This window comes from Lytechinus variegatus, chromosome 13 (assembly GCF_018143015.1).
Source record: "Lytechinus variegatus isolate NC3 chromosome 13, Lvar_3.0, whole genome shotgun sequence".
Classification (NCBI taxonomy): Eukaryota; Metazoa; Echinodermata; class Echinoidea; order Temnopleuroida; family Toxopneustidae; genus Lytechinus; species Lytechinus variegatus.
The window spans coordinates 34,279,998-34,424,176 of NC_054752.1; the positions used below are offsets into that span (position 1 = coordinate 34,279,998).

At 36.2% G+C, this 144,179-nt stretch overlaps 4 protein-coding genes and 1 long non-coding RNA gene across 10 annotated transcripts; 1 reads left to right on the forward strand and 4 right to left on the reverse strand.

Annotated features, from left to right (window-relative positions):
* The first annotated feature begins 28,127 nt into the window (after nucleotides 1–28,127).
* On the forward strand, nucleotides 28,128–51,224 carry LOC121426293 (sentrin-specific protease 1-like). The gene is made up of 17 exons (XM_041622529.1): nucleotides 28,128–28,311; nucleotides 33,696–33,766; nucleotides 34,601–34,776; nucleotides 35,164–35,242; nucleotides 35,908–36,061; nucleotides 36,510–36,684; nucleotides 38,279–38,418; nucleotides 38,908–39,137; nucleotides 40,241–40,358; nucleotides 42,906–42,990; nucleotides 44,394–44,426; nucleotides 45,214–45,534; nucleotides 45,948–45,995; nucleotides 46,740–46,895; nucleotides 47,636–47,715; nucleotides 49,004–49,178; nucleotides 51,139–51,224. The coding sequence occupies exons 1-17, from the start codon at nucleotides 28,220–28,222 to the stop codon at nucleotides 51,199–51,201; spliced, it is 2,196 nt and encodes a 731-aa protein (XP_041478463.1). The 5' UTR covers nucleotides 28,128–28,219; the 3' UTR covers nucleotides 51,202–51,224.
* Nucleotides 51,225–51,326: 102 nt separating this feature from the next.
* On the reverse strand, nucleotides 51,327–51,893 carry LOC121426294. Of its 5 annotated transcripts, none has more exons than XM_041622530.1 (2): nucleotides 51,411–51,893; nucleotides 51,327–51,374 (listed from the first exon to the last, which is right to left on the reverse strand). In XM_041622530.1, exons 1-2 carry the CDS (start codon nucleotides 51,891–51,893, stop codon nucleotides 51,363–51,365), a joined length of 495 nt encoding a protein of 164 aa, XP_041478464.1. In that variant the 3' UTR covers nucleotides 51,327–51,362. The 5 variants fall into 5 exon arrangements, with proteins under 5 accessions (XP_041478464.1, XP_041478469.1, XP_041478467.1 ...); XM_041622535.1 differs by having other exon boundaries at nucleotides 51,363–51,542; nucleotides 51,639–51,893; XM_041622533.1 differs by having other exon boundaries at nucleotides 51,363–51,542; nucleotides 51,603–51,893.
* Nucleotides 51,894–58,508: 6,615 nt separating this feature from the next.
* On the reverse strand, nucleotides 58,509–61,148 carry LOC121426434 (alpha-2Db adrenergic receptor-like). Its single transcript, XM_041622733.1, has one exon. The coding sequence runs from the start codon at nucleotides 59,949–59,951 to the stop codon at nucleotides 58,587–58,589; it is 1,365 nt and encodes a 454-aa protein (XP_041478667.1). The 5' UTR covers nucleotides 59,952–61,148; the 3' UTR covers nucleotides 58,509–58,586.
* A 4,291-nt stretch (nucleotides 61,149–65,439) lies between these two features.
* Nucleotides 65,440–80,664, reverse strand: LOC121426926. Of its 2 annotated transcripts, none has more exons than XR_005971643.1 (13): nucleotides 80,370–80,661; nucleotides 77,905–78,109; nucleotides 76,164–76,314; nucleotides 75,736–75,869; nucleotides 75,164–75,302; nucleotides 73,386–73,481; nucleotides 72,778–72,908; nucleotides 71,906–71,991; nucleotides 71,032–71,185; nucleotides 70,301–70,398; nucleotides 67,720–67,878; nucleotides 65,911–66,006; nucleotides 65,440–65,511 (listed from the first exon to the last, which is right to left on the reverse strand). XR_005971643.1 is itself a non-coding variant. In XM_041623337.1 (13 exons), exons 1-13 carry the CDS (start codon nucleotides 80,480–80,482, stop codon nucleotides 65,449–65,451), a joined length of 1,629 nt encoding a protein of 542 aa, XP_041479271.1. In that variant the 5' UTR covers nucleotides 80,483–80,664; the 3' UTR covers nucleotides 65,440–65,448. The 2 variants fall into 2 exon arrangements, 1 of the variants encoding a protein (XP_041479271.1); XM_041623337.1 differs by having other exon boundaries at nucleotides 70,297–70,398; nucleotides 80,370–80,664.
* A 1,884-nt stretch (nucleotides 80,665–82,548) lies between these two features.
* On the reverse strand, nucleotides 82,549–110,440 carry LOC121426359. The gene is made up of 3 exons (XR_005971598.1): nucleotides 110,162–110,440; nucleotides 95,293–95,470; nucleotides 82,549–86,592 (listed from the first exon to the last, which is right to left on the reverse strand). It is a non-coding gene; the product is annotated as an uncharacterized LOC121426359 (long non-coding RNA).
* Between the last annotated feature and the right edge of the window lie 33,739 nt (nucleotides 110,441–144,179).

The following is a 144,179-nucleotide window of genomic DNA, read 5'->3' on the forward strand; positions in this document are numbered from 1 at the left end:
GAGCGGAAACAAAATTGAGATTTTAGACCAAAAAAGAGACATTCTAAGCAATTTCCTAATTATTAAGAGGATAGGAATATAACTATACAATAGATGGGATCGTGAAGCGCGAGCGGAAACAAAATTGAGATTTCAGACCCCAAAAAAATTCTAAGCACTTTTCTAATCATGGAGAGGATAGGTAAGTAACTATAAAATTAATGCGAGCGCGAAGCGCGAGCGGAAACAAAATTGATATTTCAGACCAAAAACGAGACATTCTAAGCACTTTTCTAATCATGAAGAGGATAGGTATATAACTACACAATTGATGCGAGCGCAAAGCGCGAGCGGAAATAAAATGAGATTTCAGACCTATAAAAAGGAAAATCTTATAAGCACTTTTCTAATCATGAACAGAATAGGTATATAACTATATACAATTGATGAATTGATAAGAATAAAGATTTGATCAAAATCCGACAAGGAAATCAAAGTTATTGCATTTTAAAGATTAGCATTATTCCGTTGAAACAGTTTTAAGTATGTCTTCATTGTCATATCCCCACTTGTTCTTCTGTATTTCATTATATAGAATTAGGTTTATTCAATATTTTCCCTTCAAGAACCAAAAACAGTTGAATTGACAACTGATTCAGTCAATTAGGTATTCTTTGCTGCAACTTATTTCATTATAAGGGAGACATATCATTCACACTGGTTTGAAAAAATTGAAACAATGTTGATTCCATGTAATAACACAAGAAACAGGATAGTGGGAATGTGACATCTTCAACCCACATGGGCGGAAATCCCAGAGGGGACAGGGGGACACAATATCAAATGTCCCCCTCCTATTTTTGGTCTTTCATTATGGAGAAAAATGCATCACTTCACAATCGAAATAATACATGTATTTTTGACTAAATGACCTTACATTTTGGGTGAAAACCTTTTTTTTAGGGGGGGGGGGCTTGTCAAATTTTGTTAGGGTTAAAATGACCTAACATTTACCTTTGGGGACAGATTTCCGCCCATATCAACCCACCTATTAAATATTCATGATGACATGCATATCACCATTTTCATAAAATATTGCTGAAATTTAGAATTGAATAACTGAACTATTTGTTATCAGATTTTCATTTATTTATTTTGATAAAGTGTATTTGATATAAATATTTTCAGCCTGGAGTACCCCCAAAAGCTGCGTATCTGAATAAACATGCGTGCGCGTGTTTAGAGTAGACCTAGTATAGTATCTGGGCATTCTAAGTACATTTTTTATCATAAAGATAAATAATGCAAGCGCAAATTGCGAGCAGAAAATATTTGATATTCCGATCTGAAAAAGGGTGAATTTAAACACAATTTTAACTATACTGTGTCGGAAAATTCTGAAGGGGATGGGTCTACAAAACGTCGTTCATTTTCATTACATTTCTGTCATTTATCATACCTACCACTAGCTGTCCAGGAGGTGCTGCCTATGGAAAATGACATGCAGCACCCCCAAATTTGGGGGGTACTTCACCCCCAGCCCCCTCCCTGCAACCCTGCTTCCCAGAACCATGGGGGCAGGGTGAAAAAGACTGAAATTTGATTTCTATGTCTGACTTGTAATTGTTTATACAAAACACGGGCGTTCGGGCGCAAACACTTAATTCGACATAAAACCGGGAAGTTTCAAGTCCAGCCACACCCATGTGTCCCTCCCTGCTATTGATTAGTGTGTAAACCAAAGGGTGTAAACTATGGTTATACGTATCGCGCGCAACCACGTCTGTATCGGGGTGCCGGAGCTTGATTGAGTCGCGTTATAGGTATGATAGGAGCGATGTTATTGGAATATGTGAAAGACTATGTAAATGATTTGCGATTTTTGGATGTGATAACTATGTACATTATAACATATCAAAAATATACAGGGGGAACCTGATTTCGTGGGGGTGCTGCCTATGGAAAATAATACACGCAGCACCCCCAGGAAAATTTCTGGGGGTGCTTCAGCACCCCCAGCACCCCCGCTTCCCAGGTCCCTGCGCTATTCGGCTTGTATCACAAAATAAGACGAAATAAAAGACAACTCTGGGGAGCGTTTCATCAACATTTTTGTCCGACAAGTTGTCAGACCTGACAACTTTCCCTGATTCTGATTGGCTGAGAGGCACTGTTACTATGGTAACTGTCGGATAAAACAGGACTTGTCGGATAAAATCCTTTCATGAAGCGCTCCCCTGGCCGACGCTTTCCTACGACGAGGCGAATTAGCGACACGCCCTCAAGCGGTCAAATCAAATCTATTTTATCGCTGTTTCTGACGTTAACAGCCCACCCCCTTAAAAATAGTATTACAAAAGAAGGAATTAGGTATAAAAAATCATCATGAGCACGACAAATTAACTGCGTAAGAATGGGTTATACACTTTAGGTTTCCTGATATTGTAAGGCTTTCAATTCATTAATTCATAATGTTTCGTTTATTATTGAAAGTAATCATCTTTATTCAATAATGTCAAAGTCAAATCTTGTCAGCGAGGGCTGACATTGTAAGGGCAAGGTCACAGTAGATCACACTTGACCAATTTAAGCTCGTGTTACAGTTCATGAATAAATGAATGTGCTGTTTTTCTTCGACATCAATGTTTCAAGAATGTCATCGATAGGGAGATGACATGAACTGAGTATGGCAGAAAGCCCAAAGCGAATCAAGGGCCTTTCTTATTAATTATGGAAGCTTTGATAAACCATACCACATTCTCCTTCACTGCAACTCGCTATAACATCGGACCTACTGGTTCCCCCTCAGTAAGATCCTCTGGACTTATCAAGGGATGGATCCAATATTAATCCTGACATTATAACATCCCGTGATACCAACTCTGGCTAACCATATCAAATTATGTTGTCCTATTGATAATATACAGTACATGATAAATAGAACAACACGCCTCATTTAATTCAGCAATATACCGCGAAAATCTTACGGCATGAAATTTTGTGATCGTGCATATCCTTCGATCTCTTTTCGAAAACGACTTTCACCTGTTTTTCTCTTCACAATATTATGTTGTGACGCACGGGTTGGAGTTAAATACCTACGCCCGGGCTCCTAGACTAATTAAGTGTTAAACATTAAAGCGTTTCCCAGGATCGAGATGGCGACCGGGGGACCAGATTCCAGATGAGCTGTTGGGTTCGATTAGAGGGATTGGGAATTGATCTCATCCTCCTCCCCATGGGTGATGATGTTGTGATCGATGTGAGATTAACTGGGGTGTTAATGAGGAAGGTGTGCGCCCCTGTGGATTAGGCATAACACCTTAATCATCCATGATATCTGATGGCACTTTAATGAGCCGCCATGGGTAAACCGAGATCTCAGTCCCTGAATTATCAATCCATCAAGTGCTTTCTTTCGCCAGCATGTCTTTTCTTCTCTTCTTCGACCTTTATCTTTTCAATGTCAAAGAGATCTATCTTTCCTCCAATGCTCTGGTCACCTCACCCCTTCTCTGAATAATCAGGTCTCTTTCTCTAGTTTAAACTATATACCCCTGTCTTTATAACTTCAATGTCATGACAATGCAAACCTCAAACTGTCGAAGATGCTAGTCCTTAAAGTCAAAATGATTGATAAGCGAATTCAGGAGACAAAACTCAGCCGATGCGTGGACATTTTCAAGAACAAAGCACTTGAAAGGGGTTCGGAAGGTCGCATAGAATTTGCTTAACTTAAAATACATGGCAAAAATAAAATGCAAATTGACATTTAAGTAGTCAAATCCACACAACGCCTGTTTCCTGTCCTTAAATGTACTCATCTTGACCAATTCGCGTTTGCGGTAAGCCATCCTTTTTTTTTTGAAAAAGTAGGTCAAAATTTATTAGTAGCAAGATAAAATATCAATATTTCATATACCCTCCCTTCCCTTCCATTAATCTCTACAAAATTACATATTTTACCATCATTAGGCTAATGATGATAAAATATGTAATTTTGACATTAGCTTAGTTATTTATACCTTGGACACATTTGCTTTACAGCGGCCGTACGGCGAGTCGAAAACAGCCTTTTTAACATTTTTTGTACCAACTACCTGTAGAGCAAATGTGTCCAAGGTTTTATCTAACTAACTTTACATTTCCTGAGGATAGAGGCGCGACCTCAATGAGTCAGACCGTCAACGTTCAGTTTTGAAAAAAAAAAAACATTTTCGATGAAAGTGGAAATCATGACTACAAAATGTTGGAGACGACGACGTTTATGGCCTTGATGTTTCAAGAGAAATGCCAGTAGTTGCAGTAAACACTGATTTCATGAGAAAGTCTGTAAAACCAGTCAGAATATAATCGAGGATCTAAATCTGTTACACTTACATAAGCTGAACTTTGTGAAATCTTGAAATCTACGCTGAAAAATATTCACAATGAAGATCACCAACACAGATAGGCACACGTGGACAGTGTATTAATATTGCTGGAATAAAGACCCGACGGAAGTGACGAAATCCGCGCTTATTTTGCTTATTTCTCAGCAATTACACAATTTCTTCCAGAATCCTTTGGCACATATTTTTTATTCATACAAACAGACACTTGGGTGGTCATTATATCAGGTTCTGTCAAAAGTCATTTTGAGGTCGTTACCAAAACTGGAATGTATCTTTCAATCGTTCGACATTTCTGACATTGAGATAAATTCGAATTCTTTAACCAGCTTCGTTCTCTTTCAGCTCTCATCTCTCATACTGGATATTACCATGGTTACTCATAACTATCATACAACCCAAAATAATAAAAAAAGTAACACCCCTAACATTCATCTATCAGATGGATCACATATTTCCGTTTTAATTGCCATGAACGTCTTATCTCAGGTATTTTGCATCCATCATCCATGTATGTGACCACTTTTAATGTTTTTCACTTGCTTCGTGCCGAGAAAGTCCAAATCAGGTGATTTCTTGAATTAATTCCACTCAATCATAATCAAACTGCTCATTATCGTCGGAGGCGATTTTTAAAATCAAAGGTACTGATTTTTCTTTAAAGCTATAAAGGAAGTATAGCATTAAAACTAATTATAATAGAGAGTTACTAATTGCTGTACTCATTTAATTTATTTTGAATATTCACTGGAGTATCGGTGGAATTTGACTGTTATACAAATTGAAATCTGGGCTTAAATAATTGTCGCTAATCCAATTTCCTTTAATATATGAACGATTTGAGTTTTTATGACAAAACTTATTACATACTTAATTGATCAAGGAAATAATAAACACTCACTTTTTCGTTTGTTCGTTTCTCTCGCATTCAAATGAAGAGAGCAAAGTTTCACAATATGAGGTTTTTAATATATTTTACCTCACGACGCCACTGGCCTTTGGTTTCAAAACTTATACAATTCTTTCAAAAGTGCAATATTCAACAGGCCCATGTGCAAGGTTTTAGATGAACTTGTCATCCTGAATTACGAATTGCTCAGTGATAAATGAATTAATCATGATTTAGTTTTGATATAACAATTATAAAAATGTATTAAATAGCCTTTTCGCAACAATAAACTTTTATTATTTGGAGAAATATGAAAAGTAATTACGTGTAACCACGATAAATGATTTTAAAAATGCGATAGGCTTAGGATATGATAAGGAATTAAAACTCGTGTTATGACGGACAGAATGATACTTTATACTTTCTATATCTGAAAAGAAATAATATGAAAGGAATGAGGGTGAAAATGGGCGGTTTACATACACTAGGGGTCTCGATGTAAAATGTTCAAATGCCTCAATAGGTAATCGATGAATATACCGAGGAGGTATGAACGATACCTCTGGAGTACATTTTAGCACCCCTCGACTACTAGTCAATGCTGATTTTAGGACTGATGTGTAAATAGATCGACCGGTGTGGAAACTAACGATTCAAATGACTGAGTCATAACAAGGTAGTTCAACTTAAAGTGGAAACTTCTTGATCATAACAGGTACGGGGTAGTCTGCAGGCATCGACCCTGATTGAAACTTTGATCAACAAGTGTGTCTCCACGCAAAGACTAGCACATACAAAACTTGGCTGCAATTCAGACCCCTAACTCGAGTGAAGGGTTTGCACAGCAGACTAGGTACGGGGGGAGGGGTTGTCTTAAGAAGAAAAGAAAGAAAAGGTAAGATAAAAGTGGTGTAGAATGTGACTTTGGAAAGTCAATAATATGATTTTGACACCAGCTCTAATCAAGAATGAAAACAGCCACCACTGTGACATATCTTCATATGTCTGGCTCCCCCCCCCCCTCTCAGACATTCTTTCACTCTTTCTCTCTCTCTCTCTCCCTCTTCCGTTCTCTCTTCCTTCCTCTTTCTATATATAGTATTTAAGTATTGCTGTTTATCACTGCGGTAATGTATTTTCAACATTGTTTGCACCATGTATACATGCAGTCTTTTATATTTTATCAATATTCATTTTAATGAAAACGACTAACCAACTCCCGTACTCGATCAAATGTAACATGCAGAAACGGGTGCCGCAATTTTAAGGTTTGTCGTCAAAGGGAACATTACTGAACCGTGTGAATGTTTGCAACATAGGATTTGACTGTGGAGCTAAACCCTATTGAATGTCAGCAAGATTGGCTGAACACATACGAGTGCGATGACATCCTTCTTGGCAGTATATCACCAATTACACTAATCAATAGTTGGCAGGAGGAAACGGCCCCTTGGCATGAATATCTTGTTCCATATTTAGAGGATGTCGTCCCACAGTAGATGGTGGTGGAAATCGCACGTATAGAGAGCTTCACGATGCCGCAAGCTAGACATCAAATCGGCACATGAATTAAGTGAGTCATTTTACACCAGATACGTCGGCTTTCAACAATTCATGTATTTTGTGTTTATTAATTCAAAAGAAAGTTGCTGACGTTGTCGATGTTGATGTTAACGAAGAGGGTGGTGATGATGATGATGACGATGATAATGGTGATGATGAAGAAAATTTTGATGATGATGAGGGCGGTGGTGGTGACGATGATGATGACGAGGAGAAATCTTATGATAATGATTAAAGTGATTATGGTGGTGGTGGTGATTGTGGTTATGATGGTAATGGTGTTAGTTAAAATGTGTTGATAGGGATAATGGGAGTGGTGGTGATGATGAGGATGATAATGACGACATTGCTGAAGATGTTGACGACAATGACGGTGTCCTGGCAGTGGTTTTCACTGACAACTATTACAGTCTACTAAAATCTCTGTTCCTCATTGTTTTAGGGAGTGTTTTACGAATCGTCTTGACGATGGTTTTTAACTGACAACTGCTTTTATCAACTGAAATCACTGTACCTCATTGGAAGAGACCGTATACGTGACTGGAAATCGTTGACAAGCCGTTTAGTGAAACGTTTCCCTGGACATGCAGAGTGAATGCTGAACCCGGTGTGCACTTCTAATTAGGTTGATGTCAGGTTCTGACCAAAGGCAGCGACGACAGGCTGCCTTTCATATCGATCTGATGGGACAGTCATACCAATGAAACCGACCCCAATTCGACCGATGGTATGTCATTGGTAACAATGTGATGGCTTTTATCGGTCTGGAGTCGGTTTCACCGGTGTAACTGCAGCATTAAGGAGCCATTTATTACATTTACCACGTAGAACAAGTGGTAATGCCGATTTGGAGGGATTCTCGGACCATGCGCTGGCGTAAAATATGGCATACAATTACATCGAAGAAGTCGCAGGGACCGGATTTCATGTGAGGTAGCTATACAATGGAAATGTTAAGGTAGAATATACATCTTGTGTCGACCATTTTGCCAACCCATCAGCCGAGATGTTGTCCTCTATACTTTGTGCATAATCATCTCAAGCATAGCGTGAGCCAATAATTACATTAAAGGGCATCACACCGTGGGGGTGGGGGCATCGGGGTCCAACTTCTTTTCATGGATTGTAGGTCACAGAGAATAGACAGTGAACAAGTGATGAAAGGATCCAAAGTCATGAACGGATTCTGCACTGTAAGAACTGCGGTATTAAAACTGACACCAATTGGTGTTAATAGAGGACCACACCCTGAGGTGTTAAAATTACACCCTAAAGATTAAACATAACACCAAAGAGGGTAAATGTAACAACAAAAGTTGTTGTAATAACACCTATAGGTGTAAAACTTACACCACCAATTCAACACCGGTGTAAAATAACTGGTGTGGTCCTCTATGTACACCGGTTAACACCACAGTTTTTGCTTTGTGAGAGAATGGTGGCCTCTTATTTCCACATCCCACCCGTACACTCACCCACTCTTCCAAACATTCAATCACACCCGCACACACCCCACACACACACACCTTGTCCTCCTTTCTGCGTTTCCCAACTTCAGGTTTTTGGCTTGTACTGTACTTCCTGGAAGGGGCAGGAGGGCTTTGGTTAATTCACACATAGCAATATCCAATATGCATGTTACATATGGACCTATGTCGCAATACCTAGGCTGTGACAGTTGCTACATCCTTGTTTCCCTATGCTGAAATACATAAATGCGAGAAGAAACTTATGTTGCTTTCAATTGAGAGTGTGAATAAAAGGGAAGACACGACCGAAGTCCCACTAATCGCAAATTATGATGTAAATTGACTATTATGTATTCTGTGAGCGTTCAGAGGCTCACCGTGGCGGATGACGTGGAAGAAAGCACGCGAGGCAGACGACGAGGGTGGAACTATCGAAGCAGACGAGAAAGAGAGTGACGGATGGACGCAAGGAGATGGAGAAGGATAATGGTTGAATATAAGATGCAGAGAAAGGATACAACGTGTTAGGGGGTGGTGTTGGTTCGAGTGTGAGATAGAGATGGAGAGACATAGACAGACATCACAGCAGAGAAAAGGAAAAAGGAAATAGAATCATAGACAAATACATAGAGACTGAAAAAGATAACCAGAGATACAAAGAAAGAGAGAGAGAGAGGGAGAGAATGGTGGGTGGGGGAGACAGAGGTTCCAATAAGAACAACCAGAAATACCCCAATTGAGATGCGCAATAAGCACTTTAGGCCCAATATTTTAATGCACCCTTTTAGACTGAACTGTACTCTTGCTCTACAAATATGAAAGCAAGTGAGTAAGCAACTCTGGCAGACGAGTAAACTTGAAAGAACGATGTGATGCTTTCAACGGTGTTATCATGTTAGCATTATCCTTCTTTTCGATGGGGAAAGGCCGTAGAATTCGGCGCCTTACTCCCTCTCCTAATGTGTTGATGTATCATATGGTAATATAAGAATGATAAGGGGTCCTTTGCTTTCGCTGAGGGGGAGAGCAAACAAGAAGAGACCGCGACAGATCTTGTAAAGTAGGGTCAATTTTTCCTTCATAATCTAACGTGTCTTTTCTCCACGTCTGGTGTGGATTTTGAAGACATAACGACACAAGGGTGCGGGTCACATAGTCTTTTCTATCCATTTCGCTGAACAATACCATATGTGTAAGTTGGGGGCAGGATTGGGACATATATTTGACTATACATGCTATAATGTGTATCGCATGTTCAGTGGCTGTCAAAACTAGGGTGTGTTACAGGATTTTAGAATATTCTGCAGCTGTCAAATTAGAGTTCCTGTTTAAAGACTAGGGAACGACTCATCCCTTTATCAGTGCCAATCCTCGAGAGTGGTTGCCAATTAAAAGGCGGCTGAAAACACTGCGATTTGCTCAGTAAAAGGTCGTCTCAGTTGCCAGTTGTCAGTGACAGTAAAAACTAGGCAAGTATTCACAGCGACCAATGCGATTTGCAGAAAAATATCGTATCGTACTGACCTCCTTTTTCACAAAGAAGACAAACAGTAATTAATCCCAACAATTAAAAAAAAAAAGAATTTTCATTTCATATCTAATCTTAAATACAGAACGAGAATACCTTACTCTCCTTGTATCTTTTACACGAACGCTGATGATTTTGAGTGGGAGGCTTTGGGATGCGCTCCATATATACCTGCTCCTCAACGAAAAGCTAGCTGACAACTAAAGATAACGACGACATTTTTGCCTGTGGCGTGGAGTATCGATATCGTGCATGATACGTAGTATCGTTGATGAATTTGTCGTCTGCCAGCGTGTTCTTGGTATGATCTGAGAGCATCCCAGGCTTTATCTTGATTCTCTGTTTGCCTCTTACCGAATCGCCCAGTGATTAACGCAAATCAGTGCCCCCAAAGGTTATACCTAGTCTGATCCAGTTCCATAATATTCTACTCCCTTGAGTATGTTTTGTCGGATTAATTTCCGGTCTTATGTGGTTGTGATGGGGAGGAAGGGGATGAGGATGGTGATGGCGAAGATTGTGGTGGATGATTGTTGGTGACAATGTGCTGCATGGTGGCAACGGTTGTGGGCAGTGGTGGTGATTACTGCAGAGTTGCTGGTATTGATTGGGATACAATGTTGAAATGGTGGTATCAATGATAATGCTTATTTTATTATTTATTTATTTATTGTAACATATTTAATCAGGATAAAGATAAAACATGATCAGCCGAGGCTGTTTTACATCATGGTCCTGACAACACACACAAAATATATACAATGCATGAAAATTATTTCTAAAAAGGAGTAAACTACAATGGCTCACAATATAAAAAGATTTACAAGTGGTCTGACTTAGAAGAAGAACAGGATAAAAGAAAGAAGAAAGACGAGAGAGGAAGGTAAGAGCAAGAGGGGGGAGGGGGAGAAGGAAATAAAAGAAGGTCGGTCAATTAGAAAAAAAATACATATCATTTCATTAAACGACAGCTTTAAAATAATGGCATTTATACATACGTTTAAAAACTTCAAGAGAATTTGCATTTTGAATATCAGATTATTATGTTAATGGCAGTCGCGGTTGATGGAAATGGTGGAATGATGCAGATGATAGCGATGATGATGATGATGCTTCACAAGGAATCTGAGTTTTATGAATGGATTATTCATGTAATGGCAACAAATCAGGAAAAAACACATTGCAAAACAAAGATATTCATCGGATCATTAATAGGAAAGATATGGTTGTTTGAAAATATCAATATTTGTTCCTTTGCAGTCGTTTGATCATGGTGATGAAGGATGTTAACTACCACAAACCCAATGTGATCAGGGGTCCGTTGCAGAAAGAGTTGCGTTTAAACGCAAGTCAAAAAATCAATCGCAAGTCCCAAATGCGCGCTGTCGATTGGTTGAAAATCAAGTTGCGCATGATTTTTAGAGTTGCGATTGATTGCAAGTCTTTCTGCAACGGGCCCCAGTTCATGTACCCGAACCTAGTTAATGTTATTAATCAATAATTTCATATCATATGCTTTGGGATTAAATGTAATTGATATATTCATGTCACTTTTTTTATTTAAAAAGTGAAATATCATTAAACTTAGACATTTGTTGCAATATTTTATTACATTAAACATGCTCAAGAATATTCAAAGTTGTGAGATAATACAAAAATGTACGTCCCATTGGAGATTACCTTTCACTGCAAAACAAATTACCTACAAACTATTCAGCTTGACTAAATATTCGACTTTCGAAAAGGGGTTTTATTTTCCATAGGCCATAAGGACCCCACAAACATTCCCAATATATTCCGATATACATCTCTATGGCATAAAAACCCAGAAAACACAATTACGACATCAAAAAAGTGGCCGAATTCAGTAAAATATAATACGATGCTTGACGAATACAAGAAGAATACAAGATTAGATTACTAATCTAGAAATAAGTAACACTCAGACTCTATGCCGACATCCTTACAGTCACGTGAACAACATCTTGAGAGATTGACCGATTTGATGAAGAGGCTCTTACAAGATAGATGGGGATAGCCGAAATAACAGTTAAAGTACTCCTTCTCATAAACGAAATACCACTCCAACAAGACCTGTTTGTCTTCACATCGATGGAGAGCATTCAAAAATAATACTCTTAACCGTTGCCCCACCTGTATCTGTGCATATACTACTCCTACTTGGGATTCCATATCAATCAACCTACCAGGAAAGGCTTCTTGAATTTACGAGAAAGATAATATAATGGGTAGGTGACTTTGTCGTGGTTTGATAACGCACTCAGGACTGCTATATATAGCTAAATTTATCACTCTGTATACAAGAAAGTAGAATAAACCTTGAAATCAATCAAATGACAATTTTCAGATCGTAGAGTGTAAGCTGACGGGTCTAACTAAAATTAATAGTTGATTCCATGTTATAGTGTTCAATCACGATAAACTTTTAGCAATAAAGCGGCGGTTAGCTTGAATTAAAAGGTCTGACATAATTGTGAAAATATGCTTCAAGTCATAATTTATTTGAGGAGAACATTTAAGCATTGATGAAGAGCTACATTAAAAAAAATGATGAATCTAACGTGGGGGAGGGAAAGACGTTGCTAGAGGTATAATTCTGACGGGGGTTATCCACGCGGAATATCTTACCATGGTAACAAGTTATCGAAATTCTGCTCTGGTTTGAAATCAATGGAATATATAACAAATCATGGCGTTTACATGATAATCAGAATTTAAACGATAATGCTAAACAATTTTCAAGTTAACTTTTCCTGAAATTGTCTGTTCTGTCAGTGTTACTAGGCCAGTACAGGTAACGTGACACTCTCAAGAATACAGATAACGATAAGACCTAGAGTGGGCCTTTCCGAATTATCTTCAAACCAAACCAGGATAGGATTTTCAATATACTTTCGACATTGACGACGGGTAATCCACATCAGACACTTCTGATCCTGTCTGAAACTCTCTCCACTCTTCTCCAAAATTTAAATTGCTCAGTGACCTCTGAAGATTTCCTTCGATCGTGCCAATTTGACGGAATTGATAAGAAAGATGGCTTCTTGGAGGATAAACTCCAGAGATACAGCTATCCAGTCAATCTAACTCTCTTATAAATTATAAATCTCACTTCGCTTACACTAAGTGCCATTTCTATTACTTTTGTTGGGGTTAAGTCGAGTGACCTCATCAAATTTTCTGAAAGAATGAAACGGGTACTGGCGACAAGATAATGGGCCAAGGCGAGGGTATTGATAAGAATCTTTGGTGGCAAATCTATAAATTGAAATAGCTTGAAAATGTCAATAGATGGACAGACTTTTCGACATGAAAATTACATAATAAGATAGTAAAGAATGTTTCCCCTTATTCTAAACAAAAACTAATGGTTAATATGCCAAAGCCAAATAAAATTCAGATCAGGGATAAATGGTCAAGATTTTATACTGGTTAAAACATAAACTAAATTAAATCAAGTCTTAAAGCACTCTGCGTTCTAATTGCACATGTTATGATTTTGTGATTATGTATACAATTATGAAAACCGTTAGAAAATATCAAAATAATTAAAGATTTTAAACATTTTTATACTGTTAAGGTTTTGAAAAAAAAAACATTTTTCATCTTAATCCTGGTTACTAAAGAATTGATACTGTCACCAAGTACATGATTCGACCTCAAAACCATCACATCCAAGTTTACAGACAGTGATTTATAATCCCGAGTACAGACGAGCAGCTCCCATAAAAAGGGCATGTCGGACATGCTTACATGAATCCTGCCGTGGAGTACGGAAGCAAATATTTTGCCCCACAATAAAGGTCTTAGCTTATATTTGAATGACTCCTGTCACAAATCTAGGCTAGCAACTCACATGGCAGCACTAACGTGTAGTCGCTTTTCAGAACCATGCGCCTGTACTGCAGATGCTTTGTTTTTCAAACTATAGGCTACTGCGCAAATAATGTGAAAATGATGGAACAAATTATATTACCAATTAAATCATTTTATTTAATCACTCTAAAAAATGATGTGCTAATTTAGCACTTAAAGTGCTTGCATAGTGACTGCACTACGAGTGCTGATTTTTGTAGTTGAAATTTGTACTAGCAAATCAGCACTCGTAGTGCAGTCACTATACAAGCACTGTAATTCAATTCAATTCAATTTTATTTATTTCACTTCCATCAAACAAAAACAAATTGCATACCATATATATAAAAAATAAGTATTTGTATCCATTGCAAAGAAACAAAAATAATAATACATATGTTGTGAAAAAAAAACTTACACGATTTGGGCAACACATTGGAGGTTTTAAATAAGTATACTATTTTTCAATAGAAATTAAATTAAGATGGAAATGGAGGGACCCACTAAAAAGCAATGCTTGTACAATGTGGGCCCCTCAAAAATAGATAACAAAACCATTAACAGAGTACAAATACAGACATATGTAATCAAATGAGAAAAAAAATAAATGAGAGAGAAATACTCACAAAATATAAAATACGAAGATATCAAAAAATATAGTTTGTATAGGACAAAACAAACCGTCCTAAAATATATCCAAAAATATATCCACCCTTCCCACCCCCCAAAAAAAAAAAGAAAAGAGAAAAGGGAGAATGCCCTGAGAAGATGGATGGGTGCTGCTAAACGTAGGTAGAACACATGGCACTGTAAGTGCCAAATTAGAACTTCATTTTTTTACAGTGTATGCAGTCTAATGTATTTTCGATTCGTGCATGTTCCAGATAACCATCGTTATGAATCTATAATTCAAAGATTTAAACTGGTTCAACTTGAGAGGGTAGCAAAGGCATCACACCACCTTGTGCTTTATGTGAAGAATTACAATTTATCACGTGATTTATATTCTTTACTGGTGACATGAATGATAGGTATGGGGATCGTTCTTGTGTCGTCAGTGAGTGCATATTGTGGTGTTAATATTGATAGACCTTGATATTCCATCCAGAAGGCCTATACCTAATAAGGCAATGCTATTAAACTTGGGATTACCATCACATTGACACCATCCCATTTCGCTCATGATTTTCTCGAGGATTTTCTCTTTTCTTTCCTTCTCTTTTTTCTATATCCCCTCCTCGCCATCCTCTCTCTTTGTCTTCCTGTCTGTCCGTCTCTCCCCTCTCACTCTCCCTATACCCCATCTCTACCTCTCTCACTTCTCTCTTCTCATTAATCATGTTAATGGCCTCTCTTCCTCTTAACCTCTTAAAGAATAATCATCTACTTTTTACAGCGACCGAAAGCACATAAAATGTGTCTTTACCAATTTACAATTCTTTGCAGATACCTTTACACCATTAACCTTGCATCCACAACACCAGTGTGCTAACTACGACTGTATCAAATCAAGGATACTTTTGCCACTGAATTATTAGGTTAATGGTCATCCCTATCCTTGACACCATTGTGTCAAATTCCTGATGTCTGCAGGTGTAGACTAGACCTGTCTGAGAGGATCTCCCCCACACATCGCATCAATACACGTTCAAGGTCAGTGATATCCAATATGGTTAGGTCTCATCGCGTCCCCACTCTCCGCCAAATCCGGTCCCTCCGCCCCATTCCATCCATATAGTGCGTTCTGTGTATGGTGCACATTGGAAGAGCAAAGGATTAAGCGCGCCGCATTGTACGGTGTGCACCAGACTCATTTTCAGCATCAATGCAAACGGTCCTATTCAAATCTTCTCACTATCCAAAGCTGTTGAAGTTGGATAAAGTGGCTTGGATAGATGCAACAATGTGGAAGAGCGTGAAATCAGGGATTGGCATACAGCTATATTTGAGAAGGTACGAATTAAGGTAAAAGGAACAAGTCTTCTCGGATCGGTAAAACCCCATGCTCCAGAAGAGGCGCCAGTTTGATGACGTAAGGCTATTATTATCACTTATTATTTCTATTGTAAAAAATATAGAAACACTAAAAATTATCATTACATATCATTTATAGTATCTTAGAACCCCTACAATACGTATGGCATCATATCGGATAAATCTTAGGTAGATATTAACATACTATTCTTGATTTTTTTTTCTAATCTCCACCCCGAGAACAAACAAATTTGTTTAGCATGCTTTTAACAAGACAGTGGTAAAAGAGAAAGTTGCATTATAAGTAAGTACTTTTTCTATCATGGTGGCTCTCAAAATTTAGATTTAATAATTTGTCCATACACAGGACCAAATAATATTACCTGACTTCAACGGCTCGTATCCTGAAGTCGGGTTTAATTAAGACCATGGTATAACTCTGTGCTAAAATTATGGGAAGCCAAATGTTTCAAATTTTATTTGACAGTGAATGCTTCTCATGTTAACTGCGCTCGTCACTAAGTATTTAATGGTAAAGACAATTGTCACACTTATTCTTCCCAGGCAGTTAATAATGCTTTGGGAGTCAAATGAGCCGATACATTGAACCTCTACTGTCAGAGATTTATGTAACAACTGGCTTTCCATAGTTAAACCAAAACTTAAAACCATAGTTTAAATTAAACCCGACTTCAGAATACGGGCCAAAGAGTCTATATCATCATATCAAAATATAAAACCCTTTGATCCAACCTCCTCTACTTCGCAAGTTGCAAGGAAGGAGAAAGTGCAGGGAGCATGGTTTACAAGGTTTACGACATATGCCGCTGCCATCAGTTAGAGGTCTAGTATACATTAATTTGTCAGCACATGGATTTCTAAACGAGTAGATGGATGGGACCGACGTATTCTAACATACCTACGCACGAGCACAGGACTGCCAAAAATGCAGACAACTTTAATGTTATGTCAACGAAGTCTACTTAAGAAGCAGTCTCATATAGCTACGTTGAGAGGGATATATGGGACATCCGCATTCTGTGCAGAGTAATATAGATGTTATAGAAGGGATACAATCGATTTGTGATTTCTTTTTTCTTGTACTTATCTTTACTTTTTTTGCCGTTTTCTAAGCGCCTTGAGCCTTAAATCAAAATGGAAAGCTCTCTAAGTCTTAAGTTTTATCCTTATTACTATCATCATCATTGTTTTATTGTTATTATAAATATTATTATCATTACTTATACTTATTAATGATAACTTTAGTACGTGTTTTGTCGTAGACGTCCATTGAAGGTGGCTCTTATCAACTTTAATGAGAAGCATTGCGAGAGAAAATTCTTTCATGCAGCTGATCCGGTGGGCTTTTCATAAAGCTGTTATAGAATTTTTTTTAAAGGATTTTAGAAACGACTGGTGATCCTTTCTTGTGGTAAATGATATATTCATTGATGATGGTTTGGCGCGTAAGAAAGGTTCACCGGTCGTTATTAAAGTCGCTTTTACCTCACGAACAGGTTCATGAAACGGTCCCAGAGTTGAAATACGCCATTTTGTAAGAGGCAAAGACGAAGTAAGGTGTGTATGGGGGGGGGGGGTACATACACTGGAAATGGTAGGAAGTTTTGAAAATGAGATAAGAGGGGAAGGATAAATGAGAAATTGAACAGTTGTAGGAGAGTACATAGAAAGATGGACATAGACATCATCAATGATACAGGGCAAAAAGGAAAATAAAAGAGAGTGGTAGAGAGGAAGAGAGCGAGAGAAGGGGTGTACGAGGAATAGAATGAAAAGGGTGTTGTAGAGTGTATATGGGGAAGACAGTGTGTGGGTATGTGCGTGTGAGGGTGTGTGTGTGTGTGTGCGTGACAGAGAAGTAGAGGGGTGGGTAGTTGAAGACATATTCTGATGAAATGTGTTATATTTGCGTGCGTTGTGTGATTGTTTGCATGCGCGTTTGTGTGTTTGATATAGTGACGGAAAGAGGGATGATACACAAGATAAAGGAGAGAAATTAAGAGAGAAGAGAGGAAGAGACGTTGCTCAGAGGTGATTTTACAAGGATTCTGCAATGATGCACTTGAAAGCAGCCTGCTGAACTCGAAAAAGAGTGCCGCAAGAAATACTTGACGTGCTTATAACAGCAAATCTGCAATGGTCCTCTTGTACCGCGCATAGTGTGCACAGCACTATAAAACGTAAATGGGATTAAAAAATATGTTGAGAACAGCCTTGGTGATATTCATAACTAAATAATGAATAATATCAACCCTCCTCGGCAGTACAACGTCGATACCAACAATGTTCATATTCTATCTATTATCCTTATTGCAAAGCTACCTGGTGAAGCTATATGTCTGGCTCTTCTGGTCGCCACCATGAGCAAACTTTAAAATAGAAAAGTATCAAACGTTAGAAATGTTGAAAACTCCTTAAAACAAACTAGACAAGGGTTCATCATAATAATTACATCATTAGAAATAATGCTTAACTTTGAATCATATATAAGGCAATAACTGTATTATGAATTATGGCCTATAGCCTTTCGGCTACTATGCAAAACCGTCTTAAAATCAAAAGCATTAACTTGTATGCGTCCTTGAACAAACCAACATAATGTCATATAAAGGGCAAATGTTATTTTCTAGAGCACGACTCTCTGGACTTATAAACAGATCCATGGATCTATACGCTAGCTTGCTTCTGTCAGCTTATTTACATGCAATCACCTCTAAATAGCAACGCAAACATCTAGTTTGAAAGCAATTTCCGGTGCATAGAAGAACACACGAATGAGCTTTAGATTCGAAAGTCCATGAGATCGAAGCATAAGCATTGCACGAAGCCATCGCAGACAACGCTAATGCTAACCACGCTCACATCAAGTTTAGAACTGGATAAGAGTGCATTCCACAAGTACAACACCGTTTAGGATAAACGAGGGTTGATTCATTGTCTTCCTCTTTTCCAATGTCGACTAGTTTACGAATGTCTGTCTCGGTGAAATACCGCTCACTCACCTTCAATTTAAAGACTTTTGTGACAAATGGCATATTCTCCCTGTCATACATCTCATTCAATTACGGTCAGATACTGGCGCCAAATCCATGTGCCGTTTATCCATCAGACATGCTTGCTGTTTCACCTATACTTGAAGACTTGACTACATGTATTTTCACAGGAAATCACACAGCAAAAACTGTGGTGTTAACCGGTGTAAAAACAGAGGACCACATAAGTTATCTTACACCGGTGTTAAATTGATGGTGCTAGTTTTACACCTATAGGTGTCATTACAACAACTATGGTTGTTACATTTACACTCTTTGGTGTTATGTTCAATCTCTAGGGTGCTATTTTAACACCTCAGGGTGTGGTCCTCTATTAACACCAATTGGTTTCAGTTGTAACACCACAGTTTTTACACGGACAACATTTCATTGACATTTTGTCGCTTGATATTTTGTCAGATCTGACAATTTTCCCAGATTCTAATTGGCTCGGAAACTCGGGTGACTTACTTTTACTATGGCAAAAATCGGATAAAAGAAACTTTATCAGGCAAACTGTCCTAAAGGCCTATGAAAGTCTCTCCTGACCCCCCTCCCCGCACCCTGGGGTTCCATTGAGCAGAAACAAGTGCATAAACATGATATCTTTTTTCTCTTTTTTTTCTTTTATCTGTCTTTATTTCTCTGTCTCTAAATCAGTCAACCCATCCCTCTCCCTCCCCCTGTTCAATTTGTATCTTCTCTTCTCTACTTCTATTAAAAAAAGAGATTGTCGGAGTACTTTTGGCCCATTCAATGAAGTTGTTCCTTATTTCAATCAATCACGAACGCTATACCCGGGGAATCGAGTCAAGTTGAGTGAATTAATATCTAATATGTATCTATATCATATTGATTTTATACATAACCCTCTGTGGATCTGATAGTTTAAGGATGCACGTATGTTCGAAATGGAATTGAATCTCGAATTTCCTCTCGCTCTGATCAAATTAGTGTTTCCTTCCGGTTTAACTTCATCAAATCCCGGTGGGATGCAGACTATCAAATTGAATTTGTTATGAACTTGGATAATTGCACGAACCATTAGGATTCTCCTCTTAAGTTTAAGATGAGAATAAAGAAATATTTTGCTTAAAAAGCAAGTTTCGTCATGATTATCGTCAATCTTCACCATGAACGCCTTACCTAAATTTCCCGCACAAGAAAGAAAGCAAGTTGTATTCTGCACAGTTTTCGACAGCATCATAAAGCAATTTGCAAAAAAATCAGTCATGAATTTCATCAGTTTTATTAAACTCTTGAGCATTTTGTTTAAGAATATAATGAATAATCTTTTACCAAATTGAGTGTTGGATATGCTGATCACCTCGGTCTATGTGTCATGTTTATTACAATGAATCTGATGACGATCACTATTTGTGGTATATTGTCGACTATTTTTCTAAATAAAGTAAAATGTTTCATTTTTCTAAAATTTTCATTTAATTATACGATTAGTATAATAATTCAAACATGTGACATTATTATTTTTTTTTATTTATTCACACATCTGTTTATGCTATCTGGATATATGAAGAGTTGCATATACATATATAATAATCCGAATATCTTGGCTACTGTATTATAAACACAGTTTGTTTCAAAACTAATGTTGATAAATACAACAATCATCGTTTTAAAGAATAGGACTGAAGATGACCAAAAGGGGCACTCACAAGGGTGGACATGCAAACAGTTTCAAAAGATTTCACAATTGCATAAAATACAATTGCGGAATGTAAAAATAATAAAGCTTTTATTTATTTTCTATTCCTTGGTCACAAAACAATCTTACCTTTGATCTCGATTTTATTCGCTCTCCAAATCTAGAAAATAAACCAACAGTCAAATAGCTGGGTGCAACATTACAACCACCGTAGCCACAGTGACCATCTAAGATGACACCAGCGGTAGAATGTTCCTTTTTTCCAAATCAGAAGTCTTTATTTTTCTTGAAATGAATGAACATCTAATGACCGTCCTTCCTTCGTCCAGTATCCGAGGATTTGATTTTTGGCAGTCGGTACCTGGCGAAACACACCCAAATATCGAAATTTATTTGAAATCTGACGCTACGTCTCGATTCAAGAGAAAGCAACAGCTTCACATCTACGTACGCAGTGAAAGGGTAGAATGGGAGGTCGAGATGGAGAGAGGCGAGTATATCGGGAAGGAATAACGGCCCCCCTCTTGCTATCTCTCTCATTCGAATTCCAGACGCTCCGGAGAGGGATGATGTGCGCAATTATCCCGTGCCGACAGGCTTAGTATCTGCAGAGAATGAGAGAAAGTGGGTCTAAGCCAAGCAGATAGCTGGAAACATCATCCGTTATGGGACTCTGACTCGAATGCTGTGTGGGTGCGTGACTGTGTATGGGAGTGCAGCAGTGCAGGGATGCCGAGTATTATTTGGCGGGCTACTGGAAAGCCACGTGCTCATCGAATCAACCGTCTGCACAAACTGCTAAGAATGCCTCCGGCGACTTTCCATTTTTTTTTACTAGTTGGAAAATGCAATGATTTCCTCACCATCCGACTCAGGATGCAGGATGCTAAAGAAGACCACCCCGCCCCCTCGCATGTCAATTTGGACTGCATCCTGCCCAGAGATGACTAAAGACTCTAAGGGGAGTGTTTTATAATTAGACAGACGTAGGAATTGTGCTTCTAGGCCAATCAAAACCAAGTTAAGTTATCAGTTCCGACAACTTGTAGGACAAACTTGTTGACGAAACACTCTTCACATTGAAGCTTGCATGAACAATTTCGTGTCGAGATCATGTGTTTTTTTTTCTTCAATAATTTAAATGAAACGGTGCTTTTTATAGAAATGGTGCCAAATTCTCTCATATTCCTATTTTGTCTCATAAATGAGGTTGTTTGACGGGAAATAAATTAGACCTTATAATGTCACCATTTTTTATATGTTAACATTCTATCTGTCACAGTAGTCATATTTGATCGAATTCGATCTGTCAATTTTCTCTGTGATTTATATCATCAGTTTCTTATCGGCTTTTGATTTAATTTTCATTGCTCATGGATTCTTATTTTCAACGTCTTTTTGTAATTCTTATCTTGCGTATTTTAAATCTATGTTATATATATAATATGATGATTAGAAAGAAAAAAAATAAACGTTATATTCTTTGAATATCAACTTTAAGATTTAAAAACAAAATGTCTTTAGATTAAAAGGTTGCCATGTTTTCTTTTTATTCAAACGGCACTCGAGGCAAATCACGTGTATTTCGATAAGTATTTCAATAAGGGGTGGGGGCAAGACTTTCTAAATTGTTTTATCTCAGATGAATAAAAGGAGATTGGATTATCCAGGTATTGTTGGTATTATAGTAGTAGTAGTTGTAGTAGTAGTTGTTGTAGTGGTGGTGGTGGTGGTAGTAGTAGTAATTGTTGTTGTAGTAGTGGTGGTGGTGGTAGTAGTTGTAGTAGTAGTAGTAGTAGTAGTAGCAGTAGTAGTAGTAGTAGTGGCAGCAGTAGTAACAGCAGAAGTACTTATTTCTTTATTTATATTCATGATAACAAACAAAACAAGGCAGTGTGAAAATTATATGTATGGTAAAATATACAAAGATATACAAATAGAATGTCAAATGATATTGATATCAACATTATAATAACACGTATACAGGGCCCTCTGGAAAACAGCTAACAGCAGAAGGGGCTACCATGATGGTTAAATAAGATTTATTATCATAATCATTAAATGAAGTATTAAAGATTTGTACAGCTTTTATCCATTTGCTTTCTTTTTCCTCTAAACTTGAAACAAAATCATAGGTAGCGATCAGCCCCTGTCCCCTAAGTGACGCCCCTCCCCTCTGATTTGCACCATTTTCCATCCGCCTTTACTTTTTATCAGGTTTATTACCCCCTCGCTTTACATCATTTTTTTTTAAATTAGTGTCTTCCGCTTAGCTTCCTCTACTTCTTCTCTTTCTTCCCCTATACTATTTTCACTCAATAAAAGCATTGCTTGAGTCATATCATTCTTCATGTTCTTGTGTTAAAACTCTAAAACAATGTTGTAACTCCATTTCCTCCCCTTCATCTACCTTTTAGTCATCGTAGAATAAGGAAATTTAATACGTTCTTGATAAATAAACAGGTTAAATATTTGCATGTTCAATTACATTGCAGGAAAACGGTACATTCGCATCATGAATATTCTTTGATCATGTTGATGTAGCAGATGTAGACTATAGATTAACCTTGCCTCAGTAAGGACGATTTAACGAGTTCCTAGAGTATCTCATCCCCTATATCTGCGTCACCTCCTTCGTATTCAGCCAACTCCCAAATGTAACATGCAATTAAAATTATTCATTTTCGTTTAAGGTTTCATATTATGTGACCTGCTCTGGACTGTTTATAAAGTGCTTGCTAAATAACGGTTTCAGAGTCTGATAATACCTTTTACACGATGCATCCCTCCTCATGCAACTTTCCCCATTCCTTCGCTGATATACTATTTCCTGCAATGTCGGTAAAACTTTCCATTATCATCGTCAGTGTTAGTATACAAATATTGCATGTAAGCGCGTGTGCATGCAGGGCCAAATAATGAACGATATCATGTGAGAGAGGGGGCAATGGACTCTATACCGCAAGTCCGGGTGCGGTATATAAACGATTTGGCGAGTAGAGCACCGGTAGAGCACAGAGTTCATTATTTTGGTCCTCTCTGCACTGGAATGCGTGCATTCTTTGTTTTATTTACCCCCCCTCCTCCATGTTAACATGGTTAATGAGTTGCCACGAGTGCATTTGCACTAAATTCTAGATAATTCTTGATGATATCAGACCTCGCACTATCCTGCACTCTGACGTCATAGTGCAGGATAGTGCATTTGGTATGACGCCAGAGTGCAGGATAGTGAATTGTGGATACCAGAGTGCAATTTGCTGAACATCATGTGATCCGATTTGGACAAATCAGATAACAGAGCATTAGTTGTATAATTTGGTCTATTTTGTCATTCCAATCCGGAAAAACAAAAGTGAATGTGGAAATGTTAAGACTATCATTACAGTACCACAGTATGAACTCATACAACGTCACATAGGGAAGATTAAGTGATGGTTTGCAGACACCATAGAAATATGTATGATGTGCCGAAAGGAGTTTAGAACATGTAGCTAATTCATATGTTAGAATAAATTTTCCAACATAAATGAAAATAAAAACAAATGGAAAAAAACACTTTACGGAAATAGTGCCACGCAAAAGTGATGCTTGTATTACCTAAAAAAAACGAGCAGCTACCAGCTGGAAGCTTAATTCAATAACTTCGGGCGAACAAGAAAAACCCACGATTGATCAATTTTCTTGATTTAAAACACTCTTTGACAAGCCTGATGATGACGAGAAAGAGTGGATATGTGCGAGTGAATGAGAGAAAAGGATAGAGAGAGATGAAAAAAGGTAGGGAGAGAGGGGGCAGTGGGATGGAACGAGGGGGTGGGGTGCTTATTTCGTCTTTTAGTAGCCATTTGGTTACTGTCTTTCTAATTGTAGCCCTCTTCTTGATTGATTGATTGAATGAATTGGTTCTTCTTCATTTCAAACAAATTGACAAATAGGAACAAACCAGAATATGAATAACAGAAATGAAAAAAAATGAGCTCACTGGAAAGCATCGCTTGTTAATGTTCGTCCCCTGAAATAAATAACTGATCAAAATTTATCAAATACAAATAGAAATTAACAATGTTCAATAGAATAATAAAAAAAACACTAATGGGGTCAAGCTTCGTATGTTTATGCACTAGACAAAAAATAATACAATCATGACAACATACCCATAATATGCACTGTGTCTAACACCTCATTTGAAAAAAAGGAGTAATTGGTCGCAAAAAGAAGAATATATGGGATGATGTAAAACAACAAATAAGGAAAAGGGAAGAAGAATTCCTTAACAAAATTGCATGGAATTTCACCTGCTCGTAAATGCAATTAAATTGCATGATGTCTCCTTTTGTTGGTTCATTCAACATGTTCGAGGGGTACAATTAACATTCGACGAGGAGCATGCTCGATTCCATGAAAGAGAGGAACTCAAAAGGAAAACACTTCATGTATATTTTATCATGTCAATATCCAAACCTCTTACAACATAGCGAATATGCGTTCAGGGGGCATCCTTCGTTGTTTTAACAGATACTCTTCTCCACGGTTATAAGAAACAGTGTCAATAAAAGATTTTCCTCGATTTTAATTAAATCTGAGTAAGCGTGCAGCGCGGAGACTCGTCATTAATTAGAATTAAAAACAACAGTCCAAAATGAAAGGGCGTCTTGTAAATGTGGGAGACTTCGATGGTAATTTGAATTTCAATTCTTTCCTCATTTTCTCTCGATTTGGACAGAATTGGGACACTGGGAGAAAGGCTTTCTGGAGGACATCGTTATGGGGTCGACAATTCTCATTTGGGCGCCTACCCTATGGGTTGATTTCATTAAAGTGCGTTCACATAACTACTACTGTAGAACGATGGAAGGATATTGTCAAGATGATTTTCTCATTGTTTTAGTAAATCTAGATGGGCTTGGTGCTGAGCTGCTTGCTTGTTATAAAAAGGTGCACAAAATTGCGTTGTCTAAAGCATCTAGAATTTTATTCGCTATTGAAGTAATAAAATATATTGACCAGCGGGTACAAGTAAACGTTTTTTTTTTTCTAAATGTACAACAAATCCATAAGATAGGTTGGTCTTTTTTAATCATAAATGATAGGCCCATATCAACCATAATCCTTACAGCCGAACTTGATTAAATTCGTGATCATTATTTTCTTAATTTGTATTATCCCTATTGATAGGTTCATTCGCTAATTTATTCATCCATTTATTCATTCAATCATTCGTTCATGAATTCCTTCATTCAATTATTTTTTTCTTCCATTTTCACAAAAGATTACTTTTCAATGTGAATTATATGTCATAAAAGAATATAAATATACAATATTTGTATTGTATAATATTTATGTGGATATTTAATTCTACGGAAACAATATGGGGAGTAAAGTAATTTATCCGTGATTATCATTCCAAATTTTTCTCTCAGCCAAGATATTGGATGCGGCATTGCCTTTAGCATGTTCAGTAGCTGATTACTATTCGTTTCATGGAATGATCCCATTTTGGGGGGCTCCCGTGACTTCTAGATCTCACAATTTTTACACAGTAAGAAAATAGCACATTGTTTAAGCCTGTCACTCTAGCAACAAGTTGTTTACACTCTTTTGTAATTGTTTAAACAAATTATTTAACAAGTTTAAACAGTAGTTGTTAGAGTGAAATGAAAGGCTTAAACAACGTGCTTAAAATTTTAAACAGCGTTTTTAAAGTATAGCAAAATTAAATTGTAGATGCTTGATGTTGATACCCAGAAATAGTAGGAAATTATGGACACCAAGAAACTTTGAATCAAAGAAAAGGCTTAGGATAAAGACATAAAAAGAGGGACAGACTCCAACTGTGCTCCCAACCTGGCAATGGAAACGTGAGGGGCATGCTAGTGGAGGAAACGTGAAATTTTTCAAGTCGAGATTCAATATACAGCTGTCCCTAGAAGAAAAGAGCGGAAAGACAAATATCCTGAGCGTGGAGTTTATTCATTCTCCTTATTTTATCTGTCTTATGTTTTGGATTGAGTATTCTGCCCCCTTGTCGTGTTTATTGGTGCCTGGCCTCTACGCACACCTTGTCAATCAAGTGTAATGCTTGTCAATTTAGTCGTGTTTTTCATTCACGCTGTCCTGCTATAGTTCATCATGGGCCCTAAAGTTCACGCATCCAATATATTATTATTGGGCATAGATTGTTAGGTTTTGAGCACCTCCCAACCTTGTCCAATTTTCATGATTTTGTCCCCAACGGCTCCTATTACCCATGTACTGGTTCGCGAGTGAAGACATAGTCGCCTAAAAAATTGTAGGGGTTTGGGAATCAATTGAGGAGGGAATGGGCCGGGGTCCTATACAGTGGCGTATAAGTAGGATTTTCCACAGGGGGGGGGGGGCAAATTCGTCCGCCAAAAAATTTGACAAGCAAAAAAAGTTCTTCGACCAGTCTGCCCCTCTGCTCCCCCCCCCCCTTGTAGGTACGCTAATGGCCCTATATTATGATTTTACTGTTTACATAAGGCTTCCTCCAATGTGTACATCGTAGGATTTCCTTTTTCAACGCTTTGGCGCCTATACATCTGCTCAGCTATGTACAGCTGGGGTCATTGGCGGCGGAAGCCAAAAAAATTAGGAGGGGACAAAAAAAAAAAGGTTCTCAACCCCAAAATTTTAGGGGGGGACATAGAAAAAAAAGGGCATCAACAACAAATTTAGGGGGGACACGTCCCCCGTCCCCCCCCGCTTCCGCCGCCTATGGCTGGGGTATTATTATGATATCAAGTGTCAAGCGCAGTCGAGTACTGACATGCAGGCCTACGCAGTTTATAACTATACGCTTTTGTAAAATTTGACCATATCATGATTATTATTATTATTGTCATTGTTATTACTATTATTATATTATCATCATCATCATTATCATTATTGTTATTATCACTCCATTGTTTAAAAAAAACACGAAAATTCGTGAGCTGACGTCATTTCACTCCATATCAAAGTGCTGCCACCCTGACATAAAATAATAAACACTCCTTTGTCATGTTTGTATTAAAGCAGGCATTTGTGCTCTCATGAAAGGACTACCCTGTTTTTAAATAAAACTGAATAAATAACACTCTAACCATCCATACCGCTATACCTCTACAGTTTATATATTTCATCTTGACAATAAGAATATATTTTTACATCAATGATAGGAATAATCTTTCATCAAAGGCTAACTGGCTTCAGCACGGTCAGCTAGGGTATCAAGGTTTTTTTGTTTTTTTAATGCTATTTTGTTATCGAAGGAATTTTAGATAACTGGAAAATAATTATTTTAATCCTTATAATATGATGATAATAATCTTATGTACTCCACACCAGACCTGCCAAATATAGGCAGACGATACACCATTTGGCGGACTGTATTTTTCCCAAAATAAGAAAAAGAGGTATTGGGAATGGATGGCGGCCGGGTAAACCGCTGTGAATGGTGCTCTTTGAACACTGGAGTGCCAATATGGCATCCGATGTGCCTCGGCGAGACGTTGCATTGACATGCACATCGAAGTGCACGTACTAGTCCAATAGAATCGTGTTCGGTGGTTGTTTGTGAGATCCCCGTTATATTTTATCAATATTATCCACTTGATAATAAAAAAAACATATCTTCAAAAAGAAGAAAATAAATATAAAATACAATTACAGACAAATTTGATATTTGATGACCGCGAATGAAAATGCTTTTGTTAGCTAGCAGTAACCGAATTCTCGATTTGATGGAACGAGGTTCTATTGTAAGCTTCTTGCCGCGACATTTTGTACGGAAAGTCAAGTTCCTGTGAGATAAAATACGATATTTCCAATGGTTTCTAAACTTAACGCAGTATTTCGCCATTTTATAGGGTCTGAGAGACATCAGTCCAGTACGGGGTCCAGAAAACGTCCCTCAGAAAGGTAAGATTTCTAATATTTCATGACATTTGGGTTTAATTTATTTGTCATCGGTCCCATGTGTGGTTATACGCGTTAGTGAATAGGGGCCTAGGTGATTTGTACATGTATTTTTTATTTTTTGATAGGAACCCATTTTAGGTCATTAAGTTACTTTAATTAGGAAGATTTGGCTTATAATTTATTTATCTGGTGATGCACAATAGTTTCATTTATTTAGAAAATTCTGAAAGTAGGAGACAGAACTATTTGTAAAATTGTTTGGTCTTTTTAACTGACACAATATTTGTACGAGGTTAGTACATACTAACCTCGTACAATAGACCGTGTTTGACCCTGGATTTCGAAGTAGTCGGCAAACATCGCTTCATTGCTGAAGTAATATTTGCCGAAGCTCCTTCTCGCTACGCACCGGGGCTCTTGCCGGTAAGTAGCAATGGTTTGTTGAATATGAAAATAATAATAAAATAATAATCCGATAAAAAAAGCACATTTTGCTTACCTCGGCCTCGAAAGTGACTTCGCTTGTCTCTTCCACGGAAATACAAGGAAGCCCGTTGGTGGCGCTAATAATTTCACAACCTTGATTCAGCTCCTCGGTAATTTTATAACTGTATCTAAATTCTTTGAATGCGCAATCCTCATGATTAATTTACTAATTATGGGCACCAATTAATGAAATGCCTTCAAAAAACATAATTAATGATTATTATTGGTGATGATAACACTCATTTATATCTAAGTAACTCATTCAATAACTCACTGTTTTTAAAACCCATTACTGAATCAGAGATTATAGAAATCACCAAATCACTCAAAAAAGGCAACTCTTGTGGATTTGATGGCATTAATATTAATGTTGTAAAGAAAATCATATATTCTATTGTAAAACCTTTGTATCACATATTTAATCTGTCTATATCATCAGGTAATGTTCCCGACAAATTAAAGATTGCTAAAATTGTACCAGTTTATAAAAAAGAAGATCCACATATTTGCAAAAACTACAGACCTATTTCAATATTACCATGCTTCTCAAAAATATTAGAAAAATGTATATATAATCGTTTGTACTCATTCCTAATACTTAATAATATACTAAATGATAGTCAATATGGATTTAGAAGTAATCACTCCACATGTCATGCTATAATAGACCTTCAGGATAAAGTGGTATCGGCATTGAACATTAATTAGTTTGGGGTAGGAATATTCATTGACCTTTCCAAGGCATTTGATATAGTAGATCACAATATTTTGTTAACCAAATTACAATATTATGGTGTACGTGGGCTTCCATTTATCTGGTTTAAAAATTATTTACATAATCGTTATCAATTTACTCACTTTAACAATAAATCATCTTCTTATAGCTTAGTTAAACATGGAGTCCCCCAAGGTTCGATATTAGGTCCCTTGCTTTTTCTCATTTACGCTAACGATATTGTTATGTCATCTAGTAAATTTGATTACATAATGTATGCAGACGATACTACACTTTTTTATACCCAACCAGACTTTAGGTATTTAAATGAAAACATTAATTCTGAATTACTACATGTATCCCGATGGTTTAAAGCCAATTAACTGGTGGTAAACATTGAGAAATCCTCGTTTATATACTTTCATAACAAATTATCTAATGTAAGCAATATATGTAATGATCTTACTCCTAGTATTAATTCAACCCAATTATCTAAGTCTAAGGTTGTTTGTTTTTTAGGTGTTCATGTTGATTAAAATTTGAATTGGGATTCTCACATAAACTATTTAACTACTAAAGTATCGAAATGTACTGGAATTATGTGTAAATTAAGAAGTTTTCTTCCTAAACCTGCATTACTCTCTATTTACAATTCATTAATATTATCACACATTCTTTATTGTATTGCTGTTTGGGGTAATTGCAGTAAATCTAAATTAGATAAACTCTTTAAATTACAAAAGAGAGCAGTTCGTATATGCACCAACAGTCATTACCTTTCACCCTCAACTCCTTTATTCCGTAAACTTAATACTTTGAATATTTTCCACCTTTATCAATATCAAGTTGCAATATTGGGGTTTTTCTACTTTAAAAAATTATTACCAAATAAGATCAGTAAAATGTTTTGTATCAATAATGTTGTACATTGTCACACTACACGTATATGCAATTTGTTTCATTTATGGAAAGTAGGAAAATCTTATGTACAAAAAGCTATACGTTTCAGCTTCCCAACAATCTGGAATTCTATTCCGAAATTTGTTCGCACATGCAAGTCTCTTTCCCTCTTTAAAAGAAAATTAAAACAATACTTTTATTCTAAATATTCCTAATTTTGCAGCTATGTTACAATATTCTAGACGATTTGCCATAATTTTTTTTTTTTTTTCATATTTTATACCGTATGTCCGTTTCTTAATCCACTTACTTTTGTAACCTAAGTTGTCATACATGCTTTGATTATTGTATATACTAAGTAGCCTCCAAAATAGCATTTATTATTCTTAGGAGACTTTAACTCACAAGGCCACTTTTGGCTTTATTTTAAGTCCTCCTTTTCGTTTCTCATATTATTACTGTATACACAGGCCTAATTATGCATGAATATCATTGTATTTATTTTAGTAGTATTTTGCATGTTTACATTTTTTAAATACTGATGTATATATTTGAATGTGTTTTTTTTCTATGTATATATCTGTACTCAATGCCTTTTTTTTAGAAATGAATAAAAAAAAAAAAAAAAATTTGCATTAATTTAAAAAGATGACTGATAAAAAAAAATGAAAATAATATATGTGCCTGGAAAGAAACCAGCAGTACAAGCTTTGACGAACGTCAATAATACGTATACGGTATACCAAAGTCTATACAATGAAAAGATTGGACACTTCACGGACTTTGCGTAATGCCTTGCGTCGATATGCGTGTAAAATAGTGTAGGTGCCTATTCTTTCCCTTGTCGTGTCTTTGATATGAATATAAATCGCGCGCCCTCTTCAGGAGAAAATTGATATCAACGCTGACTGATTTCTATCTCCGTAAAATCTTCACTAAAGATCAAGAAAATATACATATTTTTAGAAAGAAACTTCAAGGAGAAGTCACGGAAGGATCTAAATGATTTGGTAAGTGTCATAGCAGGATGTGGAATATTTATTTATACATAATATTTTATGTGGGCAAAAGCCCACTGTATTTTGGAAGTGTAGTTGTGTGTCGCGTGCGTATGACTGATAATCCTTCGCTCGCGAGACGATATGAACCCATGGGTGGGTCTTTTTATTGGCTTAAAATTTTAAAGTTTAAGTTTAAAGTTTGGCATGTTTGGGACTACTTTTCTAAGTTCTACACATGAAGCAGAGGCTTGACTGGGAGCTGCTGTAACAGTGTGCTGAAAAGATAGTTGTGCACCCATAGCAATATGACCTTGCGCGAGACCCTTGCGGGTCGCGTCGCCATTCCAGTGTGAAAAGTCCTGAGCCCGGTCCAAAAAAAGACCCCTTCCGAAATCTTCAATTTTCATTTATAACTTTATTCCCATCTCCACCAACAAAAGCTGTTAGTGTTATGTTAGAAGTATTTGTTCATTTTAAGAACCATCCCAGACTGGAACTCCCTCACATCCCCAACCATTGAAATCAAGAACAAAGAAACCTTAGGCTTAGTAAAACTTAGACAGCTGGCAGTCGTCTGTTTCAAGGAGTTTTTTAACATTTTTAAAAAAATTTCTCGTACACAGACGGCTCGCTATCGTGCAGCCACCATTAGGGGACTTGCAATGCAAAATCCCCCCGTCGGGGCTCTTCAATTTTTGTCTTTAATGAATAAAAAATTGGAAAATTAACGTGACTAAAATACAAATGTATATTGCCTCTTGGCATTAATTGCCCAAAAAACAGAAAAATGAAGTTAAAAGGAACAAAAACAGTGACTTACCCCGGCTGTCGCGCAAATTCACTTCCCCGTTTTATCCGATCTTAAGTACATAAACATATGGACATTGAGTCCCCTGTACAGATCGCGCTAGAACTTCGGTCTCTGTATTTGGTGAGTGAAGCCAATGGAGTTCAGCTGAACAACCAACAAAACAGAGACCGAAGCTTTTGGTCTAAGTTAAACTAAGCGAAACATACTTCAAATCCATAACCTTGTCCATTGAATGTTCAAATCTAGCCTTGAGTTGAGGACTCCATGATGATATTTTTTAATATTTTGACATATACTTCTTCATCATGGAGCCTTGAACCGCCTGCCATATGCATAAGCGAGACCTTCACACTCAGATGTTCCCTAGGAAATCCATATTGACATTTGGTTTATAAGTGTGAATGTTAAGGAATTTTGAACCTTCAAATGCCTAAAAAGTAATGTGTAAATTGGTTAATAAAAAGATGAATATTTTAAGGTTTCTTACCAGACCGATCTCATGTAGATCCCTCTATCCATTTGTCAACAAAGCAATTGCAATGGGTCTGACCCTTGAACCGCTTCGTTATGACGCACCTTGGATTAGTGATGTTACAAAATGCCATTTTGAAAAACAATTTATATCTGAAAATTGATGTTGAATTAATACTAAACTTTGATGTGATTATAAATAATTATTATGATAATAGTTATTATAATCACGTATTGAATTTTAGTATTTGTCTAAAAAAAGCCGATTTGCAGCACGCCACATGTATTTATTCACCGCCAAATCCATAAAGTGCAGTAGAATACGGTATATACTTTATGGAATACATGAAGTTTCTGCGTTCTATAAATTTTACTACTAAGTATTATTATTATGCAGAATGTCCCACATCGCCACATGACTTGGCCGAGGATCGAATCCACGACCTCCTGTTCACGAGGCAGACACTCCACATGTACAACTGAGCCACATACATGTAGGCATAGGAAAGGAGAGAGAGAGAGATAGGGAAGAGCCTGGAATGAAGTCTAGTCTTTTTCGAATCAGGAAGAAAAGGAAGAAAAAAAAAGAATTAAAAGAGAGAGAAGGAAAAAGGAATGGAAAAAATTGTATAATAAGCTACTGAAAATGAACAAAAGCTGTGGCAGAAATAGTCAATCCTGACTGGTTGCCAACCAAGGAAAGAAGAAGAAGAATAAAAGTGTAAAGTTTCACTATTTCAATTTTTTGTTTGAAAAAACGCTTATCCTTTTACCAGGAGTGGAATGTTAAATACCAAAATATGGCAATATAGGTAAGTTATCAGTATAATCAGTTGTATGTCTACCATTGGAGGTTGAACTCTCTTCCTTTGCCAGGCTGTGAACTTTTAGAACTCTTTTTTTTTCCCCTTCAAATTGCTGTGTCTTATGCCTGTACAGTAATATACATGTGGACTACCCTTTACACATTTGAGAAACTTTTCTTTGTCTATCTTTGCAGCCTCGATAATGTGAGTGAAGATATCCTGGAGACTCCTCAGCCAAAGAGGGCTAGAACTTCCAATCACTCTGGTAAGAATAATCCTTTTTGATAGACGAACATATTAATTTTTGGGTGGTGTTTTCCTTTCCTGTTAGTAAAGTTACATACATTAAAAAATGTACGACTTACGCACGACTGGACACGTTCTTAGGTGTTAAGTCTGCTACACAGGGGTATCTCATGCAGCAGAAGAAAGGGGCCTGTCTTACAAAGAGCTGCATTTGATCCAATCAATCGCAACTATTGAAAGCCAGCATAGTCAACATATAAAATGCATGTTTTTCAAAATTTGTTCTAGATATGAATACATATATCCATAATTAATTGATTTCTTGACAATTTGGTGTGTTCTTGTTTGTTTACAAAGGAGATTTCACAAATTTCCTGTAGAAAAAAATTATGACTCTGATGGATTTCCATAGAGTTTGATTGGATCAATTTACTCTGTGTAAGACAGGGCCCAGTTGCGCATAAAGTCATTCATGCATTTCTTTCAAACAGCTTTATGAAATGCCCACTAGTTGAAATGTAAAGAACATCATTTTGAGTGGCTGATTGGTATTTACAGTGTTCCCAGCCCATCAGGGAAAGTTATTTTACTTCTTTCCAGTGAGAGAAATTCACGGAATTTGATTTAAAATATACCTCAAATCAGGGAAAATGTCTCAAATGAGGGAAAAATCAGGGAGTTTTTTTCAAAGATTTGATAGATTTGAGCTCTAAGAAATACTCAATTTTGATGACTAGACTATACGTGAAATAAACGATTCTTTCGGTGTGCATGTGATGAGTTCAACAATTTCAGATTTCAAATTCAAAAGTAGTTTTACATGTATAAGCGTTATTGTTTGTTGATGAATTAGATGACTTAAATCGGTCCCGAGCAACCACTCCCCTTGTGAAAGTAGCCAATTGGATTCATCGGAAGGCTTCTACTTTTGGAGAAACCTACTTCTTCCGTCCGTTGGATAACCTGGTACAGAACAACTATCCTTCACCAATTCCAGGAGCATCAGACAGAAATAATCATCGGTCACAGGTTTGTACACAAATGTACCTCTCCTTCTGTAATTTATTCCAACATTACAATTGTGTTCCTTACTTTTGTAACAGTAATTTGGTGAATTCTATTTACTGCATCAAACCTAAATAAACGACATGGCTAATGTGTTGGAGAGAAAAGGAATCTGTGTTAGGAGTTAAGAAGTAGGAAAAAAATACTCCCTTGAATGCAATTTTGGCTACATGGATGCTTGTTAATGCACAGTTTATTAAGATAATGGCAAAGAAATGTAATTAAATTTCTCAAAGAATTCCAATCTATCGGATCGGAAGATCTCACCTTTTCCTTGTAGTTATGAAGTGCTGCAATTGTTATTTTTAAAAAGCGCAACAACAACATATCCTGTTGTTTTCTTGGTTACAGGTCATGAGTGATACACCGGGTCCATCAGTGAGAAGTAAAACCACAAATCAACCTCCCAAAGTAAACTTCAAACAACCAGGTAATACAACAAACAGCATCCCTGTTGATGTTATTTAAGACAACAAAATCATGTGTTTGTTAAAGTTGAATATTGCAGAATTATGCATTAATGCAAAATATGACAAGTATACAAACACTGGTTGCACTTTTCATATTGTATGTGTACTTTACAGATTACAGATTTTAGTACTTTTTCTGTTTAATTTGAAATATATATCTGTTTTGTAGACAAAATAAATGTGCTACATAAGCACTTGCACGATTGCCCTGGGCAAGTAAAAGCAAGAGTCGGGCAAGTGTTTTGAAGTAAAGACCAAAACTACTTACCCGAGTTGGGCAAGCAAAATTCTCACAGTAGAATGAACAAAATTAGGGTCGATATGATATTGACCCTGATTTTGGTCATGGTAGGCAAGATAAAATCACTTTGGAAAAAGAAATGCAATAACAAGGTAGATCAGTTTATGTCAAAAGAGAGAAAAAGGTCAATGGTTCATAAAACCGCAAAACTTTCTTTTCAAGAGGTAAAACTCTTTTTTTTCAAGGATTTTTTCGGGCAAGTGAAATAGATTTTTATGCAAGTATGTTCCAACTATTTAAAAATTTACTTGCCCGACCAGGCAAGTGCTTCTCAAATGTTATGTGGCACCCTGTTGATTGTACCTGCTTCTTCTATCCTCATAGATGGAAGACCTCACCATAAGACAACATCTAACCCAGGTCATCAGCAGACCAAGCAATCTTCTTCTCATAACAATGAACGGCAGCTAGAGAGAGAAAGCACTCAGAGGGCGGCAGGAACAAGAATGGGACCAAAAGAACAACTCGCCAATAAAAGGTTTGTGGTTGCATTTATTACGGGTTGGTTTATAAGGTTTTTGTGAAGATTTATTTTGGTGGGAAAGGTTGCGTTGGTATAAGATATATGGCACATCATATCTAAAGTCTGCATGTTATTCTAGTTTCCATGGACCATCTTGAATCTACTGCTTATGACCAACAGACTTGATGTGTGGGATCTATAATTACAATATTATTCCTTGTTGTTATTATGTAGTTTTTGTGAAATAGACACCAAAGAATAGAATCTGGCCAACTGAATTCCAGTGAATGTTTATGATTATTTGAATGATTTTTATAATGAGCACATGTTTTATACTTTTAGGTGATCCAAATTTCTCAGCATTGCAATAAATACTAAATGACTTCATGGTAAATTTATCTTATTTGATACAATTTTTGTATACCGGTATGTGATGTGCGTCTCATTCTTTCTGTATACACAGCTCTGTATCTCTCCCTGTGAATTCATCAATGGGAGCCACTGGTGTCTCCAAGCATGATGGCTACACCCCTGTCAGAGATAAACTATTCCCACATCCAAAGAGAAGAGTTGTTGTCTCTTACGCCTCTAGGGGGCGCTCCCAACACATACCAACAAAAAGCCAAACAGTAAACGAGGTACGATTATCTCAATTTCGTTTTAAGAAGTTCTTTGTGGTAATTTTTTTATGTTGCATATTAAATCCATGGGAGATAGCCTTGAGTGGGAGCTAAATGCTTCTGATTTCTTCTGATTTCCTTTGAATAGATTTTATCTGTTATATGCATGTCTCATCTATTATTATTTATGAACACACATAGACTTGTGCAGTACAAGTTGTTGGAATAAAGGCTATTAAATGAAATTATTTTATAAATTATCACTTAAGCTGTGTATTCATTAAAGGTCAAGTCCACCCCAGAAAGTTGTTGATTTGAATTGATAGAGAAAAATCAAACAACATAACACTGCAAATTTCATCGAAATCGGATGTAAAATGAGAATATTATGACATTTTTAAGTTTCACTTATTTTTCACAAAATAGTAAAATGCACAACTCAGCGATATACAAATGAGAGAGTCGATGATGTCCTTCACTCACTATTTCTTTTGTTTTTTTATTGTTTGAATAATACAATATTTCAATTTTTACAGATTTGACAATAAGGACCAACTTCATTAACCATAACCTGTTAAGATAATGGTAATTCAACATGTTCAGGGAGAAATAAGACACTTGACAAGGAGGATAAAATTAGAATATTTCATATAATAAAATACAAAAGAAATAGTGAGTGGGTGACGTCATCAGTCTGCCAATTTGCATACTGACCAGGATGTGCTTATAACTGCTTTGTGAAATTAAGCGAAATGTCATAACTTTCTTATTTTACATCCGATTTTGATGAAATTTTCAGTGTTTTGCTTGTTGGGGTTTTCTCCCTATTTTCAAATCATCTTTTTGTTCAGGTGGACTTGTCCTTTAATTATTTGCTTCTCATAGCTTGTACTTGCTTATGGACTGAGCTGGGTGATTTGGGCAGGAATTGGGAGGAGGGGGGCTGACTTTCATTTTCTGTCAAATATTACATGTAAATCTTCTGTGCTGATGGCAGACATCCCATTTTTTTTAAATATCCATGTGTCGATCTTATATCATCAACAAGTTAAAAGAAATTTGTGAGATATTTCCTATTTTTGAGCAAGCGCCATGAGCGCCCAGCTGAGGCAGATACCGGCGCTATACAAGAACCCATCATGATGATCATTATCATCATCATCAAGACGGCCTCGGCTGATTCAATTTCCAGCTCATTGTCATCTTTTTAAAAACATTTAAAAATACATATTTTTCTGGAAGACGTTACATGCATATGAAATGAATCATTAGAAAATAAGGAATAGTTGATAAAAAGGAAACATTTTTGGTCTTTCAAAAAGTCATGATAGGGATGGAAAGGCTTATACTGAAGAAATATTTTGATAATTTGGTCGTGGGTTCGAATCCCAGCCATGGCGTAATTTCCTACAGCAAGAAATTTATCCACATTGTGCTGCACTCGACCCAGGTGAGGTGAATGGGTACCTGGCAGGATTAATTCCTTAAATGCATGAGCGCTGAGAGGCAGCTCGAGCTAAAGCCGGGGTAATAATAATAACAACGCGCCTCGGAATGGAATATTTCTAGATAGATGGCGCTATATAAATGCCTATTATTATCTCTTTGACAGTGTGTAAGGTTGAAGGAAAGACAGCAATACAAGCAGTTATTAGAGCAGTTTACCATGGGGCATGGTATGGGATGTTTAGGACCCTCTCCCTCTGCTGAGGCCACTGTAGATGAGAGCAAACCTGAACCTTCTGTGTCAAGGTAAGCCAAGCATACCAAACTGTTAGCAGAGCTGTCAACCATAACAATTATGATGTAATCATTTGCAACCAAATATATGGAATTTTGGCAGATTTTTTTAAAATAGAAAATTGTATTTAATTGAGGAAAATCACCTCTTATGTCGCTGTTTCATAAAACTAACAATTATTGGTAATTGAATGAATTTTGTTTCAGGTAACTTGATTATTGATGGTCAAATCAAATACAGAGTTCAGCCATAAGATATTTCAATTTACTGAAACCTGATGGAAAATGATCTCAGCATTACCAATTACAAGTTGGGTCTCATTGAAAATAAAATGCCACAATAATTTTATTAGTTTTTCCTGAAAAGTGAATAATACTGTTGGAAGCTCTGTTAGCGAATCTTGTTTTGTGTACGAGTGAAAGCAGAAGTTGTAGATGGCGGTAAAAACTTGCAAAACTGTTACCTCGAAACTATCACTCAACTATTCCATCATCTCATAGACCGAGTGCAGCGGTCCCCGAAACCAGCATAGCCAGCAGCCGTCTAGAAGCACCAACCAATCAAAGGAGTGTTCAGGAGAGGGTGGGGCTTCGTGTTCTACCCCATGAGTACTCCAGTCAACGTGAGGTGAGGGAGGCTGTCCGTCAGAGACTCCATGCTCCTACCAGTAACCTGAGTCCAGTGATGACTGAGGGAGAGAGATCGGTTCCTCCTACTCCTGCTCAACCCGGTACGTGTCTTGGTCCAATTATGTGCACCTTTTCAAAGGTCAGGGCCGCTTCTTTCCCCGCGGGAATCCTGCAAACAGCTTTTCATTGCAAATAATCACAGTCAACATAGAGCAAATAGCTGCAGTGAAAAGATGCATAGCATAATGTTGAGCATTGTGGCCCAGTGGATAAGTCTTCTGACTTTGAAACAGAGGGTCGTGGGTTCGAATCCCAGCCATGCCGTAATTTCCTACAGCAAGAAATTTGTCCATATTGTGCTGCACTCAACCCAGGTGACGGGAATGGGTTACCGGCAGGATCAATTCGTTGAATTCATGAGCGCTGAAAGGCAGCTCGAGCTAAAGCCGGGGTAATGATAATGATAACAACGTGCCTCGGAATAGAATATTTCTTGATAGATGGCACTATATAAATGCCTATTATTATCATTATCCTCACAGCAGTATTCCTGCTGAAAGACCAGGCACAGACTTCTGTCAGGTTGCCTAACAATAAGAAAGTTTTGTTATGGATGACAGATTGATGTTTGTACACGTTGTAATGAAATTATTTCCGTGCCATCAGGTGGAACAAGTGTTTCCTCGATGTGAATAAGCCTTGTTGATTTTCAAGATAAGGGCGTACTCGCGTTTACCTTGTGATAAGGTCCCACCTGACCAATTTGATGAAGGTAATATAATTTTCTGTACTATGATGATTCGCCCTGAAGACAGTCATAGAATAACTGGATAACAGACAAAACTCAAGGTGACATATGTACAGGTGGTTCTTTGTCAGTTGTCAATTTGACCATTGCAGAAGCATTTGACAGCCAAAACGAAAACTCCTGAAGGTTATCTTACCGGGTATGGTTACTAGTACATGAAGTATTTTTCAGATTGTTGGTTCAGATCAAATCAATGTGTTAATTTCCTTCAGCTAGATATTTACATTGTGCTGCTTTAAACCAGGTGAGCCGTACGTGAGAAAGTACAGAATGGGAGTGTTGTGATTTTTTTTTATTTTGGAGATCAAACACAACAGCATAAGACTTCCAATACTTTGATTTTATCTTCAACTGTTATTTTATCATTTTTTTATCTCAATTTTCCCATGCCATCAGACTTTAATGAGACCAGCCCACCACCTACCATCATAGCAACCACCAAGCCTGGATTAAATGCCTTTCAGAAGAGTTTGATGTCAACACCCTACCTGTCTGAAGATTGGGTACATGATCTGTAAGTTTACCATGGTCATATCAAGTAACAATGAACTGCTACATGTACATATTTTTTTTCTGTCTTGTTGATAGACTGTTAGAACCCTGTATTGCAAAATTCTTGAAGAGAACTCTCCCTAGGCAAAAGTTGGTTGCCTCATATGTATTTTCCTGAACTCTGTCTTAAAACTATTTTTATTGTGAAAAATGAGGTTTTAACACAGATATATGTGATATTCATGTTCATTGGTTAACGGTCATAAGGCATCTCACTGCATAGGATTTAAGAGCAAAATCAGATCTTGTGAATACGATAAGTCAAAGATTCTGAAAATGTTTGGAAAGGTACACACGATTTGCCTTCAATCATTTGAGTTATGTTACCTCTACATAAGATTTTATCAGAATGGAAAATATGTCCTAACATTCACATTTAAGTTTTTATTGCTTCAAGAAAGTAAATGAAGATAGATATTGCCATATTTTAAGTTTGTATTAGTGGAAATCTGAAATAATTACACAAAAAATGAATGTTAGCATAAAAAATTACATTTTATATTGTGTTCCCATTTTTGTTTCCATATTTCAACTTCAAGTTTCATTAAACAGAGACAAGTATTCTGAAGTCAGGTTTAAATTAAACCCTGGTTTAAAGATATGATTTAACTAGGGATAGCCAATTGGGCACAAATTAGTACATGTTCAATTTATTTAGGCGGAGCGCCAAAAGCCCAAATGCGTTCCAACGCGTGCATAGCTATTGTTCCATAATGAGAGCGTGCAAAGGTGTTCCAAGAGATTAGTAGGAAGTACCGTTATATTCTGCTTTAAGGCTAATTTGCATAATCCGTACACGCTGGGGAACACCGCAATTATAATCTCGATCGCTATTGGCTAAAGCCTCGCCCGCCGGAGCGTAGCACGAGAATGGTCTGAATAGTGCAATGTCGCATACAGTACACACGACACACACACACAGAGCTCTAGCGTGCACTTCGCACCAAATGAGGTTCGTGTTCGGTGTGCACGTAGATATACGGATTTTTCGGTCTGATCAACCATCCTGGCCCGTTGCTTGGGCCGAAATAGAGTAGTCGCTTGGTATGATTTTTCATGCGTAAAGGGGTAAACATATTCGGTGAATATTAGCTGCCATGTCAATTTCACAATATCGCCTGATATCTAAACATGTTGAGATGTTACTCTTCCCGAGTGGACATGTATATAAAAATTATAAGGATAATTTACGGCGTTTCTGTGCAGTATTTAAAAGTCGAACATAGAAGAAACTCGGGGGTGAATGAAGCAATACTAGTTCGCGCTTCCTAGCTCAGCTGCAATCGCAATCTTCGGTACGCTGGTCTTTTGGGACGTTACTCTATGGCGACATCGAAATCAACTGCATAATTCCAAAATTTAAATTGACAATGCCTTTATATGACATCTCCGATATTTGATCGAATTCTAGTAAATAAAAGACCGAAACATCTAGTTTTGTGCCGCAATTCTACGCTGTGGCGAAGTCGAAGACAATTCGTGTGCCTGACTAGATAGACTGTCCGCTGTTGAGACGTTATGGTGCTTTTATTATGAGGGAACAACTTTTCAAATAAAAATAAAAGGAAATTTTATCGGCCAGTTTGCAAACAATATGACTATGACATGGTAACATTACCGGGGATGAAAGGGGGAGGGTCCCAGTGTTGAATTAATAATCATAAAATTGCAATTCATAAAATATAATTAAAGAACAAAACCAAGTAATGAAAATGAAAATATAATGTATAGAATAAACAAGAAATGAATTTCATTAAAAATAGGAACAATATCAAAACTACGTGGTTGCATGCAGTCGCCCCTTTGAAAACTAATTTTGACTAGTTTCAATAACCCAATGATTTTTGTTAATTTTTCTATGAAATTATTATAATTGTAATAATTACTACCATTGCTGTTCATGAGTTTCTTTTGGGAACTATTTTGTCTAAAAAAAAATATGTTGTGATGTACTAGCGCTTTGCAACTTTTGAAAAGGCGCTTGATAAATTATTGTGTTGATATTGTGAATGTTTTCATTATTGTTTGTTGTGTTATCATATTTGGGACATTCTGTGAATGAAATTATGGAGGAGAAAATGATAAAAGGAAAATCGCGTGAAGTGTCTCTAAAATTAACAAACAATGTGTCTTTCATGAATCTCTTGTTAGAATTTCTGGTCTCATCAACGAACCATCTTTTTCTTTATAATGCCGATTATTTAGGCTTCAATGAGTTGCCGATGTCAATTCTGCATTTATTCTCACATGACACTCAAATCATTCATAACTGCTTGGAATGATAACTGAAGTAGTTTTCTTCATTATAAAAGCAAATGGAAACAAAACAAAATATACAATGTAAACATAATTTATGAGTTTTTCGCTCCCCACAATTTTAGGACAGAGTTAGACCGTGGTCTACGTAAAACCTGATTTCAGAATACATGCCATAGTCTGTCCTGTTCATAGAATGCAGTATGTAAATTGAAATGCATTAGAAAGGTTTCAAACTCTCCTTACCATACAGGAAAGCTCGCTTTGAATCCAGTGTGCGTGTTAGACAAAGAGAGATTGAGGAAGAAAAGACAAAGCTACAAAGCTACGAAGAAAGGGTAAGATATCACGATCATAGAGTTTATTGAATGTGAAATGTTTGGAGACAACTCAAGTTAGACAATTGTGTTTCCGGTTGCTCTTACCAGTCAGAATCTAGTCAACTGAGAAATGGATGTTTAAAGGGGAATGAAACCTTTGGAACAAATAGGCTTGTGTAGAAACAGAAAAATCAAAGGATAAGAATGAAGAAAGTTTGAGAAAAATCGGACAAATAATGAGAAAGTTATGAGCATTTGAATATTGCAATCACTAATGCTATGGAGATCCTCCCATTGGCAATGCGACAAGGATGTGTGATGTCACTGATGAACAACTTTCCCTTTGGTGGACTATAAAATACCCTCAAAATGTCTCTTTTTGCTTTTTCTTATGATGATACAAACTCTTTATCCATGATGTATTATTAAAAAATATGTATTACATGCCCTCATGTAGACAGAACACATGATCTATGGATAGATGTGAGAAAAGAGGCGATTCAAGTGAAATATATACTAAAGTAATGGGGAGAGTTGTTCACGAGTGACATCACACATCTTTGTCGCATTGCCAATTTGCTATCTCCATAGCATTAGTGATCGCAATATTCAAATGCTCATAACTTTCTCATTATTTGTCCGATTTTTCTCAAACTTTTGTTGATCTGTTTCTTTGATTTTTCTGTTTTCACACAAGCTATCTTGTTCCAATGGTTTCATTCTCCTTTAAAGGCATTGACTAACTTTGATTTGACTTTGAAAAAATCTGAGCCCCAAGGTCCCACTTGTCACCTGTGTCTGTGATATATTACAAAAACAGTACCCCCCAAAAAAATCACGTCCGAAATCATTATTTAGTGCTTACAAAAGTGAAATATAAAGTGACCAGAAACACTATCTTAATTTCATCACATACAATATGTGTTCTATTATCATCAGTAAAAATTGAATTAAACTATAAAGTTCCAAAAGTATTTCTTATGATTTTTGTTGTTTCAGAATTTTTTAGGTTGATAGGTAGGCATCCATGTACATATTTCATCTCTTCTTTGTTTTTGTTTTTAATTACCTGTCTATCACGTTAACTTGTTCCTTTAAACATATTTGAAAACGTCATAGCAAATTGTGATTGATTTCTGAACTGCATCTTGAAACAAGAACTGTAATCTGATTCGCTACAGATAAAATTGACCTAATCATTGTATAACTGCAACAGAATATGTGCGATTGATTGCAAATATTTTCTTGCAACACCCTTAAGTCATACTTAAATCTTTGTCAAACACTCCCTGGTTAATTTTTGTTCCATTCCCGTATTCCTCCTTATAATAAACACAGCATTTATTATGCGCCATCTATCTAGTAAACTATTCTGAGGCACTTATCACAGCTACATCTTGTGATTTCATTTCATTTTACAGAGAGCAAAGGGACAAGCTGAAGCAAGGGAACTGGTGAGTTTTTGTCAAATTCTTAAGGCATTGAAAACTGCTTCCGATGATTAGTAAATTAATAGGAGTGAATAAAATGTTGTTTTCTAAGTGGTTAATTATTAATGGTAGTAAAAATGTTATCAACTTTGGGTATTTCGGTATTAGGGATACATCTTTCATTAGTGTAAAATTTTCTGTTTATTTTTTTTCATTTCAGTGATTGCTCATATGGTTGTATGTAGCTACTTATTTCATAAGCTCTGATTGGGACAATAATGAAATGATTTTTCCAATTCAAGCTTATATTCCACAATCTCATAAAAAGCATTATTGAATATTAAATATACCTCAAAATCAGAGATTATGATCACATGCAAGCTCATAAGCTGGAAAGGCTTGTATTAATGTCTCCTATGGCATGTTTCTACAGAGAATTGTTAAATGGTATTACTCACGTAAGTATCCAGAATTATGGAAAACCTCCCTGTAGAAACAGACGCGATGCAGTTTATTGATAAACCTCATCCCTCAAAATAAGGTTTCTCATAAACGCCTCTGGGAGTCAGTTATTGCCGTGTTTCGCGGCACTGAATGTGAGTTAATCCGAATATTCCCCATGTAGAAAGAGGTTGGAGTAAGGGCGATGCAGTTTTTTTGTTTCCAAAAAAAATAAACCATTTTAAACGACTTTCTGTAGAAACACGCCGTTATTCTTTGTAAGGAAGATAGCCTATAGGAATTTCGTTATTAATTATATTGAACCGTGATTATCACCATGGTTTTTAATATGGATCTGTGCTTTTTGTAGATAAATCAAAGAATAAAGAGAGCCTCTGGATTGCCCGGTGCTGTGGAAGACATCATCTACCGACCAGAAGAAAAGGAACCGGAGGACGCAATCACCTTGGTGGATGAGGAGGTCGAAGAGGTCGACGATGAGGAGCAGGATGATGGGATGGAAGAGGAGGACGAGGAGGAACTACCGGAGCTGACTGATGAGATGGAAGCTGAGATTAGCGGAGCTCTTAATCCTAATCCATCAAGTGAGGGATTATCTAGTGCATTCCGACTGACCATTACAAGGAGAGACATGCAGACCCTTGCTGGTCTAAACTGGCTCAATGATGAGGTATAATTTTCTTGAGATCTGTGACTACCATTCCCAAAATGAAGAATAAGTATTAGGTCACCCCTCCCCTACCCACAAAAATCACCTTAAAAAACTCAGTTGATAAGTGCATAAGATGAGCAAATGAATGTGAAGAGGTGTTCACTGGATAAGATCATTTTATGTGATGAAATTTCTAAGGACAAAATTCTTTTAAAAACATTTCGCCTACAAAGCTAAGTTTTCTAAAGTGAATTCTGCCTACCATGCATATATTTAGTGATTGTAAGTTTCTTTGGCAGTGATGGAGATTTTGTGTGCTCACTCTTCATACATTGTATGTTCTTGATATTGCTTCCCATACATCAAAATATTTTTTTTTCCTTTTACATGTTATAATTCTGTTTGATCTATGTTCTTTTGTATTTATACAGATCATGAACTTTTATTTTGAAATGCTGATGTCAAGGAGTAAAGGAGAGGTGGGTGTTGTAGTTTGTGAATTCAATATATAAAGAAAATTAATACAATCATAGTGTTTAGTAGTAAATAGAGGAATGAAGTGTACAAGCAATTATTGTTTTTGAAAGTGAAATGGTGAAATGTTTCTTGAAGCAATTTGAATGTAGCCATATTTCAGAAGCAGTGGTGTACCTAACCTCGTTACGAGGGGAAAGCTTATAAAAATAATTTTGGCAGCTCTGGGACTTGTCTTATATAGAGACTTTTGACTTGTAACTATGGTAACTTTGCCATCATTTTAAAGCCCATGGCAACCTCAATTATGATTTGCTGTTGAGCCCTGTTACCATGGTAATTGTCAGAATAACAATGCTACTATACTTGTAGTAAGTCTTTATGAAACAAGCAGCATGTAATTTTCCAAGATAATGAGACTATTTTACAAATCTTCACTGAATCTAATATGAGGCCATTCCTTACCTATTATCCTAATCAATTACTTGAACATGCACTGTTAACTTCATTAACTATTATGTGGCTGGCCTGGTATGGTATGGAATTATGCTCAACCCAGATCAGGTAAACGGGTATCTGGCAAAATTAATTCCTTGAATGCACCAAGTGCTGGAAGGCAGCTCTAACTAAAGATCGGGTAATTTATGGTGTGTCATTGAATAGGCGACTAGATAATGGGCAACTTGTAAATGCTATATATATTATTATTACTCACGACTTATTTCATGTTTTCTCTTTTCAACTTCCAGGACTACCCAAGTGTACATTCTTTCAACACATTCTTCTACCCCAAGCTGATCAACTCTGGTTATGCCAGCCTGCGTCGCTGGACCAAGAGAGTAGACGTTTTCACTAAAGATCTTCTTCTAGTACCTGTCCATCTAGGAATGCATTGGTGTCTAGCGGTCAGTTTAAACTTCAATAGATTTTATGCATGTAACTTCATAATCTCTTTAATAGCGCCCTCCCTCAGAGGATATAGGAATATGTGTAAACTGGGTTGTCAGAGAAGAGCTGCAGATCATTAACGCACGCAAGGCAATGACTTCAGCCTCCAGTGCGATGATGTTAATGCATAACGTCTATACTTCCCTTGTGTACTCTGTGTTTGAATGCCTGGCTGGTATGGAGGTGCAGTGACTGAAGCACCTTGTCAGAAGTTAGAATTGCTTCTTTCTCGCAGGAATCTTGCAAGCAGCTTTTTATAACCAATCATTGCATTTCATCATGTACAAAGTATTGGGGTACAATGCAGGGATAGTTCCCATGACAGGAAACATTACACCTTTATTAATATGGACATTTCCAGACCTTCTGGAAGACACTCATAGACTTTTGACAAGTGCTTTTCAGAAGCACAATGGTTTCAAGAATATTGGCATTGTTCGGCCAGTTATATTTATTGAATATTTGTTACAAACTTTTTTTTTAATCCATGGATACTTCCATTCGTATTTGGTGCTTTTTTATAATATCTAAGCAATCATTTGTTTGTCACGCCTAAACATCACATGTATAAAAGATGGAGAAAATTATATCCTGCACATCTTTTTGGTATACCACTCTTGCCAAGTCCTTCCAAACTATTTTAAAGCAATTTGTTCACTTCATTGATGTTTTCCGCCTTCACATTTCTACTTTATAGGTTATTGACTTCAGGAATAAAACCATTGTTTTCTATGACTCCATGGGTAGCCACAATCAACAGTGTTTAGATGCACTCAGGTGAGTTTTTAACCCATTCATTCCAAGATTCTGAAAATACCCAGTGACCTTCTACAGTGTCCTTTTGATTCCAACAGCCAATAGGTTAATGGTTAATGAATTTCATATAAGCTACACATAGATTATATTAGATCATAGATTGTATTACATGTATGCATACATGATATGTGATCAGAACAGAGTGAAAGGAAGAACTCCTCTTCTAGTTCAAAATATTTATTCTTGATAACTTCTGGGGCCCGTAACACAAAGCTTTAATAGCAATGATCTTAGAACATTTTTCTACGATTGATTCCATTGACTACATTACACAATCAATCGTAAAAACCTTTGTGTTACGGGACCCGGGGAAGCATTTCATCGACATTTTAGTCCGACTAGTTGTCAGATCTGACAATTTTCTTGGACTCTGATACGCGGAGAAGCACTGTTACTATGATAACTGTTGGATAAAAGGGGACTTTTTGGATTAAATGTCCAACAAGTCCTTTCATGAAACGCTCCCCTGATAGACTTAAAAGAGAGTTTTGTCAGGTTCACCCATAATAGAGACCTAGGGCCCCGTCTTTCAAAGAGTTACGATTGATCCAATTAATTGTAACTATGGAAATCCATCAGTGTCATATTTTTTTCTTTTGGAAATTTGCACAATATCCTCTGGAAATAAAGAGAAGCATTCTCAATTGTAAAAAAACAACTGTTTATGTATGAATATACCTCATAAATTGAAAAATTTAGAAAAAAAATGCATTTAGATATTGACGTTGCTGGCTTTCCATAGTTGTGATTGATTGGATCAATCGCAACTCTTTGTAAGATGGGGCCCTGTTCTCACGGAGAGTTGCAGTTGATACCATCAATCACAACTATGCAAAGCCAGCGACACCAACATCTAGGATGCATTTCAGTTTGTTTTCTTAATATGATGTATACTCATGCATGCATCGTTATGGCCTAATCAGTATGTTTCTCTATGTTTCAAGAGGGATATTTTCTACATTTCCTGAAGGAAGAATTAGGGTGTTGATGGACCTCCACAGTGTAAATGGTTGGTTCAATCGCAAGTTTTCGCAACTATTTGTAAGACATGGCCCTGTAAACAAGTAGAGTATAATATGAGGTTGTCTTCCATAGTTTGACATTCCATTAGTGGAATATTCGCCCTAGTCAATGTATTGTTTAGAACAGATTCTGCAAATCATTTGGCATTGAAGTCAAAATTCTCCTACGTCAGACAGCTTTCAAACGACTCAACTATTACAATACTGTATCAATCTGTTTATTCCAGAGATTATCTTGTATCTGAGCATGCAGATAAGAAGAAGCAGGAGTATAGTTTGGATGGTTGGTCGTATTACTCGGAGAAGGGGATTCCCCAGCAGCTGAACGGGTCAGATTGCGGTATGTTTGCTTGTAAATACGCTGAATATATCTCCAGGGATGCTCCTATCACATTCACACAGGTAACTTATTTTCTTATCGATTTGAAACCCTATTCCACAGAGAGCAAGAGAGTTGAAAAACCTCAAAAGATCTTTCTTGAACTTTTAATTATCTCTGTGGTATTGATTTCTTAGTCAATCTTCCAAGGGCTCTGTGTTCTTAGGGATGCCACTTTTTATACTAAAGTCTGAATTTAAACGTTTAAAACATATTTTCAGTCATGGAAGACACCCTTGTCATGTAGGAAATGGGTCATTCTAGATGATTTTCAGACTTTGTTATTATGCCATCCCTATGTTCTATGGAATGCAGGCCGTGCATGCTTCTTCCAAATCTTTTACAGTTATTATGAGGATCATGTCTTGCAAATTGGATGCTACCAAAAAATTGTCCAGCTGTAATAAAATAGTTTTTGTCTCACCTGCATAGCAGAGTGAGACTATAGGCGCTGCTTTTCCGACGGCGGTGGCGTCAACATCAAATCTTAACCTGAGGTTAAGTTTTTGAAATGACATCATAACTTGGAAAGTATATGGACCTAGTTCATGAAACTTGGCCATAAGGTTAATCAAGTATTATTGAACATCCTATTAGAGTTTCATGTCACATAACCAAGATCAAAGGTCATTTAGGGTCAATGAACCATGTTGAAGGAATCAACATCAAAATCTTAACCTGAGGTTAAGTTTTTGAAATGTCATCATAACTTAGAAAATATATGGACCTAGTTCATTAAACTTGGACATAAGGTCAATCATGTATCACTAAACATCCTGCATGAGTTTCATGTCACATGACCAAGGTCAAAGGTCATTTAGGGTCAATGAACTTTGGCCAATTTGGGGGTATTTGTTGAATTACCATCATAACTTTGAAAGTATGTTGGTCTAGTTCATAAAACTTGGACATAAGAGTAATCAAGTATCACTGATCATCCTGTGCGCATTTTAGGTCACATGACCAAGGTCAAAGGTCAATGAACTTTGGCCATAATGGGGGTATCTGTTGAATTACCATCATAACTTTGCAAGTTTATTGATCTGACTTTTGAAACTTTGACATAAGAGTAATCAAGTATCACTGAATATCCTGTGCAAGTTTCAGGTCACATGATCAAGGTCAAAGGTCATGTGAGGTCAATGAATTTTGGCCACATTGGGGGTACAATGTATTTGTTGAATTACCATCCTATCTCTGTAAGTGTATTGGTCTAGTTCATAAAACGTGGAAATAAGAGTAACCAAGTATCACTGAACATCTTGTGCGAGTTATAGTAGTTTTCAAAGTCAGCAATGCTGCTATGTTGAATCGCATGATGCAGGTGAGACGGCCAGAGGCATTCCACTTATTAGTGATAAAATAGGTTTGGTCCCATGCTCATTTTGGGATTTCAAGTTTTGAGTTGGAAGTGTTTATTTAGCTTTCATTGATATCAAGAGTGTGTAGCATATTTCTTATGTTTATAAAGAGTTTGATAAGAATTTTGTTTTTATTGTAAACTGTTGTCAATGATGGAGGTGTCAAGGGAGATAGATGTTTATTTCTGATTGTAATGGTGATTGCGATTCTGAGGAGAATAACAATTATTGTGGAATGTTATATTCAAAACTTCCAATCACAAAAGAATTGTTGTTTCTATATGCACAGGTGGGCAATTTTCAGAGCTGCCAAGTAGTACTGATTTTCAGTATTTAGTACTGAAAGATGAGAAGAATACTGATAGTTTCATGTAAAATACTGATTTCTTAAAGTCAGCTTTACATTTGGTCCTATATGGTATTCTTTGAAAATACTGATTTTCAGCTTAAAAAATACTGAAATGTTACTTTTCTGGTTGGCAGCTCTGCATTTTTGTAGTTAATCTACCAAATAGTTCATTGGTTATCACAAAAAGAACCACTTTCAGGTATTTTTCATGCCCACTTTGATATTCCATCATTTTTTTTCTAAAATTATAATTTGATTTTTTTTTCTTCATAGCATGACATGCCGTACTTCAGGAGGAGGATGGTTTGGGAAATACTGCACACGACCTTGTTGTGACCTTCACTGTATGCAGACATGAATCAGACCAAAGTCAGGTAGAGCGTCCTCACTGGGACAGTGACTTTCATCCTGATCTTACAGTGATGTCCATTGTTATTGTCAGAGTAATACATAACAGTATCCACCATGGTGAAACACAGTGTCATTTCATGCAGAGCTCACCATGACCTCTTCACAGTGATGTTGGGAGTCACCTTCACAATGACCTTCACAGTGATGTTGGGAGTCACCTTCACAATGACCTTCACAGTGATGTTAGGAGTCACCTTCACAATGACCTTCACAGTGATGCTAGGAGTCACCTTCACAATGACCTTCACAGTGATGTTAGAAGTCACCTTCACAGTGATGTTAGGAGTCACCTTCACAATGACCTTCACAGTGATGTTAGGAGTCACCTTCACAATGACCTTCACAGTGATGTTAGAAGTCACCTTCACAATGACCTTCACGGTGATGCTAGGAGTCACCTTCACAATGACCTTCACAGTATCATTGCACAATGACATTTCCAGCAACCTCCATTGTGATTTTCGCAATGATGTAAAGCAGTCACCTTCACATCGACCTTCATGGTGACTTTGCACAACAACCTTCACAGTGAGCCGTATATCACTGTCGATCTCTGTGATAGGAACCCAAATGCTGCAAATATTAGGTGACGTCAAGTAATGTCTATCGTTGAACATCCTTGATTATCATAAGAATGATACAGGAACAATGGAAGCTCAAGCAGGACTGGACAGTGGAAGGAGATCAAGAAGTCTATGAGATTATTTCTTGCATGAAATGTGTATATAATGTAAATCTTGAGTCCAGATATCAAAGAAGTAGTTATCAGACGAAGTATTGAGGCCATAAGCTGAAGCTTATTTGTCTCGTTCTCTTTGTCTCTCTTCTACTCATTCAGCATATTCTGTAATGTTCCAATTTTTCTCTTTACCTCTCTCTCTTCCTCTCACCAACCTGTCTCTCTCTTTCTTTGTCCTGGGACCCGTAACACAAAGATTAACAATGATTGTAGTCCATTTTTTAATGATCTATAGCATTAACTACAATTTACAATTAATCGTGATCATCAAGCGTACAAACAAATCGCTAAATTTTGTGTTACAGGGCCCTTATCTATTTATCTGTATTTGTGTCTTTCTTATTTCATAGGATAGAAATATTGAAGAAAAAATAAAATTTCTGCTTAAAGGTATTGTTTAACTTTGTGACAGCCGATTTAAAAAATTCTCAAACCAAGATGAAACATGTGTGCAAGTGCATGTATTAGAACTAATAAAACCTGAAAACAACCATTATTGAGAATGAAAATTAAATTACAAGGCAAACCCCGATTTTGCAAATAGGCATCTTATAGACACCTAAATAGTACACATAAGTGTATGGGATGAAATTAAGATGGTTTTTCCGGTCACTTTATATTTCAATTTTTGAAGCACTAAATAATTATTTTTGAACACAATTTTTTCTGGGCTTCATTTTTGTAACATATCACAGACACAGGTGACAAGTGTGACCTTCTAGCTCAGATTTTTTAAAAGTCAAACCAATGTTAACCAATCACTTTAACCCTATCTAGCCCAGGGTGGTTTGTGGGCTAAAACAGCCCCCCCCCCCTCCCATTGACATTTTTCATGATAAATCTGCAACAAAAAAGGTCAAGCCTCAACATTTCACAACTTCTAAGACCAAATTCACAACACGGGGGTACACGGTTTTGAAGTTACGTAACATTTTGGAAGTGCATGTCCGATCAAAAATTGATCAAAAACATTGTACAAATCCAATGCAAATTCTGTATGAAGCCAATATTCATAAATGTACCATTATTTTCATTTTTATTTTTACTGATTAAATGCAATGTATTTCATGTTATTTTGACTGAAATAGTGTTGCCGATGATTTTCATCGAAAAAACAGTGAAAAACAAAGTAAAAATATAAATTACAAAAACAATAAGATGCATAAGAAAAACATTGATATTGCCACTTTATCCAAAGAAGAGTGTCCAGAACAAAGTCTAACACTATTGGGGCTATATTTAAAGATTTACAGCCAAATTTGATTTTATGCATTAATTAGCATAATTAATCAAAAATAAATTTGAATAATTTTGGCACAGTTGAATTCTGGAGATTACGTCATGGGTGACGTGAGGCCAATTTTCTTCATGATTGCGTGATCAATGGCTGAGATCTGAGGTTGGGGCCTGTTTTTGCCCCCCTGGCTTTTTAGGGTTAAACACATTTACATATGAGAGTCAAATCTAACATGATAATCATCTTGAAGATACTGAATCAACAGTTTACTTGTTCTTTCTATTCTCAAATGCGTATCAGTCAAGCATTCATTAATATCATTGTTAAAGATATTGCGTTGACAATTAAAAGGAATTTGTGGTCACAGTTCAACAAATCTGGTATGTTTACCTACATGTATACAGTACAGTTCATGACTTTTGACGTAAGAACTTGCCATGGAATTTTTCTTGAATAATTGTGTCCTCAATTTTTGTAAACATTGTGCCCTTGAACAGTTGGTTATAGAGACATGACATTACGTGTTTTTCTTTAGGGGTTAAAAAACATGTACCCATTGTCTTAAGAAAAACAGAACTCACTAAATATTGTGTATTAAGTAATGGATCATACATTCAATTAAAGTAACAGCTCAGATATCCAATTTAAGTAACTGACCATACCTCAATGAAAAGTTTACACATGTTGGGCATTTATACTAAAAGAGAGGAAGGGTTGTAGGTATTCACTTGTGTCAAGTTTCAGCTTAAGAAAAATAATCCTTTTATAATGTGAATATGCTCTGAACATTAACCTATGTCTCTAAGCTTGAATGATCTGACTCTTAGACCGATTGGGCTGCCTATATATCTAGTCTGCTAGCACAGACCCTGATTGAAACTATAATCAATAGGGGAGAAAAACATCAATGCGCTAGTGACAAACTCAGGGCTTTAGACTTTGAATTCAGACCACTCTTCAATTAAGGCATCATGAATTCTGCTATACATTTCAATCAAACACTGAAAATACATGTTGCTTATACCTTGGTCACATTTGCTCTTTGGCGGCCGTACGGCAAGTCGAAAAACGGCCGTTTCAACATTTTTTGTACCAGCTAAATAAACAGGTAGGTGGTTTGAATAAAAATTAATTAAACGGCTGTTTTTGACTCTCCGAGCAAATGTGACCAAGGTATTACATCAATTAAGAAGTCATTGTACATTTGAATGTCATGTCCTCTATGTCGATCTTCCTAGGATATATTAAATTGCCACATTGGGATATGTCTCATTGAGAACTGCGTAACATCCATAGAAAAATTAGAGAAACCTGACTTCCATGGCCACATTAGCTATTTTTGCAGATTTTCTTGTTTACTGTCTGATAATGATACCATATTTCTTTAACGGTAATTCTTAAATTTTTACAATACAACACAATACAACATACAGACGTGTATCCGTGAGTACATGGCTATTGCTGAAAGGTTTCATTATTTTTATACATATTGATGCTATACAAGACTCAGCAACAGAAAGCCCCTACTTATCGTCATGTGTTTATTTCAATTAAATGTACTGTCATATTCTACGAGTCTGATTTTAAAAGTTCAAGTACAATTCATAATCCCATTGAAATAAGTTAATAGAGTATCCTCAATCAACTATGACATATATTTTGGGCCAAAGCATGAGCATAATGGTGTCGCTATTGTCAACAAGCAACTTGGCCCATGACATTCTTTGTCTGAGCTGATACTGGATATATGCTCTTGTAGATGGAGGAAGTATTGAATTTTATTGGTCCATATTCGGAAGTCAGGTACTCAGGTTTAAAGTTATGGTTTAAGAATGGAAAGCCAATTGGAGCATAAATCCCTAACAGTAAACATTAAGTTTATTGACTCATCTGACACCCAAATTGTTCATAGTTGTCTTGGAATGATAACTGAAGTATTTTCTTCATTATGAACGCAAAAGGAAACAAAATACTACACATAAGAAAAAAAAACTTAAGTTTTGATTTCTTGGCTTCCCATAATTTTAGTACAGAGTTAGACCGTGGTCTAAGTTAAACCTGACTTCAGAATACGGGCCATTGAGTCTACATTCCATGTCAAATGAGGGGGTGTTTGCACATGAATAGGGTACGATGTAGATGATTGGGCAGTGTGAATAGTCCCAATGGCCTTGGTTGTCATTATGATCAGTGGTGGTGACAATGACAGAGGAGGCAATGAAAGGAATGTTCTTATACTCCCCCGACTTTTACTTCTTTTCAGATTCTAACTACAACGCTACTGTCACACTGACGGAACTGACTCCAGGGCCCGCCTTACAAAGATCCAATCAATCGTAACTCTATGGAAATCCATCAGTGCCATAATTTTTCTACAGGAAATTTGCAAAATGTCCTTTTTAAACAAAGGAGAACACACCAAATTGTCAAGAAATCAATGGATTCATGTATATACATTCATATCTAGAAGATCTGTTGAACAAACATGCATTTTAGATGTTGACTTTGCTGGCTTTCCATAGTTGCGATTGATCAGCTAATCGCAACTCTTTGTAAGACGGGCCCCTGACCAAACAAAGCTATTACGTTAATTCCAATGCACAGAAAAAATTCCTGGGGGGGGGGGGCTCTGGGCGATTCAGCCCCCAAAGTGCTCAAAAGAGAGCCCTGGAAAAGAAGGATCTTTGGAAATCCACATTCATCTCAGTGGTAAAGCTTATCCAATGTTGGAGATTTAGACTGTAACATGTGAACAGTAGCCCCCCCCCAAAATAAAATGTAAAAAGAAATGAATAATAATGTATTGCCTGTTTCAATGACATACAATCGGTCAATTCGGAGTAGGTTTTGTCAGTGCAACAGTGGCATTTCATTTAACTTTGCAACCATGTACAATGCAATTGGGTACTGTATGGGGGTGTCATGGTCAAGTGGTTAAGACTGTCATCTTTCAATCTGAGGGACGTGGGTTCGATTCCAAGCCATGGCGTGTTTTCCTGCAGCAAGAAATTTACCCACATTGTGCTGCACTCAACCCAGGTGAGGTAAATGGTTATGGGTACCGCCAGGAAATAATTCTTCAAAAAGCTGTGCGCACCGGAATCGGTAGACTAGCCTAGCCGGGGTAATATATTACAATATATGGATCTCATGAAGAAAAAGTGGTATTACAATATTGAAAATAATATTTGTTTAAGTTCCAATTACCTCATACAGTTTCCAATGTACATGCACACACAATATTGGAAAAGAAATCACAAATAATGAATGATAATGGAACGGATAACAATGATTTCTCTATGATAATGTGTTATATATATAATTCATGATATGCTCATGCATATTTGATGAAAAATAATTGCCAATGTAGAATGAGAAAGGAGTGGCAACCATGAATTCTTGTATAAACCTAGCCCCCTGTATGAATCTGTCTTAGTATTGTTTGCTTTCATTGGAAAGTTGGAATCGCATAGGTGTATAACCTAGTAACTGGTATTGTCCATTAATGAGTTTCTGTTGACCATTAGACTTTATATTCCACCTCTTCGATCCACAGTAAGGAAGCAAATGCTACCGTTTAACATAACTTTGTAGACCGGTATTCATACACTGACATGACACATTGTATTTGTATTGGTAGTGTTGATAGACCTCAATTAATCAATTTGTCCATAGATTCATAATGGTAAAGTCATAGGCCCGTATTCTGAGTCGGTTTAACTTAAACTCTGGTTTAAAGTTGTGGTTGAAGTATGGAAAGCCAATTGTGACATAAATCACTAACAGTAGAGATATCATATTTCAGCTCATTTGGCTCTTAAATCATTCATAATTGTCTAGGAAGTACAAATAGATGATTGTCTTCACCATCGATGAATCAGGAAAGAGCACAGTAAACATAAGAAACATACAACTTAATATAAATTTTGACATTTTTGGCCTCCCATAATTGTAGCACAGAGTTAGACCATGGTCTAAGTTAAACCTGACTTCAGAATACGGGCCATAAGGTCACTTTCAATTGGTGACTATGTTAGAAACTGATTTTGAAAAATGTCTATGGTGGAAGATAGGTACCTCTAGATATTGGTTTTGAAATGCTCAGATATTTTGATCTCATAAATTGTCAAATATAAAAAGAACATGTGGTGCTAGTTGATTTTGACAATGAGCAGAAAACCTGTATTCCAAATCTATCTCAAACCATATGTGTACATACATTCACTCATGTGATATAATTTGCTAAGTATGAGAGAGTAAATAGATACTGTAAAAATAAATGCATAAACTGATAACATTTATGCTTACACATTCCCTGTTTTCCGTACTAGACGTTGATTTTTATTTGCAGTAGTTGAATACCATGGACCATAACATAAAACTTAGCGTTGATTGTGCCACTGAAATTTATAATTGATCGTACACAAATAATCAATGCAATCAAATCAATCATGACAATCAGTCACATGATAAATTGTTAAGTTTGTGTTACAGGGCCCAGGGGGTGTTTCACAAAGATTTAATCATGACTTATGTGGTGTTGCAAGAAACTTGCGATCAATGGCAAGTCTATTTTTGGTCCCTAAATCAATCAAATGTCTTGCAGTTAATTGCAAATTAGTGATTGATTGCTAATCTCCTTGAAACAAGAAGTTTAATCTGATTTGCTACAGCTAACGTTGATCTATCAGTTGTAAAATTGAAACAGAATATCTGCAATTGATCGCAAATGTTTTCTTGCAACACCCCCTTAGAGTCGCACTTAAATGCCGACACATACATGCAATGCGCAATCTTATTGATCAATACGCAGTAGTGCGCATCCTCTTGGCATGATCTAACCACTGCGGTGATGTCTTTGTAATGCACGTAATTAGGAATTTAAGTACGACTCTTAAGTTATACTTAAATCTTTGTGAAACGCCCCCCATGAGTGCTGTGTATGTAGGAAAAACCCAGTATGTTTACCAATATCACTTCTTTGTGTATATACAGTTGTGCTCAAAAGTGAGTGAACCCCACCACATAATGAATTCCATGATGAGGGGTTGAATGTAGACAACGCTACAATGTTCAACAAGCCCAGAGAAACAAACTTTATTGATGTAACATTTTATCACCTGACTTCACAATGTTCGGCGAGCCCAGAGAAACAAACTTTATAGAATGTAACATTCTATCATTGACTTCACAATCAAATATCTAAAATATGGCAGAACTTTAACACTTTAAATATATTCAAAATCTGGTGGGGTTCACTACCTTTTGAGCACCACTGTATGCATGTTCAGTTTCCAAGAGATGTTATCATTGTCTCATGCACAAAGAATGAGGTTAATTTTTCCTGTTGCTTAGTGAATAGCGCAGGTTTATCAAGAACGATGACTGTTCAGGAATGTCTATGTACTTGCATTTAACCATGCAAATGAGGACCTCCCTAAAGGTCGGATGCTTCAAAGCATATATGATGGGATTGACACAAACATTGCAGAGGAACAGAATCGTAAACCAAGGAACAGCTGGATCACTGGTAGGTATGAGATATATTACAGCTGGTGGCATTACACAGAGGGTATAAACACAAATGATGATGAATATATTGATGGTTAGCTTGCGTTGCTGCTTGAAGCGAACTTTCTGTTGTTCTGTTGTGAGGTTATCACAAGCGTTGTTTTCTGTCCTACCTGATGGGGGTATCTTTCTAAACCTTGAGCTGTCTTGATCTGTAGGTTCACAAGGTATCATTGAATGTTCACCGTTTCCTGGTTGGCTGTTACCATAATGATCAGCATCTGAAGGTTCCTTTAAGACTTCCTGATCTGCAGCAGGTGCAGATTTGAAGCCATCGCTTTCATCAAAACCAGGATTGACGATACCGATTGATGCAGCATCTGATTTTTCCTTTGACGAATCCTCAGTGATCGTTATTCTGACCTCGCTCTTCTCGTTCATGACCGGAGTCATGATAGCGTTCATCTCTCGTTGATGACGTCTTAGCATTTTGAAGATGTTGATATAACAAACAATGATGACGACAAAGGCAGGAAACTGAACAAGGAGACATACTGCAAGGGTCAAGAAGTCTGAATTGTCATTTTCAGTGTTCTGTGCGCACACCTTGTACTGGAGAGCATAACCCAAGGATCCAACATCGAGAGGAAGTATGATGACCATGAGAACGATGGGGTAGAGCCACGTGAATAAAACCATGATCAGGATATTGCGGGTGCTAAATGCATCGTTGAATTTGGGTTTAGGTTTCATGATGCCATAAAGGACAGTGAAGCGATGAAAGGCGATTGCAGCCAAGGTGACAACGCTGCAACCGAGGGTTGTCAAGGTGGCTGCTGCCACAAACTTGCAGAGTAGATCAGGAATATAGCAACTTGATTTACTTAAAAGCGTGGAAGCATGAACAGGTAAGAACAGTGCTGTCAAGAAGTCAGAGACGGCCAGGTTTACAATGAAAACATTAGTAGTAGTTTGTAAACGTTTGGAAAAGATGACGGCAGCAATGACAAACAGGTTTCCAAGGGTTCCGACCAGGAAAATGGCAAGGACGAGAAGAGCTAAGATGACACGGGGAGCATAGTCATGCAGGATGTACTCTCCAGGTTCAATGTTAAATGTCATGTTGCAGACGGTGATGGTGTCCTGCTCTATACCTTCATCGTAACTTGAATAATCATAGAATGGCATGATTGTAGTGATCTGTCATCTGCTGCCAAATAAGTTATTTATCCAGATCAACGAAGGGATTTAAAGAGGATGGCTTTGTAATGGAGGGTTTTGATGCTCACTGCAGATATTGAGTATGAAGTTCTATGATTTTAACTTTGTGACAGAGAGTTTGGTCTTGACTCTTTTGAGTCCAAAGGGAAGACGTAATTAAGATATTGGTTTTGGCCTTGACTGCTCATATGCCAAAGTAAAAGACCTTCAGTGATGATGGTGTCTTGTAAATTTTTTCTAGGTTCCAATTAGTCTCGTCCTACATAAGGATTATATGTGATGCATACTGCAGAAATTGATTCTGAAGTTCGTCTTTGACCGTTGACCTTAAGACAGAGTTTAGTCTTGATTCCAATGACAAAGGAAGCTTATGAAGACCTATGATGTTGGTTTTTGCTTTGACTGCATAGACGCTAAAATTATCAGTGATGATGATGGTTTCCTTGTCAAATTTTCTTTGCTCAAATTAGTCTCAAAGGAGAAAATAAAAAGCTGTCTATGACCATCGGAGGTAATCGACTAGTGAAGCAATTAAGTGAGATCCAATTAAGAGTGGTATGGGAGAATAGCATTGTACATAGAGGCCTACATTACGGACTGCTGCAAAAACAAAAGACACACCTAAGTCTCACAGGAACTTTGGCATGTTAAATCTGATGATATTCTATTCAGCTCATTTCCATTTATTTATTTTCTTTTGTTGATAGATTAAACCATAAACAGTCACGTGTGACGAAGTATTCCGTTTCCCATGGAGGTAATACAGGAATGATACTCAGCAAACATGCTTTTTAATTCCGGACACTATTGGCAGTTATAAAAACGAGATCTTAATTGAAGAGTTAGTGGCACATCGGTTTAGTCTACAGTCTACTGAGCCATTGTAGACATACTCCTTTCACAGAGACGTCGGTCATCAAACATATTCAAGAGACGTGGAACATAGAAAAGTTGTTCAAATTAAAGCACACATTCACAGAACTATCTTGTCCGATATATACCTAGCCCTGGTTCCTTCTTGTTCTCTGAACGCCACCATGTCCCATGACTTGCAAATACATTCCCCTTCAGCCCCGGTTGCCTCCTGAAGATAGTATTCACTCTGTTTGATTCGCTTCAGGAGGTATCAATATGCCACAATGAAAGAATGATTATATTCTGGAGCATCAATGCAAAAAAAAAATGTGCATGGAATTTCTGTTTATTATAGACACCCCAACACCAAAACATAAATGGAATTCCATCTCGCCTCGCTAACCTCAATCTATTATTCTGCTGTATTGAAGCTTTGTAGTCAGCCACTACCTAAGGGGGTGGAGAATTCGATGACCCTTTTTTCAGTTGTCTAATAATTGTCCCTCCCGACTAGGATTTCCCGGGCAGGTCATTGATGTCAGCGCACGTAATTCGAATGACTGCTTGCTAAGAAAGGAATTATTATGAATCCAATGATATTGTGGATGGAGAAAGTCGAATAATTGTGTGCCCCAGCCGTTCCCCCCTTCTCTCTCCCTCCCTCTCTCCCACCCTCTATCTATCTGTCTATCTATCTATCTATATATCTATCTATCCATCTATCTATCTAGCTAGCTATCTATCTCTCTCCCTCTCCTTTCCTCCCTTATGATGGTAAGCCTATTGGGATTACATGAATACATACATGTACTTTCCTCCTAAATACATAGATGATGCATTGACGTTAAAACCGAATTTCCCGGCAATCATGCTGCAGCTCATACTATTTTTCACATTAAAAGTTCCTGGTAATCAAAGTTTCGCTCTTGAAAATTGGAATAATTCTGGCTCGTTCGCTTCCCTCTGTCGCTTATAAATAATTGAAAACCTACAAACGGTTTTCACGGTAACACTAATCGCGTAATAACTGAAATCAATTTTTGCAAAGCGCGAGTTTGTTTTACCTCTCTCATTTTCACCAAGCCATTTTTGCTGTCGTGTTCACATGGAACACGTTATAAGTGGCAGGGAAAAATGCATGGTATGATGATTTAAAACAAAACTGTGGGTTGGTTAGCTATTTCTTCCAGAGTTTGAAAAAACATGTGGAATGCCTCTGGCCGTCTCACCTGCATCACGCGGTTCAATATAGCAGCAGTGCTCACTTTGAATACTACTCTAACTCGCACAAGATGTTCAGTGATACATGGTTACTCTTATGTCCACTTTTTATGAACTAGACCAATAAACTTACAGAGATATGATGGTTATTCAACAAAAAAAAACCAACATGGCCAAAGTTCATTGACCTTACATGACCTTTGACCTTGATCATGTGACCTGAAACTCGAACAGGATGTTCAGTGATACTTGATTACTCTTATGTACAAGTTTCATGAATCAGATCAATAAACTTTCAAAGTTATGATGGTAATTCAACAGATACACCCAATTCGGCCAAAGTTCATTGACCTTTGACCTTGGTCATGTGACCTGAAACGCGCACAGGATGTTCAGTGATACTTGATTACTCTAATGTCCAAGTTTAATGAACTAGACCAATAAACTTTCAAAGTTATGATGGTAATTCAACAGATATCCCCAATTTGGCCAAAGTTCATTGACCCTAAATGACCTTTGACCTTGGTCATGTGACGTGAAACTCATGCAGGATGTTCAGTGATACTTGATTAACCTTATGTCCAAGTTTCATGAACTAGGTCCATATATTTTCTAAGTTATGATGACATTTCAAAAACTTAACCTCAGGTTAAGATTTCGATGTTGATTCCTCCAACATGGTCTAAGTTCATTGACCCTAAATGACCTTTGACCTTGGTCATGTGACATGAAACTCTAATAGGATGTTCAGTGATACTTGATTAACCTTATGTCCAAGTTTCATGAACTAGGTCCATATATTTTCTAAGTTATGACGTCATTTCAAAAACTTAACCTCAGGTTAAGATTTGATGTTGACGCCGCCGCCGCCGCCGCCGCCGTCGGAAAAGCGGCGCCTATAGTCTCACTTTGCTTCGCAGGTGAGACAAAAACGATTGTCGCAATCTTACATAGCTGTTTGATAAGGTTATTAAAATAATCACATTCGACATAACCAGGCAGCATGCACACTCTGTTTGTCAGATAAATATTTCATTTCATTTATTAGGTTCCGAAGCGATATTCGTACATAAATATTTATACAATCAAACAAGTGATATAAAATAATATCTCTGGTGGGACGATCATAAATCACAAATTTTTATGACTTGTTAGAAATAATCTTCCCATAAAAACTTTTATAAAAACTGAGATGAACTACTAAAATGGGGACACAATATACTACACAAACTAGACAAAACATAGGGGCCCGTATTCTTAAGTCGGGTTTAACTTAAACTCAGGTTTAAAGTTGTGGTTTAAGTATGGAAAGCCAATTGTTACATAAATCACTAACAGTAGAGATATCATATTTCAGCTCATTTGGTTCTCAAATCATTCATAATTGTCAAGGAAGTATAAATATATGATTGTCTTCACCATTTAAGAACCAGGAAAGAGCACAATAAACACAAGAAACATGCAACTTAATAAAGATTTTGACACCTTTGGCTTCCCATAATTTTAGCCCAGAGTTAGACCATGGTCTAAGTTAAACCTGACTTCAGAATACGGGCCATAACCTTTATCTTATGAATACCATATGAATGTAGAAATTCAGAATATCAACGATAAAATAAACTGTCATAAAAACTGTTTCTCACAATTCTCTGTTTGTATAAAAACTTACTAATTAATCCAAACGTTGAGTTTCCCGTTTAATTCAGAATAGCTAGAATTAAATGCAAAATGTACCCGTAATAATGCTTTCCCTTGGCAGGGCATTTCTATCTGAAGACAGGGGCGACCCCCCCGTGATTTTTTTTTCAAAAAGTGAAGAAAAAGAGAGAAAACAATTTTGTGCAAACAACTGCTCCAGGCTGGAATCCAGCATGTAAAAAGTGATTGGCCAATGCGTTTATACAGTCATTAAATAAAATAAGTTTAATACATATAAATGATATTAATGCTTAATATATTGTTGAAATATTATACAAGTTCAAGAAATGGGACACCTCAATAAATGCACAAAACTATGTCAATGACAAGCAAACACCGATGATCTAAATCGAATACAAGAACTTGGTAAAACGGAGAATGATTGTACATAAAATGATATGCCTGAATTTCAATGGTTCTGTAGATCTTGTATACGGGTGATAGTTTAGAGGGTATTTCAGTTCCAATTCAAAATAACACATATATTTACAACACACCGTGTTGTATGTGCATGATTGAGCTATAAAGAAATATGCTGAATATATATTAAATAATTACAAAATATGAAATAAACAGTTGTCTGGATGTCATATAAATTTTTATCTAATATTTCAAATGACTCGGACCCGTAGTCATGCTCTGATATTTGACAAAAGATGAAATTTCAGAAATAAATATATACAAGCAAAATACAACAAATCCATTCGTCATTAACTCATATTTACAGTAAACGTCAGATTAAATGAAGATAATTCCTAAGTGTTGATTGACACCTTGTTTTGGCACATTTTGGTAAATTTATTTTACACAGACAACGCAGAACCTGACACTCTCGAAACAATGATCTTGTTCGTTTTAAACCTGCAACGGCAGGTTATACCCTAAAAAAAGACTTATTTTCGATGTGGAAAAATCTGACGTTATTGGACGGATATGGCCTCAAGTTAAAACGCACAAAAGGATGTAAAAATCGTCACTACAATAACAGTACGAGAATTATATTTGTAAAAATGTCACATTGGTCTAAGATTTTAATTGATTACTTCTTAAGATTCAATGCCTTATCCTGCTCCTCTTATCCTCCTCTACCTTCTTTTCTCATTTTTTCTTTACCTTCTTGTTTATATTCTTCTTTCTCTTCCCTTCCCCGTATCTCTTTTTTCTCTTCCTCCTACTAATTCTTCTTATTTTTCGTTTTCTTCTTCTTGTTCGTCTTCGTTTTCTTCTTCTACTTCATATTCTTCTTCTTCTTCTCCTCGTTTTCTTCTTCTTCATATTCTTCTTCTTCCCTCCTCCTCCTCTTCTTCTTCTGGTCCGCCGCCTAATTCTTCTCCTCCTTCTTCTCCTCCTCATCCTTTCAATGCTTCTTTTTTCTTCATCTTCCCCCCCCTCCTCTTTCTTCTACCCTTTCTTTTCAATCCACTTCGCACTATTTCACTCCTATTTGTACCGTATTTCTTTAGCAATGACTCTGAATGTAAGGTTTTATTGTAGGTAAATAGCTTGGTTACACAGAATGAGATATCAAACTTTTGTATTGCATGATGACAACTTTGTAAATTATTCCCTCCCATCTTTGTTTCTTTTGCACGTCAGGAATGTCTGCAGGCCACCACGTCAGAGTATTGGGGAGTAATGTTTTGGACAGTCTGTGCAATTTATGATGATTCTTGAATACTAGTATTTCCCTTCACAGCCTTGTACCTTTGTTCTTCTGATACTTGAGGAAAGTCTGGAGTCCACGACGCCCTTGCTGTTTATGCGAAATAAAAGAGAAGATAGAAATTAGAAAATGGAAATAAAAGGAAGAATCGAAGAGAGAAAGAATGATATTTACATGTACATCATTCATACGAATTCGTCCGCATATGTATTTTTGTAAGACGCCTGCCAGAACATAGTTGACTTTAATAAGTATAATTTAGTGTTAATCAAGAGTCATTTTTTTATGTGTATCCTCACATGATGAATTTGTTTGTGGGTTATTCCCATTTATTCTCTTATATATCTTCAGATACTTGATGAAGGCCCGAATGCCAAAAGTATGGAATTGATGAAACGCAGGCAAGGCTACATGTCAAGTTTTCCTGCTTATTATCATATATATTGAAGAAAAAAGGCCTTCAACAGTTCAAGACTCAAAATGAAATACCTCTACTAGAAAGTCCAAGTCTTCCTTCTCTGGGCTGAAGTCTAAGGATTTGACATATACGGTGTTGATAAGAACCGTTCTTTCAATATCATTGCCCTACAGATGAAATAAAAAGACAAAATAAAATACAATGATTAGAACCTTTATTAAGATTCCCTCTCTGAAACCGCTCACTCAAATGTACAAGAGTATCAAATATAACACTATCCTCAGTACTTTTGATAGTTGATATAAAGTGTAATTTAACCTCTGTAACATTGTTTAATTTGTTCCTATGAGTTGCTTGTCATTTCATTTTTACATACGTTTGTTGTATATTGTCTTTGCTAATTTCTTTATGAAAAAGTTGCAAAATACGATAAATGATAAATAATATGAAGCTAACAAATGCGAATTCAACACACCTCCATCCTTTTCCATTTTTTGGCATCGCAATTTTTCTATTAAGGATTTGATGAGTTAATGTGTTGTAACCTTGACTATTAAGTTTAAGGTTTGGTAAAACACATACAATAAAACAAATCTATGTCATAAACAAACTCATCAGGTTTCCAGAGACTATAAGCACAATATACTTTTGCAAAGTAAGGACATCTATCCCTACCTTACCCCTGTGATGGCAGCATTCTTGTTTTAATTTAGAGAAAACACTTGTTACAAGAGGGCAGTAACGACGAAATTACAATGTCAGGTAAGATTTATTTCAAAGCAACTATTCTCATATCAGGGGTCCGTTGCAGAAAGAGTTGGGTTTAAACGCAAGTCAAAAAATCAATCGCAAGTCCCAATTGCGCGCTGTTGATTGGTTGAAAATCAAGTTGCGCATGATTTTTAGAGTTGCGATTGATTGCAACTCTTTCTGAACCGGGCCCCAGGACAGTCATTGACATTAGTATCATGCTTTACATAATCCTAGTCTTTAAACAAACTGTTGAGAAAAGAATACTTGGTCAGATATATTTTTTTTATTGCAAATAATATATCTTCTCATATATGTCGTGTGCCGTTTTGTCCAACGTTTCATGAATCTCGACAGTATGACTGTTCACAACGTGTTCACACGGTCGACTGTGTGAATGTGTGATTCACACTGGTCAAGTGCTCTTGTTTAAAGGGATGGTCCAGGCTGAAGATATTTATATCTCAATAAATAAAGTGAAATTCACAGAGCAAAATGCAACAGTGCTAGGCATGTCTTTATGAATATTCATTTGGTGAGTTGATGATGTCATAACCCCACTTGTTCCTTTGTATTTTATTGTATGGAATTAGGTTTATTCAATTTTTTTCTACCGAGAACTGAAACACTTGGATTGACAAGTGATTAAGTCCATTAATTATTTATTGCCGGAACTTGTTTCATCATAATGAGACACACCATTTATGGTGTATGGTGTTTCACGTAATAACATAAGAAAAAAAAGTGGGGAGTTGACATCATCAGCCCACCTAATAAATATTCATGACCATGTGCATGTATGTTTTCACAAATTAATATTAATAAACTTTAAAATTCAATACCTAGGTAATTTGTTATCCGATTTTCAGCATTTTGCCGTGTGAATTTTACTCCATTTATTTACAGATATACATATTTCCAGCCTGAACCATCCCTTTAGCAGTGTGAACGTGATTTCTCACCGTTGCACACGATATGGGGAAACTGTGTTCTTTCCAACATAAATCTCCAAGTACACCAGACATGAATCCTTTTCAAGCTTCTCCAAACAAACAAGGGTCAGTGCCACTACAACTGTTTTGTTCATGGGTTTATATTTGCAGAGGGAGATAGTAGCAAAAGTGGTTTACCTCTAGGAAAGCTCTTTTTACATTCATGAGAAGCATTTTGAAGATACCAGCGAGATACTCAGTCGTGTTCTCGAGCTCTTGATGTCCTGTTCCAATGTGGTGGGTTTGGATACCTACGCCTTCCTGCTCAGCTAAAGACATCAGCTCATTGAAATCGATCTAAAATAAAATTAATTCATAATACCCTTTAATGTACTTTCATTGCCCCTGTCAGTTGAGAATCTATGTATCACAAAGGAATATTGTGTAAAAGTATGACAATTAAAATGGGGGGGGGTCGGATCTGGGGCATCGCTCCTAAACAAACCCGATTACTTCAACTTTAGGCAGAGCGGACTTTCTCTTTCCAAAAAAAATGAGGAACCGGTCGGGTTTTGACTTCGAATATTGGAACTTATATCAAACTTTTTACTCTCAAGGTTCTGAATTCATGTCAGATGACGTATACCCTCGTATGAATTACTGAAGTTGTATAGTATTTACCCTACAATTGGGGTAAGGTAAATGCCCTTTTTGTTCTTTTGTTGTTGTGGGAATGTTGTTATTTTCACTGTTCCTATCGCTTCGTTCGGGAAAAAATAACTGTAAAATGGTACACAGCAAAAACTGTGGTGTTAACCGGTGTACATAGAGGACCACACCAGTTATTTTCCATCGGTGTTAAAGTGGTGGTGTTATTTTTACACCTATAGGTGTTATTACAACACCTATGGTTGTTACATTTACACTCTTTGGTGTTATGTTCAATCTCTAGGGTGTTATTTTAACACCTCAGGGTGTGGTCCTCTATTAACACCAATTGGTGTCAGTTTTAACACCACAGTTTTTACAGTGTAAGCTTTGTGAATACGATGATTTTTATTTATTTATTTATTTATTAAAACATCTTTATACAGGATAACATGTTCAGATAAAATACACTGTTTTTCAACACGGTCCTGTTACATAAAAATATCAAACAACAATAAAAATGCATAAAAACTTAATTGAGTTAAAATAATGGGTATACTTAATTTACAATAAAAGTTGCACAAAAAAAATAGAGCAGGAAAATAGAGAGAGGTAAGACAGAGATAGTGTGGTTAAGTAAATGGCAGAAGTAGAGAGAGAGAGAGAGAGCGAGAGTGAGGGGAAAGAAAGGAGTGCAACAACATAATACAGAATTAACTATACAATCAACTATACAATAAAATATGGATAAAAAATCAGTCTACTGTCAGTTTAAAAATACTTGTTTTTGTACGATCTCTTGAAATGTAGGAGGTTAGAAATATTCTGGAGTTCATTTGGCAAGGAGTTCCATGTCTTTATTGCACTAAATTTAAAGGATTGCTTGAAACTTTCAATATTTGGCTTAGGTAATACAGCATTCAGTGAATCAGCGTTACGTGTATACATTCCATGTCTATCAATAAATAGTTCAATATCATTACATAGTCTAATAGGGGCAAGTCCATATATACATTGGTAAGCTAAAATACATAAAAAATAATCCCTCCTTGTATCAAAAGATTGCCATTTTAGTTTCTTCATTAAATCTGTACAACTAATAGAAAAATCATATTCTTTCATTACAATACGTGCCGCTCGCCTTTGCAGTCTTATAATAAGTTCCCTATTTTTCAATGAACAATTTCCCCAAACAGAACAAGCATAATCTATACATGGCTGAATAGTTGTTTTATATAACGTATTCAGTAAATCTGGTTTAAGAGTTGAACTTAAATGTCTTAAAGCATGTAACTTAAATGATATTGATCTACAAAGATGTTTGACATGAACATTCCATATGAGATTACTATCAACTTCAACACCTAAATATCTTACAGAATTAACTTGTTTAAGTTGCTCACCATTTAGCTTTATATCCAATTTTCCTTTGTTTTTTTAATAACGAGTTGAAATAAGCATAATATTTGTTTTAGTAATATTGATCTTTAAGCAATTGTCATTATACCACTTATCAATTTCATGTAAACATACCTGTAAATCACGTTGAATATTACTTAATTTAGAATCGGAAATATACACAATAACATCATCAGCAAAAATATTACAAACAGCAGTCGAAATGCATTGTACAATATCATTTATAAATATCAAAAATAAATCCGGGCCTAATACTCCCCCCTGTGGAATTCCAACTGTTAAATCAATAGGGTTTGACTATTTACCATGACATCTTACTGATTGCTTCCGGTTTGTTAAGTAACTTTTGAACCACATAAGTTCTGTACCTGATACTCCATACTTTTCTAATTTAAATAACAACATTTCATGATTAATTGTGTCAAAACATTTAGATATATCTAAAAAACAAGCGCCTACCATTTCGTGATTATTAAGTGAATCATACCAGTCATCTATAACACGATGGAGACAAGTTACTGTAGAGTGGTGTTTTAAAAAAGCAGACTGATCAGAAGTTATCAAATCATTGTCAATTAAATAAGAATGAAGACATTTCTGAACTAATTTCTCCATGATTTTGGCAAGATGGCATACAACTGAAATCGGTCTGTAATTTGAACATGAATCCTTTGACCCCTTTCCTTTATAAATAGGTGTTTCCTAAACAAACCTCCCATCAGAATTGGCATCAATACTGCTGAATATTTCCTGGACAGTGAGGTCTTCACCGAAGAGAATACTCGCGTGATCCGATGTGAACTCCTCATTCTAAATGCAATGAAAGAGGCAAAATTAAGAAAGTTTAGAAGAAACAGTAGACTGGGTAAGATATTTATAAGTGGAAGAAGAAAAAAGAAGAGGTAGAGCAATCATAATTTCTTGATTATACATAATAAGTGTTATCCAAAAATAACACTGGTTGAATATGACTCGATGAATAAAACAATAACAAAGATTTGTGTGAAGATAAATTGTAGAATCAGTCCTAACACTGATAACGTTTAATATTTCATTCCGAAAGTTAGCCCTGTTTCAAAATCTATAGTTTTTACCAATAGTACTGTTAACCAAGCAAATGTCGCGTTATAGGCTACCGATATTAAGGAGTTCATGAATAAAGAGTTTGTAATTTGTGCACTGCCATGTTTTGTAAAACATGGACCAGATTTCTGGTTAAATATTTGCAATTTACAAAAAAAACCAATGTTTAAAGATATCACTCATATCTTATAAGGCCCCGAAATTTGATTAATAGATTATCACTGACAAAAATTTATAGTCTCAATTGACTTCTAATATTCGTGTTTATCAGTTTTATTTAACTTCGTGGACCAGTGTATATTTTTTTATATAGTCTTGGGATTAATACAAATAGGCCAACGTTAAATGATATACACTTACATCATTGAAGGCTTGCAGGAATTCGTTCTTATTAATTGTGGTGCCTTCTAAACAGTTCTGATCCAGAACTTTGAGAAATCTCGTCATTGCGTCTGTCACGAGACGATGCTGTTTACAATTCAATTCTCTCTTCATTTTCACTTTTTGGTGTGCTCTGAGATGGAAAAAAAAATCAGTTACACATAATTATTTATCAGATTTGGTATTTACATAAAGGAAACGACTGCAGCCGTAGAGGGAGTCAACTGTGTCGGGTACAGAGTTGTGTTTGAAATAAAAAAAAAAAATATTAAGCTCAAGTCCTATATACAGACACCGAAAACTGAACTGCACCAGGAGTTAAATTTTCAAAAAGGAAGAGACCCACATGTTATATGAAACACAGAAGAGCATTAAAGAAAATCTAATTTTTCTTCTTTTTCTTTGGATGTCAATGAATAGGCAGATTAGTTGAAATAACGTTTCTCATATTTTATCCAAAGTTAGGTACATTTACATCCATATCAAAGTCATGATGTTGGAAACGAGAATATTATAAGATGAATAGATAGTTGAGGATTCACGCATTGCTCTGTGTTTCTGTTGCGGTATAAGAAATGCTCATATTCAATGCATGATCGAGACAGATGTCGTATAAGCCCAAGACTCCATTCCCATCATGTTGTTTAATTTTGGTAACTTGAAAGCATACATTTGCCTTTAACATGACTTCGAGAAGGGATTCTATCCAATTACCCGTCTATACTGCATGGCTGGCTATTTGAAATCGATAAAGTCCAGGCATATGGAAAATAGAGCTCCAGTCGTAGTTGAAAGTTTGTCAATAAACTCATTTCATGCAATTTTCAAAGCACGGTCAATACAAATAACTAACCTGGCAAGTTTTGTGTCTGGTATAGGTGCTACTGGTGCTTCTAGGTCGGGATTGGTTGCAAGTACGTGGGAATCATAATCACTGTACTGTTGAAAAAAGATAAAGGATAATTGCGACTGTGTGGTATAAATCTCAGGGTTATTCGAGAATTCAGGATATTAGGTTTAAATCAATATGAAAAAAAGTTGAATAGAATGTCGAAATAAAGGCAGTTGTGTGTGTTCTATAGGTACATGAGGTAAGCAAAGAAAATAAATAAAATAAACTAAATGAAAAAAAAAATCACCTCTTAACTGATCTCTGAGAATAATCTTTTCGTTAACCACCCTGTCTTTATGTCACAAAAGCTTACGTCCTCTCCAGAAATCTGTGATTTCCATTACAAACCTGCTGGGAATAACACTGTGTCATGCAGTGTGGTTGCAGTGTGTTCAGATTGTAGACTATGTGAAAATATTATTCACACTGTCAAATGCTCCTATTTACCAGTGTGAAGGTATTTTCACACTGTGGACACCGTCATATGACTTTACAGCGTGTTCACACGGTCGACTATGTGGATATGTGATTTGCATTGTTGAAATACTCAAATTTAACAGTGTGAACGTGATTTAACATCGTATTCCACAGTGTGAACCCACTGTGGGCACTGTGTTCTTTTCAGAAGCGGTTATTCATGTTTTTCTCCTTCTTCGCTACAAAATCAATACATGACCAATGGCACACAGTAAATACTGGATTTCTTATTATCATCATTATCATTGATATTTAAAATTTATATTTTGTATTCCCCTAAACTACAACGTAATGTCAGGACAAGACTTTTGATGATTTATGTAATCAATATGAATAAATAATGATGCCAATCTTACTATAATCATTCCCAATGTCTTGTCGTTGAATATTCCGAATCTTTCTTTCTTGGTGAGAAGCTTGGCTGCATCCTCCAGGGGTTGCATTCTCTTTAAGAGAGAGTCTTCGGGTTTCATAGAAAGCCACCATCCTATCGGAGAACAAAATAAATCATATCATTTCTATGAACTGGAATTAAAGTTGACAGTTTTCTTTAAATTACTCCTAATGCGTGTTCCATGTATGTATGATTCAGCGTCACTGCATGACACGATGGTAAAGCAGAGTGCTATTGTTCAATCATAAATAACGCAAGGCTGCAAAATTCTGCTTTATTCGGGATTTTTTTTGTAAGTACGATTCACTCTAGGAAAAACCTTCATCTCTCCTAAAGTTATGTTACTATAAAAATGGGGTCATTTCATAAAGCTGTTCGTAAGTTGTGCATGACTTAACACACGACTAGTGACCATTTTAACTGATACCACAGTGTTGTAGATGAATGGCTGATGTAGGAACATGTTCCAGTATTGCGTTGTGTAGGTACGAGCAGCTTTAGGAAACACCACCGGGATCAGTACCCGCTTGGGATGAATGCATCAATGTCGGAATAAATACATATATTTACCATCAAAACAATGAACTGGATAGTTACACAAAACACCACCGTCGATGTAGAGATCTGTTCGGCCCATATGATGCCGCTCGACGGGAACAAATACAACTGCATGCAGAATCAACAACAACATTGACATTAATCAAATATACACTCTTAAAATGTTGGGCAACATACTGTCCACACAACTATTGGTTTTAAAAGGGCATCCAACTCTGGGTAGTTTTCAACCAATATTGTGTAGTTTTCTCCCAAAGCACATATTATTGGTTTAAAACCAGAATTGGATGAAGTTTCAACCATTTGTTGTGTGGACAGTATGTTGCCCAACATTTTTAAGAGTGTGGAATGCAAAGTACGAGCTAAAATATTTCCAGTAGTTTAAAAGGGAGTTTGTTCAAAAGCTTACATGAGTATATAGCATATGCACTCACAAAATATTGGACAAAAATATTTCATGAGGATAATTATATGTCCCACTAACATTGGGTATTTCTTTTGGGCATTTATATTCATCCAGTGTGATGAAAATTTTGCCCATTATAAAGTAATTGCTGCTTATTTTTTTTAAACCTTACTGATCACTATGCTTCTCGCATTGGGTAAAATACTGCCCATAATTGGTTGGACACATAATTACACTCGTGCTGGTTAAAACTTTACCCAATATTTTTTTGCAGTGTACTATATTGTAGTTTCATTTTTCAAATCATTAGTATGTCCTTGACCAAAGACGTCCCAAGTCCTCATAACCATGACAATTAATCCCTCCCCAATTTTTAAACCTTTTCATATAGAAATCTCATCATTTGTAATATATATATATATATATCTTAAAGTTTCACGTATTGGCTTCTCTAATAGACAAGTAACAAAATATGCTGAAGATAAAAGGTAATGCTTTCAATGCCAATATAGTTTTTATTTACTCGAATTTTCGACGGACCTTGTATAATATTGTATATACTCCTGAAGAAGACGGAGGTCCGTCGAAAATTCGAGTAAATAAAAACTATATTGGCATTGAAAGCATTACCTTTTATCTTCAGCATATTTTGTTACTTGTATATATATATATATATATATAAAATGAAATTAAAAAAATCCCGTTCGGGCTATGCAACTCAAATTATGTATGTAGGATGGATGGAAGTGTTACCGGTTAGCTAGAAGTGCTCACGTACGTATGCCCGAAAATGAGTTCGGTTTGGGTGTAAAATATGAATTTCACATATACATATCAATTTCAATATGCTTTTTCTATGTGAATTATTGTTTGTATTAATATAATAATCTATATCCATGTTTTTATTCTTGGGGTGTTTACATACAAGTCCAGGTCGGGAGGATAGCCTGCGGGCTGCAGTAATTCATTTAAATTTTTCCTTTTCCAGGCAACCTGGACTTGTTCTGTAAACATCCCTTTTCACTTTGTAATTGTATATTCTCTTGTAAATTGATTGTAAACTTTTTTTGTTGAAATGCCGAATAAAATAATAATAGTAATAATAATGATAAAATTTTGCGTGTATGAGATGTCACGGTAATCACACATACATCGCTGACACTAAGGCGATTAATTATTGATTCAGACCGAGTCTCCGATTGTCAAATTACAAGGCAGTGTGTGTGTGTGAGGGCGTGTGAAAGTGGGTGTGTGTGTGTGTGAGAAGGAGAAGGGGATGTTTACACACAAATACAAACACACCCTCACCACACACACCCTCACACACATACGCAAACATTCAGCATATTATTCATATTATGTAACCCTGAACTATATTCCTTACATGGAGCAGATATCGACATTCTTACAGCTGATCTTATGGGTATGTTCGGAGTGGTCTTGACGTGGCAGTACTCCTCCATCATCGTACTTAGATTGGTCACCACTACACATAATTCTTTCCCATTCTGATCGTAAAGGTCCTATAACGATATGAAGAGGAATAGAAGGAAGAGGGGGAAGATAAATTTAATTTTGGGGACTGCTTTGAAACTTCACCGAGATTGCACAATGTGCACAACTCTACACCTCCTGCTTGAGTTAACCTCTAACATCATACTCTATTTTCTCATCCTCTGTTAAGTCTTCGCTTAGTTTCGTCTGCATTCAATCACGGACCTTCTAAAAAGTTTTGTTTTAGGTCCATTGATTCTATGAAGTACTTGTATCGGTTATTGTTGATCAATTTTGACAAACTAAATATCATTTTAAAGTTAGGATGTGCTTTCAAACACAATTCGTTTTGGGCGACATATTGTTAGTTTTGGGGTGGCTGGTCACAAATCATGTGGTATATTAAAGTTTTATTTTGAACAAGGAATCGTTTGTGGGTAGTATGTGAGCCCAACGACTTACTTTGAATGTGGCATTCTTGTCTCCGAGCTTTTCAGCAATATCCTCACCAAGCACAGTGTAGAAATATCTTCCCGGATGCCAGCCCATGTAACGATACAGGTTTGGCAACAGGCTTAATTTTCCACAAGTTGCATCTTTAAAGAGAAAGAAATTGAATGAAAATCAAATTAAGAATATTTTTCCCATGGTTTGAATAAAAAGACGTTCCGTTGCTCGTGGTTTTTACGAAAAACGTGGATATTATATAAGTGAGCGGATTTCTCAAAGAAAAATAAGATAAGATTATATTTTCGTGGAGATCTGTACATGGTGTCCGTGTGAGAGATTTAGGGAAATGTGTTTGAATCTTGATTTCTGAAATAATCTTGTACATGCAAAACACCATTCCATGACCAATTTCTGTGAATTTCTTTCTACATAGCTGTTACCTAAGAGATCGTCGAAATGAGGACCATCGTTCAAAATAGACAGCAATTTGCTAGACCCATAGCCCAAAGCAAGGTAACACGCCGTCAAAGATCCTATGCTGGAACCTGCGAAACGTCGTATCTTATCCAAGACGTTGAGTCGCTCCATTTCCTAATTGACGGATAGAAAATGTAAACAAAAATTATGAAAATTTAGTAAGAAGTGGTGATAATAGTAGTAGAATTATAGGAGTGGTAGAAGTAATAGTAGTCGAAGTAGTAGTGGTAGTAGTAGTAGTAGTAGTACTAGTAGTAGAAATAGTAGTAGTAGTAGTGGTAGTAGAAGTAGTAGCAGTAGTAGTAGTAGTAGGAGGAGGAGTAGTACTAGTAGGAGTACTACTACTTCTACTACTACTACTACTACTACTACTAGAAGTTGTAGTAGTAGTAGTAGTAGTAGTAGTAGTAGTAGAAGTAGAAGAAGTAGTAGTAGTGGTGGTGGTAGTAGAAGTAGTTGTTGTAGTTGTAGGAGTAGTAGTAGTAGTAGTAGTAATAATAGTGTAGTAATAGCAGTAGTAGGAGTAGTAGGAGTTGTAGTAGTAGTAGTAGTAGTAGTAGTAGAAATAGTAGTAGTAGTAGTCGAATTAGTAATAGTAGTAGTACTACTAGTAGAAATAGTAGTAGTAGTAGTGGTAGTAGTAGTAGTAGTAGTAGTAGTAGTAGTAGTAGTAGTAGTAGTAGTAGTAGTAGTAGTAGTAGTAGGAGGAGGAGGAGGAGGAGGAGGAGTAGTACTAGTAGGAGTACTACTACTACTAGAAATAGTAGTAGTAGTAGTAGTAGTAGTAGTAGTAGTAGTAGTAGTAGTAGTAGTAGTAGTAGTAGTAGTAGTAGTGGTGGTAGTGGTGGTAGTATTAGTAAGATATTGGGGGATTTCATCTCGGCTCTGAGTCTTCGAAAAATTGCGTTGAAGTGGTGAATAGTGTTTCGGGTGAAAGCCTGTTTCGTTCTTGCTCGAGCAGATCTGGGTAGGCACGAATAGAGACGAAAACCTGGTCCTATTGTGATTGTGATAATGACGAAGTGGTTGGTTCGTGATTCTTTTCACTTTGGCTGTAAATTGGCTTTAAATTTTACTTTAAATGAATGCAAGTATGCAATGAATGAAGTGAAAATAATGACTAAAGTAGAATAGAATACACATTTGTTTATTGTGACAAATCCCACTAACATGATTAAAGGGGGAAGTTTACCCTTTCGAACCGCAGAAAAAAAGTATTGCCGAAGGTTTTAGAATAAATTCACCAAAGAATAAAAAGGTTATAAGAGTTTCTTACATTTCCTGTAAATCGTTTGGTAAAAATCAATGAAATATTTTCTCAGAAAATTGAAAATTCATTGTACCTTCAGTACATAAATAGACAAATCATTTTACACCCGTTTCTAAAAAGAAAATTAAATAAATGATTACGAACCATATAACATTCGGGGCAGCTGCTCGTTTATGACGTCACAAATCCAAAACATTAAAATCAAATAACTTTCTTAGTCTTTAACGGATTTTCCTAAAACCTTCACCAATGTTTTGTTATTATTTTTCAGCTATTCTTACAACTAATATTTCTTCATGGTAAACTTTCCCTGTAAGATTAGATTAGATTAAAGCAGTAGACCTGCAACAGGCTGCACGTGTATTTCTTCATTGCTCGTACCTTACTTTCCAATTCCTTTGCTCGGAAAAGAACAAGTAACAATCGCTTCTTACCATTATGGCGCCAATGTATGCATTTCCCTGGCTTCCACCGCCTTCCAGCACGAGATTTTCATAGGGGAAATAGACATCATCGTCTTCAGAAATACTTGTTAGGGCATCAGGATGAAAGCCGTTGGTGGACGTTGTGGGCTGACTGGTTGTAGTTGATGCATCCAGCTCGTATTTATTCTCTAAAAGAGTGAGTCTTCTCTTGAATCTGATTTAATAAGGGGGAAATTATGCTTCTATAGTTTTTTTAGGGGTTACTTTTATTTTATATTATCATTTTAAGGTTTCCTTATTTCCTGATGAGGATCAATGTTACAAGAGCGTTCTATCGATACTTGTGATCAGTGGTGTCAATCTAAGGAGCAGGTGCACGTGACGCTCAAGTTCACTTATGGGCTACAAAGGGAGAAAGGGGAAATTCGAATTTAACAAAAAATGACAAGAAAGCTTTAACCTTATGAAAAATCAAAGATGTCACACGTGTTAAGTGTTGAAAGGTATGCGATTTTGATCATTTATCCGATCCGACGCCGCCGGGATGTAAAGAATTTTAAGGTTTGCCCATTTACAATCCAGCAGCCTTTATAGCCTAGCCTCATCTCAAGTCTTAAAATAATCATATCTGTATCTGGTCTGGTTCATTGTCCACATTAAATGCAACATTTTGAGCAATGCAGTCCTTGGGCCCGTCTTACAAAGAGTTGCGATTGATCCAATCAATGGTTACTATGGAAAGCCAGCAAAGTTAGCATATAAAATGTATGTTGTTCGTGAAATTTCTAGATATGATGTATTTTTACAAATCTATTGATTGCTCGACAATTTGGCGTGTTCCTTTTTCGCTACAAAGGGCATTTTGCAAATTTCCTGTAGAAAAAATTATGACACGGATGGATTTCCATAGAAATATCATTGATCGGATCAATCACAACTCTGTTTAAGACGGACCCCTGCAATATAGGACCATTAGAATATTTCGTTATCATTACACCATGATGAGTAGTCACAAACCCCATTTCTGATTAACCAGAAGAGTATCTCTACTCATTCAAAGGTGAAGGTTGCTTGAAACCCCGCATCAACTGTTCGTCTGCATGATTGCATTATTCCACGGTATACAATAAGTCATATTATGCTATTCATGGGCAATGCTTGTTTTGACCTGTGACGGCCTCCCTATTGTTAAAAGATTCGATAGTTCACGTATTGTGGTATTAGTACCAATCATTTTAGGATCTTGTTTGTTCTCCCACCATACCTGAAACCCTGAAATAGCATTGTCACAGGTAGTAGGCAGCTACGACTGATTTTTTTTTCCGTTTGATGAATACACATAGGCTTTACACTCTAATTTTTAACACTCTAAAGTTTTAATTTAAAGTTAACCTGGTTTCATCATATTTATAGTGTTTTAAATCGAATAGTTTATTTCCATTGACTGGCTCGTTCACCCGGGATCGGGTGATCGTTCTTTTTTTTCATGAAAATGAGAACAACAAAATAATACCAATACACTATTCGAAAATAGAAGAGTGTTCAATCTGTGTATTGCAATGGCCAACGCGATGGCCGGCAACAAAATATCAAGGCTCCGTTAATCTTTAAAGGACAAGTCCACCCCAATAAAATCTTGATTTGAATAAAAAGAGAAAAATTCAACAAGCATAACACTGAAAATTTCATCAAAATCGGATGTAAAATAAGAAAGTTATGGCATTTTAAAGTTTCGCTTCGTTTCACAAAACAGTGATATGCACATGGCGGTCGGTATGCTAATGAGGGTACTGATGACATCACTCACTCACTATTTCTTTTGTATTTTATTATATGAAATATTTTGATTTTCTTGTCATTGTCATGTGAAATGAACTTTCATTCCTCCCGAACACCTAGAATTCCATTATTTTAACATTTTGGCTTCAGGCAAAGAGGTCGATCAAATTCGTAAAAATTGAAATATTGTATAATTCAAACAATAAAAAACTAAAAGAAATAGTGAGTGATTGACGTCATTGACTCTCTCATTTGGATGTAACTGGCTCATTCATTTAATTATTTTGTTAAAAATAAGCGAAACTTTGGAATGTCACAACTTTCTTATTTTACATCCGATTTTGATGAAATTTTCAGCATTGTGCTTGTCTGATTTTCTCTATTGATTCAAATCAACATTTTTCTGGGGTGGACTTGACCTTTAAGTTCAATGGCCATGATGATCAACTGTTTGAAAGACAAGACAAAACACTTGTCATAACATTGGATTTTGAGACCTTCCCTATTTATCTCAGCCTTTACCAGAATTTGACGAAGTCAAATTGTAATTGTGAAAATATATGAAAACTTGAACATAACCTTAAAACTTTAAGATTCCCACTTAAAACTCCTTATTATTAAACACCATGATCGCAATTTCTTGGTCATTGGTAACCTCTCGGTGACGTTTTGCTCATGATAACATCGACTCTTACCTTAAACTATCCTTCTCGACAAGAACTCGATGTGAATTCCTTCGGCCTGGATCTCTTTTTCCTGTGTATGTTTTATTCGAGGGCTCTGCCTCAGTCGACACATCCGAACCCATCTTTAAAAATCAACCTTGGCTTACTCTCCAAGATTCCAACAGCAAGTCCTTCATGTACCCAGTCAAGAACAAGTGAGCTACATCCTAATTGACTTCTGTAGACCTATCACAAACGTCTGTTGGCTTTTTTTTGGTATGCCTCAATAAATACAAAATGATATCCTTTTGTAACGCTATTGTAATCATCTCGAGTGATGGAACAAAGATTTTTCTGAAAGGAAACCATACATGTATAATATCACGTTCGCAGACGCGAGAGACTGTTGGAGTTGTCCCCTCACCCCCTCACCCCCACACTTGAATATCTCTATTATCAGGGACCTCTTACCACTGATGTTTTAGCAGCTCACTCGTTTCATGCGGATTTGGTTGTTTTATACCACTTTCAGTAACTTGCTGATCCGGACCAGTCCCTGGCTAAGTCGTGAAATGTTGAGTTTATGAATGACAGGGGCTAAACTAGCCCGCACATTGCCCGGGCTATGTAGGTTTTATCAGCAGCAGACCAGCACCATTCCTTATGCATCCGAGTATTGAATGGGTGATCTTATAAGTAGCGCGGCTTTGCTATGTAATTACTGAACGCTTGTGGTGCGGACTATTTAAAGATCAAGTCCACCCCAGAAAAATAAAAATAATCAACTAGCATAACACTGAAAATTTCATCACAATCGGATGTAAGATAAGAAAGTTATGACATTTTAAAATTTCGCTTATTTTTCACAAAGAAGTGATATGCACAACTCAGAGACATGCAAATGAGACAGACGATGATGCCCCTCACTCACTATTTATTTTGTTTTTCATTGTTTGAATTATAAAATATTTCTTTCTTTACAGATTTGACAATAAGGACAAACTTAACTGAACCATATAGTATTAAGCAACGCTAACTCCACATGTTCAGGGAGGAATTAATTATTGTTTAACTTGAGAATTAGTAGAAGATTAGAATATTTCATATAGTTAAATACAAAAGAAATACTGATAGGATGATGGAATCATTTGCCTCGTTTTCATACCCTCCAGAATGTGCATATAACTGTTATGTGAAATTTAAGCGAATTTTAATTTGTAATAACTTGCATATTGTAAATCCGATTTTGACAAAAATTTTCAGTGTTATGCTTTTTGTTTTTTCTCTTTCTATTGAAATTGATTTTTGCTGGGGTGGACTTGTCCTTCAAGTTCGGGCCTGGTGCAGACAAAAAGATCTCATGAGTTACTGAATACGGTATTGCACTCAGGGTCTAGGGCCTACTTTAAAAAGACAAAAAAATTGTACATCCTAAAAAAAAATGTACCGTTACCTCAAATCTACGATGGCAAGTTATTGGAAACTAATAAAGTAGCTTTTACCTAGTCATGCTGTAAAAATAAAGCTAGCATATTCTTGAAACTACAGACTTAAGAACTACCCTTCAACCAACCGGCGTATAGATGTGGGGATTGAGCCATGGGCCTCCCCAAAAAAATATAAAATAGATAAATAAATAAAAAAAATAAGTTTTACGATCTATAAAAGGAGAAAATTAAAGAAGAAAAGAAAGGAAAATAGGTAAAAAGTTATATCATTTTTTATGACGCATGTAAGTAAAAAAATTATTGCAAAATTTGTTTATTTTTGTGTTATAGCTTAGCTCCCCCGGCCCCCCGCTTCCGTGGCCCCTGTATAGTGTGAGTAAAAAGGTTATCATTGGGTTGTCTTGACACTCCCTCCCTTTTTTTTATGTCCTGGCCACGCCCATTCCACGCATTTCCACGCTAGAAATTGAAATGTTAAATTATGAATCGAAAAGTGATAGGAGTGATAACCTTTTCAAAAACTTGCATTATACTTACTACCTTAAATGATTTGTTCAGTTTTACTCTTGGATTTGGCTTTTACCGAGGTGGATATTACATTTGAATAAAGTAGCCACTACTCCATCCTTAAGACGACTAATTTAACATTTCAGTTTTTGCATGTAAGGCTACAATATGCGCCTGAGCTGGAAGTACACTAGGTTACATTGCACGAAAACTAACACACGAACAAATAGAAGAATATAAAGAAGCATGATTTAAAGATAAAATTTTATTTGCATGATTCCCAATTTTCACTCCACAAACTTTATCAATAACAAACAAATCATAATATCACCATGCCCCAAGCTATACATGAAATAATTTTATAAGGTCGCACGTTAAAACAAAACACCGGGTCAAACCATGTGATACATAAACCTAAGATTATTTGTTGTCTTCGTCTGAGTTCACCTTCTCTGTTAGAACTGAGGAATCATATGGACATCTTATTCTAGGGTTTTAATGCGGGAAAACAAAAATATGGCTTACATAAAGAGAGAGTCATGAAAACGTCCCACAAGCTTGAAGTTGTCTTGTCTAGATTAAGCTCATTTAATCGTTGACTTACTGACATATCCTGATACAGTTATTCTCCCCGCTTCTTTGGTACCATTTTCATATGCATCTTTTAATGCATGACTGACTACCAGACAAAAAACCACAGTTGCGTCTACTTGCTGGATGAGGTATAAAGCGAATTTTGAAATGACTAGTAACTTATGTGCACGCAGAAATGCACACACACCCAAAAACACGCACCCGTGAGAATCTCGGGGGCACGTCGACTTGTAGCATTCAGCATAGTAACTTTGTTGCCAAAGAGGTGTTGCAGGCAGTCAGAAACGATCCTTCGCCTGTGCGCTGCGTGCCCACCATAGGTGTCTGAACTGGCCATTTCACTGATGCCAAATCAGGCAATCCATTTTGAAGGCAGTTATAACAATAAGACATTTGTCCACTGTCGACCACCGAAAGACATAACCAATGAGATAAGATAAGACTGCTGTGTGAAGTGTTTCGGAAGCAAACGTGTGTGTAGGAGGGATGGAGGTATGTGTGAGAGGTGGTGTGTTATGTGTGTGTGTTTGTGAGTAAGGACGGGTAGGTGTCTCTGCGTGCACACAAGTTATAACTTCTTTTCTTTGTTTTTTTTCTTCACCCATAGGCTCAACTGAGTCCGTCATGCATGTAAACATCCGTATGAAAATAATACCCAAATATGCAGAGAGGATCGCTCTACCAAGATATATGAATAAATTAATGATTACACATTCATACAAGACAGCTTCAACGTGATAGGATATGTCCTCTGACACACTCTGTAATTCATAATGATAATGCTAATAATATCCATTTCCTTTAAGGATTACATAACATCTGGATCTCTATGCACTTTTAGATACGAGAATCTAAGAGATAATAGCAATCTAAATAAAGACAAAATGTAGATATTACCCCCATGCAAATACGTAGCAGCATTTATATCATCAACTACATTACATTGGTGTTATTAGTTGGATTGGACATTTTAAAAAAGAGACAACTTAAGAAATTTGAATAAGATAATTTCAGTTCATACAGGTTATCAGTGACTTAATACTTAGAGATTTAATAAAGCATCGCCAATCGTAATAGGTGTTTTATCTTTGCTTGGAATGGCATCTCATCTGTACAACATGAATAACTGCCGTCAGATGCAATTTCAACCAAATGTAAATGCTTTTCCAGACCAAATAGCCCCTCTTGCGACATAAATGATGACTTAAACACTCGATTGTTAAGCGCAATACTACTTCAAACTATTGGAAACATTTTTCCAAAGGCAATGCATGCGCCTTTTGAGAAAATGTAATTATGACATCAATACAAAAACACTTTTTTATCGTTAATAACAAAAAACAGCAAACACTGAATAAAGTTTTGAGACGAATAATAAAAATACCACCCTTCCCATAATCCATTTCCATAGTCTCCTATACTCATTCAGATTTAAACATACATGTATTTATTAAAACGCGAATTTTCTTTCGTAACATGAATTGGAGCATTTTGGAAATTATAGCCCGTCATTATTGTAGATAATGGACAGTGTAACAGCAAATTTAAAAATTATCTTTTCAGGGTTAATTTAAAGGAGCCTTCTCTCTCTCCATCCATCCCTCCTCCTCCCCTCCCCCTCTCCGCTCTCTCTCCTTTTCTGTGTACTCACTCCTCTATCTTTTCAACCAATATCTATTTCTTTCTCCACAGCCACTGAGCAAGTTTTACTAGACACGATTGCCAAATGGACCAACGACATGGCATGTGCTTTGTAAACATCACTTTGCACCTGATTAATTTCATAAAACAATAAGATATTCAAGTTCGTTTAGATCTTAGTCGAATTGATTCAAAACACAAATTTTATGTATTTTTCGACTAAGAATTGTCTTTGTAATTACCCGTTTTAATGATTTACGTAGATAATTAGACAAACAAAGTCCTTTATGGGCGTTATGAAGGATGCTAGCAAACACTTGTCACGATTTCGACGTTTTTTTAAGGGCTTTTTTCCTCTCATGGAAATGGAGAGAGGTTATACAAGACACTTATTACGATACTTAACGAAAATTAGCAAACAATATAGTAGAAACATTTTAATTGCCAAACAGGATGATAGAAAGATGTGTTTGTGATAAATCCTTTGTCACTGGCTTAAAGTAAAACCTATACCATATATATGTACATGTATGTATTTATTACCATATTTTATTTGACAGAGAACGTGTTCTTTTGTGAGAATAGGATTTTGATATGCCTATCAAATTGATCGGTATTGATTTTAAAAATAAAAAGCCTTTTACCCTTCTCTAAATGGTTACATTGTTTAACCTTGATATAGCAAATTAAAAAATAATCACTTTTGACACAGTGGAGAAGGCGAAGAGGGAATGAACCAAAGCGTACAGAAATCTGTTCTAATAAATATTCAACCTGTTACTCGACTCTAGCACTGCAAGCCTGCGAAATCACATGAATCAAACTCGGAAAGCTATAATTGGCAGTTATTTGAAAAAAAAATAAATTCATTGGCAAGAAGTCTGGACATACGCTGTCTATGTCACAATCGAATTTATTTTGGAATATTTACAAGGCAGATATCACAGATTGGACAACAACGACAGAAATACCCCCCCCCCCCGACAAAATAGTACGACTTGACGGAGTATATTCTTTGTCTATTCACTGAAGAAGAGGGACTTATGTATTTTCAATCTCTCTCAACTTGTGGACAGTATGAAATCATGTCCTTGACCTGCCTGAATCGTTTATACCAGCTAGATTAAACGAATTATCATCGCAAAAATGTGTTCCCGAATCGAAGAGACCTGTCTTACATGCGATTTCAAAATGACTGTCACTTGAAATGCATCGGGATATTATAAAACCAATCAGGACGCTTCAGCTAATGTTAAAGGCTTAATTTGCCATTAAAACAAATGAGTGTTTTCGAAAAAACACACAAAACACAATGTCAGTAAAAGGAATTACTTACATGAATCATCAGATGTGGGCAACATAAATAACAATTTGCATACCATTATGCTCTAGGAATATAACATCGATGACATCTATAATATTTTAATATTTGAAAATAATTATTTCAAAAGAATATACGATGGAATTTTATCAGATAGAATCAAATTTAAAAAATATCATCGTCGGCTACCTTGCACATTTTGATGCCATCGGAATACTAAAAGTATTGCGTACCACCACTGGTAGGAGGTCTTTAATGACAAACGAATGACCGACTGGATACTTTTCCCTCTTTTGCTAGTGCGCCCTCACAAAACTTAGTATAGCCAATGGAGCATATTTACTTTTATATACATGTAGAATACTAGCAAGGGGGTTGAAATTGATCTTTCTAGTATTACAATGAGAAACAAAATCCAACTCATAACACTCCTGTAATAACATCACAACTAAATAACAAATGATTTCCAAACAAAATAAGAAAAGCTAAATGTACAGTCACGTTCAACACGACATGAAATGAAAACATGATTGTCCGGTCGTTCATGCAAACGATTTTGTGGCAGAATTCCTTCGAATATTTCTTTGACACGGGAAAAAGTGAAGAGATTCCTGAAGCAAGTTGTGGCCGATTCAAGAAAAGATCCTTTGGTCCAATATGGCTTGGTTCCTCCCCATGTTGCTTGAAACTGAAATGCCAGGCTGTACTGTTGTTGTTGTTGTAAGGTGAGAAATTTGAAGATCTGTATTGCAAGAGAAAGAGAGATACGAGGGGAAAAGAATGTGTTAATATTAGAATAGTTGATTTTAATTATACATACACGACCTGGTAAATGACAGGATCTGTTGCTGGACTTTAAGCTAAAAGGCAGCAGATTTGTTCTTCTTGCAAAACGAAGAGACTAATTATATATATATATGTATTTATATATTATAGTCATTATTATCATTACAGATTCTGCCCTCATTATAAAAACACCCCAAAGTGACAAATTCTTGATGACAGCAAATGCATTTAACTAAACCTGAAATACGCTTTGATTAATCCTTATAGATTATATTGTCAAAATCAATTGATGATAATATCATTTATTTCGAGGTGAGCAACAAAAATAGTTTTTCTTTGAGGGCAATAATGCATTAGTCAAAAGAAATCTAGTCATAAATGACAGACTTGTTTTCCAAACCAAACTGAATTCTACGAAAAAGGCAAGATTCGAAATCCACAAATGGACAGTCCTTCATTTGTGGATTTTTTTTCATCCAATTTCTTTAAGATTTTCAACGTAGTGCTTGTTCTATTTGGCTATATATATTGAATACATAAGAGTTCAAATCAGGCATGGGACAACCTCTTTAGGAGTAATGGTATTTGTATTATTGTTATGCCTGTGCAACAACGGGGGCCTGGTTTTCCTTCAGAGTGGGGGGGGGGGCGCAAAACTCGCACCCCATCTAATCTAGACTATGGAAGTTAAAACGAAAATGTGATATGATTATCATACCTGTCATCAATAAAGGGTTTCTGGATCATAATTATATGGACAATCTATCTCAACAAGAGTTTAAACTTTAAACCAATTTTATACTGTTATCCTTTGTAAGCTAGGAAAACTCATCTCTCACCTACGCATCAAGTAACCACCACCAGCACCCAATATCTTCACATAAAACAAATCAACTTATAAACATTTATTCTACGATTCCCGCCCCCTTTATTTTTTTCTTCCCTCTCCCACTCTACATCAATCCATAGTTTGATCCCTATCTCCATCTCCCGGTGCCCTTTTTAATCTTACGAATTCTCACGATTTGAAATTAACCCATCTTTCATTTGCCTTCAACAAAAGGTTTTACACATTTTCTTACATTCTACTTTAGTTTCACCTTGCCCTTCTAGATCCTTGCCTATCGAAAAAAAATTCTCAATCATGAAATCTAACGAATTTAATTTCAAGCAACGGATAATAAAATGCTTTGTTGCAATGCATGTCTAGATTTTGGAATCGTATTTTATTATATCCTGATTATTATATCAATCTCTGTCGACCATAAAGCTTTAGTAGACCATGAAACCTACTAGACAGACAATTTATCACAAGAAAAGTTAAAAACGAGAATGTTATTTTGGTTCTAAATAATGAATCGCCTCACACCTGACTGACATTTCAGACTTATACGCTCCATTAACTTCATTCATATAAACAATCAACACCTAAACATTTATTCCACGACCACCCCCCGTCCGCCTCCACTCCCATCTATCCTCTCCTTCATTCACCCTTTTAAAATCTACCAAATCCCACCGTTTCAAATCAATCACTGATCTTCTTCCATTTGCCTTCAACATTACATTCACCGATACATTCTAGCTACTTTCTCGCTTTTCATAATGTTCCCGATCATTTCAATGATGAATTAACTTGGCGTACCGCGGTAAGGTTTCAATCAATCTTAGCCTACTTTCATTAATGATAAAGAACGTGAAGAAGAAGTCTGGCTGAAGAAATGAATGGATTTTTTTTCCATAAAACCTTCTCCCTACATCAATTATTAACATCAGGCGAAAATTCAACACTGATTGATATAATCCCGCGGGCGTTTATTTCTTAAATTCTTTTTTTCATTATTTATTTTTTGAGCGCATGTAGATAAACGATAATCATTACCATTATTTTTTCGTATCGCAATTATCGGCGAAATAATTGCGTGCTCTCTGCCGCATATAATAATGATAAAGCAAGTAAAGAAAATAATATGGCGTTTTGACAATGCATTAAAACCACGCATTTTGGTGAGTATGGTCTGCCTATGCAACGTCATACAAACAATGCACATCACCAAGGATATTAGTTGGAATTATCACCCGCAGGGGAATATGTACCTTGGAACAGTTATAACACGCCCGAATCATTGGCGAGGGTGTTTAGACTGTTTCCATGGTAACGACTGTCGGTAGTTATTCATTCTAGGTCGAACAAAATTATGCGTATTATATGTTTTATAAAATAGTGACGTGGATCCTGATTATTTGATGAACCGCGTCCTCATCTCAAAACCATGAACGGTCATCATAATTTGGCAATGAGATCCCTCGTTAATAATCTTCGCCTTAGGCAAACTAACATGACTAATTGACCGCCCAAATGCGCGTGCGCAACCAATCATATCAACGAGATCCACTACGTCATCTTCAAACCGTGTATATGACACGCTCAAATCCGCAGAATGCTAAATATTTGATAAAAGTGTTTAAGAACAAAACTTGTATAATATTTATCACGCTGCTTTGCTTGGTATGTACATATTTGCGGAAATGCACAAAATGAGCAATGCAATGGCCAATGATGACGTCATGAAGATCTTCAAGTTTAAGTTAGTTGCCTTTGCATAATCAGAATGATTCCATGAAGATAGGCCCTATTCAATGAATGCCATTGGTAGCATGATTTTCTCAATAATTTTTTTTTCTCGGATATGGATAATAATTGTATGGAATGCTTTATAAAAAAAATAGAAATTTTACTAATCAATTTGAACCCCATTTAATGTTAATATATTTCTCTGAATTCATTTCACATAGCGGTAATGAACTTTTTAGTTAAAAGAAAACATGGGAATCTGCGTTGAACTTTGCAGTTTAAGACACATTGACATCAATATTATACATAATACATATCAATAATAATAGGGTAAATTTATAAATAATCAACATCAAAGCATGGATATATGGTAATCAAAACAATGCTGAATGGGGTATTAGCGTGCTACTGATTCGTTGGATGAACTTGATAATGGGAATCCGATGGCAAATTCGTGAATGATTCGGCGCAGGATATAATGTATAAACCACACGATGAACGAAGATTATATGGTCAGATTTGAGAAGAGATGCCTTCAGAGTTCCAGATATGAAGGTTTATTACCGATCCCCCCTGTTCATTACTCGCAACAATTACTCGCTTCCAAGTCGTATCAATAACTGAAAGGTAATACACGGATCGGGAAATAGAACATTTATTAACCCAGCGCTCTCTGTAGATGGTTGGAGGCAATGGTCTGGTGCGGCATCAGAGGCAAATGCCGGTTGTGATTGCCAACATCCCCCCTTCCGCCCCGGGCTATCCAATGCTTGAATTAGTGCAGTGAAGTAGCATGGCGTAACTGAAGAAATGAGGACACAATCTAGTTAGCTCGTGCTAATCAAACCAATGATTAGGAGGGGGAAATGGTGCAATTGAGTTTTTTTTTTCAATGGGCGTTAGTGAATGTTAAAGCATTTTGACAGCCAAGTCTTGATTTTCAGGAGTCTCTTTGAAGATCCTATACTTATTCGTAATGGGGGGGGGGGGGGGGGCATTGGGGGCACATAACCCCAAAAAGTTCAACGATCAAGAAAAAGTAGTTATGAGGAGAAACAAAAAAGGAAATCAAATGAATAGTTTTGCATGCATGAATATCATGTCAAATCAATCACAAAAAAAAATCACAACAAATAATTTCGAAATGTTCAGCATTTTTGCTCGCTTGCGACGTTGTAAAAGATTAAACCATGCGCTACGATGTGCGTGCTAAATAATTTATGTTCTACTTATCATGCAGCTGACTCAACTCAAAAGGCAATGGAAAGAAAGTCACAAAGTGAAAATTTCCTTCTTTTTATTCTTTAAATCAAGCAAACGCCAAACTTTTTCGAAATGGCTTGCCTAACCTATTTCTAAGCAAGAGCACACTAAGTACAATTAAGATAATCATTGGGGCGATTTTTCCTAAAACCATCAGCGAATGCTCAGTTGAAAATAAGCTTCCTAATAATTTCAATTAAAAAAACATCTGCGTATGCTCATTCCGAAATAAACACCCTAATAATTGAACAATATTACTTGTATTTTGCCATTATCGGGCACACTAATCAATGTGTTTAACCATACTAGTACCCTCAGTACTCTAAATGACATACAGTCAGGCAGAACTTTTGTTTGAAGTAAAAGCCTGTCAGTTTATTAGAGCATGTGCTTAGCTGAAAGGTCAACATCTCCGAGAAATGCTTTCTAGGTGGCCTCCGCCAGATCAACGCGTGAGCTGTGAGTTGTAGTATTCATATCATCACAAACTTCTGGACCTGGTTTTCCTTCATATATCACGTTATGATTAACCTCGACCTTTTCTATATATCGTCGTGGACTCGATGTACATACAATACCCCCACCACATACTGCCACAACCCCTGCCCCTATCTCTTGTCACAGGGAAAGGGTTTACTCTGATGCTTCTGTGCCTCGGCAGAATTTAGCCAATCATAAATAAAGGGAGACTAATGTAATGGTTCGTAGTGTATAAAGATTCCCAAAGCAAATTGATCTTTAGGAACGTGATAGGTCAACCCTCGAGGAATATTATTCTACGTCACAATAGTTCACACCTAGCTAGTAGCTGTGCCGTTGGCTAGTTCAGAGGAGGCCTGGTACGCACGTGACTACCGGGGATTCCCCCTAATAACGATTGCCTATTACCCCCAACCAAACACCGCTTCGTGCGTGCCGCCTATCCCTCTATTGCACATTTACCATGTTTTCATTTCACGTAATGGGACGTACAGTTTTCATCAGATATCTCTTTTTTCCATCTGTTATAGCTATTATCATGGAAGATCGATCATTCCTAAAACCAACCTTTTATTTTTGTTGCGTTCATTGCTATTTCTCTCACAAAACTAATCAACGAAAACAGTTGTTTAACAACCCCATAACTGTGACAACTTGATTATTTGATTATTAATTTGCTTTGACCACCGCATTCAAATATTAATATATTCATAATAAAGGTGTAAGTATTTCTGGAGAACATGCACACATGCTCAGTATTTACTGATTATTTCGGTTTAAAAAACTGATTTATTGAGTTGTGCCTTTTTGTACGTTTTGAAATCGGTTTTATCATTTTTGTACAAATGATTTTTCGTGTGCAAACTCATTAATTGAGAATCATTTCGATTAATCACATTCATTGAACATCCAAGGCGACAAAATGATTATTTCTTTTCTTTTAAATAATTTATTTATTTGAGTAAATTGTTATTGCTTAACCTTTTTTGAAGAAGCCGTTTGACTGATTTAAATTTGCAAACAATATCACATGTGCTCGTTTTCACATTCGTGCAAGAACACCCAATATCTCAATATAAATATTACGCAAAGCATCGTCGCTTTGCATTTAAAAACATATAAAGTACTGATAGTTATAAATCTTTCTGAAAGGGAATCCCTGTTTATTCGTAGCTTGTTTTGTCATATCTATATATCAATCAATCACTGAATCGTAGAATGAAATCTGCTCTGACGCAACACTGAAAACAAGGTGTTTTCCCTTTTTTTATTGTAAATCATTTTGTATCTGAAATCCGATCACAATGGCACGGAAGAAGAGGAAATGGTAAACCTACTCGTTGGAGTATCGATTGCTATCTTGTGCAATCGATAACCAACAGTTAACGGAGATGATAGCGAGCTACTTCAGCAAGCTACATGTATCTTCATTCGTCGCAAATCTAGTGGACGATCGTACTTAGGGAGCTGTCAAAGTTTTCTTGAAACTATAGATTAGAGTGTTTGTTTTTAAATTTCTATGGGAGGAAATCGCCCTGAGCAATTAGATCAGATTGATTTAGTCTGGATAAGCAGGTGTAAGAATTATATAGGTATATATTGATGCCAACTAACCCATGTCATATTGACGGTGGGTTACGTGGTAAGAGTATTTTTTCTGGCGGCTCGATTTAAGATAGATGAGGGTGTGTGGGTGGGTGGGTGCATGCCTACTTGTTGAGATGATTAGGGGCTATGGGTGTGCGTACACGTATGGGTGTGTGTGTGCGTGAGAGAGGGGAAGTGTGTGTTTGTGTGAGTGCGGGGTGTGTGTGTCACAGACGGAGTGTGTAACGGTGAGGGTGGGGGAGAGGAAATGCCGATGATGGACCGCAAGTGCGGGTGGGGTTCGTGTGTGAAGGTTGCGTGTTCAATAGTATATGTGGGTGTGTGATAATACTGATATAGACAAATATCCTCTAGCCTTACTTTTGAGGGACTGTCTAGACTAGTTCTATTTACATGATTCATAATATCATTGATGATTGATGCGCATCTTGTGCAGATGATTCTGCTAATAAAAATCCTTAAAGGGGAAGTGTACACAAGAAAATAATCAGAAAAGAAAGGAAACTTAAGAAAAAAAATCAAATAAGCATCATGCTGAAAATGTCATCAAAAATCCGATGCTAACTAAGAAAATTACGTATAAAGTATGTACCAAATGCTGTGAAATTGGATCTTTACTGTTCGAGATTTGTAACAAAGTAAGATTTCATTGAATCAAAAGTGATTTCAGAATTAGGGCCTATGAGCATGTATGCAGTTTTACTGATGTAGACTTGTTGACTATATAATAATTCAAAAGCAAAAAAAATGGCATTTACTGAATCCTCTTTTTAATTTATTCATGAATTTCCGTCAAGATCTAGCCTATTTTTAAATTAAGGATTACGATAACGGAGGGGGTGTTAATAGTCGGATAATTGGAAGATTCAGTGTAAGGTTTGACGTGTAAGACACACATTATGAATACTCCTTGTTTTACAGTTTGTTGCTTTCGAAATCAGAGGCATAACTTGATTTAGAGGGACGGAAATACTGCTCTCATTCGATCAATTACTCAGTCAGTGGATCTACCAAGAAATGCACCGTGAATGGTAACTTAATTTAACCAGGAAATACTCTCTGCAATGGAGTTTGTTTCGCGTCTTCAATACTGATTGGTAAATTGCTTCTATACCAACGGATTTATTTAAACAGAATTCAACAGGAAGTTCTTCCTCATCAAGATGGTGACATTTTTACGAGCAAAAAAGGATGATGAATTGATATTTCTTACAGTTGTAGTGGTAGTAGTAGGTAGGGTAGTAGTAGCAGTAGTAGTAGTAGTAGTAGTAGTAGTAGTAGTAGTAGTAGTAGTAGTAGTAGTAGTAGTAGTAGTAGTATGCTACTAGGAGTATACTACTAGTAGTACTAGTACTACTAGTAGTATACTATTACTATAGTAATAGTAGTAGTAGTATTAGTAGTAGTAGAAGTAGTAGTAGAAATAGTAGTAGTAGTAGTAGTAGTAGTAGTAGTAGTAGTAGTAGTAGTAGTAGTAGTAGTAGTAGTAGTAGTAGTAGTAGTAGTAGTAATGATTGATAGCATCATGGAAGTTTGATAATCGAAGTATTTCCTCTTCATAGTACCCATTTTTTACATCTTAATTGTAAGTACAAATAAACATAACAATAAGATCAGAGTTCACTGAACCTCTCATATAAACGAAGAAGGTATTAAGACGGACATATTTGGATGTGTAAAGTTTTCAGACCACCTTTCCACATTTCTAAGTCGGTCTTTCGGGGATATGATCTGAGATCTATATCTTTTATTCTTGTGTGTGCTAAAATGGACGCTGACGTGAATAATCCATTTTACAGTATTACGAAGTTTGTTTAAAGCGAATTTCTTGTTATTCTTTCAATTCAGATTTAAGGCATTACTTCATCTAATATCGGTGCTATGTATCTACAGTACACCTCTTTACATACTCAAGGGATTTTTCAAAGCAGTTTTCGTTGTTTTTTCAATATTCAACTGTTTCAGTTTCCTGCACTTATTTTTGAAACACGTTGTCCAACCATATATCACTGGTAGCTTACCATAAATTTGTTCTTTGTACAGACTCTTGTTTTTCGGACATGATAGGTGATACAATATGGGTTGATGAATTCTATCTAATGACATCCGTAATCAAACTAATGATCTGAAAGAGAGGATCTTAGCATTCCCTCGTCCATTAAACCTCGACTTCTCACTTTATTCTCTATTTCATTCTATAAAACGCTACATTTTCACCACTCACGCTCTGCGAGGGTAAGCTAGATTTTCTCGTTTATTCAATTGAATATCAACATCTCCATCGTGTAGCGAGGTCTTTATCAAAATACCGTTGATTCAGAAAAGGGATACGATAGGATCAACAGTTCAAAGAGAGATAGGAAAGGAAGTTAACTTAAATGAAATAATAAAAAACAACAACAAGATTGTGTCCAGTTGCCTAGCAAAATTTATCCTACATGTGACTGTATGGATTTCACCGTAGTATAATATTGTAATTATATATTTTACTCGTTTCTTTCATTTTTATAGAACCATCGAGTATGAAGAGACTAAAATATGAGGCTGACTTTAGAGTTAAACACGTATATCTGACACATTTATTTACCCATTTTAAATATATATATATTATGTACTTATACATTTAAAAAGACAATAATGATAATAATAATATATATACATATATAAATATATATTATATATAACAACATCTGTATATAGTTCATGAGTGTATGAACAAATATTTCTTACCAATGTAAAAAGAAAGGGATGAAGAGAAAGCAAGACGGGTGTACTAGCATTCTATATTCATCTGTCTGCACCACAGGGCGAATTTGACCATGTCTTCGGCGTAATCAATCGACTTGGATCCACCTCGCTTTTGTGCCACACCAGCTGGCTCAAAAAGCCTATCGTCTGTGTTTTTACGCTGGAAGGAAGAAGAGAGAAAATAGAAATATATTGTATTATTAAGGGCCAAGTCCTTTCCAAAAACGAATGACGGATTCTTCGGTTGTTTGTTTATTTCCAATCAAAAAATAATAAAAGTCAAAATATGCATGTTAAGAAGCACAAACAATAACATATATGGTGAAATGAATTCTTGAAAATGACAATAGCATTTAATCAATACCCTATAGAAGATTAAAGACAAAATACCAAAGACAAAGAACGGTTTGAAAGCCCATTATCAACTGCACTGACATTTTCTAATAACAAAACGTTTTCGTGAAAACTTAATGTACAATAAGTAAATTATTGAACATTTTAACTTTGTTCAGTTTTACAATACAGTCATATGCGAGGAAGGGATGCTAATGGAATGAGTGAAACGCTCACGTATCTTCTTCATTGAATTCTATGACAAATGATATACTACAGTTTGTCTATTTGTGGTAAAATAATCGTGAAAATGTTTGATGAACACATTGGTTTACCAACATTGTAACTTATGAATTACACATGGGTTTTTATTACTACATCTTGCAGAAATGGTATTACAAACAAGAGCGGCAAATGTTTGAATCAAGATATGAATGAAATTGGAGAAATATGGCGGCGGTCAGTTTAAACCACGTGATCACTCCGTTTCACCCGACTCAATCTAAACCCCCTGTTCTCTCTCATTGGCATATGCTAGGATCAAGAAATGAATTAAACTGGAGATTTACACGAGTAAGGTGTGAGGGAGAAGAAAATGGCGGCGGTCAGTTTAAACCACGTGATCACTTCCCTTTCACCCGACTCAATCTAAACCCCCCGTTCTCTCTCATTGGCCTCCCAGTCACTAGAATATCTTATTATGCTGAGAATGCCTCATTAATCAATCCTTAAATAAAGCCTGAGAATAGGCCTAATAACTAAATATTTTAAGACTGGTCGAAGGATGTGCAACCAGGAAGTCCACTATCAAATCTTAATGGACGTGCATTCACAATTTGTCATCGTGTCGTAGTCGTGTGCCTGTTAACAAAAAAAAGTATTTATGTGTGACAGGATAAGGGCGTATGCAATCGTAAAAAAATGTGCGTGTGGGGTGATTTGTTTGTGTGTGAGGGTTATGTGCGTGTGTTTGTGAATGTGAGAGAAAGAGAAGGCAAGCAAACGGGATAAAGAGGATACCAGGGTTTCGAAAATGTGACATAAAATTGCATGATTGTGTATTACGAGATTGGAGAGAATATATATACTTAAATAATTGATATCGTCCCAGTGCAGTGTACGATGCCGTTCCTCAATAATGGCCGTTTAAAGTGAGCTATAACAATAACACACTCTCATTTAAAATTGGAATGATAAAAATAATGCTCTTTTTAAACATGCAAATTGGCAACTCTTCATTGAAATTAGTATTTTATCTTTCATATTCAATCCATATTGCATTTAAGAACAGTTCACAGCCTGAAAATGAATAGAGAATTTAATAATTGTTGCCGATTTGAGGAGTAAAATCGAATTAATCTTGACATTTGTTAAAAGTATGTACCTGTATGGACTAAAGTATAAAGATATAGTTAATATATATCTATCACTGCGGTCTTTTGGGAAGATATTTGACATTTTAGGTCACGCTGAATGGTGATATTGCAGTTCTTCTCTAAGACTCTCTATTCCATATTTCACTCCCATGATTGCAAGCAATAAGGGCGGTCAAGAGTGTATGGGCGGGGGACGATCTTCGGATTTTTATACAGGAACCTAGGGAGCCCGCACTATATGAAAAAAAAAATCTCACGAAATAATGATGATAATAAATGATGAAGATAATAATAATAATGATAACGATAATAATAATAATAATAATATTATGAGTTATAAAGCGCCAAATCCTCAATAAAAAAGAAGTCGTCATATATGATTACATGCCGTCATCATCTGCTTGAAAAAAAAACCTGTTTCATACCTGCTCTACAGTATTATAGGAAAGTGATTCTTATCGCTATTTTTTTTCTTGTGTACCCAAGCCACTCTGTAATAATCATGCAATTAAAACGTAAACCACTGAAGGCTTGATTTCCGCTACATTGACAACGTCAAATAGGCCTATATTATATCATGCATTGTTAATATTGATATTTCATCCATTCATTTATTCTAATTAATAGCAAGTTCCGTAAAAAAAAGTGTTCTGTAATTATTGATTTATTCATTTATTGACTTTTGTAACTGCCTTTGATTGCTTTATTTAGCGGTGTATATATACATTCACCCTTTTCCACGTTGCTCGTATGATCTTCTAATTTGCTCAATCAAATAGCGGTCATATGAGGTCAAGAAACCTTTCATTTTCGCTAGAAAAATAATAAAACCAGCTCCATTTAACCCCCCCCCCCCCGCTAAAATTTGGATGACAATTTATTTCAAGCCATGTTAACCTCACCGTTGATAGGAAGGGAACATCCGGTTTTTAGCTTCTTTTCTTTTTTACTGAGTGTGAGGTAAAACTTGAATTCCTCTGTGCAAAGTGCAGTCAATTTTATTTCAAAATGGCAGCTAGATCATGTAGATTGAGGATGCAATTTCCTGAGGCGAAATACACCTTTTTTACTCCTCAGGTGACTCAGGCATCTTGCTTGTCACAATATAGACCTATAACATATCATCATACTTCATACGGACGTATAAGCATCACTGGCATGAAGTTGATAGAGCTCCATTGCGTTTTCTTTAAGAGTTCCAAGTGCCATCTGAAATGGTCTTGATTGAGGGGGTTTCAAAGAGGGGCAGGGAAATGCCGAGCTTGTGCCTCTTGCAGTGGCATGACGATAGTATTTCAGAACTTGATCTCCAAGCAGCGTGGAAGTAGTGGCATGCCCGCATACTTCAAGGCCATCATTGAACCTTATAGATTTTTCTTCGGAAAAGCCTCTTTTCTCAAGTTCAAACGAGTAATGGTGGTAATAGGCTAGATGGGTCGGAGAAGTAGGGTGAAAGTGAGGATAGAGCACGATTCAAAATTTAGACGCCGTCGGAAGGGAATGGAAGAAATTGTGAAATGATTGGACGTTCTGACTTTTTTTAATGATTAGTACCGCGTTAGACAATATACCGAATATACCGCAAGAAGAAAAAAAAGCCTCGGCATACAAGGAATAAAATAATCACAATTGGGTTAGTAAAATGAACATTTTAACATGAGCGTAGGACATACGTAGTTTCATCATGGGCATTGACGAAGAATGTGACTTTACCTTTCATTTTTAGAGCTACGCTCCTTTTGAAATATACAATTTTATTTCTACGGCATTTTTCTTAGCCAGTTATTATTGTTATTATTACTATTATTATTTATTATTGTTGTTATCATTACTACTGTCATTGTCATCATTATTATATAAGATATATATAAGATCTAATTAAATTAATTGTCATACGGATAATATAGATGATGGATGGTTGATAATGAAGTTTATACAAATTTCTTTCCAGATTTTAAATATGATTTCGATACACAGCGTGAGTAGAGATATCCTTTTTTTTAAACGCACCTTACTACTCTGTTCCTTGATTTCATTTTCTCTTTCATTTACGTGTATAATAAAGCGCTCTCTCTATTTGTTATGATGATATAAAAGAACCGAGTATTATCACGGTGTTATTGATTGCAATATGATATAAGAACTCTGGTTGGTATGCTGTCAGCATGTTCAGTTAATTAGTCATGTTTTACAATAATCGTTATGATTATCGATGGGTCTAATGAGCTTGTATTTGTGAGCGGAATGCGTACTGCCTAGATGAAAAAAAGAGTAGATTATGCATTTCCTTATCCCAAAGTATTGTTAAACCCTTCTGAGCAGGAAGAATAGTTGATTTAACTGACTAAAAGTTGGGAAAGGGAAGAAGGTGTAAAATAGAGACTCTCAGGAGCAAAACAGAAAATATGTATGCAAAGAATGAATTTTCCCCACGCGGTGAAAATCGTTATTGTATAATGAGGCATGGAAAACATGAAGATAATATTAGTGAACGGGCTACGCGTATTGAGCGCTGAGTAAATCAGGCGTAATGCATTTTGTGCAATTATCGTTCGACCATGCCTTTTTTGTGTGATATATTCATTATTTAATGATCATATTAACTTCATTTGGTGCTATAATGATATACATGCAGTTCTACTTTGTTAAGATCATCGGTGTTCACATAAGATTCGCATTTTCTTTATCCCTAAAGATTGTACAGTTTTAAGAGAAAGGTGATGTCAAATTCTCCAGGTTGTAAAAAGTGAAGAAACAAGACCATCGTTGTGGGCATGGAATTTGAAGATTAAAATCAATTTCAGGATATGATAGTTTTATGTATATCTAGAAACCCCTAAAATAACATTATCTTTTAAACCAGGATTTTGCGAAGTTCTTGATTTGAACACTAATTTACTCAAATATTCATCATTTAAAAATACCCGTAGATATTGTATTCTGATATTTTCAAGATTGACCCTTTGTTAATGAAAAAATATATAACGGTGGTCATACCAATTCCTATTTAACAAATTAATTTTTAAAACCTGTCTAGATATATCAACTTTTGGTCGATGTGTTTTCAAATGCAGAGCATTATGTTTTATAGAAAGATTAATTACTCGCCTGCGCAAATAAACACATCGGAAAGCTTTCTCATATAAATTAATCACAGGTTTGACTCCTGACCTTTATCATGTTTATTCCATACTTCTACGTAATGCCATGAAGCAAACAAAAATTATTCCTTTTCCGTATATAAAGTTTAGAAAGAGTTTAAAAACACATTCATTTAGCATTTTGTAGACAATTACGAACCCAGTGATCTTTACTTGTAAAAAGCGCTTATAGAGACCTACAATTTTGTTTTGTTTTATTTTTGCACTATGCAAAAACGTTTCATAATTACTATTATCACTCCTTTACAAAATACAAGAATGTGTCAATAAAAACATATTTCCGACTGGATAAACATTTTTTTAAAATAAAGTTCTAATTTAGCACTTAAAGAGCGTGTATAGTGACTGCACTTCGGGGTGCTGATTTGTCTAGTTCAAATTTGAACGAGAAAATCAGCACTCCGAAGTGCAGTCACTGTACAAGCTCCTTGAGTGTTAGCACTTCATTTTTTGGTGTAGATATTTGGTGTCACTTTCCCATTGCCGTGATTCAGTTTCGAATCTTCATCCGCAGTCCCATGCTTTTACTAGTAATCACAGCCTCACACAGTATTTCCACTTTGAAGGAAATTACCCGAATTCCGGGAAATCCAGACGTTTTACAGGTAATTTCCGGGAAATGAAAAAATTCCAGGAAATTCCGGGAAATCCGAAAATTACAATGAAACAACAATTAGATATAGCAACTATTAATATTCATGTTATATTTACATGATTTTAACTCCATACGTAGCTCAAAAATTTTCGCTCGCGCTCCGCGCTCGCATTTCGTAATGTTGTTCCTATTTTTAAAGAGGGCAGGGACAAAAAAAAATGCTAAATTCCCTGATTTTTGCCACCTGGAACAAATTTACACTCGTTGTATTATTGCCCGATTTTCGTTAAAAATCAAACTTGAAAATTCCAGGGAATATTTATGAATTTCAGGAAATTTGGAATCCAATTTCGGGAAATTTATTTTGGAGCTGTGGAAACACTGCCCTCACAGGACAAAGCTTGATGTCCTGTATTAGAGGAAAATATCGAACATCTACTCGCAGAAAAATGTCGAGTAAATTCGAGACGGTATCCCGATTTCGATTTCTTTCCAAATAAAAACTAATTAGATCATGAATTATTGACCATCAGTAGAATTCCCTTTTGATTGTCATCTTGACCTTTATCAAACTCCAAAAGGAAAGTCGTTTGAATTTTTTTTCAGTATGATAAACTCTAATTCAATACATCTGGAATTAGTCAAGGGATTACACATGAAGCCGTTTTCACTACACTGTAAAAAAATATTAGGTAAACCTTTACCACCACGAGGGTAATCATGTGTCCAACCAATTTGCGGCAGTATTTTATCCAATGCGGGAAGCATATTGTCCAGTAAGGTTACAAAAATAAGCAGCAATTACTTTAGAATGGGCAAAATTTTCATCACAATGGATAAATAAAAATGTCCAAGAAAGTGCCCTATGTTGGTTGGACACATAATTACCCTCATGGAGCACTTTTACCCAATATGTTTTAGAATGTAGGCAAAAATCGACACGTCTAAACAATGTCATGTTTCTGACACATTAGAAAGCGTTTCGTTATAGACGTAAATAAAATAAATTTCTTTGAAGTAAATTTCATAAGACAGTCATACACGAATCATTTTAATTGATGAGTGGTTTATCAATTCTTCCTCATAGTCCCATTCTTCTTCTGAATCCTATTTCTCCTAAAATCCCTTTATTCTATCTATTTTCTTGTATAGATTCAATGGAATATTTTGGTAAATTAATATATGTGGTAAATGTTTGATATCAATGGTAGATGTGAAATATATGTGGTAAGTGTTTGATATCTATGGTATATGTGAAATATATGTGGTAAGTGTTTGATATCAATGGTAGATGTGAAATATATGTGGTAAGTGTTTGATATCAATGGTAGATGTGAAATATATGTGGTAAGTGTTTGATATATAGGGTATATGTGAAATATATGTGGTAAGTGTTTGATATCAATGGTAGATGTGAAATATATGTGGTAAGTGTTTGATATCAATGGTAGATGTGAAATATATGTGGTAAGTGTTTGATATCTATGGTAGATGTGAAATATATGTGGTAAGTGTTTGATATCAATGGTAGATGTGAAATATATGTGGTAAATGTTTGATATCTATGGTAGATGTGAAATATATGTGGTAAATGTTTGATATCTATGGTAAATGGAAAATATATGGGGTAGGTGTTTGATATCTATGGTAGATGGGAAATGTATGTGGTAAATGGTTGCTTTCTATGGTAGATTTAAAATATATTGTGGAGTTTGATATCTATGATATAAAGATTTTAAAAGCAATTGCTTCGACCCTGTTTGGCGTTCAACGATTAAAGGGATGGAGCCTCGTCGATCTGGCGCTGCACAGCGGCTGCCGGGCTCACGATCAATTGAGCAAAGCATATTTTTTGGAGTACTTCATTTCATGTCCAGTTCGAACAACGCAAAATGGATTTGCATCTTCATCTTTTTCATATGATGAAAGGATTGAAAGTTAATTAGGAGAGACTGCTAAATTCAATTGCATCACTTTTGTATGTTTCATTCATTCAAAGTTGAAAGCTAATAAAATAAAATAGAGGAAACAGAACAGGAAGAAGACACCACTTACCCACTAACACCTTCCTTTCCGAGAATGCTTCATTGTTAAATGTGACTAAACATATAAAAAGGAAAATATAATCTCAATTTTCTTATAATAATGATAATGATAATAATAATATGCCCATTTAAATAGCACTATTACTATTTGCTTATACTCAACTTCGCTTTGATACGTGGTATCAAATTATTACCACGGCCGTATAGCTGAGATAAGTATTCTACTCTTATAGCATTAATTATTATTTCGAGTTCTATGATGTTATAACTGTGTGTCATATAGACTTCATATATTATGCAATTTGTCACTTTTACATAAAAACCATCGAGAGGGATTTGTGAATGTAATTAGAGTGATCAATTTAGATTCCTTCGAAGATGAGATAACAAAATCCTGCAGCCTTTGAAAAATCTTAATGTTATATTTGGACAAATATGGCGTTCACGAATCTAGTTTCCTCCTGTGAACTTATTTTTCCTACGACTTTTTTACCTTTATCCTTTCAGTTCAAAAACGTCGTAGTAAAAGCTTATCTATTAAACTGAGGTGTAAACAATCCAAGTTGCTTTTTGTGATTAGTTTCATGTCTTCTACTTGTATATTAGTATCTACTTGCCCTTTTCCAATGATAATTTTCATTTCAATAAACTTGAAAGACAATTTGGGATGCTAAAATAAATCTTCCTAATTGGTGAACAAAGTCCGTGGGAAGATATTGTAGAAAATAAAAAACCCAATCTAATAAAAGTTCCCTTTTCGTTCTTTCATTAATTTCCCATACCGTTCACATGTAGATGATGTATATTTGTATTCATTTGCTTCTTTTCTCTAATGATTTTTATTTGAAACAAGTGTAAAATACATTGAGTGGGGGTTATTAATAAACCATTCTCATGGCAGAAAATTGAGGGTTGGATTTAAACACGTAAAATTACTCATAAACATAGCTTGATGGAAGATTCGATGATCTTTTTTTAAAATTTGCCAACGTGTTATTGAAAAAAAAGAAGACGTCTTGTATACCACTGCGTGTCAAAGGGGTACACCTGTAATCAAATATTCCGTTCGTAATTATTAAAACTATAAAGAACGATAGGGGTGGAAGCAGGGAAGCATACAAAAAGAGGAATAATTGTATTATATTCATAACATTTGAACATGGGGTTGTTTCAATTTTTTAACTTACGGTCGAATGATGTTTAAGCAAACCAGGACTCCATACGCGCTAAACTAAAGAATATCAGTTATCGTGTACATCTTTTATCTAATATAAATGAAAATGACTGATAAAAAGTGTTGTCTTTCCATCAACCGTTAGCCCCTCACCCCCCCCCCCCCCCCCCCCTCCCCCATTTTCTTTCCCTCGAAGCTTATGACTACCTTTTCCTTCTCCAAAGACTCTATTCTTCAAAACGATTTGAGAGTTAAAATGTTTATCTAGCTTAAATGGGCAATTAAGAAATCGACTTCGCTACCCATCGAGGACAGCTGTGTACAGACATTCAAGCTTTTTAACAAAATCACTTGACACGCTAATGCAGTTTGTACCCACTATTAGCTCTAAGATCGTCTTCAATTTCTACCTCTCCAGTATAACACGTGCCCAAAAGCGCCTGGCGAGGGATAAAATCAAGGTACTGGCCGAGTAGAAAGTTATGTGATATGCTCCAAATTTATCCACAATTTTTGACGAATCATCGATGTTAAGATGATATAAAGAGTGTGGTAAAAAGGGGTAGGTTCCAGTGATGTCAGATTGATATGTGCCCCTCCGGACATGTCATTCTATATAAATTCTTATGCTCTATCCTGGCTTCATAGGAGTGTAGAATATAAAAGAAAGTAATATCTTAATTGATCCGCATCAACATTTTAGATAAATCCTACTCGGCCTTATATCAACATTAGGCAGGAAACGTGTTTATTGTGCAATCAGATTCCGGCGACATTTAGTAATGCATTTTCTATTGGGAGTAGGAAAAGCAATATCCAATGATTGTTAGAGTTGTCTAGTTCCTTCTGCATTCTGTTTACATCGTGTTTTGAAATTGATTTTCGCTTAGTCAGAATCACAACATCTATGTATACAATGTCTATCTTTACCCTACAATAATTGTAAAGATATACAACCCTACCCCGCGTCGTTTGACGTCATCAGATGATGGCAATGTTCTTCTGATAGGTCTTCTATCATTACACATTGCTACCCTGAATATCTTGTTCTCCGTCAATCTTCATAATATCCATCCATCGTTCGATCGATATATGGGAATGAATACTTGTCCCAGACAAAAGATTAAGTAGGTAGCCTTAACCCTCTGACCATTCTAATCAAGCCTTGCTTTTATTTAGTGAGAATAATTATAGCCATGATGCGGAAAGGAAGTTTATTTTCATCTTCTGAGGTTCAAAAGCGTCCTATTTTTAGCTGCTCAAATAATGACCGAATTTTGTCAAATTTCGATTTTTTTTGCGCTGCGTGTAAATAAATATTTTCTCTAGCCTCCTCCGACAAGCAAGTGTTTGCTTCTCTGAGAGCCGGGGGTGTTTGGTTATGCAGGCTCACTTATTAGACGAATTTGAGTGGCGGAAAAACTCGGACCCAATTTGGCTGTCTGCCTCAGAAATTAAGGTGGTTTAATGCACGTCACCCAACCACAGTCGCGCTAAACCTAATCAAAGATTGCTTCTAATACGCGTGGAAAGACGCAGGTAGGAGAGAGGACGATAGACGTTGATAGAGGGAGATAACATTTACCACATCCCGGTTGATCTCTAAATGTGTGCTAGTATTACATACCAATAGGAAATCAGATCAATAGCTTCACGAGGACCAATCGTCTTGATAAAAGGAACCTTGATAAAAGTAACCTAGCACAAATTACATTGACAAGCATTGTTAGAAAGAAGTGAAGAATAGCAATCTCTTAACAACTGAAGACAAACATTTCGTCAAAATATATTTCAATATAGAATTGAGGGTATATTTATTATACTTGCTGCAATCGGTACTAAGAATCATACTTGAAGGGTTCCCAGTTTAATCAATTTATTTCTGCACTGTAAGAATTTCATGGATCTGACTGTGACCTATAACTTTAAACATCAAAAGATCATTAATATAAAACAGAATTCTGCAAACAATAGCAGCAAACTAGGATTTATATCTGAATGTGTAATAAACTGTAAACGTGAAATCCCCCCTAGTTATCTGACTGGCCTTCAATTAAAAAATGTAAATATTCAATAACCCCCAAAAGACCCTAAACTGTAAACTGTGGCGTCTGCCTGAAATCCATTGTAGAGTAGAGCCTACAGAAATAACTTTCTAGTGATTACTGTAGAAAAAAGAACATCCAGTCGCTTGGATACAACTACGGTTTAATAGAGCGTTCCGTACACGCCCACTCATGACACGTTTAAACCCTTGTGTCGATGCAAAATCTTGATATCAAATTGGTTACTTAACTTCATTTCAGTTTTATATGTCCACCCCCCCCCCCAAAAAAAAAGAATACAACTGTTGGAAAAATTGCCACACTGTTGTAACTTCCATGGAAAACTTTGAATGCTTTTCGAATGCGTCACAACAAATGTGTACTGAATTGAGATTAGCCTCAGAGTCTTGTAATCATTGCTGGCGAACCCGGGGGTGGGGGTGTGGACAGAGGACGTGTCCTCCACTGACTTTCGAGTTTTAAACAGGAGCCCATGGAGAGGGTCATATCTCCCCCCCCCCCCTCCACTGGACTAAAAATCTTACAAAACCGCCGCCTGTTACTGGTGCCATGATAGATGCCACAATAACAAAATAACAATAGCTGTGATTCTATGAAACGGGGTCCTAATCTTCTTGCATCATTCCGCGTGAACTGTCTCTCGGGATAAACCATCGAGACAGCCAAGGAGCTTCTAACTAGCCCTGGATTGATGGCCGATTGAGCAGAGTGGGAATAATCAAATCAAAACCGGGTAATTGATCGTGTAACGATGAAATCATTAACGTCAGTGAACGAGTGATGCATCCTTAATAATGGCCTAGCTCCAGCCCCGTGGCGTCGGAGAGCGCGTTAACAGCTTGTTAACATGGGCGGTACATCATTATCGAGTTATCATTAATTGGGCATGTCATGCTACCCCCCCCCCTCCTCCAACACGCACACAGACACTCAACCTCACCCACACATAAACTCAAACCTACATACACACACCTATTCAAATCAATCATACCGTGAACTAAATAATAACTGTCAAATCTTATGAAATAATCTAGAGGCCTTAATCTATCGTTCAGCGTGTGTGTACTGGCTGCCTGATCAAATATTATACCTCTTTGATATTGATTTGTATAACATTGATAGTAGTGTTTGATCCAAATATCCAAATGAAACTTTGCCATACAATTATGAATCATGATGATCAAATATCCGAAAACGATTGTCTAGACTCCTAGTAATATCTTAATGACAGGGAAACGAAAGTAAAATTTTGATTTCAAATACTTTGCAGAAATTTTGACCGATTTTACTCTCTGATTTTATTATGGACATTATCATTTTTGGTATGACCTTCATGTCTGATTTGATTTTGTAAACTTGGTATTTCTTTCTGAGTGGGTGGGGGTGCTAAATATGGGCGACATACCTCTGAATTTCAAATAAAATTCCTAATATGTTATTATGTTTACTAAAATAATTTATGTCTCATATTCATATGTCATATTTATTTAGGTCACGCTTTTTAATACTATGTCGTAGCATATAGGCACGAGGTACTATCATCAAGTGATTATACGTCGTAACCTATTGTAAACAGGTAGCGATTGCAACCTTTTTACAAAGTTCGCATACTTCAAATGCATTTTAGGACTTCCTCCTACTTTTAGAAAAGGTATATAAATGTAAACGAGTGACCTATTTGTCGTGTCTGAATCCCTCTGGCAGCCATCACAGGATAAACACTACCGACCTACCAAATCATCTTATCTCTCGCGATTACATGTTAGCAGATACACACGTTCCGGAGTATCGGATTTAAGAGGGAATCAATAGTAATGTAGAATAGAGTGTACAGTCGTGTTTGGAGACAGAGTTAGGTTTCTGTAGCGACCAGACACGCAGGAGAATTCCGCGGGGTTTTCTGCAGGTTCTCGGACACGAGATAGCCGTGAACGTAGGACAAATACCAAAAAATGCATCTAGATTCAAGATCTTGTCTACATGAACTGGTTTACGCAAATCCAAATACAAAATAAAATCATTTTCAAACTATGAACCTACCCCCCTCCTATTTTTTGCTCGGATTTTTTGGCAACGAAAAAAAAATGTCCTTTTCACTTGAGAGAAACGGTGAAAAACAGAAAGAAAAGTATAAAGGAGGTGTTATATCAATTTTGAATTTACAGCCTCGTAGCGGCCGGTCAGATTCCTGGCATACTTGCAGTGGCAACGCATTCTGTTAATTAGCTCACATGTAGGTAAACCATGCTACTGCTACTGCGCGCATCAAGACATTCTCCTGCACATTGGTCACCTGCACTCATAGAGTTATATAAATCTTTAGTACGTATTTAACTCTATGCCTGCACTCCATCAACGGCGGATTAGCTCTGCATTAGTGTATTACCATATGTGCACAAGTAGGCCGTAAAACAATATTTAAAAATGCTACAAATGTCCAGTTTTCAGGCCTTAATATCAACAGATTTCGAGCTCTCATTAATATTTGATTGATAAATAAGGTAACAGTTTCATGGATTGTTAATAATGAAATTGTTCTCTTTTTTAGAATGGAATATCGATATCGACAAGTTTCATCTCGCGCTGAGGAAGAGGAATAGCAAAAAGTCATTTTCATATTATGACGAAATGTCCTTACAATTTCCCAGGGTGTTTGGTCTAAATAACATTTTTTTAACAATATGCTCGCGCTTTGCGTTCGCATTATTTGTGAAGTACGATAGCCACTTCACAATTTTCCTACAATGCTTGAAATAGTGCATAAATTGACCCTCTTCAGATCGCAATTAATTTTTTACAGCTCGCGCTTGCGCTTTTTTGATTTTCATAATAAAAGAAATGTATCAAGAATGCCCAGATTCTAGGTCTAAATCTCAAAAACACGCAGTTTGTTCTTTATTTAAAACGTGCTTGAATTATCCAGTTTTACATCAGAATATCAACAATTTTCTTCTCGCGCTTCGCGCTCTCATTTTTTATGTAATAGTCTTCCTTTTTGTGATTTACGAAGCATGAATAGCGTGGCCCGTTTTTAGGTCTAAATTTCATTTTTCGCTCGCATTTCGGGCTCGCATGAAATGTTTAGTTACATACCAATTGTGTAAAGAAAAGTGCTTAGAATATCCCATTTTTGGTCAAAATGTCATAAATTTTGATCTCGCGCTTCGCGCTCGCATCGTTTGATTTTTGAAATATGTACTGTTTTCATAGGTAACTGCAAACAGTCCTTACGGTCTGTTTTCCATAAGGCCAGAACGTATGCATAAAAAAATTCTGCTCTCGATTCGCGCTCGCAGTAATTATTTAGCTACATACACGTCTTGTTCATCATCACATTCATTGCTCAGAATGTTCAATTTTCAGGACAAAAATTTCTATTAAAAAGTTAGTTCGCGCTCGGACTATTTGATTAGGGCTTATGACATTATTTATTTTTTGTGGAAATAAAGCTAAGATGACTGTTAGGACTATCCTTCAAAAAAAAAAAATGAAGATCAACTTTGAGTGGCCGATCGGGGAAAATATGGGTAAAAAAATTGCCCTCCCCCTATTGGCGAAAGCTGGATCCTTCCCTGACAATATCCGCAGACTGGTCTGACAGGTCTACGCAATGCCTTACGTAGGTGATCTTAGGTTGGGACACTCAGGCCCGTATTCTGAAGTCGGGTTTAACTTAAACTCAGGTTTAAAGTTGAGGTTTACGTATGGATAGCCAATTGTTACATAAATCACTAACAGTACAGATATCATACTACAGCTCATTTTGCTGTCAAATCATTCATAATTGTCTAGGAAGTATAAATAGATGATTGTCTTCACCATCGACGAATCAGGAAAGAGCACAGTAAACATAAGAAACATACAACTTAATAAAATGTTTGATACTTTTGGCTTCCCATACTTAAACCACAACTTTAAACCTGAGTTTAAGTTAAACCCGACTTCAGAATACGGGCCTCAATGATCACATGGGTAGCTCTCTGGTCTGGGTGACCTCATGTAGAGTGTCCGTTAATACTGCATATTGAAAACCTGGTTTGATTGATCCTTGTTCAAACATGGAAATTGAATTAATCATTTGAATTTGGACGATTTGCTTACCATAATTAATGATTTAAGTGTGTTTCGGAGTGCTGCGTCCCTCTTTTGGAAAGCTCCCTCTGCCGTTTCCCTCTCGTCAAGCATATTCATGTCGAAGGCTCGCGCATGCGTACTCCTGCTCTGTAATAGTAAGACCAAGCACGCTGTTGCCAATGTGAGGAACAATACTGATCCGGACTTCATGTTGGATGAATATATGAGGTTGTGGGGGTGAGGGGTAAAGCGAACAGGAAAATTCCCGCCTTCTTCTTTCTCGTTCTCCTGGTTTCTCGATTTCTTGTGTTCTGCAATGAAAACAAGGACAAATGTAGAATAATTTTTTTTATCCAAGGTATTGCTAACTAAAATGCGTCTGTAATATCACTTAAATGTCAACTAAATTTTAGAACACACATGAATTTAAACATGGAAAATGAATTGCTTGATAGAGTGTTTTACATTATAGCATACCTTTCATAATAAAAAAATTATAAGTCGTTAGATAAGACCCAATCACATTTTTTCAGCTGGTTTTGATCAGGAACGTTGTTTCTGTCCACATTTTTAAAAGAAAAAGCAGACCTGTTTTAGCGAGGTGATTCACCCACCTTTATTCACACATACACCCCCTCGCAGAAAACGCAATATTAGTCGACAACATTCGAATCCCGATAATTTGCACACCTATATACCTACACAGCTGGCAACAACCATCATTATTATTGCAATACAAGTAGTAGTGTGGTGTTAATTAGGATAAGTCGCAATCTCAGTTTCCAATTATGTGGGAATCTAACACTTTGAGATGTTCCGTATATTAAGCGGAAATATTTTCTTGGATTGTAGGGTTGTGTAACGAGAGATGATACAAAATGAGAGCACGTAGTCTGATTTTCCCGCGCTAATTTGATGCTGTTCAGCATACTGCCTTCAATGAACACTGTGGAGGATAATTGAGCGACACAGGATTACGCTAACACCAATTTGGCGTTTAAGCAACACCAATATCGGTTTGATTATAAACTGGTGTTGTTTCAACGCTTCTCTGGTGTGGACCGATATAGATACCGGGCTGGTGTTAAATCAACACCGGTGTTTTTACAGTGTACGAATCAATACACTTTCTTCCAGAGATGAGAGAGGAGAGTTTTAAGGTTATCGGAATGAACAAGTCTTTACCACAACCATCATTGATGATACAAAAGAGTGTTTAGAAACGTGGAGTTAAAAAGCTGAAGGAAAGATCTGTACAGCACGTACTAAGTATTTTTATAATTCTTCTAAATAACAAAGTCGCATTTTACTCTAATACTCTCTATTCGTATGTACATCACCAAGATAAACGACACAAAACAACAGGGAAAAACAGAGTCTGCGTTTTATGGAAATTGTGCAAGGGATTTTGCACCACGGGTATTTTTTTATCAAGAATAGGTTTGACTTTAAGTCATGTACCTTGTCCTTAATTTGTGCAATATAACATAAATTTTTGCCTTTATTGGCTTTAAAGCATTGGTCAGCTAAGCTGATAAGTTTCTGTTATATCTCCTAACTGCTTGCGTTTTTCCAGAACTAAAAATTGACCATGGACTCGCTACAGGTGTTTTGAGTCCAAATAATTCTTATGATTCTTCTCAGCCCACTTTTTAATTACCAAACTAAATCGCACGCACATACAAAATAACTGCTCAAGAACTGAGCTTATGATTATGCCCCAAATCTGTACTCTATACAGTGACCTCAACATAAGATAAGTATTATCTTCCCATTAAGGACACCATGTTATAATGATTAGAGATAGACAGTCTTGTTCTGATTCGTATTTCATCAGCATATGGTTAACAAGGGTGTCCTTGCACTCAAGTCCTAACCTTAAACATAACATGATTTTTAATTTGTAATAGTTATTCATACTATGTGGGAGTTGCATTTAATTTTCAGATGCGTTAAAATGCCGGTGTCACTTCGACAGGCCCCTATTGAATGTTACTGAATGAGCAGACGTGTGCTTCGAGAATTGGATTCCTGAATCAATCGTCCCCCTACACGTGCTATAGAGACCGTTCTCTGTAAACAAGCTACTTGCGTCGCGAGGGTAGGAGAGCTCAGCTAGAAGATATACCGTGTGAGTCAAAATACATGACACCTTGACACCTTAAAAATCCCCCAATTCAAGGAAAAAGAAGTCATGAACGCAAAATCATTATATGGCTGTAAAGAGTATTTTGTCCCAAATAATTTGATACCGAATGTGGTATGTCCTCACGCGTGGATAAGCAGTAGGTATTCTTTGCAGTGATGTAAATTTGGATTTGCGCCAAAGTGAGGCGTGACTGCAACGAATGACTCCAGATGCCGATGATATCATAATCCTACATGAGTTAGTAAACATATGTGCAAATCCATTTTCAATGAAATTGACTAGAAAATTGATACTAAAAAGTGTTTATTAAACAATTAAAATGTAAATTATTGAAAAGCCGCTTTGAAATGGATTTTAATGCAATCCTTGCAAGGATTATGCTTGTAGGATTATGACATCCTTGACATTTGGATTTATTCATTGCAGTCATGCCTCACTTTGGTGCAAACCAAAATTTACATCACTGCAAATGATACCTTCTGATCATCCAAGCCTTCAAACATACTTCATAAATATGGTATCACATTAATCAGGAGAACATAGTATTTTAGTCCATGAGTAGTAATCATGTGTTCATGACATATTCTTTCCATAAATTAGGGATTTGTGAGGTATCAAGTTTTCTTTTACTCACACGATATATTCTTTCTTTTCTTTTATTTTGATAAGATACTGCACCCTAGATCAGTCAAGGTTTGAAATATCATTTTTCCCGCCAAGGAGTATTAATGTTAATATATCTCCTGTTCTTCCTAAATCCCAATACGCATGTTAATACACATTTCAATTATTTTATACTGTGCACAAGAAACCTTTCTTTCATCATGTTCAAGTCTAAAAAGGTACAAGGTCATTTTACAGAGTGATATCGTATGCCGATTAGTATTAGCACCGGATTATACCAAGTTTTAAAATGTATCTCCACCCTTCCCGCATTAACTCTATGTCAAAATTTATATCACACCAGTTACGAAGTAATTTATATGTAAATTCAGGGAGATCAAAAGTGATTTGGATAATGAGAGGATTAACAATTGCTGAAAATTGGAAAGTTTAATAAGTAACCAAAGAGAGGAGTTGATTCATATTTTATGCAAAATAGGCATTTCAGGGAAAATGGGTGATGTTTTTTTTTCCTTGCAAAAGATTACAGTGAATATTAGAAATGTTCATCTGAAAGAAATTAGATCTCAACTGAAAGGGGATACTTGGACTTGACATTATTTATTTTGTGCGTTTCTTTATAACAGACCTTTGATTTCACGTTTAGGGGAACATTCCATTTGTTAATGACCCCTTTAATAAAATGATGACGATGATAATCATCATCATAAACATCGTCATAATAACAATAAGACGCACATTTTTTTTTTACTCAACCAAAGTGCATATATTTTACTCCGCTTAACACTCGGTATACTATTATCCCGATAGTAGCCGAGACTCAAAAAGCCATACATGTCATATAGGCGCGAAAACATTGAATGAATAAATCCTACCGGGTATACCCAACCGACTAACCTGGATCGAGTGCAACACAATGGATCGAAACCTTGCTGAAGAACAATATCACGTGGTTGGAATTCAAATCCTTGCAGGACCCTCTGTTTGAAAGTCCGGATACTAATCCACTGCAACCTCATACGTACTCCATTAGTTAACACAGAGGTCAGCTGTCTTAGGTATACAGGGGGGGGGGGATAAACACGTCTAAGTGTCATTTTCCTTTTGTTCAACATGCTTACAACAGTACAGGAAAGTATCTTTTTACAGATAAAAGTGCAAGTATGGAAGTTGACTGACCATTGTTTCTTATTTTTGTTTAGCTTTACTGTTTTCAGATTTCAACTTTTTTTCGGTGTGACTACACTCTACCCGGGTCTTATTTTTTATGTATATATTTTCTGTGCTTAATAAATTCACGTCCATTGCAACCGCGCAGAACAGATTTCGAATGCATCACTTAACAAACACCATAACCAGTGTCACACGGAAATCAATCACTGTGATTCCGAAAGCATTTTCAACATGTTTCGACGTTATTCCAGAGAAAGATTCCTGTTGCGATGTTGCATTTAAGCAAACTTATTTCATCTTAAACATAAGAAAAGGTTTAGTTTTTTTCTATTAGGGAAAGGGGTGGGACTACAATGAAATCGTAACCATATTTTTCGCAAGCAGTTTATATATAAAATGGACCGTCCATTTCAATCAACTCAACCAAGGAATAATGAAATGTCCATTTGACATTCAATGTTTGCTTTTACAGTAGAATATTTTAGGCAAGATTTGTTCTGAAAATATTCAAAGGCAATCGGCCTTGGAAAATCTATTTACCACTGTCTATCATCACAATAATATTAGCGTCAATGCATTAATGCACATGTCTTTCAGATCAATAAAAAATGTCTGTAATAATAAATCAATTCACTTTATTGATATACATGTACATATAGAAATATTCAAAATTTTCCAATCTATTTGAGGTTGCTAGATCAAAACTAAATCTCAAGACTGAAGAACAATATTCTATTTGGGGGAGACTTGTCTTATCCTTAACTATTACTATTTTTCCCCTTCCAAAGTACTGGATCCTGATTTTATGGTTTTTTTAAACATTTTCCCCTCGAATGTTATTTTAAAAAGATAAGAAGTCATGCATTGTCCATTCTAAATAGAGGAAATATCGAAATGAAATAAAAGCTAACAACAAAAAAATGAAACATATGACATACATGGCAGCCCGGTACTCAACTCTTTCAACACTGTTTAAAATTTGAATGAAAAATTATCAACACGCCATGTATGCCTGTTATTGTAATAAGTTAGTTACAGGAGATAGCAAACTTTCGGCACTGCTAAAACTCCGGTGTTAATTTACCACTAGCCCGGAATGTCCAAAGCAGAGAAGTATTAAAAGAACACCAGTTTGGACTCAAACTAATGCTGTTTTAATACTTATTGGTGTTGTTTGAACACCTATCTGGTGTAAGACCAAAACAAGACTGGTGTTGTTTCAACACTTCTGTGATGTGGACATGATTTCCTGGCTGGTGGTAAATTAGCACTGGAGCGTTTGCAGTGTGTGAATTATCAAATCATGGAACTGGTTTGTAATAAAAAGTAAATAGTAATAACAACTCGGGGGGTGGGGGTCGAATTAGGGCTAGGAAAAGTGTAAAGGCTTGGTCACACCGCCCGAGCGTTGTTGGAGCGGTTGCGGAGCGGTAGGGAAAGAAGGTCGAATTTCGCTCTCAAAATTGGGGAAAAAATCGAAAACTAAAATCGAAAAAAACAAAACAATCGAAATCGAAAATAGTGAACGGTGAACCGCTCCACGACCGCTCCAACAACGCTCGGGCGGTGTGACCAGGCCTTAAAGGAACAGTGGATGCAATGTGTGCGGGGGTGTTTAAGAGAGTATTTGTGTATTGTATGAGGGAGTTCGGGTGTGTGCGTTTTTTTAATTGGAAAATACATATTGTGTAAGGGAGTGTGTGTGTGCGCGGGGGGGGGCGTTTGTCCGTCGGAGAGTAAAAAACAAATGATAAAGTAAACCTTTCATAATTTACGTAGTTTAATGATACCCATTTTCCCATTTTATTAAAATACGGTGATTAACATTCGAATTGCTACCCCACCCCGAACTTTATGACACTTCAATACAAGAGTACTTTCCTTGGTCTTGCTTTATATGGTTTATGAATGACCATGCTGGTGGCGTTGATTGGCGTGGCTGTTGGTGATTAACTTTTACTACGTGTTTGTATAAAAATCGCCATCTATGGGGCGCCAAACGGGTCGTATTATTATCATCCCGAGTCCAAGACCATCCACGTTTTCACGTCATTGCCAGAAGTTAATCTATATCCTCCTCATCCCTGTCCCTCAACGCCTCGTTTTAATGCGGACCGGGTCATCGATCAATTAATCTCCCATCGTTGTAAATAAACACTTTCAATATTCCGTTTTTAAACTGCGACAACGCCAGAAGACTTGGCCAAATAAACATTTCATGTTTGGGGGTTGTCCATTTATCCTTCTTTCTTTCTGACTCATCCAGCCAAACTCAAACATATATTATTGGGATACGATCTTTTATCGCATAAACAATTAATGCATGTAATCGTGAGGTGCCGTTCGCATTAACATTGAATACCTTTCCTCGAAAGACACCTCTTCGTATCATAACAGCTTTGATGGCTAAAGGCCCGAATCTGCTAAGCATAAGTCAATTGAATAAATGAATGTGAACATCCCAAATGTGATATAAGGAAATCGTATCAATAGCATAGGCAATGCCTTGAAGAACCCGCATAAATAGCTTAACGTATATGTTAAGCTAATATCACCTGCTGAAAATCAAGGGAAGTATAGCATTTTCTTGTATTATTTACTGTCAAATTTAGAAAGTCTTTATACGTATACGTAGAAAGACTTTCTAAATTTGACATTAAATAATACAATTAAAAGGAAATAATAAGAACGAAGAGATAGTTAAGTTGAGTCATCATTGAATATTTGGCTACTACAAACAAGCTATATCAGAGTAGTACCGATACATACACAATTCCGCTTTGATAACAATGTTTTTACTCAAGTTCTCATTCAAAACATAGGTTAGAATCTTCCTAACAATCAGATAAAAATTCGCTTGCCTTAATATCGTTGATTAAAATAATGAAAGATTGTGTTAAAAGACGAAAATAATATTGAATAATAATTTTCCCCATTACATCTGATGAAAGCTCCATTTATTTATAACGGTACCCATGATTCCATGCTAATGGGTGGAATATTGCCTAAAAATGTTTCGGTTTTAATCTTATAAACTTATCAAACGCTATAAGCATTTTGGAAATTATTTGGAATCATATAATAGTGAAATGTGTCGAAATTATTACATGTGTTCCATGTTTAATATACATATAACATAAGTATATAATTTTGTCCAGTCAATCGAGAAAAATATCTGATGAAGCATTCACAAAAAACGTGCAACGTACTCGCGTGAGGTGAATTAAGGCTTCCCATTGACATCAATAATCATTCAGTCTACTTTTTAATATAACAGAATATATCTTTATCGTAGTTTACCTATACTCTGATCACGGTGCGCATGCACGTTGCGAATTTAGAACAAGATTTCATTAACCAAAGGAGTCTGTCGAATGTGATATCGGAACTCTACCGCACTCCGCCCTCGTTATTTATTGACATGACTGATATATAACATCATTGATCTGTAAAAAAAAAACATCTATTGGAAGGATTTTATAAATGTAGCACCTGTTTGTGAAACTATGGTGTTAACCGGTGTACATAGAGGACCACACCATTTATTTTACACCGGTGTTAAATTGACAGTGTTATTTTAACACATATAGGTGTTATTGCAACACCATTGGTTGTTATTTGGTGTTATGGTAAATCTCGAGGGTTTAATTTTAACACCTCGGGGTGTGGTCCTCTATTAACACCAACTTGTGTCAGTTTCAACACCACAGTTTTTACAGTGTATGCTTCCACTTTTCAGGCCAGAATCAGCGTTTTCATACGCGAGTTTCGTCCATGCTTACTTTCATTTAATCGACGTTTCAGAACGCCGATCGTAAACTTACAAAAAGGTGCGTTTCTTACCGTCGTTTGACCAGAATCGGGCTTCCTGGGGAAGTATTTATAAACAGGACCGCGATCGTAAACGTGTTTAAATGACGTCATTTGGTACATGTTTCCGGTGAGATGAAAATCCGCGGGCAAAATAGTCTGACATGGACAATAATGGACTTACTTTCACGAAATTACCTCTCATCTCCCTGATGATAATGAATTTTAATAATGAATTCTAATAATGAATTACCGATGTACATTTGCATGTATGATTATTCAGTTAAATACTATCACTATTACAATTCCTCTAATTTGTCATCACGATGAATATTGAAGGAGGTACAAAAAAATTAGAACATGAGTTATGATGAGGAGACATCGCTGTGCCAAAAGCTCCAGTAACATAAACAACAGATGTCTTTTTATTTTCTTAGGTATACTTCAATATTCTTTATGTTATCTTGTTATTATCCTCACCATGATGAAAATTCTATAGCTACATGTATGTCAAGTAGCTCCATGCAATTACTTAAAGATCGAAAATTGTTCGAAGTTAAAATCCCTTAAATGATAGTCGACCATAGCAACGCTCGAAAAAAAACTGTCGAAAAAGGGCGCGCCAAATTTGACCTCGCTTTCCTGCTGCTGTTCAACAAAAATTACGATGCGAAGCTAGCTACAGATCGCGCTTCCGCCTCTGAAAAATTAAGCATAAACGGCACTCCCGTTACCACGTTTGCGATCGACGTTCTGAAACGACGTTTGACATGTTTGTTAACGCTGATTCTGTCTACGCAATGGAAGCATAAATATAACCTAAAGCTTATAGCATGATCTAAACAAATGTAACTTTAAACATCATTTACCCAACATTATCGGGGGTTTTGGTGCCAGTGGTGGGTTCAATGAGCTAGTAAACATGAAACTTCCGTATTTATATTTTACATTTACTTTTTTTTTCTTTTCAAAAGTCATATGCCTATGAAAGTGATACCCAAACTAATATAATTGAAGGTGATGTTTTATGATAGTATTATCTACAGTACCATGGTTTTTGTGCTTAGATTCACTAATAATATTGTGGAGTCACAAATGCACTTGGTCATCCTATCTTGCAGAAAGTTTACATTCACATTGACAAGACAGCTTCATCAGTCCTGTTTTCATACTTGGACAAAAATTGAAGTCATCCGTCAAACTAGTGGCGGAACCAGCACATTCAGCCTGTGCCTCTTTTTGGAAAGAATCCTGGGTGCGCCTCAAACGGTTTTTTGCAAGAAAGAAATCGAGGCTGACGGACAAACAACCTAAAACATGTATCCAGCAACCTGCTACGGTCGGGGGTGGCATAACAATTTATCTTATTTGATGGATTCTCACAAAACTTTCGTTAATTATTTTCTCTCATTAGTCTATTTTATCTTGAAAACAGATGGAGGTAATGAAGGACTTCTCTTTAGCAGTCCCCAATAACCCATGAATTATTAGCAACGCAGAAATGTAATAAATAGAAATTATCAAAAGAAGCCGTATTTCTTGTTAGAATCTTGTGATGTCTTAATATAAATCAATGCAATGGGTTCTGAACATAACCTTACTAAAAATCATTACAATATGAAAGACTAATATAAAAAATTATCTACGAATAACCTGGGGAATGGTCGCCTGAATCTTTCTGAATAACTGTTTTAGTGCTCAAAATGGGTTAAATCTTTAGAAACTTGCGTATTTAACAGTCACTCATTTGTTCCTTGCATACTGGAATTCAGGCATCATTAAAATATGACAATTTTGCTCGCTCCGTTGAAAACCCCCGCTTTTAATACAGAAACCGTCTTTTCCTAAATAGGTCCTCCAATTTCGCGCTTGCTTTTAGTTCATCGATTGGTGTCTATATTTCAAGTTCACAAGTCGGTCGTTCTTAATACGAGCCAATGGGTGGAAATTAAACTCGTGGAAATTTAAATGACGAATCAGATGGGTTAAAATCTGTCGGTTAGTGGTCCAACCAGTAAAGACTTTGATGGACTGAAAGGCACTGTAAGCGGATCAGATTTCGGTTGCAAAGTGGAAAGACGCAAAAGGGGGGAAATTGAGAGAAGTGAAAAGAAAAAGGGAAGGAGAGAGAAAGAGTAGCGAAAAATGACACTCGAATTGAGAAGTTCTGCTTTTCGAGTTTCTAATTGCCATCTTCGAGGAGTTTTCATCGGCTTATCAATACTCTACGCTACTCACTGTCAAATGCGATTATGAAACAAAATGGATATCTTAAAAGAAAATTCGAATAAATCATTCCATTTTACATGGTCATATTCACCATGTGTATTACACACGTTTATCTCCCAATTAATATTGATATCTGTTATATAGTTCATGGATATTCTATATGTATTAATTTATTTTTTCAGAGTCACCGATTCTATTCAGTTATGTGTAGATTTTAAAATTTCGGTCAAATTTGCATTTACATTAAGCAGTTTCTAACTGGAATTATAAAATCTCACGTAGGCCCGCATTGCCATCAACACGATTCTAGTTTAAATAGAGGGCGATTCCATGCCTGCCGTAAGGGACATATCAACAAAAATTTTGAGTCTCTTTGCTGATTAAAAAATTACAATTCATTTTTTGTCAATAATCAATTTAAAGTGAGTAGTTGTGTGAAAAACTGATTACCAAAAAAAAATTGATTATGTGTTAATTAAAGGTGAAAATTTTGTGTGTCGTACGGGACTCAGGAATGTCCCGTACGACACGCTTCATTTTCACCTCTAATTCACCCATGGACAACATATTTTTTGCCAGTTGTCATTTCTTTATGTGACTACCCAGTACTACTTTATTATTACCACAAAACAGATTGAAGTTCCTCGTTAGTTTAGACAGTAGGTTGAAAAATATTGCAAAAATTGCTGATTTTTTTTCCAGCATAAAATCACCCTATATACAGATGGAGTTTGAAGAGTCACGCATATCCTATTCAAATATTCATCTAAAGTTGAGTTTCAATATACTTTGGTCAATTTCAGTTACATAGTTATTAGTCGGTCATTCCTCATACTATAAAATATGTGTTTCTAAAAATAAAAAAACGCAGTAGATAAAACATATATGTTGATTCAGGATAAAAATATTTTGTGCGGTTTTTTTATTTTGAAATAACCGAACCGACAAGAGAACGCTTCCTTGAAATTTCTAAGTTCATTTTTCTACTAAATTACTTTGTGGTATATCTATTTTTAATCGAAATTGAAATAATAAAGCCACTTTATTTATATTTTCAAGAAAAAGTCGCTGATTCAAATATCACTGCTCCATCCCCATATTAATCTTATTGTTGTTCTGAAAAATAGTCTATTTCTAAAATAATCAAGATTTCGTCCTAAAATATATTCTACTTCCATGAAAAAGTAAGTAAATCCCAAAGCGACAAAAAGATGACAAGTTTATTCCCACAAAATATCCTTTACTCAGTATGAAGTTAAATCACCTACGTGAATATAATAATGGTGAGACTGCAATAACCGTACATGGGAAATATTATGAATGACAGAAATATATAATTATATACGCATGGCGATGCTGTTCAATCGCTAACCACAATAAGCTTATCACGAGTGTTAGAAACCTGAAACAATATATTTAAGTCACGTGGAAGATAAAACTTATCATTAGCTTTACATGTGGATGACACCATATTTGTCGTAAGTAATATAAGGCCAATGTATTTGATAAGCCACAGCATGGATAATTCATGTTTTTTTTTTATTTCTTTCTTCTTTTTTTGTGTGCTTCCTTTGACCCTTTTCACACACACTAACTTATTAAAGGTAAATGCTAGTTTTGGTAACGATATCAAAATGAGTTCGTACAGAATCCAATGAAATGACCACTAAAGTGTCTGTTGGTATAAATAAAACGCATGTGCCAAAGGATTCTGGAAGAAATTGTGTTATTGCTGAGAAATCAGCAAATAAGCACGGGATTCGGGTAGGGCGTCGGGCCCGACGCCCTAAGCAATAATTATACATTGTCCCACGTGCGCTTATCTGTGTTGGGGATTTTCGGTGTGAACATTTTTCAGCGTAGATTTCAAGATTTCACAAAGTCCGGTTAATGTAACTGTACCAGATCTAGATCATCGATAATATACTGGCAATTAAGCCTTGTTTTACAGGCTTTCTCATGAAATCAGTGTTTACTGCAACTACTGGCATTTCTCTTTAAACGATGTATGCATAAACGATAAGAGAATAGTGAATGTTCAGACCCGATGACCTGTTATGAAATCATCGTATAAGAACTTTCATACGCAATGGACAAATGATGTACGTCCTATCAAAACAACATTAAGATAAGAGCGCATATTATCAATACATAATATGTCGTATATCAATAGGTCATACAGTAAATCAATGCGTCGTATATCAATAAGTCATATATCTACATGTATATGTCGTATATCAACAGGTCATGTATCTATATGTCCTATATCAATAGGTCATATGTCTATATGTCCTATATCAATAATTCATATGTCTATATGTCATATATCAATAGGTCATGTATCTATATGTCGTATATCAATAGGTCATATGTCTATATGTCCTATATCAATAGGTCGTGTATCTATATATCCTATATCAATAAGTCATATGTCTATATGTCATATATCAATAGTTCATGTATATATATGTCGTATATCAATAAGTCATGTATATATTTGTCCTATATCAATAGGTCATGTATCGATGTGTCCTATATCAATAAGTCATATGTCTATATGTCATATATCAATAGGTCATGTATTTATATGTCGTATATCAATAAATCATGTATATATATGTCCTATATCAATAGGTAATGTATCTAAGACAAATATAAGCAATGGAATGGATTGTCTTCTGTGAAAATTCACGCTTTTAAATCTACGCTTTTAACACTACTATTCGTAGTGTTGCACCAAGAACTAGCCCCTCTCCCCATTCACTGAAATCCTGTTGCTAAGGAATAGAATACGGGAAGATTATTGTGCACTGTTGGGTTGATTCTTAGGAAAGAGAGTCGGAAGAGAATCTACCGTAATACCTCAGGCAATCCAGTGTGCAACGGTTAAGCAGTCATTCATTACAACCCCAGGTTAATATGACCGATTTCAAGGGAGGACCACGTGATACATTCGGATAGTTCGGCGGAGATAAAAGGGGAAAGAATGAGAGAGAGGGGGGTCAAAGATTTATATAAAGGAGAGTAGCAGGCAGAGTAAGGGAGAATGTAACAGAGAGAGAGAGAGGAGGAGACAGGAATATATACACTGTTTTAAAAAACGTGATTTTATAGAAAAAAGAAGATTTTGCAGAAAGCAATAACATAATCATTCTGTAAATTCATAAAACAGGAATTTTTCTGCAATTTAACAGAACATGTCTATTTAAAAATGGGAAAAGGGTGTTTTATTTAAGGAATTTGTAACATTCCATACACCAAATACCAATTTCCTATAAAATTACGCAATTTTGGAAGTTCACAGGTGTTCTCGAGACTCTGCTGCAGGAACTTCTTTTATCTTAAGGATAAATTTTCTAACAGTGTATAATTATGCAGCTTTAGAGCTAAGAGAGAATTTGGAATAGCCATGTGTCCATGACAGCTAACAAGACCATGTCAAAAAAGTAGGAGAGTAATCGTATTCTAACTCAGGTGCTGTTAGATAAAAACTACTTGATAAAAACCTGAACATAATTAGAATGGCCCAAAGGAACAATTTTATTTTGGGAATGATTTCATTATTTGTTTGATTATTAAATCAAACAGCTGCTGGAGATGATGAAGAGATACGATGCAGTTTAAAATATGGAAGAGAAAAATCGGTGTGTTCATTGCCCTGGGTTACCAAAGAGGTTAGCCCCGCAGGAAAAGGTCGGCTCCTTTGCCTATGCAGACGGTTAAATACGAACAGTGTTTGTTTAATAGAAATTTAACATAGCTTAGAATAGCGTAGCATCTGCACGTATACCATATATCATTAATTTGTCACATAAAATCACGTAATTGAATACACTATAGCCATAATTCACTGGTACATTGTTCTAAATCGAATACCGGTACACTGGGTTGAAAAAAAAATGAAAAATTTGTTTTCATTTTAAACACAAAATATATATAAAGAAAATAATATCAATATCTATATCAATGATAATTCGGATTAATATAGCGCTAAATTCATCGAAACGACGTCTCTTTCTACCCCGGCCTTCGGACCTTGGCGTGCTTACAGGTAGTGTATGTACCTTTTCCACCTTCTGGGGAGCATTGCGACAATATTTTCAAAACTACTTAGGGACTTCACTTCGCACTGTTTTGTCCCTGGTTGTGGAGAATGACTAGGCACAGTTGGATTCGATAAGAACCATGAGGAATTTGAACGATCAACATGATCAATGCATTCAAGATGGTAATATAACTTCAATGGGATCAGAATAAGAAATAGAGCGACCCAACGTAAAGTAAAGCTTCTATTTTTTGGCCCATAATAGTTTCCTTCAATGGAACGAATAACATTATGGCAATTCAGATAAATATTTTACCAATAGATATCACTATGGCTACTTATCGAAATATGTATGTGCTCATCACATATTGTTTTTCTTTTTAATAAAGCATGAGAGAAATTTTTAATTTAAATAAAATTGTTCTTCTGTTTTTATAATAAAAATATGTGTAAAAAAATAGGTTAAAACAGGGATAAATGTGACATATAGCAAATTAACATGAACTTGTCATTGTGCCCTATATTCATTTTCACTGCCTGCCCCAATCTCTTTCCCCTCCCCCTCCCCCTATCTCTCTTTCAGTAGGTGTCTCTAGGCAATATAAATAAGACTTCTTGATAATTCATATTAACTGGAAGATTACAAATGCCTGCGACGCCTCCGATAATCATGGCCATCATGGTCACACGTTAAAGAGTGTTAGTGTATGGTATTCTCCATAATTCCAGACACATTTTAAAAAATCTGCAGTTGAATGAAATTAGAGAGATATAGACTGATTGGTCTTGAGAAGCTGAAGGGTGAGAGAATAAGTATGATGGGATAAATAACCAAGGACCTTAAAACCCCTCTAAAGACGGCTGCTTATTTTCTTTGTCAGGCCATCTACTGCGTCTTCTACTTAGCAAACAAGGTCGAGTAAATGAAGATAGAACCTATCCACACACACACACCGTGTAGCGCGTGGCATCCGAACCCTGGGTGAAAGGCAAATTAGCAATAGCGTACATCAAGTGTTATCACTGGACTTGAAGCTATTTGCTTCTTAGAAGAACAAACATAGATCTGTTCCTTTCTCCTCGATTCGAGGTTCGAAGATTTGTTTTGAAGAATCCGGAAGCGCCCGCCAGTTTTGTTATTGATCCGATATCCAGAGGAAAGGGTCAGAGATAAAGACTTCTGTTGGGTACTGATATGGGCAAAGGTGACAAACTGAATTTACAACATGTCGAATAGTGATCCTGGCTTTATAATGATATACGTATGATTTTATAAAGTTGATTTTTCATAAAAAAAGCTAAAAGACACAGCTTTAGCTTATCCAACAAGCTTTTCCAAGCAGCCTTTGCTGCATGTGAACTTTTCCTCAAAACGTGTTTTTCCAAAGCGATATTTGGGGAAAAGATGCTCGTCACTCAACGAGATTTTTTAATCCCGTATGCTTTACGATAGAGACTGGTATCTCTTAACCCATTCAAACGTCCGCTGAATAAATGCTAAAAAGCTTATTCTCAAAGTGTATAGTGTTAGTAGCTGGACAGGTGGCGCTTTGCTAATTAGAATAAAAAAGACTACAAATTAATGACATTCAATTGAGTAGTTTGTTCGGAATTGGATGTAAATAAAGCATATTGTCTGGCACAAAGACATTCCTTTGAAGAACAATGTGATTTACTGTCATGTCAGTATGTGAGTGTGCGATTCGAATCTTAGAAAGACGATGAAGTATTACTTGCCCCCCCCCCAAAAAAAAAAAAAAACCCCACTTAGATATATTACCCACAGTATTGTATATTGCAATAAAATAAAGATATCGATAACACAAGAAAACAAAATCTTGAAAGCTAGAGAAATGACATAAGGAATCATTCCAATCTGATTTTTTTTTCAATATATGTTTAGTATACCCAGCCGCCTGAATCGATGAGATATGATCAGGTATACAAGACTATTTTGGCAGTTTAGGAAAATGTCTTTCCTTGATTGTCAGAATAAAGCATGAGTGGGGAGTATAATAATCAGCTTAACGTTGAGAAGAATGTCGTTGGTAATTTAAGCTAATCGTCTTAATACACGTTTATATCAGTGCGTAGGAGAAAAATGCATTCCAGTGTTTGTTTGGCAGTGCTGATGGATGCAAATGAATCTTGAATTCTTTACGAGAAAAATATAAACGTCACAATTTGCATGTTAATTATTTGTCAAAGGAAGATAAACATGAAAAATAGTTAACTAACGTGACTTTGTCTGCGCTGCCCCTAAGCCTTGCTGACACACACACACATACATGTAAACCCTGAGGTCACACACCTAACGCACACCCACACGTATATTCAATATACACACACTTCTTCTCATAACACTTTTTATGCTCCCTACTTAAACTAACTGAAGATTACGCATTGATTTCTACACAGTTTAATTGTACCCTCTTTTCTTCCCATTCCAAATCCACAGCAATACCAATTCAGCACTCGGCAGTTCTCTCTCTCCCTCTCTCTTCCTTCCTCTCTCCCTCTCTTTCTAAATCTCCCAATGTCTCTCCATCTCTCTTTACATATCTCTCTTTTATCCCCAATCATTTCAAAACGAGTAATTTCAATTACAGATTCTTTGTGCAGTTTCTAAACTGTTCCAACACTCTCTAATGCAATTAAATTGGCCCTGACATTTACAACTGGCATTGAAAATACATAATTTTGAATGGTTGTCTCGAAGAATAGTTAACGCCAGGGAGAGCAGTAACTCGGATAACCACGTCCATTCTCAGTTGACGATTTATTCTATGGCACTTGAAACATTCAACGGAACAATAATTTTAAGAAGTTTTGCAGTGAGACTAAAACCAAAGTACAGTTTGTGAAACTGGTACGATTGTACGACTTATACAATCATTCATTTAAAATTACTATACGCATGAGATATCAATTTATTGACAGATACATGTGGGAGGATGGCCTGCAATAATAGGTCATATTAAAACTCGTTGTGAATAGCTTATCAGTAGACCTACTTTTTCAGGCGTTGATATATATAAAAAAAAGAACTTGAATCATGATTGTCAAAATAAGACGAGGATCCATGTGAAAGAATCTTTTTAAAGCTAATACTATGTTTTTGAAAGTTTATCGTGTAATTTATATCCATTTGGTATAATACCACACTGAGGGGGGCGGGGGGGGGGGGTGGTGATGGTAGATTCTCAAATATGCTAATTGCATGTGATATATAATACAACACACCAACGCACTGGTCTGACTATCAACAGATAAGCCATACTAAATCTTTGCGAAACACCCCTCGCCTTATTTCTAGATCACGTTAATATATATATTTACCACTTTTTAATACCGTTTTTTATCATGTTGATAATTATGTTGGTCTTGTTTTGAATGTGGGATTGGATATAGAGTAACTAATGTATTGCCAAATCCTCACTTAACCTAGTAACCACCTTACGTAATCATCACTTAATGGTGCAATTATTTTTTTATCTAGATTCAACTTTGGATGGTTTCTTCACTACCCCGTGTTCCAATCCATGCAATGATTAAAAATAAAAATTTCGATCCATCAAAAGCATATACGCTGCGAGATGACTTTTGATTAATGAAATAAGAAATTTACGAAATTTGTAGCTCAGGATAAGAAATTACATTAAATCATTAAATGGGTTAATGAAATGAGAGTAATAACTTTTGAGAAACGGTTGATTTAATGGTGTCAGATTAAACCACGGCGGATGGGACTCAACTGGAAATATACAAGTGACAATACACAGTCATATAATGTACTAAATTATTTATTCTTGGAGGCCGTGGAGCAATGCAAAGGTTTGTGTTGAGGGGGGAGCCTGACCCCCGGTTCAGCAGCCCCTGTTTTTATTCTGTACACTATTCTACTTGTACATGTTTATTCACCAGAGGCCTGCTTACCTTACAAACGTTTCCTATTAATCGGTAGAACACTCTCAAAAGTTTAATCTCTTATTAGGTCTAGAGGAAAGACATGTATGTATCCTGGGAATGTTGCCTAATGCTGGATTAAAATTTAACTATTTTATAATGAGTGAAACAAAAATATGTGTTGCGGTTACATCGACGAAACCGGCTCCAGTCCGAAGCTATTACGATGATATTTTAAATGACTAACCGTTAGTCGGTTGGGATTCGATTAACATGGTGCGACGGCGACCTCTTTAGGATCTTTATCCGGGATCTTTATAGCCAATAAATGGCAGCAGGTGGACACTGCGCATACTGATTAACATCCACTTCATTATTAGATCATATCAAATAATGTCTAAGGTGGGTAATAACTGGTAGTATTGCTGCTATTTTAGTAAGAGCGACACGTTCAAGAATAGACACGAACTCTTGAAAAAAATGAAGTTCTAACAGCTGATAGTGGGATTACCATCGCTAATAAATAACTCAAAAGCATTTACTTGCATGTAAAATAAGGCGTTTAAAATTGAGTCTTACGCTCTCCGTTTGAAAATGGTAGCCATGACAGTCGTTGTGGTGACAGTTTGGTTGTTGATAGATGACATGATAGATAGATAGATAGATAGATAGAAGTTATTGAACCATATGATCAGCTTCAGATAATTAAAAGAAAACAAAAGTGAAACATGCGATTCACTGTGTGAATGTTTGGATGTTTGAGGAAGTGTGTGTGTGTATTAATTTTGTATAGAATAAGCGAGTGTGTGAGGGTGGAAGTGTGCGTGGGTGTACATAAGGGTGCATGTGAGGGTGCGTGGGTGTGTGTGTGTGTGTGTGTGGCGACAGATAGAGAGTTTACTATTACAATAAATGTAGAAATTTTAGAGATTAAGACAGTGACGTGGAATGGGGACATAAGGACATGGGCGATGAAGAAGGAAATAAGACAATGCGGAATGGAACTTACGTTTGTCATTCGGCTACCTGACTGAATTTTACTTTTCCCTTCGAATTATATGAAACTTAAATGCAACCATTACCATTATGTCAAAATTACGTGGTTTCATGCAATATTTTTATTTTCTCTTCTTTTATCTTACACCTAGGGAAACGTCAACTTGAACATTTTATCATGACAACAAATGGGAAGGCTTGTTCTAGACGTTGATATCAGCGTCTATCAATCATTTTGGATAATAAGGAGAATCTGAAATAATTAAAAGCAATATGCATCATGATTAAAGATTTTAAGAGAAGCACTTGACATAGCAATTTGTATTTTCATTATTTTATGCTGTAACATTTTAATTTCATAAATGCATATGTGTGTGATGGAACGCTTAATCTTGACTTAGAAATGTAATGTTAGAACGTCACTCAGGTACCTGTTAGGCTAGTCAATGCCAATGCCACGTGACTATTTCTGATGGAAACACACATCGACGAAATTCACATTCACCGCTGATGCGAAGGTACAGTGCATTTATTTTCTATCGATTGCTTTATTATGATTCGGTAGCAAAATTATTGTGATTGAAAATTGAATAAGCTCAAAATCTTTAGGTGTTTTCCTCGTTGCCGTTAGCTTAGATATCATAAAAAACATAAAGGCAAAAAGGTTCATATTTTTTTTACTCAATGGACAAATGTAATCTCTTATAAGAATTGCATTTCACAACTTTCTTTTACAGATCACGTTAGCTTTAACCCAATTCACACGCTTTAATTGAAAAAACTTTTTTTTTTCATATAATTTATATATCTATTTATTTACTTACTTGCTTTGGGTTTTTAGGGGGAGTCGTTGCATGTTTTCTTATTATAATAATATTGATTGTTTACCAAGGTTTGCCACCTAATCAAAATGAACTGTTCTAAAAGCGAGCCAGGTCTTTCAAAACATAAGGTTATTATTACCAATCTCCATTTCATAAGTCAACCTCCTGACAAGGAGGCAGAAGTACACATTTTTTGGATATTTGGTATGACTTGGCAGGGAATCGAACCCACGACCTTCATGAGGCGGGTGCTCAACCACGGAGCCACAAATTCCGGTTAACGTATTTTGGCGTGATTTCCTGACGACCTTTTCTTTTCGCTTGTGAGTTTGGGGGGCGTTCTCATATAATCTGTAGTGCACCATTTTGTATTTCAGAATTCATTTGAGTATGGTTATAGAATATTTAAACGAAATTTTAGCCAATTGGCGGTCGAAATCATCATTTAAAACAATTCGTAAGAAAATGTTAAAAATAGGGTCATTGTTTGATAAAAACACACTGTAATTCAATGTAATGTATCTAAGAATTCCAATGTTCTCCACTCCACAATCTGGCAACATTAAACTAGTCTGAAGTCTCAATTTGATTGCAAAATAGATATTTGAAAATCGATAACAATTAAAATGGGTTGAAAATCATTGGCTGTAGGCTACAATTCATTTTTTGCATCTCAAAATGATTGATGTTGTCGAAAAAAAAATTGATATGAAATGACATTAATTTCATCAGTCTGTTTACATTCTACTCATGTATATTCAGTGCTAGTTATTACAACGTGTGAGAGAAGTCGAGGTCAAAGTTGAGAAACAAATATTGGTAAAGGTAGAAATTCGCCTTTAAAAGCTGTCAAATGATCCTACAAGTGAGATGCATGTGTTCTTTCTTTCTCCCCCTCTCTCTCCCCCTCTCTCCGTCTTTCTCCCTTTCTCTCACGCTGCCCAATGGCCCTCTATTGTATGCAGCCTGATCATTTTCCTAAGCAAATGTACACTCTAGAATGAAATAAAGCCGAAGCACGCACTTCACATAAGCCATCCCCAAATGTCAAAGTACTCTACTAACCAAATAATGTATCAATGAAATGAATGTGTGACAGAGCTCTTCACACGGAGACGAGGTTGCGAGTCACGCGTAAAAGAAAAGAAGTATTGAGTCATGTTCCGACAATGATGCCCTATTTTTTCCATTCGGAAATTAAAAAATTACTTGTCTTGAATTACTTTTACGTTGGCCATGGCACGTTGTAATTAGATTTTCAAGTGACATTTTATACAAAATTAAACATGTTATGAGTAAGAATACACAATTATTCTGTTTGTACATTTATGTATATTTGGATAATTGATCTGGGAGCGTTAAAGCTTACACCAAGTTTTGAATTTAATGTAGTATCAATTCGATTCTAATATATTTGAATGCATAAAGAATCAAGTAGTATGATTTGATTATTTATATTCATATTCATTTCCGCTAAAAGCACTATTTACTGGAATCAAAGTAAAATGTGTCCACCTGGCCTACAATGCTTACATATGGATTATCTATCTGTATATATTATTAGCTCATGAAAAGTTAAAGTTTTAGCACAAATCAAATGTGCGAAACTTTATCATTGAATTTCCTTTTTTTATCAATCAGAAAAAGTTACATGATCTGGATCAATGAAAATATCCAGATTAATGAAAACTTTTCCAAGTATCTTAAAATTTTAAAGCAAAAATTAATCAACTTGGTATCGATCGCATAATGTTTTACCCCAAATTTGAGAGAACAATATTTTCAAAACATTAAGTATCCAAACTAAGCTTACCTTCTTAGATATATTTTGATAGCTTGGATGACCCCTTGAAACTGGCAAGGCCAGTTCGTACCTTTTTTTTTACTAGTGCCACTTATAACATGTGTAATGATTTATAAGTTAACATTGTAACAAGCTTATTTCCATCAGCGAACGCATATGAGGCAATACAGTTAAGAACGATAAGGAATTTATTAATGGGTAATGCTACTGATGTCATTCGACTTTGACAAAATGTATAGCTACCGTAATATCACGATATGAACTTTGATTTCACAAAGGGTGCGAAAACTGATTCGAAAGTGTTGGGGGCGACCATGAAAAGTTCACAATCTGGTGGTGAGTTTTACGTTTTCCTCACATTTTCAAAATATAGGGAGAAAAATCCTCGCCCATCCCCCCCACCTCCTATTTGAACGGTAGGTGATAGTAGGCGCTCTCTTGTAAGAAATTGTATTATTTTAATCACATGTATTCTAATTTTCTATCGTCCTTGACTTAAAACGACTTATTACTTGATTCGCGTTACGTACGTTAGTAGTTGAATATAATGCCGTGACGAAAGGTTCCTTATCTTTCACGGTACCCTCAAAATATCCCCATGATATAACCAACAGTGTGTCCCCTGAGTTTGGAAACCCATTTGCTCGGCAAAACATGGTTGCACATCGTAGTAATCTGACAAAGCAATCTCAAATAAAATCGACGGTTACATTTTTTTTTCCCTCAGAGCTTCTATCTTTTTCATCTTTTCCTTTCTTTCTTTTCACCAAAATGATGGCTCGAAAGGTTATCTATCTTCCGTCTCTTCGACACATCTAATTGTGCAGCAATATAAACGTGGAATTCAAGTCAAACATAAACTTTAATTAAGAATGTTGAAAGAAGATGGGATGTATTCCCCAACGTTTGAAACTCTAATCGCAAGAGTTCCCACATAGAAAGTCAACATCTTTTTCCTTATCTAATCACGTCAAGATAGAAATTCAAAATTCTGCGCTCAGGAGAAGAGGTGTCCTTGAGTTTCATTCTTGATCAAGGGTTATCTAATAGAGAGAGAACTGTTTCAATCTCGCTTGCATGTTAAGAGGGTAAATTGAAAAGAAAATCTGAAAGGAAAACTCTGAATATTGGTGAAGAAACCTAAGCCGAGTGTTTGTGGAACTGTGAAGTAACTCGTGACCGTTCGGTAAAGTGTGATTCTGCGGGATTCGGGTTTTTACGATATAAGGTAGAGAAAATTCGGGCGTATGCGCTTCACAAAGTTTCACATTATCTTTTTAGGTTTTCTGTACTATTTTTAAAGTATTCCGATTTGTTAGATTCATCACTTACCTGATCCTTGAAACTGAATGATCCCATTGGGCATATTTGTCATTACTGGTGCCCGTTTCATAAAGCTGTTCGTAAGTTAAGAGCGACTTTACGAAAGACTGGTGATCCTTTCTTACGCGCTAAACCATCGTCAATGAACATTTGGTGTAAACCATTCACCACAAGAAAGGATCACCGGTCGTTCTTAAAGTCGCTCTTAACTTACGAACAGCTTTATGAAACACCCTCCGGGTCAATTAAATCTACAACTTATATAACCATGATACTTCAAACAGGACAGTCCAATGAGACGATCCAATAGTGATATCATTAAATATCTAATAATCCGTGAGTTTTACTAACTGACAATGTCTTAAGTCATGTTAAAATTTGAAATAACAGCAGGTTGCTCAAATTATCACGGCGTAACCAAGGTAACCACGAATTACCTCGCTTTCAAACAAGGACACCAACAACTTATGGAATAAAGCACATTAACGCCGTTGGGATTATATGAAAATGTCCCAATATCACATACATTGTGACATTTCCTTGAATCTCCACATCGTGGCAACAGTCTGAATGTGGGGTTTTTTCATTAAGAACTGGCAGTGGACCGGAAATTTATCTTTACTCACACTATGACCATGCTAATCAAAAGATAACAAGAGTGTGATTTGTTTAATACATATTTGAAGTTTGATACGAACTGCAATACCACCTTTTTCTTCAAATGTCTGATCACAGTTTTGTAGTGTGCGGAACCTTTTTCACATTGCGAAAAAAGAGTTTGTGCTAATCCCAAATAGTTTGTCATAAAAATGACACATTAATTAGGCCCATCGTCTTAAATCTCATGAAATATTAAGCATCGAGTGCGTGCATAATTAAAATTCTGTTGTGCTTGTTGCAGTCTTTCTATGCCCCTGTCAATGCCATCGACTACCTGTCTAGAAACCAACATTTGATTTCAGCTTTGTTTATTTGATTCGAAAATGCAAATTGTCTTCCTAAGAGAGTTTTTATTCGATTTGATGCGCCTCCTGAGAATTTGAAAACAAATCGCAAACGTAACTGAAGAAACGAGGGGTGCAACACCCGATAGTGTATCCTGAGGTCTATGTTTACTGTTGTCTCACGTCTTTGAGTCTTTCATGGTTTTGCCATAGAAAGGTTTTGAACTATTTGGAGGATCGCTCCATGATCTGTTTCCATTTGCAGAATAGATAACACAAGCAGCGGAAATGTGTTCAGGTAAAGTCATCCCGCAAATTGATTTCATTAGGAAAATAATGTTTTGCTTCGAGACGTACGGATGATTAAGAAAAAACAATGAATGTATTGAAAATGCCAGCCAATGGAGGTCTTTGCCGGATATTGGTGAACCGGAAACAGTTCCGTCCTATTTTTCTTTTTTAAGCTGACGAAAAATTGTTAAGTCATTTGCCCACAGCCCTGGGGAGTGTTTCATGAAAGGACTTGTCAGATATTTTATCCGACAAGTCCTGTTTTATCCGACAGTTACCATAGTTACAGTCCATGTTAGCCAATCCGAATCAAGGAAAGTTGTCAGACCTGACAACTTGTCGGACAAAAATGTTGATGAAACACTCCCCAGGACGGAAGTGTTGTTTTGATTCACCTTCGACAAAGACGTCTTAGTTGTTCTTTGTCATGGTGAGCATTAAACAATACATTTTCTCTGTTTTTGAATCCTCCGTACACTGCTGTGCGAAATCTCCATACTGAGACGACTGTCGCAATTAAATAAAAACAAGAGCAAAATACAAAATCGACTAAGAAATCCAGATTCTTTAAAAATTCAGCCGCTATTTTCCTGTACTTACTGTTAATTCTAACAGCAAAATCGACATGTTTTTTTTACTTCGTTGGTGAGGGTTGAATCTGTGGTTGCTTTCCCAAGCACTTAAGCCTTGAAGAAGACTTGAGTAAAAATTTCAAATATAAAGAAAGTTCCACGATTTCGCGGGTTGTCCCCATAGCCAAAGGACTTTTTTTTATGGATGTTGAATCATTCTGAATGTCTAAATGTATTTACCCCTAACCACACAGTGACAAGCTTATATCCGATCAGTGATAGATTACTACAGAGGAAAAGACTGTACATCAATCTTTCATTATCTACCTGTCTCTCGCTAGGATGTCCCATTCATGATTTCGTTTTTCATTAAAGAGATGGTATTAAAGAGAGTTCTCATCCGACGGACACGTTTGTAAGTGGAAACCAGTTTTTTAAATGAACGCTTTCCTGCTTGATTGTCTGTTTGAAAGACACCATAATTGCAAAGTGTCTCCTAAATTGATGCTAATAATTTAAGGCATTACTATAAAAAGAGTAATTCACCGAAATTTCACACAACCATATACGGCTAACAACAATTTGCAGTTTGCTTCAAGGTTGGTGGCCTATGGTTCAGGTAAATCTATTCTATGTTCATGTAGTCCCATTTATTATGTTCTGTGTAGGTATGTCCTTTTATTTCCGACGTTCTAAGCCAGATAAGGCCCACTGATTCACACGATTTAGTTTTTTGTTATGTTTCTTTCAACCAAACATACATACATACATACAAGTATATGCTACAGCTCATACAGAAAGGAATCTGCAAAAGAGCAAGAATGTTTCTTCTGACTTTTGTATTAGGAACTTTAAGTGAAAAAAGCTGGCGTTTCTAGAATGGCAATTTAGTCCCAACTGTAAGTTAATGCTATCCATGTAATTTTATCGCCATCCGTCGCCTCATTAAAACTTCGCCATTATTTCAGCGTATCCGGATAATAAATTCATTGACGAAGCAATTTGTGTCACGTCCCCCTAACATGCTTAAGTAAGACCATAAACCTAATGAAAGTTTTAAAAAGAAATGGTGAATAGCGGAGGGGAAACATGAAGATTTCTAAATTTTCTGCTCTCCAATATTTTGTATATATATATATATATATATATATATACTACTACTACTCTCCATACTACTGATCTCAAATATAATTATGAAGGAGACCCGTACACGTACATCATCAAGAGTGATCACATTTATATATATATATATATATATATATATATATTTATATGTATGTATGTATGTATATACTCTCTATGTATTTCTTTTTCCTATTATTACGAAAATTACATTAATAATGATGAAATCGAGAATTAAACGATAATATTAGTCATTGAAATAATTTACTATACAAATCACAATTTCAGTTTTGTATTCCCTATATACTTTATCCGTCTACTCATTTCAAATCAATTGTCAGCTACAATCATGTAGTTGTATTTTCATTCATTTGTATCACAATATCTACTCCCACTCTTACTATCCATAATCCATATAATATAATCTTTAAAATCTAAAGTTAATTATGTGAAATAATATTCCGTTTTGATGTTGATGATTTTCAATGATAATGCTAATGGCTTTGTTTGTTTCATATTTGTACATGATTTTTGATATTATAACTTTTTTGCGTGTCGTTCATTTTGGTCTTTCTGTATTTCTTTTGTACAAGTCAACACATACTGACTGAAGTTCTATCTTTCTATTACAACCATATTCATTACTCTATTTGATCTAGCTTGAAACCAATCTTTTCAATTACCAACACTATTTAAAATGATATCGGTTCAACTGAGGGTAAACGGACGTTGGAACCAGACACATCAATGTCAAACTCCATCCATCATTTATATAAAAAGAAAAGGAATTAAAGATGATTTTATATAGATTTACGACGAATATAGACATAAAATGATGACGCGAACCCCTTACTTAAAAGCTCATTTATATACCAATTAGTTGTAATATTATTTTAGGCGTCGTCTAAGGTATAGTCAATACAGGTGATATGACTCTTGAAATATAAGACATGAAATATAAATAATCCCTTTTTTCACTGCTGTTTAATTTTCCGTTTCGCTCTGATATAATAAATCGTAAATATCGTGGAGATAATAGCAATCATGAAATTAGTGATAGCTAAGTGAAAGGTTTTCTCTAACCCGCAGTCATGTTCTGTTTTGCCTCGTTTTCTAACTTGTCCCCTAAACATTAGGCGTTTTAATTTTCAAGGAAATGGTCTCCTTTTAATGACTGAATGGTCTTCTTGCAATTTAACATCTGTGTCCACGGATGAATTATGACCGAGAGAGACATACCTCTTCATAATAGCTGAAGCTAATGCAAGCACTTAATGCAACTTTATATGGTGAATCAAAATCGGCGCTTCTCGCCTTACACAAAAACTCGATTCGCACAGTAACAGTATACTGAAATGGCTCTCCAAATTGAAAACGAGAGGCGTATGACTCGTAGGTGTTCTTTGTTCTGGAAAGATTTTTGTTCGGTTCATTTCGTCCACTGACTTAAAGAAGCTCCCCCCCCCGTCTATTTTAGTCTATTCCGTCTAACATACAACCCTCCCTTGGCATTGCCAGCGGTGCACTCACAAATACAGAAAAATATACATAAAATGCACTCGTATCATCGTTTCGCAATGTCCTAATCAGCTTGTATACATGTTTTTACGAGTTATAAAGCAAAAACAAATACATTTTTAAAAGCTAGCTGTCTACACACACACACACACACACACACACACACACACACCAAGTCAGATAACCAAACATCACCATCATGCGCGTTATTGCTCGGTTTCTTGGGGAAAAGGGTTTGGAAAGTTTCGCTTCTTTAAAGGTCAAGTCCACCCCAACAAAAGTTGATTTGAATAACAAGAGAAAAATCCAACAAGTATTTACACTGAAAATTTCATCAGAATCGGATGTAAAGTAAGAAAGTTTCACTTATTATATCACAAAATAGCTATATGCGCGACTCAGTGACATGCAAATGAGAAATACGATGAAGTCCCCCAGTGCTCACTATTTCTTTTTTAATTATACAATACTTCCATTTTTACAGATTTGACAGTAAGGACCAACTTGACTGAGCCATAAGTATCATCACCATAGCAATCCCACATGTTCAGGGAGGAAAAGAAGTTTGTGTCACATGACAATGAGGAGAAAAATTTGAATATCTCATATTTCATTAATACGATACAAAAGAAATAGTGAGTGGGTGACGTCATCTGTCCCCTCATTTGCATACCGATCAGGATGTGCATATAACTGTTTTGTTATATTAAGCGAAGCTTTAAAATGTCGTATTTGTTTTCTATTTCACATCAGATTTTTATGAAATTGTCAGTGTTATGCTCGTTGGATTTTTCTATTTTGATTCGAATCAACTTTTTTGTTGGGGTGGACTTCTTATGTAAAGTAATCAAACCATCATCTTCAGCTTAAGAACGCACACATTAAACGACATCAAGAACTACATCAATAGATCGCTTTGCTTTACCAAAAACCTAGCCTAGATTCGCCGACTATCTCTCGACCCTTGATGATTGGAATTCCTGCTAACCTTCACTTCTAATCTTTGGCCATCTACCTGTGTTTTTCTTTTCAATACTCCTGTGTCTACAAGTTGACCTATGTTTTATACAGTAAAGATCCATGGCCATTCCACCTTAAAAGCTGTGCTAACAACTAAATCAGTGCAAAAATAGAATGCATTCATTGCATCGCCCCCACAAATACTACAGCTTGGATTATGCTGATTCTTTCAGATGTGTTCAAAACCCACTCAAAATACATTTAAAAAGATATAGTGGTCCCAGTTCTACATCTAGTAATCCCTTTACATGAAAGCTAATTAAAGTTTTTCACGAGATAAGCCTTGTTCAGACGTGGGTATCTGGTCGGAGTAAAATTCTATCATGCATGGATTAAGATTCCTAAAATATTATCTATTTAACGAGTATGAGTATTTTGGTCGGAGGAAGGTGGGAGTGTCTCTATCCAGATGGGCACTACTCCGACCTTTCCTCCTAACATAACCGTCTATGTCTCAGGCGTGATAAGATAAATATTTTTCGAAATTTTGATCCATGAAAAAAATAATTTTATTCCGACTAGGATTCCACGTCCGACTTAGTTCATAGCCATGTTAACACGATGAAGCCCAATGGTGTTATGATATGAATTAACGAATCATCTATTATATAATATAACGAGCATGATCAACGTTTATCGTGCTGACGAAGAAAGATCATATCGTGTGATTAAAGCAATGATAAACACATTGTGTTACTGGAAGCGGATTGTTCCCATATCATACAATGCTTCCGATCAATACTGAATTCCTTAGTCCACTCCTTAAGTCGATGGGCTGAGTAGTAGCATTACGGTTATACTTCGTAATTCCGAAGGTTCGTAATTCCGAAACACGTAAATTGCCTATACCACGATGTTCGTTAATCCGAAAACGTAAAAGGGTTCGATAATCCGAACGTTTGTGGCGTTATTCCGAAGGTTCGTTATTCCGAAAACGAAATAAGGTTCGTTGTTCCGAAGGTTCGTTAATCCGAAAACGAAATAAGGTTCGTTGGTCCGAAACAAAATAAGGTTCGTTAATCATTTCGTTTTCGGACTAACAAACCTTCGGAATTACAAACCTCATTTCGTTTCGGATTAACGAACCTCGGAATTACGAACCTCACTTCGTTTGTGGACTAACGAACCTTTGGAACAACGAACCTCATTTTTTGTTTCGGACTAACGAACCTTCGGAAATACGAATATCCGAACCTTCGGAATAACGAAGCTTCTGAATTACGAATGTATGCGTAGCATACTCCATTTCCATCATTTAAAAAAAATCTGTCAAGGTCTAGGTCACGTGTAATGCCCCTGATACATAATACGTCGTGTATGTGTTTCCCTATACTAACACAAGTAGGCGTATTAGGCACAAGTAATGGCCGATGATTAGCATTAGTGTAAAGATTACCTATGCTTCTACTACAGTCACACCATTGAAACCGACTCCTAGCTGACCGATGGTTGGCCGTAAGAAATAACGTATTTATTTTGGTCGGTCATGAGACAGTTACACCGATGTGACTAAGGCAGTGCCCCTAGTTTGTGAAACATCATCATCGGGTAATAAAAAGGAAATGTGAAAAGATTGGTATCAAGTACAAACGGGTGGTGTAAATTGAAATATATCTTATGGTTGGTTAGGCAGACATAGATAAAGGCACAAAGGTAGATGGTAAACAATTAAAGCATGCGAAATGAAGAAAGAGAAACCGAAGACACACACATATATATATAATGTGAGAGAGACATAATTGGTTACGACCGGAAGTTGAATCAGTTTCTGATCAGACAAGAAAAGTTTCTCCATCGGCTGAATTGTAAAGGGAGCTCTTGACAGCTTAAAGCATCATCTTCATCACGTGGTTTCCTATTACCAAGACACGGTGACAGTGATTCCAGTTCAATGTCCCTAAAATTACACAATCTGAAATCAAATGATCAAAAAACTCAGGCGACATCGAATGAATGATCTGATCTGGCTTGATGGTGATTAGTTCCTTGGATTAATGATTGTTCTTGTACATCTCATGACATTGATATTATCTGTAAGGGTGGAAGACGATGATCTCTTTAGGGGATGCACCTGTTCAAGACAGTGTTTCAAAGGGCTGAAAAACATAGGAAGGAAGTGACGACATACCTCTCTCATTGATATGCAGAACGACAATGTGAATATAGCTCGCGGGATTATGTATTATGAAAGCAGAAGAACTTACAAGGGATAAAAGCGAATACCATGAACATAATGACTTTAACACGTTGATTGCTGAAATTGTATATTTTCCGTAGTCAATTTCTTGGGACTACCAAATTCCAGGAGGGAACAAGGTAAGAGGTAAATAATGTGGAAATTGGTAAACTGATTTTTTTTCAGAAAACCTTTTTCCTAACTCGTACCCTATAAATAAATCTTAATCACGAGCTTGGTAATAGGAAAACGGAAATTAAAACCTAAAATCAACCTAATCACCGTTGAGAAACGACAGCATATATTTGATAACAAGAAATTAAATTTGGATTAGAAACTATCACATAGTTGCGAGGTCGAATTGTGAGCTTAATTGGAAGGGCGTTGTCCTTTGGAACAAAAGTCCTCTTTTTCATCGTGTTTTTTCACACTGCCAGCATTTGAAGCACATTTTTTGTTATCATTGAGTTTTGTTTTGTTTTATTTCTTAATCATATGACGCCAAGAATGCTCAAGGGATCCAACGAAAGTTCAGGGTGGATTGAAAAATATGTTTTTAAGCGCCCCCATACGACATATTGATGACGTCATGGGGCCAGCGATTAAAGGAGATACATCCAACTGATAGCCAATATACTTGAGGTATTATCAAGTTATGAATCCACTTGAGGGAGCCAATGGAAAGAGCTTACTACTTCAGGACAGATACAGAAAAAGACGGAGCGAAGAAACACCTGTGGGTTTCGGATTACACAGTGGCTTTTTAGCCACTTTGCTGCCATTTTTGAGGAACTTTTTTTTCAAATCGATGGAAAGAAGAGAAAGATTGACGGCCGATTTTTGGAATCCATGCGACAGAAGAATGAGGTTCTACGAAAAACAAGGTTCTAATAGAATCACTGTTTGTTTCAATAATGATGATTGTTGAATTAATGAAAATTCATAATTTCTTAATTATAATGAATAACCTGATTTCTTGACTGTATATGCTTACATTCCGTTGTAAATTATATCGATCTTTAAACAGGATAAAAACGGTGTATGGTAGCTTTTAGGAGAAAATAATAAAAAATAGAGTTGATATTCAACAAGCCTTGTCAGGTTTCAAGATAAAATATAATTATAATAATGCATTGAAGCTGCAGATTGGCATTGGTCGAAAAACCGTGTCAGAACTTTAAAGAATAAAGTTGAAAATTAATTCTAAGAAATTTATAGAATGGAACTAAATTGAAGTGAATAATACTGTTTCACATATCCTTGAGATGTAGTCCTGTCTTCCCTTATATTCCAGTAACTTTGATGGGACGATCATAATTGATATTTAGATTGATATATTGCCATGTATATTACAGTTACAGGTACATGAATTAAAAGACCGGAAGGGAAGGTAAAAAAAATCAGAGTTACATTTGATTCCGGTGTAAAACAAACTCTTTGATACGTGAGTAGCATGAGTAATCATGGGCTTGAATTTTAAATCGCTACACTGCTAGAATGGACGTGACTTAGGAAGTTCGGTAGCAACTTGTCTGAAGGAAACGAGCAAACAATTAAACTAATGTAATGACTTTTAATTCGTTTGCGTATTAATTGGTAGGTGGGAATGTTTGCATACTTAAACATATAAAATGACAATAAATTAGCGATGCAAATTCTAGAATTAAGAAGGGTTTGAGGAAACATAACGAAAGCAAAAATTACTGTTTGTACGAATACTTTATGACGACGTATGGGGTAAAAAAATCGCCAAACTTTGTTACAATACGAAATTCGCCTATACTCTTTGGTACCACCCCACACCCCCTACACACTCCCCACACACACACATACGCACATCCCCACACTCACTCACCGCCCACCCCCCCCCCCACACACACACACAAACTCGTACTATCTCTAACATACACACACACACCTTCATGCTTAGAATGCTAACCCTATCTCCGTTCATGCAATGGAGTTTCAATAAGTGAAATACTACTTTCATATCTTCATAAGACGAGGATTTCGAATCAGCCAATACACCTAAAGCGGACGATATATTGCCAAGATGAACAACACTGTAATACCACAAAGTCAGCAACAAAGACCAGCAACAATTAAAATACATCCTAAGAATAACATATACAATTTGATGATTTTCATTTTCTAGCGGTCCGGGGCGAATTCAGAGGGTCCTCTAGATTTACAGAAGACGTCGGCGAGCGAAAGAACACGATCCTGCAAAAAAAAATTATCTTCATGACCTTCGGTTACATGATAAGAATGCTTCGAGATGTCCATCATTTGTTGGTTTTTTTTTCTTCGTGCACCATCGTATTATCAAAGGGTTTAATACTTTCACATCTTCTGAAGACGAACAGGTGTAAATATCCTAAATAGATTTACAGACCTGCGATTACAGTTTTTTCATGATAGTTTGAAAAAAAGCGTAACTACGTACTTGGTAGTATCGAACCTCCGTCATTTGGTAGAGATTTGTTTTCACATGGTGCTCTACTTTTCTATCTACGGTAGACGAACGACCTGAAACGTTTTTAATACCATGAAATTCTTAGATTTGCAGAATCGCGATGATACGTCTATTTCAAATTCCATAAAAAAAGCTTTTTAGAAAATATTCGCAAACATTTGGTAGGCTTTTAATTGACCATTGGTTCATTCCGGTCGATATCGTTTATATTCAATAAATGCCTTCCCCCGCCTTCTAGCCAAGAGAGCGGCTCCTAGGACGGAGAAGGGCGAAAATGGTATATTTCGATATGCAGGAGACCAGTTCATTAGACCTGAGGTAATTACACTTTCTTAACAAGGTGATATACATTAGATATAATTATTATCTATTGTTAAGAAAAGAAAATTAAATTACGCATGCTACAAATTCATTGCATTACTTAGATACCTTTAAGTAAAAAGTTGAGGGCATGTACAGTAATGACGTACAAACAAACTGCCTCGAAGGCAATGATTGCTTTAAGATCAACGCAAAGAATTACCCATACTCCGAGTTTCTAAAGACCACATTCATCAAATATGAGCTTTCTCCACGACGATTATTAATGTCGCTCTAAAGGTTTCGCTATGCGTTCTTTATCAGAGAAAAGACACTTTCCCAAGAAAGGCTGTAAGATTCGTTTAGCCAATTTAATTAATTTAGAGTCAAAGCCTGGGGCACGTACTGTATGTTATCTGCCCTTCTACAAAAAACAGCAACATTAGATTGAATTTGCATTTATTGTTTGACCCGGAACAACAAACTTAATTGTTGTCTTAAATTCTGTCTTATTTCCGTGATCATAAATATATATTGGGGAAAATGATTTATGAATTTAGCTACATTTTGTTTTTCTTTGATGGTTCTTGATTTTTTATATCAGAAATCAAAACAATATTTACTCTTCAATTTTCTGTATACTTGTACAGCTATAGAGAGAGTATGATCAGATAGATAGGGGATGTCAGTCACATTCCGCCCGCAGAGACATCGGGGGTGATGGTGGCAAGGTCCTGGAGACT

Excerpts from the sequence above, each read along its gene's own strand:
- LOC121426434 (XM_041622733.1), bottom strand. The coding sequence starts at position 59,951 with ATGCCATTCTATGATTATTCAAGTTACGATGAAGGTATAGAGCAGGAC.
- LOC121426293 (XM_041622529.1), top strand. The coding sequence starts at position 28,220 with ATGGTTTCTAAACTTAACGCAGTATTTCGCCATTTTATAGGGTCTGAG. Across the intron at positions 42,991-44,393 it reads TACAAAGCTACGAAGAAAGG|AGAGCAAAGGGACAAGCTGA; the intron begins GTAAGATATCAC and ends TTCATTTTACAG. Across the intron at positions 46,896-47,635 it reads GAATGCATTGGTGTCTAGCG|GTTATTGACTTCAGGAATAA; the intron begins GTCAGTTTAAAC and ends TCTACTTTATAG.
- LOC121426926 (XM_041623337.1), bottom strand. The coding sequence starts at position 80,482 with ATGGGTTCGGATGTGTCGACTGAGGCAGAGCCCTCGAATAAAACATAC. Across the intron at positions 78,110-80,369 it reads GTCGAGAAGGATAGTTTAAG|ATTCAAGAGAAGACTCACTC; the intron begins GTAAGAGTCGAT and ends TTATTAAATCAG. Across the intron at positions 76,315-77,904 it reads CATACATTGGCGCCATAATG|GAAATGGAGCGACTCAACGT; the intron begins GTAAGAAGCGAT and ends TCCGTCAATTAG.
- LOC121426294 (XM_041622530.1), bottom strand. The coding sequence starts at position 51,893 with ATGTTCAACGATAGACATTACTTGACGTCACCTAATATTTGCAGCATT.